General features: G+C 46.0%; 1 protein-coding gene, 4 long non-coding RNA genes, 1 other non-coding gene and 1 pseudogene across 6 annotated transcripts; 3 read left to right on the plus strand and 4 right to left on the minus strand.

Annotated features, from left to right (window-relative positions):
* Positions 1 to 2,918: 2,918 nt before the first annotated feature.
* LOC123606066 lies at positions 2,919 to 13,822 on the plus strand. The gene is made up of 2 exons (XR_006716073.1): positions 2,919 to 3,074; positions 13,765 to 13,822. It is a non-coding gene; the product is annotated as an uncharacterized LOC123606066 (long non-coding RNA).
* Positions 12,580 to 84,042, minus strand: RAB7A (RAB7A, member RAS oncogene family). The gene is made up of 6 exons (XM_045494002.1): positions 83,794 to 84,042; positions 32,689 to 32,749; positions 31,036 to 31,162; positions 20,700 to 20,918; positions 19,027 to 19,155; positions 12,580 to 14,062 (listed from the first exon to the last, which is right to left on the minus strand). The coding sequence occupies exons 2-6, from the start codon at positions 32,739 to 32,741 to the stop codon at positions 13,967 to 13,969; spliced, it is 624 nt and encodes a 207-aa protein (XP_045349958.1). The 5' UTR covers positions 32,742 to 32,749; positions 83,794 to 84,042; the 3' UTR covers positions 12,580 to 13,966.
* On the minus strand, positions 25,673 to 31,029 carry LOC123606065 (annotated as a pseudogene).
* LOC123607725 lies at positions 26,625 to 26,735 on the minus strand. The gene has a single exon (XR_006716874.1). It is a non-coding gene; the product is annotated as a U6 spliceosomal RNA (small nuclear RNA).
* A 790-nt stretch (positions 84,043 to 84,832) lies between the features above and the next one.
* LOC123606067 lies at positions 84,833 to 101,765 on the minus strand. Its single transcript, XR_006716074.1, has 3 exons — positions 101,657 to 101,765; positions 93,047 to 93,179; positions 84,833 to 85,298 (listed from the first exon to the last, which is right to left on the minus strand). It is a non-coding gene; the product is annotated as an uncharacterized LOC123606067 (long non-coding RNA).
* A 15,199-nt stretch (positions 101,766 to 116,964) lies between these two features.
* On the plus strand, positions 116,965 to 118,058 carry LOC123607606. The gene is made up of 2 exons (XR_006716798.1): positions 116,965 to 117,489; positions 117,786 to 118,058. It is a non-coding gene; the product is annotated as an uncharacterized LOC123607606 (long non-coding RNA).
* A 12,978-nt stretch (positions 118,059 to 131,036) lies between these two features.
* Positions 131,037 to 133,669, plus strand: LOC123606073. The gene is made up of 2 exons (XR_006716081.1): positions 131,037 to 131,870; positions 133,101 to 133,669. It is a non-coding gene; the product is annotated as an uncharacterized LOC123606073 (long non-coding RNA).
* The last annotated feature ends 10,510 nt before the right edge of the window (positions 133,670 to 144,179 follow it).

A 144,179-nucleotide genomic window follows, 5' to 3' on the forward strand; every position in this document is an offset into this window, starting at 1 on the left:
CACTGAGCATCTTTTTCATGTGCTTATTGGCCATCTGTATATCTTCTTGGGAAAAATGTCTTTTCAAGTCCTTTGATTTTTTGTTACTGAGTTGTAGGAGTTCTTTATATACTCTGAAACTAAAACAATTTTTTAATGTTTATTTTTGAGAGAGAGAGAGAGACAGTGAGAGCAGGGAAGGGCAGAAAGGAAGACACAGAATCAAGTGCAGACTCCAGGCTCTGAGCTGACAACACAGAGCCCATGAGGGGTTCGAACTGTGAGATCATGATCTTAGCTGAAGTCGGATGCTTAACCAACCGAGCCACCCAGGCGCCCCTGCCAACAGTAGTTTTGTATTCAGGTTTGAATCAGGAAGTTAAGCGTGAGAATTTCAACACTGTTCTTTTTCAAGATTGTTTTAATTTTCAAGGTCCCATGATTTTTCACATGAATTTTTTTTTTTTAATGTTCATTTTTGAAAGACAGAGCAGAGACAGAGCATGAGCGGGGGAGGGGCAGAGAGAGAGGGAGACACAGACTCCGAAGCAGGCTCCAGGCTCTGAGCTGTCAGCACAGAGCCCGATGTGGGGCTCGAACTCACTGACCGCGAGATCGTGACCTGAGCCGAAGTCGGACGCTTAACCGACTGAGCCACCCAGGCGCCCCTTCCATATGAATTTAAGGACAGGTTTTTCTATTGCTGCAAAAACATCATGAGACTTTGATAAAGACTGCATTAAATTTGTATAATCTTGGGTAGTACCGTTGCCTTAATATCCAGGGGCGCCTGGATCTCGTGGTTAGTGGGTTCAAGCCCCGTATCGGGCTCTGTGCTGACAGCTCAGATCCTGGAGCCTGCTTCGGATTCTGCGTCTCCCCTCTCTCTCTGTCCCTTCCCCACTCACACTCTCTCTCTCTCAAAAATAAAATAAAAAGAAAAGAAAAATAAAGCTTATGAAAGAAATTGAGGACGACACCAAGAAATGGAAAAATATTCCATGCTCATGGATTAGAAGAACAAATATTGTTAAATGTAGATACTACCCAAAGCAATCTACGTATTCAGTGCAAATTCCTATCAAAATAATACCAGCATTCTTCACAGAGCTAAAACAAACAATCCTAAAATTTGTATGGAACCAGGCAAGACCCCAAATAGCCAAAGCAACCCTGAAAAAGAAAACCAAAGCTGGAGGCATCACAATCCCGGAATTCAGGCTGTATTACAAAGCTGTAATCATCAAGACAGTATGGTACTGGCATAAGAACAGACACTCAGATCAATGGAACAGAACAGAGAACCCAGAAATGGACCCACAAGCGTATGGCCAACTAATCTTTGACAAAGCAGGAAAGACTATCCAATGGAATCAAGACAGTCTCCTCAGCAAGTAGTGCTGGGAAAACTGGACAGTGACATGCAGAAAAATGAACCTGAACCACTTTCTTACACCACACACGAAAATAAACTCAAAATGGATGAAAGACCTCAATGTAAGACAGGAAGCCATCAAAATCCTCGAGAAGAAAGCAGGCAAAAATCTCTTTGACCTCAGCCGCAGCAACTTCTTACTCAACACATCTCTGGAGGAAAGGGAAACAAAAGCGAAAGTGAAGTATTGGGACCTCATCAAGATAAAAAGCTTCTGCACAGCGAAGGAAACAATCAGCAAAACTAAAAGGCAACCAACGGAATGCAAGAAGATATTTTCAAACAACATATCAGATAAAGGGTTAGTATCCAAAATCTGAAAGCACTTATCAAACTCAACACCCAAAAAACAATCCAGTGAAGAAATAGGCAAAAGACAGGAATAGACACGTCTCCAAAGAAGACATCCAGATGGCCAACCGGCACATGAAAAAATGCTCAACATCTCTCATCATCAGGGAAATACAAATCAAAACCACAATGAGAGACCACCTCACACCTGTCAGAATGGCTAACATGAACAACTCAGGCAACAACAGATGTTGGCAAGGATGTGGAGAGAGAGGATCCCTTTTGCACTGCTGGTGGGAATGCAAACCGGTGCAGCCACTCTGGAAAACAGTATGGAGGTTTCTGAAAAAACTAAAAATAGAACTACTCTACGACCCAGCAATTACACTAGTAGGTATTTATCCAAGGGATAGAGGTGTGCTGTTTCAAAGGGGCACGTGCACCCCAATGTTTATAGCAGCTCTATCAACAATAGCCAAAGTATGGAAAGAGCCCAAATGTCCATTGATGGATGAATGGATAAAGAAGATGTGGTATATAGATACAATGGAGTACTACTCGACAATCAAAAGAATGAAATCTTGCCATTTGCAACTATGTGGATGGAACTGGAGGATATTATGCTAAATGAAATTAGTCAGAGAAAGACAAATATCCCAGGATTTCACTCATATGTGGAATATAAGATACAAAACATTTGAACATAAGGGAAAGGAAGCAAAAGTAATATAAAAACAAGGAGGGGGACAAAACATGACTCTTAAATACAGAGAACAAACTGAGGGTTACTGGAGGGGTTATGGGTGGGGGGATGGGCTTAAATGGGTAAGAGGCATTAAGGAGGACACTTGTTGGGATGAGCACTAGGTGTTATACATAGGGGATGAATCACTGGAATCTACTCCCCAAACCATTATTGCTCTATATGCTAACTTGGATGTAAATTAAAAAATAAAAAAATAAAAATTTTAAAAAGTGGTATTTTATAACTTAAAAATATTCTTTCTGGTACTGTTGTAAATGAAATTATTTTATTTTTCTTAATGTTTATTTTTGACAGAGAGCGAGACAGAGCATGAGTGGGGGAGGGGCAGAGAGAGGAGACACAGAATCCAAGGCAGGCTCCAGGCTCTGAGCTGTCAGCACAGAGCCTGAAGCGGGGCTTGAACTCGTGGACAGAGAGATCATGACCTGAGCCGAAGTCAGATGCTCAACTGATAGAGCCACCCAGGGGCCCCATGAAATTATTTTCTTAATTTACTTTGAATTGTTTTCAGTGTATAGAAATGCAACTGATTTTTGTGTATTGATTTTGCATTTTGCAATGTTACTTAGTTTATTACCTCTAATGTTGTGTATGTGTGTGTGTGTATCCTTTAGGGTTTTCTATGTACATGACTGTGTCACCTGTGAACAGGGATATTTTATTTCTTCCTTTCCAATTAGGAAGTCTTTTCTTTTTCTTGCCTAATTGTTCTGCATAGAATTTCCAGCACTATGTTGAATAGAAAGTGGGCATCTTTGTCTTGTTCCTGATTTTAGGTAAATGGCTTTTGCCATAGTATGGCCTTTGTTATGTCAAAAAACTTCCTTCTATTGTTTTCAGTGTTTTAATAATGAAAAGATGTTGAATTTTTTCGAGATACAACATGGTATCAATTTTAGGTGTACAACATAATGGTTTGGTTATTTGTGTATATGGTAAAATGATCACAGCAAATGTAGTTAACATCCATCAACACAATTTTTTTTTCTTCTGATGAAAACTTTTAAGAGTTACTCTCTTAGCAACTTTCAAACATGTAACACAGTATTAATTCTAGTCACCATACTGTACATTAACTACATGATGGGCTTTGTACTCCGTACAAAGTACTCCGTACTTCGTAACGGAGGTATGTACTTCTGACCATTTTCACTGATTTCACCCACCTCCAACTCCCTGTCTCTGGCAACCACCAATCTTTCTGTATGAGTTTGGTTTTTTGCTTTTTTAGATTCCACATGTGAGATCATAGGGTATTCCATCTTTCTCAGACTTACTTCACTCAGCATACCTTCAAGGTCTATCCATGTTGTTACAAATGGCAAAATTTCCCTTTTTGTGGCTCTGAATACACACATACACACACACACACACACACACATCCTTATCCATTCACTGATTGATGGATGCTTCTGTGGCTTCCATGTCTTGGCTACTATAAATAATGCTGCAGTGAGCATTGGGTGCAGGTATCTTTTGAGCTAGTATTTTCATTTCCTTTGGATTTAGTTTTTTGAGGAACCCCCATACTGTTTTCCAGAGCGGCTGTACCAGTTTGCATTCCCACCAGCAGCTCACGAGGGTTCCTTTTCCTCCACATCCTCGCCACACTTCTTTTTCATTTTAGCTATTGTCACAGGTGGGATCTCATTGTGGTTTTGACTTACATTTCCCTGATGATAGCAATGTCAAGCACCCTTTCATACACCTGTTAGCTATCTATCTTTGGGAAAATGTCTATTCAGCTCCTCTGCCCATTTTTTAATTGGATTGTTTTTTTTGTTTTGTTTTGTTTTGTTTTTTTGCTATTGAGTTATAACCCTTTCTGTATCTTGGATATATATCCAAGGGGGTTAATACCCCTTATCAGAATATGATGTGTAACTATTTTCCCCATATTCAATTCTTGTTGAATACTTTCCAGTGTTTCTTCTGCATCAATTGAGGATCATGTTGGATTTTTTCCTTCCTTCTATAAATGTGGATTATATTGATAGATCTTCATGCCGAATCACCCTTGCATTCTAAGAATAAATATCACTTGGCCCTGGTGCATAATCCTTTTAATTTGGTGCTCTTCAGGATAACCTGAAGTGATGTCAGAGTTGGAGGATCCGATCCCATGGCAAGGAATGAAAAGACAGCAAGACGTTTCCCTGTCCTTCCACAACTCCTAAACAACCCCAAACAGTGCTTGCTAGGGGTGGAAAAATGACTAGAGCCAGAGCCAGAGTATTTTTCTGAACTGACAGCCATGCAAGTTTCTCAAAGCAGAAGCAACATACACAGATGCAAACCGAACTACTGAATCCACCACTTTAGTTCAGTAGGCCCTCCAAGGTGGCTTTTTCCTCCCCTCAGGCTAGAAATTTATCACGGCCTTTACCCTTTCTCCTCCCTGGTCTAGACTAGGCAGTAATAATCCACCCATGAACCAGACTAAGGCCTAAGTGGCTGACAAAGTTCCAGCACTGGCTCCCTTCGTGTAATTCCAGGAAAATTACATGCGCCCCAGAAGGGGGCATCTTCAGCCTTGCAGTGCGGAGGTGGGATTTCTGCCAGAGGAAAGGGGGCCAGGAAAGGTACTGTGAAGGCACAGTGCTCCTCTCTTGGAAGGAGAGAGGAACAGGGTGCACCATGCTGGTGCTCAGGTTATCTTCCAGACGGCCAGGATTTTCTGGCTGCTTCAGGAAATGAAGGCCATGGAAAGCCGGTAGAGCGGGACGGGCTAAGCCCACTTGGGAAAGAAGTCCCGCCAGCGCCTCACACCCATAACCAGGTCTCCTGAAGCACGTGTATTCCACTCAGATTTCTCAGCCAGCACTTGCAAAAGGCATTTTTTTACAACATATGAGCAGTGCATGCAAGTTTTAACTGAGGTGGGTCTTCAATTAATGATCATCCTGAGGTATTCAGGAATGAGATCACAGTATTGCATTTTCTGCCCATTAAAAAAAATGTTTATACATTTTGAGAGAGAATGCAAGCAGGGGAAGGAGGGAGGGTGAGAAAGAGACAGAATGAATCTCAAGCAGGCCTCGCACGGTCAGTGCAGAGCCCAACTCAATGCCTGATCTCAAGAATTGAGGCTTGATCTCATGAATCAAGACCTGAGCCGAAATCAGGAGTCAGGCGCTTAACCAACTGCACCAGCCAGGTGCCCCTCTTCCAATTAAATATATATATATATGTATATATACACACATATATATATATATTTAATTGTTGAATATAAATTAAAAATTGGAGAGAGAGTGTAATCGGGTGAGGAGCAGAGACGGGGACAGGAGGATCCGAAGTGGGCTCTGTGTTGATAGCAGAGAGCCCGATGCAGGGCTTGAACTCGAGAATTGTGAGATCATGACCTGAGCCGAAGTTGGATGCTTAACTGACTGAGCCACCCAGGTGCCCCAAATTCTTCTTTTTAAAATATAATTTATTGTCAAATTGGCTTACATACAACACCCAGTGCTCATCCCAAGTGCCCTCCTTAATGCCCATCACCCACTTTCCCTGCCCCAAATTCTTTTAAAGTAATTTCTACAACTCAACATGGGGCTTTTACTCACACCCCCAAAGTCAAGGTTGGATGCTCTATCAACTGAGAGCCAGGCAGGCACCCCTTTCCTCTACTTCAAGAGCAGCTAGAAAACTGGATATTGTGCGCTATCTTCCAGTTTAAAAATATTGGTTGGATGGGGAATCTGGGTGGCTCAGTCAGTTTAGCGTCCAACTTCAGCTCATGATCTCACAGTTCGTGGGTTCAAGCCCCGTGTCAGGCTTTGTGCTGACAGCTCAGAGCCTGGAGCCTGCCTTGGATTCTGTGTCTCCTTCTCTGCCCCTCCCCTGCTCATGCTCAGTCTCTCTCTGTCAAAAATAAATAAACATTAAAAAAATATATATATTGGTTGGATGCACGTAGGGAAAGTGGAATCAAAAGTTAACAGGCAGGGGGCGCCTGAGGGGCTCACTTGGTTAAAGCGTCCAACTTTTAATCTTGGCTCAGGTTGTGATCTCATGGCTTGTGAGACTGACCTTCCTGTGGGAGGCAATCAATGGGCAGGACTGCAAGCTTAGTGGTGGGGAGAGGGGCTGGCTAGAGCACGCATTTGATATCTTTAAATTTTTTTTTTAAGGCTAAATCCTCTTCTCTCTGTGGACCTTACACATTAGTTGTAGCTCAAAATACTTTAGGGTATTATTTTTATACCACTTCAACTCTGGCTGCACGTTAGAATCACCTGAGGAGGTATTTTGTTTTCCATTGTCTTTTTTTTTTTTTTTTAATTTACTGGATAGAGAGTAATCGAGCAAGTGAGCGAGCAGGCACAAGTGGGGGAGAGGAGCAGAGGGGCATACACACACACACACACACACACACACACACACACACACAGAGGGGGAGGGGGAGGGGGAGGGGGAAGGAGAGGGAGAGGGAGAGGGAGAGGGAGAGGGAGAGGGAGAGGGAGAGGGAATCTTATGCAGGCTCCATGTTCATCGAGGAGCCCAACAAATGGCTTGATCCCACAACCCTGGGATCATGACCTGAGCCATGAGTCAGAAGTTCAACTAATGGAACCAGACTGGTTTCCCCTCCTGGAAAAGTTTTAAAAGGGACGCCTGGCTGGCTCAGTTAGTAGAGCACACAACTCTTGATACTGGGGTTTTGGTTCAGGCCCCATGATGGGTGTAGAGCTTAAAAATAAAATCTTAAAAAAGCTACTTGGGATACCCCAGCACTGTCAAGTTCAGTGAGTCGGATGGGGCCCAGGCCTCCAGCTGATTCTAATACACAGCTAAGCTTGAGAGAAAGGAACCTTCTGCCAGCCAACTTTACGCAAGCTGTTTTCTCTTCAACTTGTTTTTTTTCCTCTTTACATAGGCTAGTTTGTACCTTACAAGGTTTCTTTTCTTTTTTTTTTTTTTTTTTTTAACATTTGTTTATTTTTGAGAGGGAGAGCACAAACAAAGGAGGGGCAGACAGAGAGGAGACCAAGGATATGAAGTGGGCTCTGTGGTGACAGCCCAACGCGGGGCTTGAACTCACAAACAGCAAGCTCATGCCCTGAACCAAAGTTGGACATTCAACCGAATGAGCCACCCAGGAGCCCCTCACTTTTCAAGGTTTTAAAGAAAGGGAAAAATGTTAAGTCAGGAAAGAGGAAACCTGGCATGAAGCCAGTTTTAAGCAATGAAAGGTGACTTCAGCTCAGGTCATGATCTCATGGTTTGAGCTTGAGCCCCGAATTGGGCTTTCTGCTGTCAGTACAGAGCCCTCTTTGGATCCTCTGTCCTCCCCACCACCTCCCCGTCTCTCTCCAGCTCCTGCACTCTCGTTCTTGCCCTCAAAAATAAACATAAAAAAAAAAAATAAATAAAAGTTGGGGCACCTGGGTGACTCAATCAGTTAAGCATCTGTCTCTTAATTTCAGCTCAGGTCATGATCTAATTGTTTGTGGGATTGAGACCCACGTCAGGCGCGTGCTGACAGCACAGAGCCTGCTTGGGATTCTCTCTCTCTCTCTCTCTCTCTCTCTCTCTCTCTCAAAATAAGCTTAAAAAAATGAAAGTTAAATGTTAAAAGGTAACGAGAGACGAGGGAGCTAACACATGTAGATAGCATATGTTAAGGGCTGAATTGTGTCCCCTCCCAAATTCACATGTTGCAATCCTAACCCCCAGTACCTCAGAATGTGAGGACACATTCTTTCAAGAGGTAATTAAGTTGAAATGAGGTCGTATGCATGGGCCCTAACCCAGTATCAGTATGACTGGTGTCCTCGTAAAGAGACATTAGGACACAGACACACACAGAGGGAAGACGATGTGAAGAAACAGGGAGAAGACACCCACCTTACAGGCCAGGCCAAGGAGAGGGCCCCCAGAAAGAACCAATTCTGCTGACACTTCAATCTCAAACTTCTATCCTCCAAACTTGCAAGAAAATAAAATTCTTTTGTTTAAGTCACCCAGACTCGCATATTTGTAACAGTAGTCCTAGCAAACTAATACAGGACATACCCAAGAGAAGAGCCAAAGAACACAATGGGACCTAGGAGGTGAAAATAGTTTGGGAAATGGGAAAAGGACTCTAGGAGGGCACATCATAGTCAGGTTCAGAGTTGGCTTCAGGATAAAGTTCACGGTGTGGTAGGTCAGATCATGATTTGTCATGATGAAGGTAAGAGGACAAAGATCAGGGTCAGTGTTAAGAAGAATCATCAATTATTTCAAGACAGGGTATGGATCATGGCCTGTGTCCAAAGGATGGTTATGATGTAAGGTTCAAGGTTACATGGGTCAGTTAATACAGTGGCAGGATCAGTATGAAGATAATGTTATTTCAAGGTCAAGTTGAGAAAGGTTAGAATGACTGTCAATATCAAAGTGAGAATCTAGAGCAGGGTCAAGGTCAGGTTCAAAATGAAAGCAAGATATAGTCATGATGATCAGGGTCAGAACCAGAGTCAGATTCAACGAAAAATTCAAACTCACATTCACCTCAAGGCCAGGGTGTCTCACAATACAGAAAGTTTTGGTGTCAGGACAAGAGTCTCAAATGGGCACCTGACTTGCTCAGTCAGAAAAGTGTCCAGACTCTTGATCTTGGACTAATGAGCTTGAACCCCATGATGGGTGTAGAGATTACCAAAAACAAACAAACAAACAAACAAACAAACTTAAAAAAAAATACTAAGAATTAGGGTCATTTCAAGATCAAGTACAAATTTGGGGTAAGACATGGTCAGGGTGGTGGTTTGCATCAGAGTTAAGAGTCTGCTGAAAGGTCTGAATAAAGTGAAGGATAAGGGCCAGGGTCAAAGACATTTTAAGTTCATGGCAGCTCAAAATCAGGGATATCATCAGTGACAGAATCAAGGTCAAATATAAACTTAGGACATGAGATGGCCAGGAGAATAATCAGGATGTTTCAGATTTAGGTTGAAGGCATCAGTGTCAGCATTTGGTTCTGTGTCCTAAGTTAGGTCAGTTTCAAGGACAAGTTAAAACTGAGAGCAAAATATGGTAAGGATGATGGTTAGGATGAAAACAAGGGTTAGAATTAGGGCCTGGTTCAGGACCACTTTCAAATTCAAGGTCAAATTCGTAGTAATTCCAATTTCAGGGAGAGTTAAAGTCAGGATGATTATCAGTGTACAGGTTGAAGATCAAGGTCAAGTTCAAAGGGTGAGCTATAGTCAGAACATTAGTGGATCAGGGTGAGAATCCAGGTTAATTTTAAAGTTAACCCAAGGTCATGTCAAGGGGATCATAGTCAGGATCATTAGTGTAAGAAGGACAAGGTCCGGATCAAGTGGTTCTTGGTTAAAACCAGGGACTCTGTGAGATGGAGGATGATCAGGGCTGGGACAAAGGGTTAACCTCATGGTCATTTCATGATTAAATTCAAGGGTAAGTTCAGCATTGATCTTGGTTAATTAGCATGCTAGCATCAGGCTGAAGGTCAATTTTGAAGTTCAAGTTCATTCCAAAGTTGTAATGAATATTAAATGTGATGTTTAGGGTCAAGCTCAAAATGAAGGTAATTCAAGAGAAACATGATATCCAAAGGGTGAGAGACTGGATCAGGGTTAGGATCGAGGGAAGGTTCTAGCATAAATCCAAGTCCAAGATCACTTTATAGCCAGGGCGGGTCAAGGTTGGGTTCACAGAAAAGGTCCAGTTTGAGGTAAAGAACGGAGTCAACTTATAATCAGGATGAGACATGGTCAGAATCAGGGCAGTATCAGGTCAGGTTCAAAGGGTGAAACATGGTCAGAATGAGTTTCAAGGTCATTTCAAAGCCAGGAAGATCATCAAGGTCATAGTGAAGGTTAAGAGGTTCAGCATCAAGTTCATGTTCAAGATCAGACTGGGGGCAAAATCACGGGTCTTTATTTTTTATTTTTTTACATTTTATTTTTGATAGAGACTGAACACAGTGCCCGACATGAAGCTCGAACTCATAAACCACGAGATCATGACCTGAGCCAAAGTTGGATGCTAAACTGACTGAGCCACCCAGGCACCCCTGTTTATTTATTTTTTTTTGAGTTTATTTTTGAGAGTGCGTGTGTACAAGCAAGGGAGAGGTGGTGGGGGGGAGGGGCAGGGAGAGGAGAGACACAGAATCCGAAGCAGGCTCGAGTCTCTGAGCTGTCAGCACAGAGCCCGACGTGGGGCTCAAACCCATGAACCTTGAGATCATGACCTGAGCTGAAGTCGGACACTTAACCAACTGAGCCACCCAGCGCCCCCAAATCATGGGTCTTGAGAGTATGTCTGGCTGAGCATCAGGGTCTGGGTCAGGATTAGTGAAACAAATGAAGGAAAACTCAGCAATATAAATTCACGTCAAGAGCCAGGTCTGAGAGTCTGAGCCAATTAAGAGGAGTCTAATTAGTGTAAGCACACTCAGTCTGATTCATTTGATTTATGTAACTCCTAACTGCAAGTTAGTCTAAACCAAGATGGACACAAGAAGTGCGCTCCATGCATTCATCTCTTTGGCACATTCTTACTGGGAGGTAGAGTGAATTAGCACGAATCTAATTACTGCTATTGAGAAGCATCATTATTAGTTCAAGTGAGCTCGGTCTCGGGCATTCTTCCTAAAGGCAAAACCTCATTACCTAGTTAGTATCAACTAACACGAACATAAGCAATACAACACACATTCATCTCAAAGGCATATTTTTAATGAGAAGTGGGAGGAATTAGGTTCAACCTGAAGAGGAGTTGGGATAAGAATTCCTGTCAATGCAACAAAATCGGCCTGGGACTCCTTATAGGTTGTTGGAGCAAACCACCAGTAAACCCAGCAATCCACACTCACACTGTGACACACAGTGACTTTGGGTCCAACTAAGGCATACTACTTAAACAAATCTGTGTTAGTGCAACAAACGCATTCCCATTCTTCTCAAAAGTAACATCTCCCTGTCAGAGCAAACGGAGATGAGCGTGAGCACAGCAACAGCATCCGTCTCCATTCACGTTCTTACTGGGAGGCAGAGCACATTCAAATGAACCCGAGGAGTGTTACTGAAGAGAATCCTAAGTATCAATGAAAACAAACTCCATCCCGCACATCCTCCTCAAAAATAAATCCTTACCGCTTGTTGAAGCAAATCGACTTGTTTGGCTCAAAAGCACATGCTTATGGGGAATCTAAGTGGGAATACGAAAAAAGATACTGTACTAGTGCAGAGTTCAGTGTCAGCCATTCCTTCTTTCTGTAAACGGCCAGGATGATTATCCATCTTAGAATAATGGTTGCGATGAGAGGTCAAGGTGAATCTCCACGTCACATTTAAGGTTAGGACCAGAGAACAAGATCGCTGAACAGGAGCCTGGTCTGTAGAGGAGTGCATCACCCAGGGTCCATAACCAGAGAAGATCTAGGCCACGCGGCACCAGCCAAGGTGGAGTTGTAGCCGTGCGCTTCTGAGAATGCTATCTGTAACACACAAATGGAGCCAACAGCAGGCGCGAGGGAAGGAACCAAATGAGGAGCCTGAGACATGGGAATGTAGAAACGTGTAGCAAAGGAGAATCCAAGAGCTTAGTCAACGGGGGCACTTCTAGAAGCAAAACCTATGCCAACCCTCTGACGTGGCATCTATTCGGTTCCAGCTGGTGACCTAGAATGTTGAATACGGGGCCCCTGCTGCCACATCTTCCTCTCCTGCGAAAAATCAGAAATCCAGAACTATGTGGTATCTAAGTATCAGCAACTATGCCAACCACAACACAGAACAAAAAGAACACAAAGGCTAACTTATAGTCATACCCACAGGCTGTGCATGGTCCACAGGCAACCAACACTCGGTAGCTGCTCCTCTAAAGGGACAACGTCTTCTCCATTCAGAGTCCCCAGGCCCCATCACTGTGATTAAAAAAAAAAAAAAAAAAACAAAAAAAACCCAAAACTAGGGATAGGTACTGCACAGCTGGATGTGACAAGGCCTTTCTGTCTCACAGCACCACATGAGCCCAGTTATGGAGGGCTCTTTAGCTTGCTAAAGCACTGGCTATGATTAGCTAACATGGTCTCTACCGAGCCAAGGGTCTAGAAGAAGGAAAAAAGACAGGGCAAAGGCAGATGATCTTTGTTCTTGTTACATTTTATTGGCATCACGTTCATCTCTTTACAGAAGAACTTGGCCCACACCCTAGAATGTAGACCTTTGGAAAAGGGGGAAGTGCTCCGTTAAGCAAGCTACAATGCAGGGGCAGATCCTAGGGAGGGGGCAGAACTGCCAGGGTTCCATACCAAAGAAACAGGTTAATTAATAATGGGCAAGACTGGGAGTTGGTGGGGAAAAGGAGAAAAAGGTTTGCTAACCTAAGGATACCACAACCCTGAAAGGAGCGCCTTCTAGAACAAAGGTAAAATCACTAGGACAGATCTGTTAGGATTTTCCTTTCCCTCTTATCAGGAGGATGCTGATCTATAGGGGATCGAAGTGTGGAAGTGGGGAGGGGAGGAAAAATGAGAATTTTAATTTCTGAAACAACCATTTATCCATTGCACGCACCACTGTATTATGCAAATCAACCTTTTGGAAAATTTAGACACAGAAGGGAACTAGACAGTTTTCCCCCTGGAGAGATGAAAAGCTTTTTGGCTCTTAAGTCTTTGATAAAAGGCGTACATAATTCTTGTGTCTACTGTACAGAATACTGCCTCTAGCTGGATTTCTGAATTCTGAGTTGCTAACACTCTGCAATCCAGACAGGGTTCAACCCTCCATCTTACACGCCTGCATTACAGGACTTAAACACATAATCCAAGAATTTCTTACACTAATTTATACATTTTTAATTGGTTGCATATATTAACATGTACTATAAGATTCTTTTCTAAGAAGCATTACATAATAAATGGATACTGTAAAAAGATCTGATTAGTTAAAAGTAACAAGCATTAACAGATACATACAAAACTCAGCCTTATCAGACTGGGTGTGAGCCTGTAATGAAGCATGGGGCACCAGCCTTCCCAAGTGGTAGCCTTCACAGGAGGGAGGGGTGGGGGTGGGGGTAAAAAGACCACAAGACCGTTAAAAAAATCAGATAACTAATTAGACACAGATTAACTGTAAACAGTTCTCTCTCCCCAGTGGACAAAAAGAATAAGCTTCCGATGCCGACTCCACACCAGAACGATTTCTACAGCTTGCCTGTCCTGGCTGCCATACGAGGGCTGATGTGGTGGGTGGGCAGACCCCGATGGAGTCATCACAGGCCTGGGCTGGAGTCTGTCTGCTTGTGTCAGGTGTAGGTATAGGGGTGTGTGTGTGAGTGTGTGTGTGTGTGTGTATGTGTGTGTGTGTGTGTAAGGGTGAGTATGTTTGTTGGGGTTTCTTTTGGCAGCTGGATTTGAGAGATGACTTTATGTTTTGTTTGGAAGAGGAGAGGGGGCTTGTGTTGGAAGGCCTAAGTGTGTTCTTTGTTTGTGAAGGACTCTGTGCTCTGCTCTCACTGCCCCTTCAGCAACTGCAGCTTTCCGCCGAGGCCTTGGCCCGGTCGTTCTTGTCCAGTTTGATGGGTTCGGGGAATTCGTTGTACAGCTCCACCTCTGTTTCCTGGGCAGGGAGAGAGAGAAAGGCCTGTTACTCAGGGTATGGGGAGTTTCTGAGCTCAGCTCTGGCCCTCTTCCACTGGGCACAGTGGGCAGGGCCCAGGGGACAGACCTGGCAGTGAACGGAGGGCTCTGGTGGAAGGCATTCAACCTTCTAGGCCCAAACGGGGGGAAGACAGGTTTTGCAATAACTCTGGGACAAGGTGAAGAGAGAAATTCAGCAGGAAGGGCAGCAATTGACACTGAGCACTCAGGACAGAGCTGACTCATGCTCTCCATCATAATCGAAATCTGGTGGCTTGGGGACCACAGCCAGCTCACAGATGCTTTGAGTGGTCCGTATCGTATCATTGCCAACACTTCAGAAGTCAGACTTCAGCATGGGCTGGATCCTGGCAGCTCTTAGCCCTTCCACAAGGCAGGAAGGGGCTGGGGCTGGAGTGCTGGCTGCCCTCTCAGTCCCAAAACATTCCCCTAGGCCCCTATCTGACATTCATTTTTCTGGACTTACGGTCTATTTTCTTTTTCTTCCAAAGTTAAGAGGGTTTTTGTCTCTAAGTGCTGCGTGCTCAGAAACCAGCTATGGATGAATTTTATCACCAACTGTGGTTGCGAGGTCACAGCAGATGGACTGTGGTCAGTTTAGTGTGACTTTCTGCTGAATTAACAAGTATCCAGTGAGGAGTTTTCTACTTCCTGGTGTAGGAAAACAATCTGTCACTTAAACACTGAGCACCTATGTGCCAGCAACTGTTCTAGGATATGGAGATGAAGCAAGCAATGTTTCTAGTCGCTAAAAGTTGTCTAGGGAATGAGGGCCTGGGTGGCTCAGTCAGTCGAGCGTCTGACTTCTGCTCAGGTCATGATCTCACAGTTTGTGGTTTTGAGCCCCCCGTCGGGCTCTGAGCTGATAGGGTGGTGCTGGCTTTGGATTCTGTCTTCCTCTCTCTCTGTCCCTCCCCCACTCACACTCTCTCTGAAAAATCAACACGGAAAAAAATTAAAAACAAAGTTTTCTAGGGAAAATTACACTACTCACAATAGCTATAAAAGTAAAAACCCTCGAGAATTCACATTAAAAAAAGTAAAAGGTCTACCAAGGTATACAGAGTGTACAATTCAGTGGTTTCTTAGTGTATTCACAAAGTTGGGCAACCATCACCACTAATTCCAGAACATTTTCTTCACCCCATAAGGAAACCCTGCACTCATTAGCAGTCATTCCCCATCCCCATCAGACACCCCTAAGCCTTGGCAACCACTCATCTACATTTTTTTAGTTTTTTTTTTAATGTTTTTTTTTATTTTTGAGAGAGAGAGAGAGACAGACAGACAGATTATAAGCTGGGCAGGGGCAGAGAGAGAGGGAGACAGAATCCACAAAGCAGACTCTAGGCTCTGAGCTGTCAGCACAGAATCCGACGCGAGGCTCGAACCCGTGAACCACGAGATCATGACCTGAGCCGAAGTCGGATGTGCAACCGACTGAGCCACCAAGGTGCCCCTACGTTTTTTTTTTTTTTAATATATTTATTTTTGAGAGAAAGCATGAGCGGGAGAGGGGCAGAGATGCGGGGATAGAGGATCTGAAGCAGGCTCTGCGCTGACAGCAGTGACCCCGATGTGGGGCTCAAACCCATAAACCGTGAGATCATGACCTGAGCTGAAGTCGGATGCTAAACTGACTAAGCCACCCATGTGCCCCCATCTACTTTGTCTTAATAGATCCGCCTATTTTGGACACTTCACTTGATGGACATTTGTTTGTTTCTGCTTTTTGGCTACTATGGCTATTCTGGATGTACATGTTTTCACTCTTCCTGAGTACATACGTAGGAGTGGAGTCAAATGGTAACTCTTGGGGTGCCTGGGTGGCTCAGTCGGTTAAGTGTCTGACTCTTGATTTCGGCTCAGGTCATGATCTCATGGTTCGTTGAGTTTGAGCCCCGTACTGGGCTCCATGCTGACAGTGCAGAGCCTACCTGGGATTCTTTCTTTGCCCCTCCCCTGCTTGCCCACGCTCTCTCTTAAAAATAAATAGACTTAAAAAAAAAAAAAAAAAGATAACTCTTTATGTGTAACTTTTTTGAAGAACTGCCAGACTGTTTTCCATACTGGCTGCACTATTTTACATTCCCACCAGGAGTGTATTTAATATGAAAGGCAAAGGATCTGAAAAATGATACGGTTTTATTGAAGGATATCACACAAGAGCTAAAATAATAGCTGTTATGGACTACATCTTTGTGTCTCCCCCAAATTCCTACATTGAAATCCTAATCCCCAGTGTGCTAGTATTAGGAATAAGAAATGAAGGTTAAATGAGGCCATAAGGCTGGGGCCCTGATCGGACAGGATTAGTATGTCCTTGAAGGAAGGGACACCAGAGAGAGGGGTCTCTTGCTTGCTCTAGGTCTTGCTGTCTGTGATCACGTAGGAAAAGCCATGCACCCGAGAACACAGCAGTCAGCAAGTGGGGGAGAGAGTCCTTAGCAGAAAGTGAATTTGCTGGCACTGTGATTACAAACCTCTGCCTTCCAGAACCAAGAGAAGATAAAAGCCTGCTGTTTTGCCACCTAGTCTATAGTATTTTGTTACGGCATCCAGAGCATACTAATAAGATAGCTGTAATGCGCAATCCCAGTCAGAATCTCAATAAAGTTTTCTACTTGGGTGCGGTGGGGAGGGGGGAGATAAAAGGTGGAACTATAATAAAATTCTCAGCCTAAATGGAAAATGCACCAACATGGCCAAGGAAAAAATACAAACAAGACTGGAGGGGTGGGGGAGTGGGGGGAGACTTGCCTTATCAGAGGTCAGATACACTATAAAGGCAGTCAAATCAAGACGGTCCAATGCACAATTGCCAAATGGACTGGAGAGACCCGAAATAGATCCCAGTATACATGAACATTCACCTACATAAAGGTAATGCTTCAATCCACTGGGGAAAGTGGTTTTTTAACAATTTGCAACTAATGTTGGAAATAATTTGCTATCCCTCTTAAAGAGAAAGGTGAGACTCTATTTCCGCCTATAAGCCTAGATGAATTCCAGTTGAATCAGACAACACATAAGCTAGATACAGAAAACCTAGAAATTTAAAATGACATACCTGTCTTAAAAAATTACTCTTTTCCTATGGCCCAGGGATAAAGCATAAGTGGAAAAGTCACATGCGATGCAGGTGAAGTTAATTCCTGTTCACAGAGTGCTCATGATCAGCGACAGGTGCCCAGGCCCCAGTGCCGCACAGCGGTGGCCTACAGGACAGGGAATCCCCAGACCAGCGGCACAGCAGCAGACCTACAGATGGTGCCGACTGCTCACTGGTCAGCAGGTAAGAGAAAGGGCTGAAGCATTGCTGCCTTCGAGGAAAACGTTCTGGCAGCATCTTTTACTATTAATTATTTTTTAGAGTTTATTTTGAGAGAGAGAGTGAGCACACACGTGCAAGCAGGGAAGGGGCAGATAGAATCCCAAGCAGGCCTCTTGCTATCAGCTTAGAGCCCGATGCAGGGCTCGAACTCACAAACCGTGAGATCATGACCTGACCCGAAACCAGGAATCAGACGCTTAACTGACTGAGCCACCCAGGTGTCCCTGGCACCATCTTTTAAAAGCACACATACCTTTCAATCTAACAATCTTACTCCTGAGAGGCTAGCATGTAGGAACAAAAAAGCATTATAATAAGGCTACAGAGACAGCAATATTCAGAGAGAAAAACTGACAGTGATGCCAGTCAACAGGGAACTGGTTGAAGGCAACTCCCCATACCTGTTTAGATTTGCATGCAAGTATCAGGAACATTAGGGAAAACATAGCAGGCTATTATTGACCTAGGTGCGAAGGTGGGTTAGAGGAAGCGGAAGAGAGGGAGGCCTAGGCCTCAGGCCTGCACCCTGTTATCCACGTTTCTCAACAGGGGCTATCCTGGCATTCTGGGTCGATCAATTCTTCGTCAGGCAAGACTGTCCCCTTTCATCACGGAACCCTCAGTGCAGCCTCCGGTTGTTCCAGAATGGGAACAACCCATTCCAGTTACCTCCCTGCCCACAGGTCCAGATGCCCCATCCTGCTGAGAACTGCTGCATTCTAGAAACCTGGTTTCCTGGAGCTGGCAGAACCTGCCTTGCCCCTCACGGCCACCACGTGCTTCCTCAAATGTTCTCTGCACCCTCTGGCAGGCGCCTCACCTCTGACACTCACTCCCCCCCTAAATCTGACTATCACAGATGACGGACGATGCCTCATGATGTCCCTTAACTCACTGGCCCTAACGGAGCCACTCAATCAAAAGAGCCTTCAACTCCCACATGCCAACAACAAGAAGTAACTGTTTGTTTTCTGGAAACAGCTGAGTAAACAACATTAAGAAAGAAATTCTCATTCAAGGAATACATTTCCTCGAGTTTCTGGGTAAGCTTTCCTTCTGGTGATCAAATATAACCATTTATGAAGATGACAGGAGTGACCCCATCTCATTCAATCTTAACCATCCTGCAAAGCAAGTATTCTCTTTTTATGAGGGGATGGAAGTTCAGAGATGAAACACAAACACACACACACCACCACCACCACCACCACCACCACCACCACCACCACCACTAAATTTAATGATGCGTAGCAAACCTGGGATTTGAATTCCAATTGATGCTCTCCTCCAATGGAAGGAGCAATGTGGCCAGGGGCCTCCTAGCGGTCTGATCTCCTAACAGCACGCGGGAGAATAAGCACATACCCGTAACGGTGGCCCTCAGCCTGTCTTCACTGCCCCTGTCCTATAGAGGTGGAATTTCTGGGAGCTTTAGCAAAATGCCTCATTACCTTCCCAGATAAACACATGGGGTTTTCTGGCTACACGGACAAAAGAGCTAGGAAAGAAGATTACGGACAAGGAAGCCAGGCAGGGGCTGGGTTGATGGTCAGTCAGCAGAGGGAGCCAGATAGCTGCTGGAGACCCACCTGTTTAAGTGCATTCCGTGCAATCGTCTGGAACGCCTGCTCCACGTTGATGGCCTCCTTGGCACTGGTCTCGAAGTAGGGAATGTTGTTTTTGCTGTAGCACCAGGCCTGTGCCCGCTTTGTGGCCACCTGGAAGAGGAAGCAGGGTGTATGTGTGCTCCTAATCTAGCACGGCCTCAACCTTCTCTAGAAGGATCATGGTCCCTAGTCTATAGGTAGCACAGGTGAGGGAGCAGACCTGGGAGGTGAGGGTGTGCAGGGACACAGCTGCAGACCTGTCCAAGGTCATCCTGCTGGCTCTGCATAACACAGCTAGACCTCAAACCCAAAGCCCATTCTATAATCCATAGTTTCTGACCCTTAGCTACACTTAAAAGGAGTAAGCAGCCAGCCCAAGAAGTATTGAATCATTTCTCCTAGGACCTCAGAGGTCCCAGCCCAGGAAATGCCTGGCAGCTTGGTCTCTAAGGTTCACTGTCCCTTACCCATTACTGCTCATATTAAACCACCTGTGTCACAATCTTGTGTCACAGAATCCTGCTGCTCTCACCAGCACCCCTACCCTCTCCTACCCCAATTCCTTCCCCGAGCCTTAGCCTATTTTCAGGCATGAGGGGACTGTCACTTAGAAAAGGGAGAAAATGAGATCAACGGCCAGAAATAAACCTAGTTATAATTAAGAGTCTATGTTCCCAAGAGAAATGCTATTTGAAAGTGAACCAGAGCAATTTTACTCAAAGCCCAAAGCGCAATCTTTTGCACACATGGAGATCCAGGCAGGCCCCCGAGGTGCAGGAGAGCAGAATTACAAAATCTAATCCCTTCCTTTCAAGTGCAGAAGAAGAACTGAGGCTCGGAAGGCAAAGGCAATGGTTTAAAGTCACAGCCGGTCAGGGGCAGCATGGGGATTTAATCCAGGTCTCCTGAGCCCTGGTCCTCAAAGGCAGCTGGCCAAAAGGTAGTTCACATTCCCACATATACCTTTCTAGAGCCATTCTGAGCGTAGCAAAGAACCCTCCAAACCACAAGGCACCGTGGAAGCCAGTGCCTCTCACAGGAGGGGAAAATAACAACGGGCCCATAGAAAGCCACCATTTTCCAAGCTCTTCCTGGGTGCCAGAGAAATACCTGGTCCCAGAGTATTCTTGTTACAGGAGTCAACGTTCAGACTCCAAGAAGTATTCCCAAATTAAAAGTGCATGAGCCAGGCTTTAAATGCAAGTCTGCTTTTAAATCCAAAAGACCAAAATGCAGACTGCAACCCAGCCTCAAGTCCAATTATTTCATGGGGACCAAAAGTGATGGACTTGCTACTTTGCTGGCATAATCTCAAAGGGAAAACCACTGCAGACTTTCACTGTCCCTGTGTTGCCACAGAGAAAGCAAAACTGGTATGCCATTACTCGGTTAGGAAGCAAGGCTTTATTCCAAGGGCTGGATGGGTAACTAGTTATCTCTCCCCTCTCCCCCAGTATGGGGCACGCACACACACACACACAGATATACTGGGTATTGGTCCTTAAGGCACGTGGCTTTTTACTAATCAAAACTAAAAACAGTAGCCATCTGAAACTTAGCTGCTACTTTTAAAAGAAGGCCCAGCAGCCACGACCTAAATGAGGGTAGATTCGTAAGCCTCCACATTTTCGACTGTCACTACCTTTGGCACTTACTTGTCTGTTTTCGAGGTCAATCTTGTTTCCCAACACCACGAAGGGGAAGTTTTCAGGATCCCGGGGACTGGCCTGGATGAGAAACTCATCTCTCCAGCTATCAAGGGTTTTGAATGTGTTGGGGGCAGTGACGTCAAATACCAGAACGCAGCAGTCTGCGCCTCTGTAGAAGGCCACACCAAGGGACTGGAACCGTTCCTGTCCTGCTGTGTCCCAGATCTGCGAGAGACAAAACATTATTCCTTGGGGAACACGGCTGTAGGGGTGGGGGACACCAGAGGAAATGAGCTGGATCACGGAGACACTCAGAGACAAGTGACTTCAGAACCAGAGTATCCAGAAGAGCCCTGACAGCACGTGTGAGTGCATGTGTCTGTGAGGGGTGACACTGGGTCCAAACTCTGTTAGAAAATGTCTTTACCTTGATCCAGGTGGTAGTCACACGAACAGATATTTATGTGAAATTCATGATGTAAACTTAAGGTTTATGTACTCTGGGGACTTTTTGGGGGTGACAGAATTACAGGGAGGTGATTACTCACTGAATTGTATATTTAAATTTACACATTTTACTGTCTATCAAGCTTACCTTAAAAAAATGAGCATGTTTTATTTATACTATAACTCACTTAAAAACAAAAAAAGCAAACAAAAACCCCTGACAGAGAGAGATGAAGGGAAAGACAGACAACAAGAACATACTCTAGAATATAGGTGAAAGCCAGCTTTCAATCTGAACACCATGTACTACTGACCAGCTCAAAGAACTTCACGCCGTTCATTGCCTTGCTAGGTTTGAGAGCGAAGATGGATTCCCTCGCTGCCCTAGATTCCTAACAAGGCCACCCTGATCAGCCTGGAGAGATGACAGGTGTTATGAGAAATGGTCCCACACCCCCCAGCCGGTTACCAGGTTTAAGAAAGTGGCTGGGTCAGAAGCAGCATACTATTACTTCCAGCTGACACGGGTCTCCCCCCCACTACTGGATTCACTGTCGGCAGGGAACCCGCTCAGCTTCAGAACATAAGAACTTGGACCATCCTTACAACCCAGATACATACCAGCTTTACGTCCACATCACTGGCCAACCACCCCAAAGGCCCAGGGTTTGAACCCAAATGGGGTGTGGATTGGACCACTATGGTTTTATCTCCAGAACCAGATTCTGCAAAAAGATGGTTGAGCTCCTCTGTGAAGCCCTTCTCAGGCAGCCAGTCCTGTCTCATTCCGGGTGATCTGGAACACCTGGGCAACACCCAAGTGTCCCTAGGCCATACAAAGATTGAGCTCCCAGTTCAGGGAAGAAGAGCACCATACAAGACGAGGGTAGGATGCCTGGTTAGGATGACTTAGGTGCAAGGCTGAAGGGCAGTAGAAACAAACCCAAAGCCTATTAATCTAACTGCCTCTCATCAGAGTTGGAGGACTAAATGCTGCCCCACCCCCAAGACAACAAGCTAAGTACACACATGTAGACACGACGTGATCTCTAGTGTCACTGGATCCCCAGCAGAGGGGCTGTTGGTGAGGTCTGATTTTGTGCTTTTCAGGTTTCCCAACATCCTACACTGAATGTGCGTCTCTGAGTGAAAAAATGAACCCTTTCTCGTAAAAGAGAGACTGGGACGAAGGGGGACTCAAGAGCTTGGTCACACAATAAGGAAAGTAGAAACAGACAACTATTCCTATAAAGAGAAAATAAGAAAACAAGATTTAAAACCAGAATTTAAATCTAGGCTTGTACCAAAAAAAAAAAAAAAAAAAAAAAAATTCTGTAAAAGAAGTAACAAACATTGTTCTTATGTAAACATCTGGGTAAGTAAAGCCAAAAGAGCCCTCCAAACACTTGGCACACACCGCCCCACGAGACCATTACTCTAGGTGTCCGTGCTGTGGGGTTTTATGTAGCTGAAATCCTCCCCCACACGTCACTCCTCTTGCCCTGTGAAACACTGCAGCACTTTGTCTGACAGCGACTCACACCTTTATGGATGCCCAACAAACTCAGCGAACAACTTCATTCTTGTTAAAAAAAGCAAAACAAAAAAAAAAACACCCCGGCTGCCAATTTTCTGTACTTGTAACTCAGTAATGAATGCTAACATACAGAGCCTCTTCTGTATTTCAGGTGCTTGTTTAGGACAGAATCCCAACAGGAGAATTACATAAGAACTCTACCACTTTTGGGTGGAACCAAATGGGTATTTGGAACTCAAATACACAGAGAAGGCAAAGTAAGGGGTTGTTAAAAAGAAAAGCTGAAAAGCTGGGCAGTTATTCTTAGCAACTTTCAAAAATTAATTTATCTTCAAACCCAGAAAAGTATAGTCCTATAACTGTGGTCTTTAAAACTTTTTAGTATTTTAACTGAAATATTTTGTTTTCTACATTCAAAACACACCCATATAACTACCTGCTACTCGAATGTGACAAATATTAACACTGACACCTTCGTGTCAGTTTTTTTACTATTTTTTATTGTCTAGTTTTATTTAAATTTTAGTCATTTAAAAAATTATTTATTTTTTCAAAGTTTATTTATTGATTTTGAGAGAGAGAGAGAGAGCGAGCAGGGGAGGGGCAGAGAGATGGAGAGAGAGAGAGAGAGAGAGAGAGAGAAAGAGAGAATCCAAAGCAGGCTTTGCACCACCATCAGTGCAGAGCCCAACATGGGGCTCAAACTCATGAACCTCGAAATCATGACCTGAGCTGAAATCAAGAGTCAGATGTTTAAACTGAGCCACCCAGCCCCCTACCCCATCCCCTTTTTTAAAAGGAAACAGAGTTAACCCTTCCTCACAGCATTCCCTTTCCTCCCTCCCCAGAAGTAAATGGTTCCTGAAGAACTTTTTAGACAAATGGTATTATCCTATACATCTTTTTTTGCAATTCGCTTTTTTTTTCCCTTTTCCAAAAGTTAATGGTTATATAGCATTCCACTTTCTTAATATACATCCTTTATTCCCTGGTCATCTGAACTGTTTGCAGTTTTTCAAAAAAGCTGCAATGAGCATTTTTCCTAGGCGTCTCTTCTTGTGCCCAGAGGTAAATTTCTCTAGGCTACCTGCCTAGACAGAGAATTGCGCATGTTCAACAATGGAAAGCAAAATGGTAGTCTCTATTAAGAAGAGCTAATATCCCACAACAGCTTGAGAATATTCTGCTTCCCTATATTTCTGCCCAAACTTGATTCTGTCAGCCTTTTTTTCCATGTCTGCACATTCAAAAAAAAAATTTATTTGGAGAGAAAGCCACATGTACATGCATGCAAGCAGGGAAGAACAGAGAGGGAGAGTGACAGAATCTCAAGCAGGCTCTGCAAACCCACAAACCGCGAGATCATGACCTGAGCTGAAACCAAGGGTCGAACGCTTAACTGAACGAGCCACCCAGGTGCCCCTTCATGTGTACATATTTATAGTAACACACTTTATTAACTTAAAATTTTAAAAAATGTTTATTTTTGAGAGACAGACACACAATGTGGGCAAGGGACAGAGGAAAACAGAGGATCTGAAGTAGGCTCTATACTGACACCAGCGAGCCTGATGCAGGGCTCAAACTCACCAACTTTGAGATCATGACCTGAGCTGAAGTCAGACACTCAACTGACTCCAGTCTGGGTCGCCCCATGCTTTAACTTTAAATTACAATGTAACAAATTACTGTTAAAATACAATAAAGAATATCTGGGTAGTACATCTGAATCACTTTAAAGAACTCTATCTACATCAAGAGAGATCTATATAAAATGAGGAATATATTAGAATTAAAAGGCTATCTAGTTTGCATTTTTCTTAAAATGTATATAAACTCTCACTTGCAACTCAGTGACTTTAATAATATGTCTGAATATTTATTTTCTACATGATGGACTCCTTGTTTAAAATGTTATGGTAAAGGGGCTCCTGGGTGGCTCTGTCGGTTAAGCATCCAACTCTTGGTTTCAGCCCAGGTCATGATCTCACAGTTTGCGAGCAAGTCCCAAAGCTCTGTGTAGGACTCTGAGCTGACAGCATGAAGCCTGCTGAGGATTCTCTCTCCCGGTCCCCCTCTCGTGTTCTCATTCAAAAATGAGTAAGTTAAAAAAAAAAAGTTACAGTATGACATTCTTTTAGTCCTATGGACAGTAAATAGAATATCTGTTACTGTTTACCATTAACAATTTCAATTATTATTATTTTTTTAATGTTTTTATTTATTTTTGAGACAAAGAGAGACCAAGCATGAACAGGGGAGGGGAAGAGAGAGAGGGAGACACAGAATTCAAAGCAGGCTCCAGGCCCTGAGCTGTCAGCACAGAGCCCAACGTGGGGCTTGAACCCATAGACTGTGAGATCATGACCTGAGCTGAAGTCGGACGCTTAACCGACTGAGCCACCCAGGCGCCCCATTTTTTTTAATTATTATTTTTTTTTTCAACGTTTATTTATTTTTGGGACAGAGAGAGACAGAGCATGAATGGGGGAGGGGCAGAGAGAGAGGGGGACACAGAATCGGAAACAGGCTCCAGGCTCTGAGCCATCAGCCCAGAGCCCGACGCGGGGCTCGAACTCACGGACCGCGAGATCGTGACCTGGCTGAAGTCGGACGCTTAACCGACTGCGCCACCCAGGCGCCCCTTAAATTATTTTTTTAATGTTTTAATTTATACCATTAACAATTTCAGATAATACTTTATATTGAAATAAGACACTTTTCTTCCCATCTCCATGATTTACTTATTTTATAACCAGAAGTTTGTTCCTTCACCTTGACCTGTTTCTCCCACTTCCCACCCTCCCTCCCCTCTGGTGGCCACCGGTTTGTTCTGTGTATTTATGAGTCTGTTTTTGTTTATTCATTTGTTTTTTTCAGATTCCACAGACAAGTGAAATATGGTATTTGTCTTAATTTATTTCACTTAGCATAGGCCCATCCATGGTGTTGCAAATGGCAAGATCTCATTCCTTTTTTATTGCAACATTCCATTGTATGTATACGCGTCTTGTCTATTCATTCATCTGTGGATGGACACTTGGGCTGCTTCCATATGAAATAAAACACTCACTGAATATTATAATTTTACTTCAAATCTAATTTTAGTTCCAGAGAAGGCAGTACTATCTTAAAGGCTTGGACAAGGTTTTCTTTTTCTCTTATTCCAGGAAGATCACTTAACAGCAAACACTTGAGGGTTTTACTTAAGTGATGCAGAGAAATGATGCCTTTGTCTGTGATAGCCCCACACAGAATTGTTTCCATTTCCAACACACTTTGTTGTAAATTTTTAAGTTTACAAAGTCTCAACAGTGATCCTCAACATAATGACATGTGCATGACCTTATGTTTCTAGCATGCTGTTAGTGCTCCATGGGACCAAACCTGATGCTCAGGATTTAAGAGCCGGTGCATCAATTGCCTGAATCCTGTCTGTCTAGGGAGCCTGCTGAGAGGTCGTTATAGTCCTTCTGCCAACTCTCCTGGCCACGGCAGCGCACCACGGCTCCACCCAGTAGCCACATGGATGCTGTCCCTTCAGGGTTGACATCCACTTTATTCAACCAGGCCCAGAAGTATCTGGAGTCACAGGACCACGGGAGTTTCTTTAAGCCACACAACTGCTGGAAACTTTTTCCCGAAGGCATCATTTGATAGCATCGGAGAAACGGAGGGTGTAAGAGGAGGTGTTCCCTGCACCTACAGTGGTCCAGCCTGCCCTGTCGCCTTTTTAAATTTGCAATTCCCTGCAGTTAAGCCATTGGAATTAAAGGTTTCTTCTCATAACTGCCTGCTGATGTCTTTTGTCCAGTTATCCAGTGGGTTGTCTGTTGACTGGATACTATGATGCATTATTAACATTTTCTTCTGGTCTGTGGTTTGTTTTTGTCATTAGGGAGTCTTATTATTCAAATGTTTACTTTTTTTTTCCTTTCTTTCTTTTTAAAAATATGGAACGCTTCACGAATTTGCGTGTCATCCTTGCGCAGGGGCTAATCTTGCTAATCTTCTCTGTATCGTTCCAATTTTAGTATATGTGCTGCCGAAGCGAGCACTGAAATGTTTACTTTAATGTAGTTTTACTGTCAATCCTTTAGGATTTTCGCTTTCTCTATTTTAAACACCAAAGGTTAAAAATTTTTTTTTGTTACTTTTAAAGTTTTCATTTTGTATTTTTTTCATTCAGGTCTTGAACCCTCCCTCTTGGTTACTCCTCCTCATTTAAAGGGAAAACCACTGGCCCGTCCCATTTACTGTGTAACTCCACTTTGCTAGTCTTCTGGAAGCCACCTCTCTACTCAGTGTCCAGCTGGGGGTGGCTTGTTTGTGTGCTCTCTGTTCCCTTGATCTGTCTCTGACAATATCACAGTTTAAATTGCTATGGATTCAGAGTAAGTTACCTTTAAATTTTTCATGCATACTTGATTCCATCTAATGTTTACTACTGACTGATTTCTAGCTTCTTCCTGAACCATATAAGGAATTTAAAAAACCCACAGCAGTCACTAATCTTCCTCCACACATTAAATTACAGAGGTCCAATCCTGGTTTTCTATGATAGTTTAGAAGTTACATACTCTTACTATTATGGTCATAATTCTAACAATAAATACATGTATACAATTTATCTTCCTAACCTTTCCAAATGAAATCACTTTCCTTCTGTCTGAAGTACATCTTTTAGAATTTTCACCGTGGAACTTAAGGATATATGCTTTTATTCTTAGTATTTTTAGTAGAGACAGAATACTGTGGTCAAGGTTTCTTTCAGAATATATTCCACTGCCTGGTGATCTCCACGGTTACTGTTTGGAGTCAACAGCCTCATTTCCGCTCCTTTTCAAGATCATTTTTCTCTGGATGCTTTCAAGTTTGTCTTTTTTTTTTTTTTTTTTTTTTTTTTTTTTTGAGAGAGAGAACGACCAAGTGCACGCAGGGGAGGGGGGCAGGAGAGGGAGGGAGAGAATCCTAACAGGCTCCATGCTCAGCATGAAGCCCAACGTGGGGCTCGATCTCACAACGGTGAGATCATGACCTGAGCCAAAATCTAGAGCCACCCAGGCGCCCCTGTCTTTTTTTTTTTTTGTAATTTCATTATGATTCATCGAGATTTCTTTTTTATTTATCTATCTTAGAGTTTGGGCTTCCTCAATCTGTGGATTGGTGCCACATCAGTTCTAGCAAATTCTCAGCAAATATTATCTTTGATCTTTGTTTTGAGATTGATTACAAGGAAGTCTGACCTATCTATTGAATCCTGTTTGTACCTCTCTTTCCTACCATTCTTCATTTCAGCTCTCTTCTAGCATACTGATCTGTTGCTAAAAACATTCTCGGATTTCCACCTTTTGGTTATTGTATTTTCTTTTTATAAATTCTATTAACTTACACACTTGTTTAGTTTCTTCTCTCCAGATATCTAAGATTGTCTTATTTCTCTGAAATATAAAAACCACTCTGAAAGATTAGGGAACTTTCCATTGGTTCTTGTCTTGTTTTCTTACTCGGATCATCTTATTGCATGTTGCTAAAAGCCCGTGAAAAATATGTGAGGATTCTTCAAGATCTACCTTGATGATGCCTTTGTCCAGAGATGATGACTCTCATTTACTTCTAGTCTTTCAAGCTGCCTGCAACAGCATGAGGGCCAGCTTTTCCTTTCAACCTTTCAGGAACACATTCTCTGCGGCACCTCGGTGGCTCAGTCGATTCAGTGTCTGACTTCAGCTGAAGTCATGATCTCATCGTTCATGAGTTTGAGCCCCACACTGGGCTCTGTGCTGACAGCTCAGAGCCTGGAACCTGCTTCGGATTCTGTGTCTCCCTCTCTCTGCCCACCCCCACCCCCCACCCCTGCTCGCACTCTCTCAAAAATAAATATTAAAAAAAAAAAGGAACACGTTCTCTTTCCCACTGTTTCCAGACTCCAGTGACCAGTGGTTCTTCAGATGGTGTTCACTCCAGTAGTGCAGCAGTATAGGGTGCAAGCTTAGTAGGGTATGTGGGCTCTATTATAATGGCCCCAAACCCAGGAGGACCTGGGGTCTGACTTCTGAATCAGTCCACACTGCCGTCAAAACCACAGCTTGGTCCTATAGCTCTGTTTCTCCTAGGTACAGGATGCAGCTTTTAGTCTGGCTGGTACACATGTGGAATCCTCAGGTGCTACTTTACTCTAGTACCCTGAAGCTATTCTGTTCCCTTCTGCCTTCTATGGTCTCTGAGAACTCCTCTAACTGTTGTTAAGTAATCAGTCTCTTCTCTTCAGAGACAGATTTTGCTTGTTGGTGTTCTGCAGTTTTGAGTTTCCCAGGTAATTTGCTCAGTTCTTACAGCTTACTGTTTTCTTCAGGTGTCTTTAACCTGCAGTTTAACTGTTCGTTTGGCTTATTTCAATGACCATCTTTTCACTTCTTGAAGTTCTACGTTTTCCATATCCTCATTTTTTATAGTGTCCTTTTTCCCTATGGTTTCTATTCCCTTTCTAAAAATCTCTAGTCATTGTGAACATCTTTTGTGGTACATTATTTCCTCATGTGGCTATGAGCTCACCTTCTGTTCTGAGGGTGCAAGTCTTCCTGTTAAATGGTCTCGACTCTGCTTGTGTCAGGAGTGGCAGGGGTTTATAGGTTTATGTCAAATTCTTTAACATTTCTGTACCATGTAGAGTATAAGCTCAGAACCCACACATGAGCATAGTGGGACTGAGCGTCTCCAACAAGAAGGCAAAGAGGCAAAAGCCCCAAGCTTTTACTTCATGCATGAGCTCTGCCACTTCACTGGATTAAGGCATTTGTTCCTGTTTTCACATCTTTCCAAGGTCCTATGTGAGTGGGAGTCTCTCTCCCTCCCTTTCTCTCTCCAAGGGGATTCCTAGTTCCAGCTCTCCCACCTTTTGTAGTCACTTCTCTTGCCCATGGTGAGTGATAAAACTCTAGTCCTGGTTATAAAGTTGCTTTTAAAGCATCATGACAGAAGCCCCTGGGCTTATCACTAGTTTCAGTTCCATCTTCTTTCCTGTAATCTGGAAATTTCCTTTTCTCTCAAGCTTGGCCTTTAAAACTTTAGTCTGAGCCTGAGTGGCTCAGTTGGTTAAATATCCGACTTTTGATTTTAGCTCAGACCATGATCTCATGGTTCTTGAGTTTGAGCCCCACACTAGGCTTCGGGCTGTCAGCTTGGCAATCTGCTTGGGATTCTCTCCCTCACCCTCTCTGCCCCTCCCCTGCTCACATGCACATGTGAGCACATGCGCTCTGTCAAATAAAACTTAGAACTTAAAAAAAACTTTAGTTGTATTTTAAACATCTCTATGTGTATGTGTGAGGGAGGTGGGGAGGGGAAATCCATATTAACTGCATCCTGGAGGTGTGAGTCAAGGAAGTGTCAAGAGTCTTTATCCTCTGGGAGCACGTCACAGCTTGAGGTCAATGTGCATAAAAACTATCTGTAACGCCTGGATCATTCAAACATTTCAGCAAACTTGGCGTCTGCTAGGACTACAGTGGAATAAGAACTATATTTGTCTCAAGAGGCCTGAGTCTGCCAAGGGCATCATTTAATATAGGAAGAAATAACTGCTGTGGAGGTAGGAATTTGAAAAGACAACACCTGGGCTAAAGGTTGGAGACCTGGGGATGGGCAGAGATGGGACAAAGGGGCTGGGCTGGAAGCAGACATGTGCAAAGACAGGGTTGTAAGAGCAGCACATGGTTTGGAAGAGCTGGCAAAAGACAAAAAAGCGAAGAACAGTTTGTAGCCAGAATGCAAAGGCTTTCCAAAGGCCATATGAAAGAACCCGTATTTTATCCTAACTGTTGCAAGAGAAGCCCTTGAAAGATTAAGGTGATACATGCAAAAGCCAGACTGGCTTAAAAGAAACTCAACTTTGGTGGCTACAGGCAGGACAGATGAAAAGAAGCCAGAAAAACAGGGAACTACATTAATAGCTACTGTAAGAACCTAGGAGAGACCCAAAGATGTTCTGGCCTAAAAAACTATGCAAGGATATTAAAAAAGGCATGAGTTAGACATTTTGGAGACACAATAAGACAGAGGACTGTGTGTTTTCAAATTGAGCAAAAACAAAAACAAAAACAAAACCCCAAAACAGGTAGTCCAATGAAATTTGAACTTTTTTGGAACGACAATGAAAAATTTCTAGTATGTCTCATGCAATATACGGTCATACTTGATGTCCTGTATTTTCTCGGCAATACCACCTGTGGAAAATTATCCATGAATATAGTAGTGGGAACTGAAGAACAGGGAGGGGAAATGCCTAGGCATGAAAAAAAGGGTTCAGAATGAATGAACTAACAAGATTTGATTGGCAAAGTTGTGACATGTGCTTACCTGCATTGTAACTAGTCTGTCATCCACCATCACCTCCTTTGTCAGAAAGTCTGCTCCTATTGTAGCTTTGTACTGATTACTGAATTTCTTGTTCACATACTGGTTCATGAGTGATGTCTTACCAACTCTGAAATTGGAGAAAAATCACAAGTATAGGTCAACTAGGAAGGGACTGAAAACTGATTCCGGTATTTGCAGCTCTGAAGAGACTTGCCTATCTTGAAAGAAAATAAAGAACTGTAATCACAACAGAGGGCAGTGCCAGCAAACTGCCCAGCATTATTCATTTGAGGTTGTATTTTCTCCTGGGATAAAAATAGAGGGTACAAATGTAGTCCAGATGTTGAAAAGCTGCTTGTAAGTTTTGGTACAAGCACCTCAGATGGTAGAGCCTAATATTATTTTTTCCTTCCAGAACGATGTCAGCAAATACTCTCCTTCTAAAAGAAGCTACAGTAATAAGATCGTTCCAATATTCCAAAAATATCCCTATGTCTTCGGTGTCTCTCCATTTAGAGGCTGCTATTCAGTCCAAGAAAGTAATGGCAGAAGGAAGTCAATGGCTGAGAGCAGACATATACACCAGTCAGCCACCTGCTGCTTCAAAGTCTAAAATCTGAAGGAGAAAGCACCAATATTCCACCAAATCAGAATCTACCTCAAAGTAAGCTCTTCCAGAGATGTTCCCCCTGCACCAGTATGAGAACTCAGCAAAGAGACAATGGATTTCTTGGTGATGAGATTAGTTAGGGCAGGCTGAATATGATGCAAAAGCCTTCTTCAAAGCCAACTAGATCACCTTCCTTTCTCACTAAGGAACATTCTTATCTGTATATGCAGAGCACCTGGAAGTACAGTTACGGCTTAAGGAAGTGAGTGTTCTCCAATCCAGGCCACCTGCATCTGAATTTTCAGGGGAGAGGCCAGGAGATCTGGAATCTAGTAAAGGCCTGGTGATTCTTTCTGGGCAAGTTTGGGCCTAAAACCGTATCTCTCAATCCTGACAGCACACTAGAGTCACTAAGAGTATGGGAGGGAGGGAGACAGACAGACAAACAGACAGATGTGTGTATTTAAGGTACTGCCAACTCCGCCCTACCCACTGGTCTGGAAAAACACCAACTTTTAAAAGGCTCCTCAGGCAATTGAAAAAGCCAGCCAGAGTAGAAAAATCACTGCCTTTTAAAAGGGCAGGAGACTTTGGGATACGGAGGCACACCCGTATTTATTATTATTATTTTTAAAAAGACCCAGCTTTCAGTTGGTCTAAGGTTTCACAGGTCACCTCAGAAAAGTCTCCTTTTCTGAGCTACTGCTAGGCCCCACAGCTGCTAGGCATGGCGTCAGTGGCAACAAATCTACTTAAACAGCACTCCTTAGTCTAACCAGCTTGGAAAAAAGGGACTCCATGAAACTGCTCTTGAGTTTAAATAGCCCCCCCTCCCCCCAAATCATGCCTCAGATCATGGAACGAAGGGTTATATAACAAGAGATCGTTCACATTTCTGCTGTGCCCAAAACAGCTGGAGACCTAGGGCCCTCATGCCACCACTACTAGAGAAGGAAGTGGCAGGTGTCAGCGTGGAGGGCACGGGCTTCAAAGGAGGCTTCATCCAAACCAATGTGTCAGTTCAAATGGTGAGAGCCACTTACCCAGAATCTCCCAGGATGATAACCTTCAGCAACACTTTCTTCCTAGAGGTCATCCTTCAAACTAAAAGGAGAAAGGAAAACACACTGTGAGTGTGACAGAATTACCAAGGCAAACCACCTCCCCTGGCACAAACCTCTCAAAAGCCGCAGGAGAACTGTGTCCTGAGCCTTCCTGTTGGCCATCCTGCCCCTCGAAATGGCCTAAAAGAATGGATTCTCCCTCCTGGATCAGTCTGGATCAATGCTCCCAACTTACTCAACAGCTCGGTCCTGTTTCATTCAAGTCTCTGTTCAAACAGCACCTCATCAGAGAGGTGATCACTTTATCTAAAGTAGCACCCCCTCTCCCTATCTGCTCTCTATCCCTTTACGTGGCCTTAGTTTTCTTCAGAGAACCTACCATTACTTCACATTTGCATCTATTATATCTGTCTGTCTTCTCCCTTTTCCAATAATCTCTGCCAAGACAGATGTATTCCCTGCTGCATCTCCAGTGCCAAGTAGAGAATTATTATCAAATATTGGGTTAGCGTGAGAATAATACCTGACCTTGTAGCTCCTGGGATCACTGTTTTCTAGAACATCTTTTAGGCAGCCTTCCCTACCACTGACCATATAATATGTCAGATGCCTAATCTGTGTTCATCTCTATTCCAGAACTTGCCCCTGTTTACTTATCAAGACAGGGTTCCTGTCTTAATTATCCCTCGGTGTCCCAAACCTGACTCAGTGACTTCCAGGAGAGTAGGAGTCCTAAATTCTGGACCCCAATGGCAGCGACTTATCTAAGACTGCTGGAGGAACACTCCTCAGGCGCGACTGGAATCCCCAGCAGGAGGCCTGTATTCTCCTCCAGAATCAGGAATTCAAGACTGAATGTGAGTGCCTCAAGACTGACATCTACATCTTCTGAGAACCACTACCAAGCTCTGGCCCATTATCCTCACCAGACAGTGAAACAGCTAGGGCAGCAGACTACAAGTAACAAGGCCAGGGTCAACTCTACCTCCTGCCTCCAGTGGAACTGGGGGAAATAAGTGTTTACATATAAAAAAGTAAATAAGTGTGTTCAATAAAGCCTGTTATTCTTCTACAGTTTGGGAGAACAGGCAGTCAGGACTGGGTCCTAGAAAAGCTACTTTTTAGTTTCATTTTTAACCACCGAGCTTCTAGAAGGCTGAAGCCGATAGTACTGGCTACAGTGTGACTTAAGCATGCAAAAACTGTTCCCAGACTACTTAGATTTTTACTCTGGCTTTGCTACTTATTAGCTGTGACCTCAGGCAAATTATCGAACCATTCTGTTGGAATGGCGATACAGGGATCATAGCCATCATGTCCTAAGGATACTATGAGGCCTGAGTGACTAAAATGCTCAGGACGGTCACTAGAATATAGTAAGTAGTTGGGGCGCCTGGATGGCGCAGTCGGTTAAGCGTCCGACTTCAGCCAGGTCACGATCTCGCGGTCCGTGAGTTCGAGCCCCGCGTCAGGCTCTAGGCTGATGGCTCAGAGCCTGGAGCCTGTTTCTGATTCTGTGTCTCCCTCTCTCTCTGCCCCTCCCCCGTTCATGCTCTGTCTCTCTCTGTCCCAAAAATAAATAAACGTTGAAAAAAAAAAATTTAAAGAATATAGTAAGTAGTTAACAAATGTTGGCTGCTACCGTTTTAATGACTGTCAAATACAGAGATGTGTAACAGAACAGACTCCAGAAGGCACTGAGAGAACCAGGAAATCACAGAGCCTAGACAAGGTAATGAAGCCACGCTCCCCCATTTCCAGGTGCTTGGCTGTCAACTGCTCTTTCAACAGGTGGCCCTGCAACAAAGACCACAAACTAAAAGGAAATTTTACAACTGACTACTGCCCCATAGGGCAGGGTTAGATAATGAATCCTATGCCCCTGAGGGTGGCGTTTTCCATGGCTTCTCAAAGAGTGCAGCAGTGGGAGCGAGACCAGAAGACAGTTTTACCAGGTATGTAAACCAGGCCCCATGACACACCCAAGGGTCATGCTGTCTCTCACTGCCCAAAGCCTCACTCTCCTGGCAGGTCTACTGAAGACACCATCTCTGCCCACCAATATCTGTCTATAAAACTCCCATTAGTGCCAATTAGGGGGCAGTACAAGACGAGCTGAGTTTGTGCAAAACCTGTTTCCTTTAAGTCTTCCATCATACCTAATTTCCCGTGCCCCCCCCCCAGTGAGAGGTATACCCCCAAATCACCTGTTACCTGTGGAGCCCCATCACCCCCTCCTTCCTCCCCAGAGACTGCCTTGACCAAGGTTTAAGAATATCAACCCGGGGGACAAAGCAGAAGAGACTCATAAATATGGAGAACAAACTGAGGGCTATGGGAGGGGTTATGGGGGGGCGGGGGAAGATGGGCTAAATGGGTAAGGGGCACTAAGGAATCTACTCCTGAAATCATTGTTGCACTATATGCTAATTTGGATGTAAATTTAAAACCATAAAAAATAAAACAAGTTAAAAAAAAAATCAACCCAGGTCTGGTCTACATTTTGGGGTAGAGATCAGATTATGACAGTTGGACAAGTTTCAAATTTGAAGGGCAAATTAAGGAAAGGGATGAAAAAAGAGCAGAAACTTTACAAAGAAAGCCTTGAAGAATATTTAGGAAGGATTATGAGAATGTGAAAAGGGATTTCCATAACTTGGTTTAGTGAATTTCACTGATGTACCAAGAATTACTTAATGGCTTTTAAATATTATAAACAGAGGGCAACTGGGTGGCTTAGTTGTTAAATGTCCAACTTTAGGCTTGGGTCATGGTCTCACGGTTCGTGAGTTCGAGCCCTGCATCGGATCTTCAGTACCCTTCCCTATCTGCCTACCTCCCCACCCTGGCTCAAGCTCTCTGGCACTCTTGCACTCTCTCCAAAATGAATAAACATTAAAAAAATAATAAAGAGGGCTTAAAAGTAAATATTATAAATACTAATTTAACAAATGATGATTTTAAATTTATTTAAAAAAACACCAAGAAATGCACTTCACCTTGCTGTTCCCACATGACAGATTTCATATTTGTTTCCTTTGTGTTTCTGCTCACACAGGCTGCAGGCAAACCGACCTGTGTAGCTACCTTGTTAGGCTGACTCTCTTGAGCAGCAGAGCCCTGAGGGTTTTCTTCAGTCACGGTGATCCCAGAAAACACCTGAACACACAGTACTAAAGTCTCCTAAGTGCCCACTAGAGCAGGTGCACATCCCCAGCACACAATCTGTATTTTGTTCCTCCTATATTATTCTTTAACCTTGTTGCTAGTACTTGCTTCTGTTATAGTCTTCACATCTAATATTCCTTTGAGTGAATTAAGTGTTTAAACAGCCATTCCTGCCTTTTACATATTATACCAAAAATCTGGGGAAAGTAATGCTATAAAGAACATCTTTGAACTTCAGTTTGTGGGATCATTTCTTTGGGACACAATCTTCTTAGACTCACAAGACTATCACAGGCCATACTCGGCACTTATCTACTGAGGACTGGGACAGGAACACAGCTTGCTAGCTGTTCGTGCAACAATCCACATAGCAGCTCTCAGGTACAGGGAGACAGTGTGGGTTCAACCCGACTTAAAACCTTCACTGCTGAGGGGAGCCAATCATCTCTTTGAATAGCTTCTTTGGCTCCATGTGAGGGACACATCCAGCACAAGAGCCACTGTGCTCTGTGAAGCCCAAGCATGGGGGCCCATCAGTATGACGCATAGCCTCTCTCTGTCGGGATGCAATTACCAACCAGGAGACATTTAACCATAAGCCACAGTGCCCAGCAACAGAAGCAACAATCTGCCTTTATCAGGTTCCCAGGAAACAAAATTAACTAAAGGTCAAATTCTCACACAGGAAAAAAGGTTTTCTTAAATTTAATTTATAGGTAATGTTTAGGAATGGGGTTACTGAGTCAAAAGTATAAACATCTTCATGACTTTCACAAACTCACTTTCCTGAAGGATTTTCCACATTTATACACTGCAACTGTTGCAATGGTTAACAGCAGTAGGACTTAATTTTATTATTTTTTAATTAAATTTTTAAAGTTTACTTACTTTGAGAGAGAAAGCAAACGGGGTAGGGTCAGAGAGAGAGGGAGGAGAGAGAGAATCCCAAGCAGGCTCTGCACTGTCAGCACAGAGCCCGATGCAGGGCTCAAACTCGTGAACTGTGAGATCATGACCTGAACTGAAATAAAAAGCTGGACACTTAACTGACTGAGCCACCGAGGTGCCCCAACAGCAGCACAGGACTTAAATGAGAAAATGACAATCACGGGGCAGCTGGGTGGCTCAGTCAGTTAAGTGTCTGACTCTCAGTTTTGGCTCAGGTCAGGATGTCAGGGTTTGAGGGTTCAAGCCCTGCATCCAGCTCTGCACTGACAGTACAGAGCTTGCTTGGGATTCTCTCTCTCTTGCTCTCTCAAAATTAAAAAAAAAAAACACTTAAAATGACAATCTTATTGAAACAAAGGGAATCTGAATAAATGAAGAGATATTCCCAACAGAAATCCTTAATACAGAGACAAAAATTCTCCCCTGCTGAAACAATACTAAGAGTTGTTTTGGAACTTGATAACCTAACTTTATTCATAAAAATAAGTGCACAGGAGTCCCTCCCATTCCTCTCCCCAAAAGAATATTGATAGAGGACTTGCCTTAACAGTCTTGGAAAGTATGTTATACAGTATTAAAAATATGGGTCTGGAATAGGACTAAACAGAAAAAGAGCCCAGAAATGAACAACTCAGACAAATATAGCATTATAAAATTCAGTAGCAAAAGGATGAAAAAAATTCACTAAGTGAAGGCAGCCAGAAAAATTCTGATGAGAATTAAGATCCCTATACTTCATGTTCCAAAACAGATTCCCAAAGGAGTAAAAATTTAAATGTAAAAATGAAGTTGAAGGGAATACACACAATATTAGCAGGTTTTTCCTGGGTGACAGAATTACAAATAGCTTTGTTTTCTTTATGCTATATTATTGTGACCTGTGGAGGGGGGAAAAATTTAAAAAAAGATTTTAAATTTATTTTAATGTTTATTATTTTTGAGAGGGAAAGAGACAGAGTGCAAGTGGGGGAGGTTCAGAGAAAGAGAGGGAGACATAGAAACTGAAGCAGGCTCAGGCTCTGAGCTGTCAGCACAGAGCCCCATGCAGGGCTTGAACCCATGAGCTGTGAGATCATGATGTGAGCCAAAGTCGGACTCTTAACTGGCTGAGCCACCCAGGCACCCCTAAACATACATTTATTTATTTATTTATTTATTTATTTATTTATTTATTTATCTATCTATCTATCTATCTATCTATTTAGAGAATGCACACATGCAAGTGGAGGAGGGGGCAGAGAGAGAGGGAGAGAGGGAGAGAGGGAGGAAGAGGGAGAGAGGGAGGAAGAGGGACAGAGGGAAGAAGAGGGAGAGAAGGAGAGGGGGAGAGGGAGAGAGAGAGAGAGAGAGAGAGAGAGAGACAGAGACAGAATTCCAAGCAGCTCTGTGCTGATGTGGGGCTCAAACTCACAGACTGTGAGATCATGACCTGAGCCAGGATCAAGAATCCATGCTCAACTGACTGAGCCACCCAGGCACCCCAATAGGCACTTTTTTCCTGAGCAAACACTAACAGTATTCCATATGCTGAATCAATTCTTTCCCTCAAGGATAATTTTTCTTGTATAATAAATCAATAGCTAGAATTTTCCTCTATTAGCCTGAAGTTATCACTTTCTTCATCTCTGAAGCAGAGAAGCCAACTGCCCAACAACAAAGAAAGCCCAAGTAAGTAGAAAAGGTCAGGAAAATACTGTTCAAGGGGCTGGGCTGGGTGCCTGGGTGGCTCTGGCATTAAGCATCTGACTTTGGCTCAGGCTACGATCTCACAGTTCGTGGGTTCAAGTCCCATACAGAGTGACCTTGTGCCCTTTGGGTGAGCTCAAGCCCCACTTCAGGTGGGCCCCACTTCTCTCTCTGCGCCCCTCCTGGGATTCTCTCTCTCTCTGCCCCTTGCTCACTTGCTCCCTTTCGCTCTCTTTCTCAAAAAAAAAAAAGCCGGTGGGGGGGTGGGGGTGTCTGGGCTGGGCAGGGTCAGCGAGGGCCTGTCAGGGTCAGTCAGAAAAGGCCTGACCGAGAATGGTCAGGTGGAGGGCAGTGAAAACAAAGAACTGATATGAAAAAAACTGGACCAAAAGGAAAGGGGCAGAAGTTGGGGGTCAGCAGGCCACTGCAAAGTCTGGCCAGTGCAATTTTGCATGGTGATCACAAACTCACGATGACTGCAGCCAAGTGGAGGTGAGGCTCTAAGAAAGTACAGTATTAAGAAGTTGAAAGCAGGGCACTTGGGTGGCTCAGTCGATTAAGCCTCCAACTTCGGGTCAGGTCATGATCTCACTGTCCTGTCCATGAGTTCGAGCCCCATGTCGGGTTCTGTGCTGTCAGCTCAGAGCCTGGAGCCTGCTTCGGATTCTCTTCTCCCTCTCTCTCTGCCCCTCCCCTCCTCATGCTCTCTCTCTCCCTCTCTCTCTCTCTCTCAAAAATATCGAAAGATTAAAAAAAAAAAGTTGAAAGCAAAGCATCTGCAAAGCCATTAAGACAACAGTGTAAAATGCAGGGAATGAAGTGGATGAGGTGTTGTATCATGTCCAAGGACACACAGCAATTGAGTGACAGAGCTAGAATTATCAGGCATGTCAGTGCAGGCCCCAACAATCAACCATCATGGCACTCTGTGATACCAGCTCTCACGGCAAAGAGGATTTGTTTCACCAGGGTGGGGAATCAGTCCTCAGTTAGGCATTGTGAAAAGTTCCCTCTGGCAACTGAGGCACACACACAGGGTTTGGAAACCACTGACTTGAGGTCATAACTGCCGTTGTGATTTGCATGTGTGTCTGATGCAATGACAGCACTAAATATGTGAACAAATGCTAAAGGTGCAACAAGGATGGGACAGAGAAATCAGCTGATAGTTTTATTTGCTTGGTGCTGCCAAGTTGCCTACCTGTAACATGTAGGTCCTAATCATACAGTTGACTTTTCTGCTACCCTGTCTCTCCTGTCCCCCAAATAAAGTACTGAATTGCAGAAAATTCAGAAAGGTACACAAAAGAATGAAGCAAAGACAAAAAGGCACCCACGATTTCATCTAGAAACAATCACTATTAGCATCAGAGTATAGGTCTTTCTGGTGTTCCTTCAGATGGTTGAGGTTATGCTGTATGTAACTTTGCATCCTGGTTTTTTTGTATATTAAATATCCTCCCATGTTATTAACATTAAGATTGCATGATTTATTTCAGCATACGGATAATCCCGCTCATTCCCTTGTTATTAAGCATGCAGTTATTTTTAATTATGAGATGAACCTATGTGTATGATCTGTCAGCATAACCTGAGCAGACACACAAATGTGTTATCACTAAGCAAAATAGTATGAAAAATTTAAAGGCCCTTGAAACATACTGACGAATTATTTTCCAGAACAGCTTTATTAACACCCACACCAACAGTGAACTAGTATTTCCATTTCACCATACCCCAGCTATCATTAGCACAAATCATTGTTAATCACATAGCTAGAAAAGAGGGTCAACTGGTTCCACCTGCATTTCTTTAGATTAGCAGAGGTCAAACATTTCAACCAGGTATCTCTCAGCTGTCTTTGACAGTCTCTGCCTGTTTTACCTACCATAATGTGATTTATTGCATACATGGTTTAAATATAGTACTGGAAGGGAAGCATCATGGGGACGCAGATTCCAGAAGTTGTAGGCTTCTGAGTGGATTCAAAAGTACCATTCTAAACTTTAACCAGCATGGAACAGCTCCATCCCATTTTCTTCCAAGACTCTGTGCTCTGTACCTGACCATTAAAGACCCAGCAGCATACCCTGTCCTGAAAACCAACAAATAGAAGGGTCAGAATGAAATAAGCAAGCAACATGTGCTGGTAAAATTTTGGAGAAGGTCACAGGGGAGACACCAGGAAGGCATTTGCAGTCATATACTATTATTGTGCTGGTTATCAACCTGAACAGTAATGTCTACTGTAGGTAGGCTCTTTTTAACTTTCCAAAGTCAAGAATCAGATTAGGGCCTAAACAGTTGAAGAGCACAGAATAAAAGACCCCTTCCTGAATGCATTCTGTAACCAGGCACTACATTATAGACTTCACTAAGGTCATGCAGTTAATACAGCAAGCCTATAAGGTCTTATTCTCATTTAACACATGAGGAAACAGAAGCTCGTAGGTGGTCACTGGATTTGTAAAAATATTCAGATGTGAGACTGGAGCCCACGACCAATTACAAAGACCTTGTTCATCTCAGCCACTACACTAGGTTGCCCACCAAGATCAAAAAGGCATTTCATGCTTCCAAATAACCCAGAGGGTGAGATGGAGTGTATAGCCAAAACAAGACCAGCACGAGCTAGTAACATGTTGAGAAATTGGGCGCATAGTACTGCTCATGCTATTTTTGTACATATTTGAGATTTTCCATAAAAAATTGTAAATACAATTCACACTTTTAACAAATTAGGAATATCTGGAGGAAAAAATCAAGAATGTGTAAATTTATTTTCATTAATAAAAATACTGTGGCAAGTTTTTATGGCAAATGTGTCCCAGATTCAGGCTTGATAAATCATCATCTGTGATGATCAGCTTTTGGTCTGAGGGCAAGCCGACTGTTAGTTTTGTCACCATAGAAATCTTAGGTTGGAAACACGGCACATACCTTCTAAAAAGGAAGCCTATATTGTTCAGAGCCTGGAGCCTGCTTGGGATTCGCTGTCTCCCTCTCTCTCTGCCCCTCCCCCACTCACACACTGTCTCTCTCTCTCTCTCTCTCTCTCTCTCTCTCTCAAAAAAAGGAAGACTATATAAAAAAAATTATGTTATGACTTGGATAAGAAGTAACTTAAAAAAAATGTTTTAATGTTTATTTTTGAGAGACAGACCACAAGTGGGGGAGGGGCAGAGAGAGGAAGACACAGAATCCAAAGCAGGCTCTGGGCTCTGAGCTGTCAGCACAGAGCCAGATGTGGGGCCGGAACCCACCAAGCACGAGATCATGACCTGAGCTGAAGTCAGAAGCTCAACTGACTGAGCCACCCAGGCGCCCAGTAACTTTTTTTTTTGAGTAGGCTCCACACCCAACGTGACCCTGAGATCAAGAGTCACATGTTCCACCAACCAAGCCAGCCAGGTGCCCCCAAAGTAACTTGTTTTAAGATCAGTTTGAGAAAGAAAGGGAGAGGGATAATAGGAGTTTGGATTCCTACAACAGAGCAGCTTAAGAGCGAAAGTGAACGGGTGCCTGGGTGGCTCAGTCAGTTAAGAGTTTGACTCCAGTGCAGGTCATAATCTCACAGTTTGTGGGTTTGAGCTCCGCATTGGGCTCTGCCCTAACTGTGCAGAGCCTGTCTGGGATTCTTTCTTTCTGCCCCTACCCCTCTTGTGTGCTCTCAAAAATACAAAATAAGCTTAAAAAAAAAAAAGTGAAAAGTTAGAAAAAGAGCAGATTTTTAAAAAATAATCTCTATCCCCAACATGGGGCTCAAACTATGATCCCGAGATCAAGAGTTGCAAGCTCTACCGACTGAGGCAGCCAGGACCCCAAATAGAATTTTCAACAGATAATATCACCTAGCCAATTCCAATTGCTGAAAGACACTGCATAAGGGTTCTACAGTAGCAAGACAGCCATGCAATGTCATAAAGGTAAATAAAAACAATTCTCACCAGCACTCCAAGCCAGAAGGTGGAAGAAAGGAAGTTATGCTGGTTTGCAGAAGGTAGGTTTGTTAGATGGGCATAGGAAATACAGTGAAGGAAGTGAAGGAAGACTAGTTACACAGAGGCCTAAGATCAAACATTACCAAGTGCTTCTCCTGAAAACTCACTGTGTGCTTGTCTCTAGACTAAGCATCTTATCTGGGTAAACATGAAGAGTAAGATAACTGAGTGTTCCTTACAGGACAGTTTAAGGGTGTTCAGTGTCCTTTGGGGAGGAGAGTTGAAGTGTGGCTACTGTAACAATCCAAGGGTTAGCAAATCAGAGAAATCCTCTACTAAAAGAAAGAGGAAAAAGGAGAGGGACATAACAGATTGCCTGAGTTAAACATAAAAATGGCTTCAAAATTCTAGGCCCAGAGGAAAGGCAAGAGAAATAACATCACCAAATGAGGTTGTGAGAGCTACTGAATTAAAATTGAAGCCACAATTTCAAACAGTAGCAAAAATGTCCCTCCAAGAAGCAAACAAGAAAGATGGAAACTGTAGTTCTTTGGAAACCCCACGATCAGATGGTACAAGAACCGGGTGCAGGTACAGGAAAGCGAAGGAGAGAAAAAAGTAGGTCACAGTCATACACTTCCAGGAGGGGATGTAAGGCATGAGAGAGGAAAAGGCCCATTTTGGGCAAGGGGCAGGACTGGCAGGGTGCCAGTCTGGCAAGGAGGAGGGAAGGGGATGAGTGGAGGGCTTTGACAAAAGCCCTTTCTGTGGAATCATGAAGTCACTTTGGGGGAGCTCAGGATAGTGCTGGTGTTCCAGAAACTGAGACAACAGGATTAGGCTGGAAAGCAGAATTTAGCAACCAGGTCAGAAGAATCACTATCTCTGGATGCACAACAGGCATTTAGGCAAGCAAGCCACTCTTAGGTTTAACTAACCTTTGTCTTGTTTTTATTGAATAAAGTCACTTGCCTGGCCTAGAGCACCTTCCCTGCCATTCAACTGGCCAATCTCTTAATGCCCTTCTTTCAACACAATTGAATTTCACAATAACTGTAAAACCTTAAATCTAGGTTCTCTGTGCCCAGGGCACCAGAGTTTGTAGGTAGTTTTTCCCTTTTGGGTCAAATGCTGCCTTCAGCAAGAAGCCTCCTTTAGCCTTCCCAAGGCCCAAGACAGACTCAAGTCTTCCTTCTGCCAGTTTCCATTATATCCACCCAATAAACGAAGAGATATTATGGGTAGGACTAAGCTATGACCAACCTAGAGTGGAATCTGCCCCGAGGGAGCCTACGCCTGGGACATAAATGTCTGGGAAGTGGGCAGAGGCTGTGGAATTTCTTGCCCTGCTGAAGTAGTTTGTACCCTGGAAAGTTCAAGAGCCACTGCTTTAACAGAGTCAAGGATCTGATGAGGAACGTGTATTTTGAAATTCATATTTCAACTACTTTCATGTTACAGCTTACAGGGATTTCCAAGTCTAGGAAAAATATGAGCTCAGTTGAGTTTTATCATATTCCCCTTTCCTCCTATGAGAGGGCCTGGAGTAACCCTGCAGTCAAATCTTTTTTTTTTTTTTTTTAAGTAAACTCTACCCCCAACGTGGGGCTCGCGTTCACCACCCCAAGATCAAGAGTCATGTGCTGCTCTCCCAACTGAGCCAGACAGGTACCCTTATGTGTGTGTGTGTGTGTGTGTGTGTGTGTGTGTATTTTTTTAAGATACACTGTATTCAGTTGTATCTCAAATTTCACTGTTGAGGGAATACTTGTTTGTGTTAGGATTTTAGGACTTCAATCTAGATGCCTGTGCTAAAATGGGAATGTCAGCATTCACCGGGCACACAAGGGCAGTACAAAGAATAATAGATGGCTGGCCTTGCCTTCTAGAGGTTTGCTGTCTGGTAGGCAAGAAGACATCATCATTACACAGGGCATATACACACAGTACTTTAAGAGTGCTGTATGGCAAGGGAGAGAACTGTATCAGCAGGAATACTGGAACATTTCAAAAGCAAGACTGAACAGCTGTACCCACAATGCCTAAGGAGTCTTCAACGTGTCAAAACTAATTGGTCAGGATGTTTTACTTGTTTTCCATTCCTTACTAGCCTCAGAGAAGTTCCCAGGAAGCTCAGTGGGAGATGTTAAAAGGCTGAAATGAGAAGATCAAGACTGTGAGGGGTCAGGTCCGAGGAGCAGCTAGACATCAGAGGGATCAAAAAGAACTGTCTGGGGCCAAGACAGCTGGGATGCGCACAGGGCCCAAGGGGACGAATCCACCATGGCTGGAGCTGGCACACAAAAGCTAAAGCCTCTCTCGCCATGGGCACTCTAGACGACCAAACCTTACACTATTTCTCTAGAACAGGCATCATTTCCACCCCAACAGGCCTCGTGTCTCAAGTGCACTTGGCGCTCCTTCCCCAGGGTCCCACCCCCATCATGTACCCAGGAGCCTGCTCATCTGAGAAGGGGCAATGTCGAGGCGGTCTTGATGGCCTGTCTTCCTGGACACCACTCCGCAAGCCCCAGGGCATCTGGGTCCCATGTCCCTTTTTATCATACGGAATCGTGACTTACCTGAGTGTCTGTCTGTCACCTAACTGGGGGCGGAGGAAGAGGAAAGCTCTCCTTGAAGGCAGTGTCTCCTCCATCCCTGGATCCCCAACTCCAACAGTGTGCATGGCCCACGAGGGCTTGGCAAACAATGACTGCTTGGACAGTGCACATGTCCTATGCAATAGTTACTACATGCCCCACACAGTAGTTACTAACCACAGGTGGCTACTTAAATGAAATTAAGTGAAGTCAAATAAGTTCCTCAGCCACACTAGCCACACTCTAAGTGCTTAATAGCCAGCTGTGGCTAGCACCTACCATACTGGACAGTGCGGATATAGAGCATTTGCATTATCACAGGAAGTTTTATAGTACAGTGCTGGTCTAAACAATTCTGGAGCATTTCACCAGGATTAATACGAGTCCTCAAACATCTCAAATCTCAATTTATGGCCATTCCTTGTTTCATTATCGATAACCTTCCACCTTTCATTCTTGACAACACAATAAAAATACTGGTTCTTCAATAGCAAACTTTCTGTCTGAATTTTTCATAAGATTACTACAGCAGGATAATGCCGCATCATATCTGATACATGCAACATGGATTCATGAATCTCAGAATAATGACGTTGAGTGAAAAGGCAGACACCTCTCCCCCAAAAGTACCTCCACAGAATGCACATCTACGTAAAGCACACACACAATTCCATTGAAATGAAATACCAGAAAATGCAAACTAGAAAGCAAGCCAGTGGTTGTCTGGGGATGGGTAAAGGAAGGGGAAGTAGGCAGGAGGGAGGATTTACAAAGGAGCCTTAGGAGACTTTTCGGGGTAATACATTCATTCATTGTCTTGATTGTGGCGATAGTTTCACAGATGTCAAACTGTGTTGTGTCAAACTCAACGTGTATAGCATAAACAGGCATGGCATTTTCTGTACGGCAATTATACCTCAATTAAGGTGTTCTAAAAGAAGAGACGGTAATAGGGGCATCTGGGTGGCTCAGTTGGTTAAGCATCCAACTCTTGACTTTGGTTCTGGTCATGATCTCAAGGTTCATAAGTCTGTGCACTGACAGGGTGGAGCCTGCTTGGGATTCTCTCTCTCCCTCTCCCTTGTTCATAAACTTAAGAAAAGAGAGAGAAAGTAATCAGAGGCTATCTGCAGATATTTGAGGGGATGACATGGAAGAAATGGTGACCTTGCGATGCTTCAGTTCCCACCTCATCGAGGACATCAAATCCAGATTCCAGTTTAGGTTATCTGCTGCACACACACTTGTCATGTGTTCTGTCAGCATCTAAAGTCACATTACATACAGAAATCCACCCACCCAAATCTGTCCTTCTCAAGAGGAACATTCTCTCCTGTGCTCAGACTCAACACTATTTCCTATGTTCCTTTACTCTAAGCATTACATCTGATCTAGTCCCACCCATAACTAATCCTCCCCAAACTTCTCCTTTCCATTGGAACAACCTCACTTCGAATCCTTGCTACTTCCTGCACTTTATTTCCTTAGCCCCAGAGTCCCCCTGCTCTATTTAGTCTGCTTTGCTACATAATGTTATACATAATGTACATACACAATGTTAGCTACCAAAGGCAGAGCTCCTTGGGCTAACTCTTACAGCCTTCCCAGGATAGGCCCCTGCTCCCTTTTGGTCTATTTGCTTACCACATCCAAATTCCCCTTCCACTGTAACCTGCCTCTCCACACTCTCCCAGCCCCGGATCCTACAAGGAGTATCCCTCTTGTACTATGAGCCAAACCCAGCAACTCCTGATTAGCCTAGAGGTAAACATCTGACGGAAGCTGTCGATCCACACGGTAGGTGCTGAACCACTCACATTCTCAATGGAATCTCAAGGCCAGCATGCAGCTTGGTAAAGCAGTGCCACATACTAGGCACAAAGGATGCAGAACATGCAAGTCAGAAGACCCAGGTGTCAGTAGAGAGAACAGAAGAACACACTTCATATCCACTAGGATGACTATAATCAAAAGGACAGACAGTAACAAGTGCTGATGAGCATGTGGAGAAACCGGAAGTCCCACACAGTCCAGGCTGGTGGGAAGGTAAAACTGCGCAGCTGCTCTGCAAAAGGCTGGCAGTCCCCCAGAAAGTTAAACATAGGGGCGCCGGCGGGGGGGCCTCAGTCGGTTAAGCATCTGACTTTGGCTCAGGTCACGATCTCATGGTGTGAGGGTTCGAGCCCCTCATCGGGCTCTCTGTTGGCACAGAGCCCACTTCAGATCCTCTGTATCCCTCTCTCACTGCCCCTCTGCGCATGCTCTCAAAAATAAAAAAAGAAACTTAAAAAAAAAAAAAAAGAAAGTTAAACAGAGTCACCTTATGACCCAGCAATTCCAGTCCTAGATATGAACCTAAGAGAAATGAAATGAAACATGTCCACACAAAAACTTGCACACAAATATTCATAGCATCGTTATTCACGATAGCCAAAAAAGAGGAAACCACCCAAATGGTACCAACTGATGTAAAGAGCACAAACTCCCAGTAAGAAAAATAATTTGGGCCCTTAGACAAACTAAAAAAGTCAACAAGGGAGGAGAGATGAGCAACCACAAGATGTTCCACAGAGATGACAACCTTCCCACTCGTGCTAAGCTGGGCTGAAAAAGACTTCCCTGAGATTCTCCCCAGTATCCTTGTGGTAATTCCTCCCAGCCAGTCCACGTGAGTGATGAGCAGGACAGAGACAGCCTTGACTGCATACGCTATTCCCATGCCTTGAAAGAAACAGCTCTTAGCCACAACTTTCTCATTTTGCCAAATTCAATCCCTTTCCAGTGCCCGAGATGTTTCTACTTCTGACTCTGCCAGTTGACACTGCTCTTAACTGGAAAGGCCTTCTTGCTCCTTCTCACCATCCTTGGGTAACACAAATAACGCCTCCAAAACTGAACAAATTTCTGTCTTCTATTGGCCTCTCTACTCACACATGCAGAAAATTACCACTAACATTGATGTGCTCTACTGATAGACATGCTTGGAGCCTGGATCCTGCTTCAGATTCTGTGTCTCTGGCTCTCTCTGCCCCTCCCCTGCTCATGCTCCGTGTGTCTGTCTGTCTGTCTGTCTGTCTCTCTCTCTCAAAAATAAACATTAAAAAAATCCTTCTTTTTAAATTTTTTTTAATCTTTATTTAGTTTTTTGAGAGACAGAGCACAAGTGGGGGAGGGGCAGAGGGGGAGAAGGAGACAGAATCTGAAGCAGGCTCTAGGCTCTGAGCTGTCAGCACAGAGCCCCATGCGGGGCTCGAACCCACAAACCGTGAGATCATGACCTGAGCTGAAGTTGGACGCTTAATCAACTGAGCCACCCAGGCGTCCCCAAAAAATCTTAAGAAAACAATTAAGTTTCGAAATGACGAACAGTAACTACCAGTTGCTCAATAAAAAGCAGGCTACACCAAAAAACACTGGTAACCACTGTTAAACACTGGTAAACACTGTCACGGGCAACAGGAGGTAGGTCATTCATCACGGCAGCAAGACTGGACTAAATGTACCATGTGATTCCTTTCTGGCTTCATGATTTTATAATCAGCTACCAAGAGCATCATAAAGTGTAAATTCTGATGAACAAAATTATTTCAAGAAATGATTATTTCATATAATTCCTCATTCTGAAGATATGTATTTAGAGGAAAGCAATGTACCCTGCCTTTTTAATAGGAATTGTACCAGCCGACAAGTGGGAAAAAATTTCGAACAGATGAATGCCAGAAGGAATGATTGAAATAGAAAAAAAAAAATTATTCTGCAACCCTGAATGAAAAGGAAAGATTCAGGTCAAGATCATCGATGATGCTAATACCATAGATGAAAGGTGGGTGGGGAATTAAAGATCCACAAGGCACTGAAATAGCATTTCACAGATCACTTCCTAATCACAGAGGCTGGGAAGGAAGAGCAGTACAGAACTGCGACTACCCTAATACAGCGATTAAACTTATTCCCACCAACAGTGGGATAATCAGACATTATGAAATGTTCTTGTCAAAAACACATAACCTAAATTTACCCAAGCTTTTAGTTGTAATTTCCAGGACACAAGAAATACCACAGCTAGAGGAACACATTGACTATCAAAGGATGCAACCTGCCAAACCCAGAATGTGGAACATTCTGTTAAGACAACTGGCTTGATCTTTTCAAAGTTAATGACATAAAAGCAGGGAGGGGAAGGGATCACAGTCTAGATGAAAAGACTTGAGCATTTAGGGGTGAAATGTCATGATAATATCTACTTTATTTTGTATTAGGTCAACCAAAAGAACAGATAGAGCAAACAGACTTGACCCTGCAATAACACAGGTCTCAACTGTGTGGGTCCACTTATATGTGTACTTTTCACAGGACAGTACTGTAACTATATTTTCTCTTACTATTTTCTTAACATTTTTTCTCTAGCTTACTTTATTGTAAGAATACTGTATATAATACATGTAACATACAAGTGTTTATGGGTGTGGCTCCTGGTCAACAGTAGTCTATTAATAGTTAGGTTTCTGGGCAGTCAGAAGTTATACTTGAATTTGACTACATGGGGACTTGGTACCCTTAACCCCTGCACTGCTCAAGGATCAACTGCTGAAATTAGGTAGGAGTGTGTGTGTTCGTATATTTTATGATTCTATTTACTTGAATTTTTTCATAACAGAACACTTATTAGATGTTTATTTATTTATTTAGAGAGCATGTGAGCGAGCAGGAGAGGGGCAGAGAGAGAGGGAGAGAGAGAATCCCAAGCAGGCTTCTCGCTGTCAGAGCAGAGGCCAACGCAGGGCTCGAACCCACAAACCGTGAGATCACAACCTGAGCTGAAACCAAGAGTCCGACGCTTAAGCGACTGAGCCACCCAGGTGCCCCCAGAATAGAACATGTGAAAAAGAGATGGCTACTCCACATTAGAGGAAGAGTGGCTTCCTGAAGCCGTACTGTTAGAGCATGACCTCTGACCAGATCACATTCTGATACTTAACCCCCAGGATTCCCCAACTTCATCGTGGGCTGTTAGACCTGCCAAGGAATTTCAACATGCAGAAGTGCCTCAAATAAAACCTTCCAAAGTACTGCAGGTGTGCTTAGACAGTTGAGCACTTAGACAGTTCAGATTTAAGTAATCCTTTGCATCTAGTCATACAATTCCCTCCCATTTTTTTTGTTTGTTTTAGAGGGTTGTGTCTGTGATAAGACTTCAGAAAGTTAAGAAGTGTGGGAGGGGTTTGTAATAAAGAATAATAAATAACATGGTCTGTTTAGTTTACTGTGTTGAGACAGAAGAGCTTGAAAGGGCACAAATTCTAGTAAACATTTCCCCCCCCCCCCCATAGGGAATGAGAGTACAAGCAAAAGCAGACGAGGGGCAGAGAGAGAGGGAGAAAGAAGCTCAAGCAGGCTCCATGCCCAGGACAGAGCCCGACCAAGTGGTGAGATGCTCGATCTCACATCATGACCTGGGCCAAAATCAAGAGTGAGGTGCTTAACCAACTGAGCTACCTAGGTACCCCAGTAAACATTCCTTCTGATTCCTGAGGGACGGTGGGCAGAAATCCTTAAAGTTTCCATTGTTTTCCCTTCCCTTATTCCCTTAGCCTTTTACATCTTTAACCTCCACACAACAAAAGCTACCTGCAGCCTAGAACAAACTGACCCATCATTTTTAGTTCAATATTGCCAAGACTATCCTCACCCCAACAGGTCTTCAAATTTACTAGCATAAAGTTATAGACAGCATTCTTACTTTATTTTATTATGATTTACTGTGGCAAAATATGCAGAACATAAAATTTGCCATTTTAACCTTACTAGCTTTATAAACAAATTTTCACATCTACAATTCAATTTCCTTCCTCACATATAAGAGAGAGACTTCCTGCCCACCTCTAACTGGTTGTAGGGTTGCAGGGAGGATTCCACCTGTGAATAGGTAAAGCAGCCTTATAAACAATAAAACACTTTACATGCATACAACTTCTCTGAAGTCAATATGGGACTGACAGTAGAGAATATGATTTTTGCCTTGTCTCTCCTACAAACAGGATGAGATTTTAAAAGATTTCAGTTAACACTATTCCCATATGTTTTTGAATCCATTAACCTGGAGACTGAGTGTTTTCCTATAGCTCTCACTCACCCCAAAGCTACCCATCTTTTCATTTCTACATCTCACTTCTGTTATGGTTGCTGGATGAACTTCTTCACTTTTACCCAAAGGCTTAACTATCAAAAAAGCCTGTTGGTTAAGTGACTAAACTTTCTTCCAGAATATAGCTGGCTGTTCAAAAACCAGACACTAGTTCCCTGAATTCTAAGAACTATCTGAGAAACAGAACCATGTAAAGGATCATATAAGGATACTCTGGGACCTATCTCTAGGAAAGAGTGACTCTATTAATGCCAAGTTCATTAGTCAGGGTTCTCCAGAAACACAGAACCACCAGAACAACCAGAACCACCAGATGGAGAAAAAGAACTTACTGGCTCTGCTGGCACCATAAAAAGTCCAAATTTTGCCAATTACCTTCAAGTGAGATTTTAAATATAATGTTAAGGGGCACCTGGGTAGCTCAGTCAGTTAAGCGTCTGACTCTTGATTTGGGCTCAGGTCATGGTGTCACAGTTCGTGAGTTCAAGCCCTGCATCAGGTTCTGCACTGATGGCGTTTGGGATTCTGTCTCCCTCTCTCTCTCTTCCTCTCCCCTGCTTGCTCTCTCTCAAAATAAACTTAAAAAATATATATATGTTGTTAAAAATAAACTTCAAAAATAATACACTTCATATACATATGAGATTTATATATACAACAATGTATACGATCATATAAATATATACATGAGTATATACACACATACATAAAATTTCTACATATGCCATTTATTACAAGGAAGTAGCTCACATGATTAAGGAGGCCAAGGAGTCCCAAGATCTGCAGTGTGAGGGTCTGACAACCAGGAGAGCCAACAGTGTAAGATCCAGGCAGGGTCTGAAGGCAGGAGAAAACCTTCAGAGAGTGAATTCTCTCTTGCTCAGCCTTTTGTTCTAGGCAAGACTCTACCGATTGGATGAGGGCAAGGTGCTTTGCTCAGTCTACAGATTCAAATGTTCATCTCATCCAGAAAGATCCTCACAGATAGAGCCAGAGTAACGCTTTACCCAAATAAGCGGGCATCCGGGCCCCAGTCAGGCTGACACAAAATAAGCCACCAGGCCAAGGGGTAGGCACAGAAAGCTAACAGAGTCAGGTGAAATGAGGAACTGTGATGCTCAAGCACAGGCCCAGCTCTTTGGGCTGAGAAGGAAATGCTAACGAACAGCAATGTCACAAGTTTCACAACACTGCTTCTATTTCAAGGGTTACATTTACCGAAGAGGAGGTTTAACAGGACTAACACCAGGCTCACACAATTTCGGCAAAACGAAGATCCACCCGCCAAACAGGATCGCCAGCAGACAGCTTGCTTTGGACAACATTTAGAGAGATCACTGCTGAATACTAACTCAAGGTGAAGGACACAGCTACCCTGATAAAAAAGGAAAAGGGACGAACATTTCACATTCCGTAATTATGTGCTTTTCTACCACACCACACTGCATGGCTGAGCACACCACGAGGTGGTAAATCAGTTTATGTAACTTTATTCTTCCTTGGTTGGGATAGTTGCTTTAGAACAGAGCTTCTCCGTTTCCCCATTGCTGCTTACTAGCCTCAATGTAACTATGAAATCATATTTCAAGGGCAGAGATCTGTCCGTTAAGATGCAGTTTGGCTTTATTGGAGAGGAAGACTGTGTATGAAGAGAAGCTACTGATCTTAATTTCCTCATTTGTAAGAACATCACACTGTGGTGCAACATCACCACCGTCTATTTCCAGAACTTTTCATCACAGCAAACAGAAACTCCATACAGATTAAGCAAGAACTCCCCAGGTGCCGCTCCTCTAGCCCTTAGCAATGTCCACTTTCTGTCCATGAATCTTCCTTTTCTAAAGAGCTCACGTGAGTGGGATCATACGATATTCATCCTTTTGTGTTTGGTTGACCTCACTTGGCACGTTTTCAAGGTTCATCCATGTTGCAGCATGCACACTTCATTCCTTCAGGCGGTGAATAACACACCACTGCATGTAAATACTAAATTTGGTTTATATCCTTTTATCTGCTGATGATGTGGGTTATTCCTACCTTTGGACTGTTGTGAGCAATTCTCCAGCGAACGACTGTGTGAATATCTGTCTGAGATCCTGTTTTCACATCCACCTGAGAGTGGCTTTGCCAGGACATACAGTGAGTCTGGGTTCTGACTCTATTTCCACAGGGCCAGCACTATTTCACCTTCTCAGCAGCAACAGCAAGATGTCCAATTTCTCCACATCCTCACCTCATGTATTCTTCATGTTGCTGTTGTGTTTTAAATAATAGCCATCACTGAGGTGCCTGGGTGGCTCGGCTGGTTTTGGCTCAGATCATGATCTCACAGTGTGTGGGATTGAGCCCCGCATCAGGCTCTGTGCCGACAGCACAGAGCCAGCCTTGGATTCTCTCTCTCCCCATCTCTCTCTGCCCCTCCCCAACTCACACTCTCTCTCAAAATAAATAAATTAACGTAAAAAAAATAATGAATAGGGGCGCCTGGGTGGCTCAGTTGGTTGGGCGTCCGACTTCGGCTCAGGTCATGATCTCACGGTTCGTGGGTTCGAGCCCCGCATCGGGCTCTGTGCTGACCGCTCAGAGTCTGGAGCCTGCTTCAGATTCTGTGTCTCCCTCTCTCTCTGACCCTCCCCCGTTCACGCTCTGTCTCTCTCTGTCTCAAAAATAAATAAACATTAAAAAAAAATTAAAAAAAAAAAAATGAATAGCCATCACAGTCACTGTGAAGTGGTATCTCATTGTTGGCTTAATTTATATTTCCCTAATGACTGGTGATGTGCATTTTGCGTATCTTTGAAGAAATGTTTATGCAGGTCCTGTGCCCCTTTTGAATTGTGTTGTTTGTTGCTGAGTTGTAGGGAGTTGTGTGTGTGTGTGTGTTTAAGTAAGCTCCATGCCCAACATGGGGCTTGAATTCATGACTGTGAGATCAAGAGTCGCAGCTCTTACAGACTGAGCCAGCAAGATGTAGGAGTTCTTCAAATATTCTGAATATTAATGTCTCATCAGATGTATGATTTGCAGGTATTTTCTCTCATTCTGAGGGTTGTCTTTTTACTCTCTTGATAGTGTCCTTTGAAGCACAGAAGATTTTTTGATCAAATCCAATTTACTTGTTTTTCCTGTTGTTGCCTGTGCTTTTGGTGTCACATTTATAAAATCACTATCAAATCCATGCACAAAACTTTCCCTTATGTTTTCTTCTAAGAATTTTATAGTTTTAATCTTTAGATTTAAGTCTTTGATTAGCTTAGAACATTTTTTAATGTTTATTCATTTTTTGAGAGAGCACAGCGCACGTGCATGAGTAGGAGAGGGGCAGAGAGAGGGGGAGACACAGAATCCGAAGCAGGCTCCAGGCTCTGAGCTGTCAGCACAGAACCCAACACGGGGCTTGAACTCACGAACCACGAGATTATGCCCTGAGCTGAAGTCGGACACCTAACTGACTGAACCACCCAGGCACCCCAGTCTTTGATTAGTTTTAATTTTTGTTCATAGTCATAGCTAAGGGTCACTTTGGCAGGTATGTGTTTTCCAGTACCGTTACCGTTTGGTGAAGACACTGTCCTTTTACCACTAGGCGGATTTAGCACCCTTGTGGAAGTTCAACTGACCATGTATGTGAAGGTCAGTTTCTGGGCTCTATATTCTACACATGTATCCAGATGCCAATATCACAATGTTTTGATTACTGTGACTTTGTAGTAAGTTTTGAAATCACAAAGTGGGACACCTCCTACTTCGTTTTGAGCTTTCAAGATTGTTTTGACTATTCAGGGTCCCATGATTCTCTACATAAATTTTAGAATGCGTTTTTCTATTTCTGCAAAAAGTCACTGAGATTTTAATAAAGACTGCACTGAATCTGTAGATGGTTTTGAGTAATACTGTCATCCTAATAAACTGACTTTTCTAATCCAAAAACATGAGCTATCTTTCTATTTATATCTTGTTTCAATTTTTTCAGCAGTTTTATAGTTTTCAGGCCTTTCACGTACCAAGTTAATTTTTTAAAATTTTTTATTTTAAATTCCAGTAAACATACAGTTTTATACTAGTTTCAGGTGTACAATATAGTGATTCAACACTTCCACACATCACCCAATGTTCATCACTACAAGTGCATTCCTTAATCCCCATCACCCATTTCACCCATCCCCCCGCTCTCCTCCCCTCTGGTAGCCATCAGTTTCTTCTCTATAGTTAAGAGTTCGCTTCTTAGTTTGTCTCTCCTTTGCTCAATTATTTCTTAGATGCCACATGTGAGTGAAATCATATGGTACTTGTCTTTCCTAACAAGCTGATTTTATTCTTTTTGATGCTATTTTACGTGGAACTATTTTCTTGGTTTCCTTTTTGGACAGTTTGTTGTTAGTATATAGAAATGCAGCTGTTTTTTTTTTGTGTGTGCATTTGCTATCCTGTAACTTTGCTAGATTAGTTTATTAGCTCTAACGGGTTTTTATTTATTTTTAGTGTGAAATCTTCAGATATTCTACATGTATAAGAGCCTATCATCTACAACAGAGATAATTTTACTCTTTCCTTTCCCATTCCTATGCCTATTTCTCCTTCTTCTTGCCAGTTTGGTCAGGCTAGAACTTCCAGGACTATTATGAATAGAAGTGGCAGCAGTGGGCATCCTTGCCTTGCTCCTGATCTAAGAGGAAATGCTATCAGCCTTTCACCATTATCATGGTCACTGAGTGCTTTTCATATATGGCTTTTATTATGTTGGAAGTAATTGCCTTTTATTCCTAGTGTTCTGAGTCATGAAAAGCTGAATTTTGTCAAAGCTTTTTTTTTTTTTTTTACATCAAATGAGATGATGTTTTGTTTTTGTTGCTGCCGTTCCTTTTACTCCGTTAATGTGGTGTAGAAGTACCGTATATGGTATACACTGATCACTTTTTCAATGTGAAATCATCCTAGCATCCCAGGAACAAATCCCACTTGTTCATGACAAATAATCCTTTTAATCTGCTGGGAAATTTTATTTGCTGGTATCCGTTCAGGAGTTTTTCAATCACTGTAGTTTTCCTTTTTCTGTAGTGTTTGCCTGGCTTCGGTATCAGAGCAATGCTGCCCTCATTGAAGGAGTTAGTAAGTGTTCCCCCTCTGATTTCTGGGAAGAATCTGAGGATCAGTATTAGTTCTTTAAATGCATTCACTAGAGAAGACATCAGGTCCAGGGCTTCTCTTTGTTGGGAAGTTCTGGACAACTGATTTCATTTCCTTACTTGACAACAAGTATAATTTTTTATGGAGTCAGTTTTGGTAGTTTACATTCCTAGAAATTATTAATTTCATCCAGATATTGAATCTGTTGGTGTATAGGTGTTCATACAACTCTCTTATAATCCATTTTTTTCTGTAGAATTGGTAGTAACATCTCCACAAAGTTCATTTCTGACTTTAAGTAACATGAACTTTTTTCCCCCTTAGTCAATCTAGCTAAAAGTTTGTCTGCTCTAATCTTTACAATTTCCTTTCCTTCTACTGGCTTTGGCTTTGGTTGGTTCTTTTTTTTCCAGTTCCTTAGGAAATAAAGTTAGGTTGTTGATTGGAGAGATTTCTTCTTTTTCACAGCCACAAATTTCCCCCTTAGCTCTGCTTTGCTGTGTCCCAAAGTTCTGGTGTACTGACTTTTCATTTAATTAACCTGAGTATTTAAAAATTTCCCTTGTGATTTCATCTTTGGCCCATTAGTTAAGAGCGTGTTGTTTAATATCCATAAATCTGTGAATTTTCCAGTTTTCCTCCTGTGACTGATTTCCTTTTTTTTTTTTTTTTTAAAGTAGGCTTTGCACCCAGCATGGAACCCAATGTGGGGCATGAACTCACAACTCTCAGATCAAGACCCGAATTGAGATCAAAAGTCAGATGCTTAACTGACTGAACTACCCAGGTGCCATATCCCGTGACTGATTTCTAACTTTATCTCAATATTGTGGTCAGAAAAGACATTTTATATGATATCTACCTTGCAAAATCTACTGAGACTTAAACTGTGGTCTAACAGCAGGTGTGTCTTGGAGAAGGTCCCATAGGCACTTGAGAAGAACTTGTGCTGTTGTTGGGTGGGGTCCCGTCTCTTAGATCTGGTTGGGTTATTGTTATTCAAGTTCTCTATTTCCTCACTTACTTTCTCTCCGGTTCTACCCACTCTTCAATATTATTGTAAAATTGTCTATTGCTCCCTTCAGTCCTGTCAGTTTTGGATTCATATAATTTGATGGCCTGTCATCAGGCATGTAAATGTTTATCATTACTTTATCTTCTTCCTGTACTGAACATTTTATTAACATATGTCCTTCTTTGTCTCTTATAACTTTTTTCATTTAAAATCTATCTTGGGGTGCCTGGGTGGCTCAGTCCGTTAAGCGGCCGACTTCGGCTCAGGTCATGATCTCGCGGTGAGTTTGAGCCCTGCTTTGGACTCTGTGCTGACAGCTCAGAGCCTGGAACCTGCTTCAGATTCTGTGTCTCCCTCTCTCTGTGCCCCTGCCCTGCTCACACTCTGTGTCTCTCTCTCTCAAAAATAAATATTTTAAAAAATATTTAAAAAAATAAATTACTGACAGGGAAGGATTTATTTCTGTGACTTTGGTGTTTGTGTTCTATGCATCTTAGAGCTTTTTTGTCATTCTGCATGACTGTCTTCTATGTTTAGTTGATTTTTCATAGTGAAATATTTAATTACCTTTTCATTTCCTTTTGTGTGTATTCTATAGCTATTTTCTTTGTCATTACCCCTAGATTACATTTAACATCCTAAAGTTATAACACTTTTATGTGCACTTATACCAGCTTTAGTAACACAAAACCTCAGCTCCTTTACAGCTCTGACCCAACCCCTTTTCAGTTACAGATGTCACATCTTTATGTACTATGCATCCAAAAACATATTAATTTTAAAAACTATATTAGTCTCTTGGAGTGCCTGTGCAGTTTAGTTGGTTAAGCGTCCAATTCTTGATTTCAGATCAGGTCATAATCTCATGGTTCATGAGATCAAGTTCCACATTGGGCTCTACGGTGACAGTGCAGAGCCTGCTTGGTCTTCTCTCCCCACCCCCACCCCCGCATCTCTCTGCCCCTCCCCCTGCCTGCACACTCACTCTCTCTCAAAATAAATAAATATTAAAATATATATACATACACACACACACACACAGGGGCACCTGGGTGACTCGGTCAGTTGAGCATCAAACTTTGGCTCGGAGCATGATCTCACGGCTCTTGAGTTCAAGCCCCATGTCAGCTCTGTGTGGACAGCCCAGACACAGCCTGTCAGATTCTGTGTCTCCCTCTCTCTCTGCCCCTCTCAAAAATAAACACTAAATTTTTTTTTAAATATATACATATATAGTCTCTTAAATTACAAAGAAAACAAAAGGCGGAGCTATAAACCCAAGCTACAATAGTGCTAGCTTTTATAATTTTCCAGGTATTTACTTTTACCAGAAATCCTTATTCATTTATAAGGTTTTGAGTTACTGTCTAGTGTCCTTTCTTTTCAAAGGTGAAGGACTCCCTTCATGTAGGCCAGGTATAGGGGTAATGGTCTGTCTACTTTTGCTTTATCTGGGAATCTCTTAATCTCTTCCTCATTTTTGAAGGACAGTTTTACCAGATACAGGATGCTTGGTTGACAGCTTCTCTTCAACACTTTGAACACATCAACACATGCCTTCTGGCCTCCAAGGTTTCTCATTTGAAATCTACTCATAATCACATTGGTGAAAATAAGATGAAAGAAAGCTATCTTCCTCTCAACGCTACAGATGTTAATAACGTACCTTATTGCATCTTATGCCACAAAACTCTTTCCTATAGTATTGTGATGCAAACATAGTTGTAGCCTCATTTTAACGCCAATCAGAGCTTAAGCAAAAGGAAACAAAGATTTTAGGTATAAACACTGAGGTCTTCAAAGCCAAAAATTATTACAGATTTCCAAACTAGAAAGGAAAAGCCCACTGAAGCACCCCAGATTTTAATTTTCAATAAAATAAATATTAGTCTCTAATAACCCACGTAAAACAAAAAGTTCTTTCGAATCCCTTTAAAAAAAAAAGAACGAAAAGTCTTGAGACAAAAAAGTGAGAAAACCACTGTAGATTATCTCTAGCCACTATCTGTCCATGTCTCGCTCTGCACCATTGGTGATGGAATCACAAACACCCCAATCAGCCCCTGGCTGCACCTAGGTTTTTGGTCCTTATAGCCCAGAAAGCTGATTTCTGGTGACCTGACAGCTTGTCTTCTCCTTTTTAAAAATTTTCCATCTTATTTATTTATTGTCTCCAATTAATTTTTTTCATTCTTAAATTTTTTTCATTCTTTTTGTCTTTTCTCATTTTTCTTTTTTCTTTTATTAGCATAGTCAGTAAGCATAACTACTGTTTTGTATCATTAGTGTTGTTAGTACAACTGGGTTAGGAGATCATCATGCAGCAGGGCCTCACGGCCATCTCTGCGAACATACTACCCATATCAACAATTATGAGCTCCTCAAGACCATTGGCCAGGGTAACTTTGCCAAAGTGAGGTTGGCCCAGCACATCTTGACCAGGACAGACGCGGTGAAGGTCATTAAGAAGAGTGAGCAGAGCTCCTCCAGCCTGCAGGGACTTTGCTGTGAAGCACGCAGCATGGAGGCCTTGAATCATACCAATACTGTAAAGTTATTTGAGGTGAGTGACACTGAGGAAGCACTATTCCTTGTTTTAGAGTACATTAGTGGAGGAGACATGTTCGGTTATTTATTGGACCATGGCCACATGACAGAAAGAGGCCAGAGGCAAATTCCAGCAGCTACTATCCACTGTGCAGAACCGCCATCAGAATGGTACAATCCATAGGGACCTGAAGCCAGAGAACCTGCTTTGTGGCATGCAGCTAAATATAAAAATTTCAGACTTTGGCTTTAGCAATCAGTTCACCATTGGCCATAAGTGGAATACCTACTCTAACAGCCCCCCTTATGCTACCCCAGAACTCTTCCTGTGCCAAAAAGTACAACGATCCACCATGGTGGATGTGTGGAGAAGAGGAGTCATTCTGGCACCATGGTCACCAGCGTCCCAGCCTTTTGTGGGAGAGGACTTCTGGCAGCTATGGAAGTAGATCCTAAGGGGGCAATACCACATTCCAATATTCTTATCTGTTTAATGTGAAAACCTCTTGAGAAAACTGATGGCCCTCAACCCCAGTGACAGTAGAACATTAGAAGATATTATGAGAGGGGGCGCCTAGGTGGCGTCTGACTCTTGATTTTAACTCAGGTCATGATCTCATGGTTCATGGGATTGAGCAAGACTCCTCGCTGACAGCATGGGGCCTGCTTAGGACTTTCTCTCTAGCTCTCTCTGTCCCTCCTCTCCCCTGCCCCTGACCACCCTCTCTCTTTCTCTCTCTCTCTACCTCTCCCTCTCAAAAATAAATAAACTTAAAAAGAAAAAAAAAAGATATTATGAGGGACCCATGGATAAATATGGGCCAGGAGGAGAAACTCAGATCTTACACAGAGCTGCCTCATGACAACAAGAACCGCCGGTGTGACCAAGGTGATGATGAACATGAGCTATGGGTGGGACCAGATCCAGGACCCATCAACAGGCTGGATGTATGACAGTGTGATGGCCACCAAAGTGATCCCAAGCTCAAGAAATCCAAGGTGGAGGGCCACCCCATCACAGTAAGGCCCTCCCCTTCTGACTCCAACAGCTGCATTCTTTCCCCAACCCAGAAGGTTCAGCAGGTGTCTAACGATGAAGTGAAGAATACCTACAGCAAGCCTGCTATCCCCATCTGGTTCTCCAAGGCAGAGAATCAGTGGCCCGAGGAGGACCAGGAGTCAGGATAAAAGGCCACAGGGCCTTCTCATCCCCTACCCAGGCTGGAGTTGAGGACCACCATCCCCAGCTCAGCCCCCTAGCATTGGTGGGCCTCCTCCTCCACCACCAGTAGCAGGGCGCCAGAGGGAACCAACTGTCCTCAAGGTGTGTCATTGAAAGAAAATCTGCTCCAAACCAGACAGCCTGATAGTATGACCCAAGCCTCTGCCTCTGGGGAAGGGGGGCGGGGGGGGGGGCAGGTCCTTCAAGTTTATTCTAAGACACTTCTGTTTAGGCTGCCCAGCAAGAATCAGAACAGCAAACAAAACAGAATGAAGCCAATTGAATTTCTCATGGTGGATGGCCAAGGCAGAAATCAAATCAAAGACCGTGGGGAGGTTGAGCTGTGCTCCCTGCATTTTAAATGTAGAGAAAGAAGATGCTGAGCTCCAGGGAGCCTGGCAACACAGTACAGATCAACCAGAGACTGGACACAAAGAGCTGTGGGCAGGAGCAACGTAAGAAGTACATGCTGTGCGTGCAAGACGCTTGGGCAAGAGGAGTTGGTAAGTATTGATAAGGAAGTCTTTACCTCTGTCATATACCATTTGTTTTCTAAATGTCTATTTCTGGTTGTTGTTCATTTCTTCCTTTACTGATATTTTTGTATTTAGTTGAATTTTTAATGTAATTTTTACATACCATTTCAATTCCCTCTTCTTTCCTCTTGTGTATATTTATTATTTTCTTAGTAGTTACATCGGGGATTACAATTAACATCTTAAACTTACAATAACCTAGTTTAAACAATATCGATTCGTTTCAATAGTATACACTCTGTTCTAACCTCTGTCCTTTCTCTATATTATCAAAGATTACATCTATATACACTGTGTGGCTGTTATGACAAATTTATAACTTTCATGTTATAAATGTAAGAAAAAAAGAGAACAAAAAGAGCAAGAATAGTGGCTTTTAAATTTGCCTGCATAGTTATCCTTACCAGTGTTATTTCTCCTTATGGCTTTGAGTTAGCATCCAGTGTCTTTTCACTTCATCCTGAAGAACTCCCTCTAGCATCTCCTGTGGGGCAGGCGTACCACTAAGGAATACCCTCAACTTTTGTTCATCATTTGGAAATATCTTAATTTCTCCTTCATTCTTAAAGGATAGCTCTGCCAGACACAGAATTCTTAGTTGATAAGATTATTTTTTTTCCTCTTTCAGGACTTCAAAATATGCCATTTTTACTGTCTTCTGGCATCCATGATTTTTCATAAAAAATCAGCTGTTGGGAGCTCCTGGGTGGCTCAGTGGCTTAGACATCCAACTCTTGATCTCAGCTCCAGTCACGATCTCACACTTCATGAGATGCAACCCTTTGTTGGGCTCAACATTGATAGCTCAGAGCCTGCTTGGGATTCTTTCCCTCCCTCTCTCTCTGCTCCTCCCCTGCCTCTCTCAAAATAAATAGGGAACATTAAAAAAAAATCTTGAAATAAAAAAAAATCAGCTGCTAAAATCTTATTTATAATCTCTTATATATGACAGTTGATTCTCTTGCTTTCAAGTCCTTGTTGCTTTGAAAGTTCAAGTTACTACTCTACTATAAATGTGCCTTGGTGTAAATCTCCTTTGAATTTACCCTACTTGGAGTTCATTAAGCTTCTTAGATGCGTAGATTCATTAGATTTTGGAAGGTTTGGACCATTATATTTTCAAAAATGTTTTACCCCTCGTATATATTCCCCCTCTGGGGCTCCTAGGAAGTATATTTGGCATGCTTGATGGTGTCCCACAGGTCACTCAGGCTGTGTTACTTTTTGTAATTCTTTTTCCTGTTCCTCAGACTGAATAATTTTCATGGTTTTATCTTCGGCTTGCTGATCTTTTCTTCTGTCTGCTCAAATCTGCTCCTAAACCCTTCTAATAAATTTCATTTCAGTTACTGTACCTTTCTGCTCCAGATTTTTTTTCTTTTTATATATTTTTTCTTGATGTTCTCATTTTGTTCAGACATTGTATTCTCCATTTCCTTTAGTTCTTTGTCCATGGTTTCCGTTACCTCTTTGAGTATATTTAACACAGTTAATTTAACGTCTTTGACTTACAATTCCAATGTCTGAGCTTCCGCCAAGATAGTTTCTGTCCAATTCCTTTGTTTCCTGTGAATGGGACGCACTTTTCTGTTTCTTTATGTTTCAGATTTCTGTTGTTGTTGAGAAATGAACATTCTGAGTACTATAATGTGGTATCCTGGAAATCTCACTCTCTTGTTCATCAGGGATTGCTCATTGTTGCTTGCTGAAAGCTGGAACCGTCCATTTGTAAGCACACCACTCACTTACGAAAGATCAGTAGCCTATCCCTGCGTGAAGCACATCTCCATCCAATCAGGTTCCAGAGTTTCAAAACAGTTGATTCTAACCACTCTCTCTAGGTCAATGGCTTTGACTGGTAGAGGGACTGACCTCCAAAGCTTCCCACTCTGTCATTTTGTGTGATATCACTGTGGTCTATAGCCTTACTTTTTTTTTAAGTTTATTTTGAGAGAGAGTGAGCAAGCAGGGGAGGGGCAGGGCAGGGGGGAGAGAGAGGATCTCAAGCAGGCTCTGTCTGCACTGTCAGCACAGAGCCCAATGCGGGGCTGAAACTCACGACCTGTGAGATCATGACCTGAGCCAAAACCAAGAGCCAGATGCTTAACTGACTGAGCCACCCAGGTGTTCCTATGGTCTTAATTTAAATATCAGTGAACGAGTCCAATTTTTAGTCCTTGACCAAACTCAATCAAGTCCTTGAATCACTGCTAATTCTCTCAGCAGAAAATGCCAGGTACATGCCTATTTTTTGAACAGAAGTATGATTTGTTTTCTAGTTTTGGTAAGGGATCAGAATGAGTCATTCCTTCCCTAAATGTAAGTTCTTCCTTAAATCTTTTGTGACCACAGAAGACCATCACAGGAACAGATTTGACATGCGGCAGAAGACGAACATAATCTAATAGCACAGACTCAAAATATCAAACTAGTGGCTCCTGGGTTTAAGTACTGTTCAAAATATTAGAAGTGAAATGTCGTATTAAGAGGTAGTTGACTGGGAACATGGCACAGAACTCACTTCAGGAGTCATTATTTGGGAATGCAAGCTGGTGCAGCCACTCTGGAAAACAGTATGGAGGTTCCTCAAAAAACTAAAAATAGAACTACCCTACGACCCAGCAATTGCACGACTAGGCATTTATCCACGGGATACAGGTGTGCTGTTTCGAAGGAACACACACACCCCCATGTTTATAGCAGCACTATCAGCAATAGCCAAAGTATGGAAGGAGCCCAAATGTCCATCAACAGATGAATGGATAAAGAAGATGTGGTGTATATACATACAATGGAGTATCACTCGGCAATCAAAAAGAATGAAATCTTGCCATTTGCAACTACGTGGATGGAACTGAAGGGGATTATGCTAAGTGAAATTAGTCAGAGAAAGACAAAAAACATATGACTTCACTCATATGAGGACTTTAACATGTAAAACAGATGAACATAAGGGAAGGGAAACAAAAATAATATAAAAACAGGGAGGGGAAAAAAACAGAAGAGACTCTTAAATATGGAGAACAAACAGAGGGTTACGGGGGGGGGGGGTGGTTATGGGAGGGTAGAGGGGCTAAATGGGTAAGGGGCACTGAGGAATCTACTCCTGAAATCATTGTTGCACTATATGCTAACTAATTTGGATGTAAATTTAAAAAAATAAAAAACCAACTGTTGAGTGTGGGGGCACCTGGCTGCCACAGTTGGTAGAGCATCCAGCTCTTGATTTCAGAGTTGTGAGTGCAAGCCCCACACTGGGTGTAGAGATACTTAAAAATAAAATCATAAAAAAATTAGCAACGACAACAACAAAAAAAGAGTCATTATTCAACCGTCCAGTGCTCTGAAGAAGAGTTAACACTTCTCTGTGCTCAGCACACATTAGGAACTTGAATATTCCTTTGCCTTAATAGAAGCATCTTTCTGGATGCATACATAAGAAAGGATACAAAGAATGCTCCATACAGGTAAAGTACTTAGCTCTCACTCCAAAAACCTTCTCTCTTTAAAACATGCCTTTTTTGAAGTAAGAAATTTCTATCAGTAGGAGAAGCTGAGAGTTACAATGGTTGGAAAATTAATGTCCTAACAGTCAGCGATTCCCATCAAACAAATTCTTCCTCCAAAAACAGCCAAACTACATCAACAGTTAACCAGTTAGAGGCTGTAACTATAAATGAGTTCACCATGAATAGGACATAATCACTGGTTAGGAGCAACAGGGGAAGTTGAGAACTTCCTTTCAGTATCACCAGAAATGGATACAAGTCAGGGCACCACACCATGCCAGCACTGCCTAGGCATCTTTGGTTAATCCTGTCTTTTCAGGAGCAGTTAGCTCTGCTTCCTCTTTCACCAACTCGGCTATGCTTGCCCAAACCGACCCCTATCTGCGTAAAGCCTGTCAAATAGGCATTCTTGCTTTTAGAGCCACAGTCACCATCTTAGACCAGGCTTATACACATCATACCCATTCTATACAACTTGTAAATCCGTTCAACCAGAGTAATGTCCCTCATATTTTCTTGTCTTTTCCTTTCAAATACGTAAATATGGATAGATTATCATGACGAACCGTGGTTAATGTGAAAAAGAGAGGTACCAAAAATCTGTTGCCTTTACAGATCATAGTGCTTCCTGCCTAGGCTCTTGAACGGTAACACACCTGAAAAACACAAAGCCTGCCGCACCTGGAACTACCTGAGCAGCGGTGCATACCACCTGGATTTCTTACTGTATTGCCCCAGTCTTTCCTCATTTTTAAGGCCTACCGTCCTCTCAAATCTAACACCTCAAATCAATCACTGCCAAAAATCTAGACACCTACTTCCAGGTTTGGCCACATTAACATATTTGGAAGGTCATAAGTCCACTTCTCCCCTTTCCTTGATGCATCTCTCTCAGCCAAGAAAATACAAGTGGGGAAAAGAAATCTGCCCCTGCTTCAAAATGCATATTCAAAACACATAAATACACAGGGACAGACTTACATGCATTATGAGTGAACATTCTAAAATGTAGTTAGATTTTTTCTGTGAGAGAGAACACAAGCAAGCACATGTGCCCAAGCAGGGGAGCAGCAGAGGGAGAGAATCTTAAGCAGGCTCCATGCTGAGCGTGGAGCCTGACGTGGGGCTCAATCCCACAACCATGAGATCATGGCCCCGGCCTAAATCAAGAGTTGGACACTTAACCAACTGAGCCACCCAGGTGCCCCAGGTTTTCTTTAAGTATGGTACAGAACAAGATAATGTTTCCATTTGTGTTTATTAGGCTGAATCCTATGAAAGTGTCATGTTTGGTCAAAACAAATCAACTTTATTTATTTATTTATTTATTTATTTATTTATAATATATGAAATTTATTGTCAAATTGGTTTCCATACAACACCCAGTGCTCATCCCAAAAGGTGCCCTCCTCAATACCCATCACCCACCCTCCCCTCCCTCCCACCCCCCATCAACCCTCACTTTGTTCTCAGTTTGTTTGTTTTTTTTTTTAATTTTTTTTTTTCAACGTTTATTTATTTTTGGGACAGAGAGAGACAGAGCATGAACGGGGGAGGGGCAGAGAGAGAGGGAGACACAGAATCGGAAACAGGCTCCAGGCTCTGAGCCATCCGCCCAGAGCCCGACGCGGGGCTCGAACTCACGGACCGTGAGATCGTGACCTGGCTGAAGTCGGACGCTTAACCGACTGCGCCACCCAGGCGCCCCTGTTCTCAGTTTTTAACAGTCTCTTATGCTTTGGCTCTCTCCCACTCTAACCTCTTTTTTTTTTTTCCTTCCCCTCCCCCATGGGTTTCTGTTAAGTTTCTCAGGATCCACATAAGAGTGAAACCATATGGTATCTGTCTTTCTCTGTATGGCTTATTTCACTTAGCATCACACTCTGCAGTTCCATCCACGTTGCTACAAAGGGCCATATTTCATTCTTTCTCATTGCCACGTAGTATTCCATTGTGTATATAAACCACAATTTCTTTATCCATTCATCAGTTGATGGACATTTAGGCTCTTTCCATAATTTGGCTATTGTTGAGAGTGCTGCTATAAACATTGGGGTACAAGTGCCCCTATGCATCAGTACTCCTGTATCCCTTGGATAAATTCCTAGCAGTGCTATTGCTAGGTCATAGGGTAGGTCTATTTTTAATTTTCTGAGGAACCTCCACACTGCTTTCCAGAGCGGCTGCACCAATTTGCATTCCCACCAACAGTGCAAGAGGGTTCCCGTTTCTCCACATCCTCTCCAGCATCTATAGTCTCCTGATTTGTTCATTTTGGCCACTCTGACTGGCGTGAGGTGATATCTGAGTGTGGTTTTGGTTTGTATTTCCCTGATAAGGAGCGACGTTGAACATCTTTTCATGTGCCTGTTGGCCATCCGGATGTCTTCTTTAGAGAAGTGTCTATTCATGTTTTCTGCCCATTTCTTCACTGGGTTATTTGTTTTTCGGGTGTGGAGTTTGGTGAGCTCTTTATAGATTTTGGATACTAGCCCTTTGTCCGATATGTCATTTGCAAATATCTTTTCCCATTCCGTTGGTTGCCTTTTAGTTTTGTTGGTTGTTTCCTTTGCTGTGCAGAAGCTTTTTATCTTCATAAGGTCCCAGTAATTCACTTTTGCTTTTAATTCCCTTGCCTTTGGGGATGTGTCGAGTAAGAGATTGCTACGGCTGAGGTCAGAGAGGTCTTTTCCTGCCTTCTCCTCTAAGGTTTTGATGGTTTCCTGTCTCACATTCAGGTCCTTTATCCATTTTGAGTTTATTTTTGTGAATGGTGTGAGAAAGTGGTCTAGTTTCAACCTTCTGCATGTTGCTGTCCAGTTCTCCCAGCACCATTTGTTAAAGAGACTGTCTTTTTTCCATTGGATGTTCTTTCCTGCTTTGTCAAAGATGAGTTGGCCATACGTTTGTGGGTCTAGTTCTGGGGTTTCTATTCTATTCCATTGGTCTATGTGTCTGTTTTTGTGCCAAAAACCAATCAACTTTATAGGGTTCACTATTGTCTCTAAGGTAGGAGGGACTGAGGTATGAAAATATTTGTTTTCAAGGTTTCCTTCTGTACAATTAGATTTATGAAGTGTATCATTACCTCCTCCTCACATCCAAAAACTCAACACCTGTCCAAAAGCCTCCTATCAAATCTTTTTCATACTACATCACCCCCTTTTGTGGGTGGCTCCTCATGTGTCATGCAGTCAAAAAGAAAAATTCCTCCAGGACAGGAACTATCTTACTCCTTTGGCATTTCCCTAGCGTAGCCCTCGGCACGAAGCACCATTTGGATACTTGCATGCCTGAATAACTACACGTCCACTTCCCCTGTATCACCAGGGGTAGAACTTGTTCCCTATCAGAGCAGTAAGAAGGAGAAAAACCAACTCCCTTCTCAGATTCTGACATGCACTGTTTGATTTTGGCCTGTGAACAACCACAGGTGAAGTTATTCGTTAAATGTATGTACACCATGTGTCTAGGGAGGGGGTACATTCCAAGGCTGGCCAACATGAGCTCCTTCCTCCTCACTCCCCTCTAACCTCCCACCCCCTTCCCAAACTCACAAGTGGAATCTTGCTACTGCCTCATGGCTCCAGTGGGCTAACAGAAATCTGGCCACAAGGTTCCAACCTTCACAGAGACAGCACTCCTTTCTCTCCCCCAAGTAGATCGTGGGTGCTCTATAACTCCAAATGACTTTATGGGCTCAGAGAACCGCAAGTCATAGAAGGCTGCCATTTGCCAGAGTGGTGGCCAGTCATATGTACACAGAATTTCATGTTGACGTCATGCAAAATGATTAGCTATAACTTTAGAAGATAATAAGCAAAGGGAAAAAAGGAAGAACTGGCAGACCCAGTGTACTTTTTTCCTGTAGAAAGGCAATCATTTTTTACCAATTCAGACTAACATTCCTTTAACAACCCTGAAAATAAAGACTGGCCCAATGGTGTGATCTTCATCTGTGAAAATTAATTAACTCCCTCCTTACATATTAGAATTAATTAATAAAAGGAAAAAAACATTTTTAATTCTTGCCAAGTTTGGGACATTCCTATGGAATCTGCTATTGCAACCCTCTACCAGGAGTGACAAATCTATTTTGTCCAAGTTAGACAAGAAAAGTTAGTAAAAAATCCATCTAGAATACAGATTATAAGTAACTGTGTATGTTTGAATACTGCAAGAAATGACCACAGAAGACAAAACATGAGGGGGCTAGGTCAGTTAAGCTTCTGACTTGGGCTCAGGTCGTGATCTCAGTTTTTGAGTTCGAGCCCAGCCCTGTGCTGACGGCTCAAGAGCCTGGTGTCTGCTTTGAATTCTGTCTCCCTCTCTCTCCCCCACCTCCCCCTACTAGCACTCTGTCTCAGTCTCTCAAAAATAAATAAACCTTAAAAAAAAAAAAAATGAAATACATAAAAGCTTCATGAACATAACTTAAAACCTAATACTTGCTTTCCAGTGTCCTTTTTCAATCCAGCATCTGGATACTAAGCATCCATACAGCATCTGGATACTAAGCATCCATACAGCATCTGGATACTAAGATTAAAAGATGTGGGGCACCTGGGTGGCTCAGTTGGTTGAGCGACCGACTTTGGCTCAGGTCATGATCTCACAGTCCGTGAGTTCGAGCCCCGCGTCGGGCTCTGTGCTGACAGCTCAGAGCCTGGAGCCTGCTTCAGATTCTGTGTCTCCCTCTCTCTCTGACCCTCCCCCGTTCATGCTCTGTCTCTGTCTCTGTCTCTCTCTCTCTGTCAAAAATAAACACGCTAAAAAAAATTAAAAAAAAAAAAAAAAAAAGACTAAAAGATGTGTACCACTGCCCCACCAAATCCAAGGCTCACTGGGGGTCAGAAACCAGCAGGTTTTCTACTATTCGTACAGCTATTGCCTTGCACAAGGGTTCGGACGTGGTGGCTGTTCAATGAAACCTACTGGCTACATGAGCCATTATACAGTATTTGTCCCAGATACATAGGGGAGAGAATTTCACTGCTTCCCTCTGTCAGGGCACCTTAGTAAAAGCTTCCTCTAAACTTGATGGATGAAACTGTCCTACAAATTGATTAAGGGACCAAGGGTAGAAAGAGTACTAATTTAATCAGAAGCAAACGTGTTTTGAGCCTAACTTCAACAGAGTTCTATGCAAGATGGAAAACTGCAAACTTATCAAAATGTATTATGAAGCAGAAGCAAATAAGACAGCAGTACTGTCCCAGAGACAAAGAATGGAAAAGTTAAAAAAAGACACGTGTAGGTGGGTAATTAGTATGTGATAAAAAGATTTCTAGTCAGTGAAAAAAGGATGACAATATAATGAAATACTGAGACAACGATACATTTGGAAAGATTCTGACATCATATTGCATCATATATAAGAATTCTGGGGGCGCCTGGGTGGCTCAGTCGGTTAAGCGTCCGACTTTGGCTCAGGTCATGATCTCGCGGTTTGTGAGTTCGAGCCCGCCTTCGGGCTCTGTGCTGACAGCTCAGAGCCTGAAGCCTGCTTGGGTTCTGTGTCTCCCTCTCTCTCTCTCTGCCCCTCCCCTGCTCATGCTGTCTCTCTGTCTCAGAAATAAATAAAACCTTAAAAAAAAAAAAGGATTCCAATGAGCTAAATACTAGGGGAAAACATTGTTTTACTGCCCTCAGGATAGGTTGGGCCAACATATAATAATGTAAACTCCCCCAGCCCCCACACACAAATCAACAGTTGACTACAGGAAAGTTTCTTTACTACAAAAACACACCATCAACCAAACCAAGCCATGAGAAACAAGGCTGGAATGTTTGCAACATGAAAAAGTGTCAATATTCTTGCTATAGATAAAAAGTTTAGGTTAAAACAAAAACCTGTCTCACTTGGGCTTTATACAAAACAGTCAAATCACAGAAGAAAAATAAATGGCTACTATTTTTTAAAAGTTTAATCTATCATCAATGAAATGGAAATGAGGTATCATTTAAATTTTTCCCACTGAACTGGCAACCATTAAGAAAACTGATGACTGACATAGGCAACTATATAAATAGAATTCTCAAGCTACAAATGTTAAGTACACAAACTTCTTGGAGGCTGTATGGTAATATATACCAAATTTTAAGTATGAATAACAATTATAAGGAAATGATCAAATAAGTGGACAAAGATAAATATAGTCACCAAATTATCCAGGAGGGTGACAGAAACGTATTCACTTGCTTCTGTAATTTAGAAACAAGTTCACTTCAGGAAAAATCTAACCACCTCTATACAGTGAGGTTATTCTCGCTCCTCATAAAGAAGTGAATGAGCAGGGCTCCATGTAGGTGACAGCTTTGAAATTGCTGAAAGGGTACTCAAAGTCATCTTGCCAGTTGGGATATTGCAAAAGCCACTGCAGTATGACCAAGAGCCAAAGAAAGCCAAAATATGAAAGGATCTTGAGGACAGCCAATCCGCTACTCTCATTTTTCAAAAATGGAAACAGAAGCTTAGGAACTCACTTGAGAGTCATCCTGTGGCCCTGCTTAAGGAAGTCTGCACCCTACAGCCTCTGGCCTACTGATTTCAAACATGAATTTTTTTTTTTTTTTTTCAGCCAGAGAACACAATAGAGAGAGAGAGAGAGAGAGAGAGAGAGAGAGAGAGAGAGAGTGTGTGTGTGTGTGTGTGTGTGTGTATAAAAAGCCACTTGGAGAATATATTTTTAGTTCTTTCTTTCAAATGATTAGCTTTGGGGGGGGGGGGGACATAAATTAGTCTAGGATCTACCCCGAAGCCCCCCTCCTAGAGTAGGTAAGATGCATATATGTGTGTGTCAGACACACACATGAAATACAAGTCACAGGGATTCAAGGAAAGCTAAGAATAGTACAGGCTAAAAATGAAGCTGGTGGTACCTGAGCCAGGCAGGATCCCAACAGATGTAACAGAAATGAAGGGACCTGGCAGGAACCAAGCTGAAAGCAGCAGGGAACAAAGTGTCCTAAGGAAAAGGTAAGTAAAACAACTCTCAATAAAGGGTCTGTATCAGAGAAAGCACAAAACCAGGAAGACCAGCTGCAGGCAGTTTGTGGAGGGAAATAACCAAGGGCACTGAAAAAACAAAGGGTTCTGTGGGCAGGGAAAGAATAGGACTTAGGAGTACTTTTAAGACTATGACTATCTGGTAGCACTTTAGGAGAAGGACTGGGGGAGAAGGGGAGTGAGAAATCAGTAAAAAGACATTTAGGGTATCTATCGGATTCCAACACTGAAAATATGGCAGGCAAGGGAATGCTCACACTTGACTGTTTCTTTCACACCTACTTCATGCAAAGGGCATTTCAAGACACTTGAGTTGAGATGATCACATTGTTTATTTTTTTAATAAATTTTTTAAAAAATCAGTTTTTTAGAGAGAAAGAAAGAGAGAACACGTGCGCAGGGGAGGGGCAGAGAGAATCCCAAGCAGGCTCCCCACTGTGACCTGAGCAGAAGTCAGATGCTTAACTGACTGAGCCACCCAGGCGCCCCTATTATACACCATTTAAAAGAAGTAGATTTCTTAGGATACAAAGGTGATTTGTGAGTGAGGCAATTTGTTATCCTTTCGGCAGTTAAATTACCAGTTGTCTGGGGCAAGAATCTATGAGGCAGTCTTTCCCCCAACACCTATTACCTATTACAGCAAGCCACGATACAACTAGTACTATTTCCTAAATATTTCCAACTCTGTGCTTTCCAAGCCCACGGCAGAATCCCACTTCTTGATCTCTGGTGTAGTGTGACTCATTCTGGCCAGTGAGTTGTAAGCAGAAGTGACGTGTCCCTCTGGGCTGGAACATTTAACTTCAGGAGCAAGACCTTCCAATAGTCCTTTTTAACTTTGCCAAGATGCCCAGCAATATTCCATATTGTCGCTGCTCCTTCAGGTGGAGTAGGAATGAGGCAGAGCCCCTGGAAAACTCATGATGCACATGCTGCACAAGCAGAAAATAAACCTGTGTTGCTTTCAACCATTTTGAGGTTATTTATTGCTGCAGAATAACCTAGCCTATTCAGTCTCATTCTGCTGGAAAATTCACTACCTGGAAATTTACATATCAAAAGAGAACAAAGCATCCTTCTTTTTACAAACCCTTAAACAAAACTAAATAAAATTTACATAAGCTCTTCTTCTATATGTTATTTTTCTCACAACTATTAGGGTTAAAGAAACATTTGGCTACTTGGAACATGAAGTGCCAGTTCTAATCCCACTACCTGGGGACTCCATGGTACTGAGCGCATCCTTTCAGGCCATTTCCGTGTCTGTGAAGAGATGGTAATAACTCACATGCTGCTTAGATTGAACTTTGAAGTGAAGCTTAAACAAGGTAACAGTTGAGTTCTGTAAAAGAATAATTATATATACACACTTTGTTCCACGTATCACTTATGAAGAGGGGGAAAAACTAAGGCAAGTTTCTTGAACAGTATGGTACTGGCACAAGAACAGACACTCAGATCAATGGAACAGAACAGGGAACCCAGAAATGGACCCACAAATGTATGGCCAACTAATCTTTGACAAAGCAGGAAAGACTATCCACTGGAAGCAAGACAGTCTTTTCAGCAAGTGGTGCTGGGAAAACTGGACAGCAACATGCAGAAAAATGAATTTGGACCACTTTCTTACACAATACACAAAAATAAACTCAAAATGGATGAAAGACTTCAATATAAGACAGGAAGCCATCAAAATCCTCACGGAGAAAGCAGGCAAAAACCTCTTTGATCTTGGCCTCAGCAACTTCTTACTCAACTGGTCCTCAGAGGCAAGGGAAACAAAAGCAAACATGAACTACTGGGACCTCATCAAAATAAAAAGCTTCTGCACAGCGAAGGAAACAATCAGCAAAACTAAAAGGCAACCTACAGAATGGGGGAAGATATTTGCAAACGACATATCAGATAAAGGGTCAGTATCCAAAATCTAAAAGAACTTATCCAACTCAACACTCCAAAAACAACTAATCCAGTGAAGAAATGGGTAAAAGACAGGAATAGACACTTCTCCAAAGAAGACATCCAGATGGCCAACCAACACATGAAAAAATGCTCAACATCACTCATCATCAGGGAAGTACAAATCAAAACCACAATGAGAGACCACCTCACCCCTGTCAGAATGGCTAATAACTCAGGCAACAACAATGTTGGCAAGGATGCGGAGAAAGAGGATCCCTTTTGCACTGCTGGTGGGAATGCAAACTGGTGCAGTCATTCCAGAAAACAGTATGGAGGTTCCTCAAAAAATTAAAAACAGAACTACCCTACAACCCGGCAATTGCACTATTAGGTATTTATCTAAGGGATACAGGTGTGCTCTTCCAAAGGGGCACATGCACCCCAATGTTTATAGCAGCACTATCAACAATAGCCAAAGTATGGAAAGAGCCCAAATGTCCATCCACGGATGAATGGATAAAGAAAATGAGTATTACTTGGCAATCAAAAAGAATGAAATCTTACCATTTGCAACTACATGGATGGAACTAGAGAATATTATGCTAAGCAAAATTAGAGAAAGACAAATATATGACTTCACTCATATGAAGACTTTAAGAGACAAAACAGATGAACATAAGGGAAAGGAAGAAAAAATAATACAAAAAAAGGAGGGGGACAAAACATCAGAGACTCTTAAATATGGAGAACGAACAGAGGGTTACTGGAGGGGTTGTGGGAAGGGGGATGGGCTAAACGGGTAAGGGCCATTAAGGAATCTACTCCCGAAATCATTGTGGCACTATATGCTAACTAACTTGGATGTAAATTAAAAAAATAAATCAGGGCGCCTGGGTGGCTCAGTAGGTTGAGCGTCTGACTTCAGCTCAGGTCATGATCTCATGGCTCACATCAGGCTCTGTGCTGACAGCTCAGAGTCTGGAGCCTGCTTCAGATTCTGTGTCTCCCTTTCTCTCAAAAATGAATAAACATTATAAAAAATTTTTTAATAAATAAAATTAAAATTAAAATTAAAAAAGCAAGCTTCTTGAAAAGCAATTCTTGTTAAGAGAACTTGGCAACCCAGCCCAATAGATTCTCCACTATGTTGTGCTCACTGCTCTCGAGCTTTCTAAAGGCAGGTACCAAACCAAGAGCAGAGGCTTTAGTCAGAGACCCGAATGGTAGTGCCTTTTTTTTTTTTTTTCTTTTTTGGTAAAACAGACTGGAAAGCAGCTAGCTAGTAAAATAGACAGTTACACAGAACCATTTCAATAACTCAAAGCTTTTATAGCAACCCTTGCTTATCTCAGGCATTTACCAGTAAAATAGATTGCTCATAAATTGCTAAAAGGAGCCCATAGTGGGCTGGCTGGCTAAAGAGGAAAACCAAACTAACTGCTCCTTCTCCATTCCATCCCTCCAAACCAACTCCTTTTAATCTGTGTTAAATGCACTTCTAAGGAAGCACCTCTTTGAAGGTTTAAACACATTTGTATTTGACTCCTAGCCCCACTAATCTCTCAATGTGTGTTTCTTTAGGTAAATTATAACATCAAAGTCATTCCTTACCCATACCTGGAAAACCACCTGCCTTACTCAATAGGGTTGTGATGTTCAAGTGAGAGGATTATGCCCTATCCTAGCATTATCTATTGAAGTATCACTTTGTTAAACATAAACCCTTTAAGAAGGCACTAGAGTGCCTCCCCTCCCCCACTCCATCTGGCCCCCGTACATATACTCATTCCCAAATTGGAGATAATGCAGTCATTCCATCTGCCTTAGCATTTCCTTACCTCCATTCATTTGCTTATGCCAGTCTCTCCAATTACAATGGGTTTCCCAAGTCTCCCTTCCATACCACAACTCTACCCAGCACCCACCTAACCCAGCCATTTGAACACCTCTAGCATTTTCTTTAAGCTATTTTTATGACTCTCATTTGCCTTGTTTTACAATTATTCCTAAACCTCCAGTGATCTTCATTTTATACTCCCCACAGCTGTCAGCAGTGTTTTCTTACAGCAGACAATAAAAATCTGTCAAATGAACACAAAACACAGTTCAGCATTCAGGAAAGCTCTACATATTAATCACTGGCCCAGAAGCATAACTTACATGCTACAAATAGTAATTTACTGTGCAAAGTTAGAACTGGAAAAATTTTTTTAAGTTTACTGAATATTTCAAGATCCATCCTAGAATAATTTATCTCTGCCCTCAAGGAGTTTAGAGTGGGGGTGGGGGGAAGCAAAGTCATGTAATATCATTCCAACCAAACTAAGGTCTACAGTGGATGTACAAAGCTCAAGATCACCTAGCCAGAAAGCTGTTGGTCAAACATGGAATCCAGTATTTTAAGGACTCAAGTGTCAAAGCAAAGAAGAATTTGAATGAAAGCACAGATGATCCTTTGGGGCCCATTCCACCAGCAGGAATGGATCCAGATCATAAATGCAAAACACTGCTGGTGGGAGTGTAAGCTGGTACAACAATTGGATAATTGACAGTATCTATACCAAAGTGTAACAGATACTGTTATGGGCTGAACTGCATCCGCCCCAAATTCATATGTGGAAGTCCTAACCCCCAGTACCTCAAAATATGACTATCTTCAGAGACAGGAACTTTAAAGATATGATTAAGATTAAATGAGGTCATGAGAGTGACTCAATATGACTGATGTCCTTATGAGAAGAGACTAGGACACAGGCACGTGAGGACACAGGACAGCCATCTACAAGCTAAGAGAAGTCTCCAAACAAACAAATCAACCCCACCAACACAACACAGCATCTTGAGCTTCTAGCTTCGAGAATTATGGCGAAACTTTTTTCTTTTTGTTAAGCCACTCAGTCTGTGGTATTTATTACAGCAGCCTTAGCAAAAGAATACATATACATTTTAAGCCTAAAATTAAGCCTTTCCACTCCTCGGTATTAACCTAATAGAAATACGAACACATATTAGTCAGAAAAACATTCTGACCACACAAGAACATTCATACAACATTATTTGTAACAGCCAAAAGTTATAAGCTACCCAAATGCACGTCAATAAATTAATAAATACATCTGGTATACCACACAATGGAACACTTCTGAGCAATAAAAATGGAGTTGAGAACTGCACTCAATACAAAATCTCACAAACAATAATGGATCAAAGAAACCAGACACAGAAGAGTACATAGCGTATAACTCCATTTATATAAAGTCCAATTCGGGCAAAATCACACTACAGTGCTAAAAATCAGCAGACTCATTACCCAGGGACAAGGGGATGATAATGACTTGAAGGAGGCACAAGGGGGCTTCTAAATTTACAAAAATCCTCCAAGTTGGGGCACCTGAGTCTCTCAGTCGGTTAAGCATCCAACTTCAGCTAAAGTCATGATTTTATGGTTCGTGAGTTTGATCCCCGCGTCGGGCTCTTTGCTAAGCACTCAGAGCCTGGAGCCTGCTTCAGATTCTGTGTCTCCCTCTCTCTCTCTCTCTCTCTCTCTCTCTCTTTCTGTCCCTCCCCCGCTTGTGTTCTCTCTCAAAAATAAACATTAAAAAAAAAAAACCCAAAAAGTATTTATATAAATGTCTCCAAGTTCACTTGTGTACTTTTCTATAAGTATGTTCTGCTTCAACTTCAAAGTTTAACAGCATATAAAAATGACAAATTACTTAAAAATCAGGGCAACATTTTACTTATCCAGCGTCACCATGCCAAATAACTTTATTCTGGAACTGAATCCATCAGGTTCTTCACCTGTTGCCATTAAACATCTGAAAACCACAGCTAGCCTCATGGTCCCCAGCTTCCCATCACAGTGTTTATTAGGAGAAGTCCCATAGGTCAAAGGATTCAAGTGTCCAGTCCCAGTCATAGTTAAATTCTCACACCATATTTTAGTCTATTTCATAAAAGAAAGGTATTAAAGGATGCATTCATAGGAAGAAAACAACCAGTTAACTCTGCGGTCTTCCTCTGGATAGTGAATGGTTTTTTCCTTTTTACTTCTGTATTTCCCTAGTGTGTGTGTGTGTGTTTCCTTTAAAAGAACGGATTCATTTAATAACCAGCAAAAGAGAAACATCATTTTATTAAGTTTTTTAATTTATTTATTTATTTTTTTCCCAACGTTTATTTATTTTTGGGACAGAGAGAGACAGAGCATGAACGGGGGAGGGGCAGAGAGAGAGGGAAACACAGAATCGGAAGCAGGCTCCAGGCTCTGAGCCATCAGCCCAGACCTGACGCGGGGCTCGAACTCACGGACCGCGAGATCGTGACCTGGCTGAAGTCGGATGCTTAACCGACTGCGCCACCCAGGTGCCCCTTATTAAGTTTTTTAAATGCTTTATTTATTTGTTTGTTCTTGAGAGAGAGCGCGTGCACAAATGAGGGAGAGAGGCAGAAGGACACAGAGAGGCAGAGAATCCAAAGCAGGCTCCAGGCTCCAAGCTATCAATACAGAGCTTGATGCAAGGCTCGAACTCAGGAACTGTGAGATCATGTCACAAGTGACTGAGCCGAAGTCACTTAACTGACTGAGCCACCCAGGTGTCCCGAGTAACGTCATTTTAAACAAAAGGTTGGGGGCGCCTGGGTGGCGCAGTCGGTTAAGCGTCCGACTTCAGCCAGGTCACGATCTCGCGGTCCGTGAGTTCGAGCCCCGCGTCAGGCTCTGGGCTGATGGCTCAGAGCCTGGAGCCTGCTTCCGATTCTGTGTCTCCCTCTCTCTCTGCCCCTCCCCCGTTCATGCTCTGTCTCTCTCTGTCCCAAAAATAAACGCTGAAAAAAAAAAAAAAAAAAAAAAAGGTTGTTGGGGGGGGTGTCTGGCTGGCTCAGTTGGAAGATCATACAACTCTTGAGATTGGAGTTGTGAGTTTGAGCCCCATGTTGGGTGTAAAGATTACTTAAAAAAATAAATGTTAAAATAAACAGTAGTGGAAGAAAAACCTTTTTTTAATGTTTATTATTATTTATTTATTTTGAGACAGAGCACATGCAGGAGCAGGCAAGGGAGGGGCAGAGAGAGAGAGAGAGAGAAACAAAGAGAATCACAAGCAGGCTCTGCGCTATCAGCACAAAACCTGATGCAGGGCTTGATCTTGACCTGAGAGGAAGTCCAGAGTTGGACTGCCCCACACAAGAGCTCCAGACAAATACATTTTAAAAAGGAGTCAAATGCCGAGGGCTTTAAGGCAATCATGTATAATCAGAAAGGGAGGGTGGTGTATCAGAAAGAGCACTGAGCTATGTGTTTCAGCAGACCTAGATTAGCATTGTCTAGGAGCTGGGCCACCTGAGCACCAGCAGTAGCTCTCTCAGACACAAAAACAGAAAAGGCTATCCTCTCAGCGTACAGAGATGTTCTAAGCACCAAATGAAACCTTATGTAAAAAGTAGGCAATACACAAACACTAAGAAGCATCTATTTAAAGACATGTATCACGTAGTAACGTTTCTACAAAACGTTAGTACTCTCTAACAACCATCAGCTGGCACAGGTCACAGGATTTCAGAGGGGCTCTTACCCTGTGGGCTGCCCAGATGACCCAGAGTTATCTCTGGGGTCCCCAGATCTCTAAGTGCACAGTGCACAGAGCACTGTTGGTAGACTGACTACCATATGTAAGAGGCACTACTTTTCATAAAGTCTGTGCTGTTACGACTGGGTTTTTTCGGCTCTGTCATGTATTCTCAAATTAACTCGAACTAAGAGTTTATCCATCTGAAATAGACTTTTAATTAAAATTGCATACAAACATTGGAAACCAACGATGTTAACTATTTACCTCCCAACGCAATTTTTAAAGGATTCCGGAACTGGGCTGGGTGACTCCAGGAAAGCCAGTAGCAAGCATAAGCTGTCGTTACTTGAAGAGTCAGGGAGAACAGAGACGCTCCTTCACTGGGTCTGGCAGCAGTCACACAAGCAAGCTCATTTGAGAGCCAAGTGAGGTTACAGGATTCCTAAACTGCCCAGGTCCCCAGACCTCCCTAAATATGCTTCAGATTTACTCTGCCCCTAAAGCAAACAGTCGGAGGCAACCAGGAAATGGACAACAAAATCAGTCAGACTGATCTCCACGGCAGCGATGACATCACCAGACAGCCCAGGAGAGGCTAGAGGTCCCCCGCATTAAGTACTGCATCTTCAGGCAAATGAACGAGGCCAACACTGTATGTCACCACTGGAACCAACTCCCAAGCTTTCTTCCTCCCCCACAGAGATATTCTGCAAGTAGCTATTCTTAAATTTGTTTTTGAAATCACAGCCTGAGTACTAAAATTGAAACTAGTCAGAGGCACTGCTACAAGGCCTGTTCTGATTTCACCCACGACACATCACTTTTACCTTTGATTCACAAATCACACTGACCACAATTACCATGAAAAAGTTTTAAAACATAAATACAAACTATTTTTCTGTGTTTATGAAAAGTCAGAAAATAGAGGGAAGATGTGAGAGCAAATACTGAAGAGATCAACACATTGAAAATGTTTCTGCAGCAAACTGCAGAGGTACAACCCTACGGAGCTATTAGATAGCATTAACAGATAAATGTTTGATAACACATAGGAATGGATGACTGAGAATACAATGGCAACCTTACATGGGAGATAAGAGTCAGCAGAAAGCCAGTAGCCGCAGGGGGGGGGGGGGAGTGCTAATTTCTAGAGCTTCAGTCTCCTTCAGAGGATGACATCAGTGCCAAGGGAACCACTGTTTAGCCTTACTCAAGAGGATTCCACCTCCTTACTTCCCTGGAAAACCTTGCTTATAACTCCTAGTCCAATATCTTGTCAAATCCTCAGCCATATTTGTTGAATTATATAGATACAGAATTAGGACATTTTATCACAGGCATAATGAGAACTATTTATGTCAAATCTCAGAAAGGAACAGTGTATAAGACTATCACGTGTGTGGTCTGAATTTGCTACACCTTTGCACAGAAAGGCTAATACCAAATATAAGGGTAGAGATGTTATTTATGTAATTCTCTTTGGAGATTTATTAAAAGCTAATCAAATAACCAAAACCATTTTGCTTCACTCTGTGGTGGGGTCAGGAATCGGATGCAAAGCCATACTGTACTATAAAGCAGTGCTTTTTGATGACGGGATTGGGGGCTTAGGCCTGGTTGGCCCCCCAAAACATAACAAAACAAGCAAATGCCCCAAGTGATTGCTAAGAATCACCTGGAGAGATATACTAACAAAACTATTTTTAGAATGCCTTCTACATTCCACCCTTCTGTTTGTTTACTCATGCAGTTCTACCACAAAGGCAAAACTCACATCTCCTTTGAAAGGGAAGACAGAACAGTTGCAAAATAAGGGACGGCGCAGGGTTTTGTTTAGTATAATACGGACACCGTAACTGGTAAGCACTATATCAAACTTTCTTCATCAGCTAAAGAAAAAAAATCCAGCATGCCAAATGTGCCTTTGCTCAAAGAGCACTGCAACAGCTAACGTTTGCAGTGTCAAATGGCAGTGACATGAACTCCCTCCAGTGAACAACAACAACAAAATGCCACTAGAGCAAAAGGAGAAACAAGCTTAGTGTTGAAGGTTACTCTTCAAAAAGCATGATCAATTTGAAACTGTAATATTATCTTCTGTACTTTAAGAGCAAACCATACAAATGCCACTGCAATTAACAAAGCCTTCGAGTTGGCCGGAACACCAGACTGCCTACTATGAACTCACTTGGGAAAAGGTGAGAAACCACTCTTTCCAAAAGCCTCAGGTTCTACCACCAAGCCATTCCACAACAGAACACCTGGCCACAATCACACACCATTTTTAAACTCCTTTAGGACAGGAACCACACCTACCTCTCTGAGTCAATAACCAGTAATGCCTAATACATGCTAGATACTCAAAACATCCGAATGAATGAAAAAGTGCTCATCACTACTCCCTTCTAAACACAGACATTATTTAAGATTTACCACTTAAGTACTACGCACTTACCACCTGCTTAAATATATCAGTTCAGGTATAAAAGTTAAAAAAAAAAAAAAAAAGAAATTAGAATACAACAGGGTCATGAGGACTAAGCTTCAGCTTGGACAGTATCTTCAGAAGCACTCACAACTCACCTTCCAGTTCTTAGACTCAAATCTGAGCAAACTCTCCCAAGTCTGAAGACAAACACACTAATAGGAGACTCTATTAATCCGTGGATGAGAAGTCATGCGGCTAATCAGCTGCTTAAGTCACAAGGAAGAGACAAGAGCCTGTTCTTTTGGAATCCAAAGAGAAGATACAGTATTTTCAACAGGAAAGAACCAACTGGCTAGATACCCACACACTAAGGTTTGAAGAAAGGCTGTCCACACGGCAGGACTGCCAGACTTAACTTGTTTGACCAAAGATTTAAGTAACAAAATTCTTCAGACCTCAATCGAGCACTCTGCTGGAACCGTAGAGCTTCTACTTTACGAGCACTACGCTACGAACAAGCTGTGTTAAAAGTCACAACCGCATAGAGAACAGCTTATGGTTTATGAGGTAGCACTAAGGCAGCTACCAGAACAGGCTTTCAAACGCATCACTAAAAACAAAGGAGGCAGAGAGAGGCAGATACACCAGACAGCGAAAGATGGATCACAAACTTCAGCAGCATGGGAAAGCAGTACAACCCAGGGACTGATCAGAGTACTCCGGAGTCTGACCGCCCGGGGTCGAATCTCCCTCCAGAAGTTATTTACGGTGACCTTGGACAAACAAGTTAACCTCTCCGTTCTTTGACAATAATGGTTACTTCAGAGGGCCGTTCCGAGAATTAAACATAATGATCTGTGCAAAGTTCTTGCCCATCTGCCCAAAATACAACACACGCTCAAATGCTTGCTATTATTCTTCTCGATTTTCCACTTTTAAGAACCATTAGGCACCAAGGTTCAATTTAATGCGGTAGAAGATCCCCCGACGCGGTGGAATCCCAACACAGCCCGACAGCCAAACAGCATCTTTCCCCCCCAGTAAGTTTGAAAACTTCTCTCAGGATTTACAACATACTTAGGACAAAAAGCTCCCTGTCTCCCAGAGCCAGAGGCGTCTCACATGTATACAAGTGCTTGGGGAGAGCCCAGTGCACGTGATCTGACTCACTGCCTTGACTCAGTTGCCGTCAGGGAACCTCTCTCATTAGCAGGGTCGGGCTGTTCAACTGAACAGACAGATAGGAACATGGCTCAGCCTTGGGCGCCTGTTAACAAGGCCCGCGCGGTCGGCGGGTCCCGGGCCAGCGTCCCCCGGACAAGTCAGCGGGCGGGGTCAGCTCCGACACACTCCGGCTAGCTACTCCCAGAGCCCCAGCCCAACAGCGCGTCCCGCCGCGGCGCAGGGCCCCCAGTGTCCAGAGGCCACCCGAATCAGGAGACCCTCCCGAGTCTCGGGTCTTGACGCCACCAATAAACAAGGCGTCCGGGACAGCCGGCCCGGGGTCCGCAACCCGGCCAGAGGTCACACCCGGCGACCTCTGACCTCCCCCCCGGCCGGGCGCGGTCCGGGCCTGCGCTTGGGCCCTGGGCGACGCGGAGTTTCCCCGCGAGGCCTGCGCTGGGTCCAGAGCCTGCCCAAGACACGGACGACGCGAGGCCCAGGCGACCGAGGAGCTGAGGAGGGGGATGGGACCAGGCCACCGGCCGGGCTGGGCCCAATGCTTACCGCGGCCGCTCCGCTGGGGGCTCCGGGCCGGGCGCGTAGCTAGGGCTCCCACCGAGGAGGAGATGCAAGGGAGGACAGAAGCAGAGAAGTCCAAGTTCCGGTTCCAGAGGACTCCTCGGCACTCCCCAAGCTTTCAACGCCGCCGCTGCCGCCGCCTCAGGCTTTATGGCCAAGACTCCGGCTCCGCTCCCACTTCCGCCACCGCCGCCGCCCCGAGCGGAAGTACCTGTCACGAGACGCTCGACGCCAAGAGTGCGGGGGAGGAGCCCCGCCTCAATCTTCCGTCACGTTCCGGCCGCCTCTGGGCTGAACCTTGATCATGTGGCACAAACATGTCTGCCCCTTAGTGGTTGTCGCCATCTTTGAGGCTCGTACAATGAGCAGGACGGCGCCATGTTGAACCCGCAAACGGATGTCTCAGCCATTCCGTTACCCTGGAATAATGAATGCCAGGGAAGAGAGGACGTGAATAAACTGGCTCTTCCATTAGTGTCCTTCTGCAGAAGGCCCTGATCACAACTAAAGAGTCCTACTGTGTGCCCTGAGTTCTTCAGGATTCACAAAGCATGCTGTAGGAACAGGCTTTCTTAGGGAGAAATCTGAGTGTTAAGACACAAGAGAGTGGTTATTTGACAAACTTACAATGGGTTGAGGAAGGGCACCCGTATATATCGAGTATCTCCCGTGACCCTGTACTATATACCTTTGGATCATCTCCATTTTAACCACTTTAGGGAAAGATTATGTTCACCATTTTGCAAATAGGCAACAGAGACCCACTACAGGTCACTCGGCATCGCTCCACGCAGTAATTGATAGAGTGGGATGTGAATCAAGGGATGTCTGATGTCAATGTGCATAATCGAGTAGACGGCAAATGACTGCACCAATTGTGTTACAGAGTGATAAAGACATGGAGGTAAATTAGACACTACCAGAACATTTTTTTTCTGGCAGAAGAAAGGGTCCAAGAAAACGGAAAAACAGTGTAATCCAACTAACATGAGGTCACTTCTTAGTGAGTCACAGACATGCCAGGTGGAGCTGTCACACAAAGTAAACTTTATTTGCAGCAAACAAGGAGATTGCTGAGGAATAACTTCTGAAGCCATGACTTCCTGAGCGAGGGTGAATAGGTTCCTTTTACTTAGGGTTAGGATGAATATTTAGATAGGGAAGCCTTGTCATCCTATGTAGAGGGGGGCAAAAGGAGGCGCAGGCACCTTAAGGAAACATGCCTATACATACATTGTATGTTATGTATATGAGGCGTATGCTCCTCCTTGGGCAGAGATTTTACTATTATAATGAGGTAATTGTAACTGTCAGTCACTCCACGGGTCTCTCCATGGTCCATCTGCACAGGCATGAGTGGGGGGTTAAGTTCAAACTGGTCTGGGTGATCTAGGCAGTTGCTATTGCTTGAGAGGTATTTCTGTTTCCATCTGGGATGTTATGTCCCTCAGGTCTTTTGCCTGAGTTAAGAGATAAGCTGGAAAGAAGAGCTTAAGGAAAAAGGTGAGAGAAAGGTCAGTGAGTACAATAAACAGGTAGGCAGTAAAGGTCAGGCTTTGGGGCCCAGCTGGTGACAACAGCTCAAGACTCTCTGAGCTTAGGAGGGTGGGACACCCTACCAAGCAGCTGCCCCATCTGAGCACATTAAGATCAACTCAGAACTCAGATCAACATCTTCGACAACATGCTTTTCTCATAGTCCTTTCCTGTCTTGGTTCATGAAAGCTTCATTCTTTCAGTTGCTCGGTCCAAAAAATGTTGGAATCATTCTTGTCTGCTTTAGTGGACTGAATAGTCACCGGCCAAAAGGTAAGCCTATACCGTGGAACCTGTGGATGTGACCTGATTTGGAAAAAGGGTATTTGCAGATGTAATTAAAGATCTTGAGATGAAAGCATCCTGGATTATCCAGGTGGGTCCTACATCCAATGACAAGTGTCCTTAGAAGATACACACGGGGTACAAACACACAGAGAAAAGAAGTCCATATGAAGATGGGGTCAGAGATTGGAGTGAGTAGCCACAAGCCAATGAATGCTGACAGCCACCAGAAGCTGAAAGAGACAAAAAAGGTAGAGGGTAGGGTGGGGGGTGGAGGCTTTGATTTTGAATTTTCTATTTGAGATGTATTTGAGAGAATATATTTCTGTTGTTTTAAGCCACCAAGCTGGTGGTGATTTGTTTACAGCAGTCCTGGAAAATGAATTAAACTCCCCTCTCTCTTGTACCCCTCGTTCACAGCCTTCAAAAGATATTCAGAGCATGACCACTTACTATCTCTGCCATTACCACCTGTTCTGAACCTCCATCACTTCTCCCCTGGATTGCAGTAAAAAATCGTGGTTTCCTGCTCCCACCTCACTCCTTGTCAATTCTTAATACAGTAGCCAGAGTAATTCTATAAAAATGTCAAACCATGTCATTCTCCTGGTCAAACTCTTCCCATAAACCAGACTAAAACTAAAAGCTTTACAAGCAAAAGGTCCTACCCCATCTGATCCCCAAATACCTCTCTGACCTCTGATAGGTCTGCTCAAACTATATTAGTTTAAGAAAAGAGAAGGCACACATCTAACTCAGGTCTTTGCCGTTGTATTTCGTTCTGTCTGAAAGACTCTTCCCTCCGATACCTGTACGGCCACTCTCACTTTTCTCAGGTCTTGACTTCAATGTCATCTCCTCAGTGAGAATGGCCTTTCCTATTTAAAATGGAAGTTCTCCTTCCTACCAACACAAAATACCACTTGCTATTTCCCTGCTCGCTTTGTTTGTTGGTTTATATTGCTTACTTGCTTATTGCCCATCTCTCCACTAGAATTGGCATCTCCATAAGAGCAGGCATTTTTGTCTGTTTCATTCATAGCTATGTCCCTGATCCCTAGAATAGTGCTAGGGCACAGTCGGTGCTCAAGGAGTACCTTTCGCAGAGTATTCACGGGAATAGAAGTTGGAAATAGTCTCAAAGGCCAAGAATTATGGAAACTGCGCCCCATCCTGCAGCCTTACAAAATGCTAGGATTGAAGATAAGCAATTACAGAACACAGGGAAAGGCAGAGCACAAAAGGAGAAACCTGTGAGCCCCTGCCTTCTAAGAAGCTGACTGAGGAGGCTATTCAGATGTAAACATGAGCTATTTTTTATGGAATAGAAGGGATGACTCAGAAGAAACTCACCAGAGGGTAGAGTCAAGAGCTGCAGAGAATCGGTCCCAGGAAGCAGTATTGGACCAGAATCTAAGAGCTGGCAGCGCATACCTAACTGGATTTCAGAATTGCTATGACCCAGGGTAGCCACGTCACTCCCGTTTTCCCCCTTTGTTGGAACAGAAGTGTCTGCTTGAGATCTGGTGAGCTCAAGCCTGGTCAACTCTACTTGCTGGGTATCTGGAAAGCAGAAAACCCGTCTGTAGCTTGCACGTCTTCAGATCAAGAGGAATAGTACTCAAGAAGCTGTTCTTGAGGAATCATCTGTACCTGATCTGTACCTGGACCTGATTTATATGATAAGATGCATTATGAGCCAATGATATTTTGGGATGAGACTTCAAGTGTCCTTGGGAGGAAGTAAATATCTTTTGCACATGGAAGTAATAGAAATAATTTGTGTCTAGAAGGTGGTCTGTTGTAGATTAAAGGCAGTAGTAAATTCTTTGCTCCTACTTCGAGATGTGGAGTCTACTTCCCTTCCTTTTGAATTTGGGTGGGGACGGGGGCACCTGGGTGTCTCAGTCAGTTAAGGATCCAACTCCTTTTTTTTTTTTTTTTTTTTTTTTTTTTACATTTATTTATTTTGAGACAGAGAGAGACAGAGCATGAGCAGGGGAGGGGCAAAGAGAGAGGGAGACACAGAATCAGAAGCAGGCTCCAGGCTCCCAGCTGTCAGCACAGAGCCCGATGCGGAGCTCGAACTCACAGATTGCAAGATCATGACCTGAGCCGAAGTCGGATGCTCAACCGACTGACCCACCCAGGCACCCCATGGAGTTTGCTATTTAAACATGGCAAGTTTCAGGGGCGCTTGGGTGGCTCAGTCGGTTGAGCATCTGACTCTCAATTTCAGCTCAGGTCATGATCCCAGGGTTGTGGGATTGAGCCCCATGACGGGCTCTGCTCTGAGCCTGCTTGAGATTCCCTCTCTCTCTCTCTCTCTCTCTCTCGCTCTCGCTCTGTCTCTCTCCCTCTGCCCCTTTCCCCAGTTTGCATGCTCTCTCTATATATATAAAATAAATAGAAATGAAACAAATTAAAAAAAAAGAAACATAGCCAAGTTTTGCTCAAGTTTTGCTTCCTTGGCAGTTCCTACTAACCCAGGAGTCACTTGCTGGCTGTCCCTCCATGCCTGCTCTAATCTTCCCTTTTTTGGTACTTCCCCAGTCTAAGCCCCTGTGCCTTTGAGAAACTCACTTGAGCAATGTGGGCCTCAATTTCCTCATTCAAAAATGGTAGTGGGGCGCCTGAGTGGGTCAGTTGGCTAAGTGCTAACTTCGGCTCAGGTCATGATCTCACGGTCCATGAGTTTGAGCTCCGCGTTGGGCTCTGTGCTGACAGCTCAGAGCCTGGAGCCTGCTTCGGATTCTGTGTCTCCCTCTCTCTCTGCCCCTCCTCCACTCAATCTCTCTCTCTCTCTCTCTCTCTCAAAAATAAAATAAACATTAAAAAAAACAAATACATGGAATTGATAACACCAACTCTGAGTTATTGTGGGAATCAGATGTGAAAGTGATTTATCAAGTACTCTATCACATGTAGGAGAATGAATGAAGTTATATATCAGTTGCTGGGTAAGATAAATCTGGGGTGGTGGCTTCAGGCATCTTCCTGCTAAATGTAGTGAAGGAAATAAAGATCCATTCATTTGTTCATCCAAAACAAATCAGTCCTCAGCTTGCAGGACAACCCTAGGAACAGAGAGATGTACCAGCCACGGTCCCTGTGCTCCAAGAGGTCCCAGTGTTGTGTGTGTGTATGTGGTCAGGGGTGTACCTACAAAAAGACAACCTCACATTACACAAGGTCTTCTTCCTTTTCCCATAACACTAGCCACAGACTGATTTCCAGAGCTTTCCTGCTCACAAGGCTGCACTGTAGCCCTCTGCCCACAGTAACCCTGTTAGGAATGGGCACTCGACCAGCTCCAGGGAAATCAAGGCTAATAACTCTCAAGTCCAGGGGTTCCTGGGTGTTGCAGTTGGTTAAGTGGCTGACTTCAGCTCAGGTCATGATCTCACAGTTTGTGAGTTCAAGCCCCACGTAGGGCTCTGTGTTGAGAGCCTGGAACCTGCTTCAGGTTCTGTGTCTCCCTGTCTCTCTGCTCCTCTCCGGCTTTCTCTCTGTCTCTCTCTGTCTCTCAAAACGGAAGGAACGTTAAAAAATTTTTTTGAAAACCGCTCAAGTCCAGTTCTGTTTTGGGGTGGAGGAAGGCAGATTTTTGGAAGAGAGAAGACATTTTCCCTGTGGATAAAGAGTAAGACATGTCTAGAATTGCTGGGGGATTTCTTGTCACCTTGAGGGCAGACCACCTGGGAGTCTTTACTTACTAAATAACAGAAGAAAACAGGGGTGCCTGACAGGCTCAGGTGGTAGAGCATGCAACTCTCAATCTCAGGGTCATGTGTTCAAGCCCCACGCTGGGTTTTACGTAAAAAATAAAAACAGAGGAAAACAAAGAGATGGTGAGGGACGTGTCTTAGGGTTAAAATCTGGGCACTTGTATCCAGTGATGCCTGAATCCACCTGCCTCCTCCCTCCCCCATTTCCCCAACCCCATCTCCACTCCACCCTCCAGACTTCACCACTTGTTTAAGGGAAAGTCACAGCCATTCCCAGGGGCCAGCCTCAAGCAGGAGCTACAGCGGCTTCAGGTCCCTAGTCCTGCCCAAGTGGACTTACACAGGCTTTGGTGACTCTTCTATGGACTGCTCAGAAGAGGCAGGAAATACAGCCCAGAAATGAAGGGGGGTGAACATCCCCCTGGATAAACTCTGATCAACGGGACTCAGGATTTGGGGACTGAGAGGTAAAGTCTTGCTTTTATCTTTCCCCAGTGGATGGTTCCAAATGCCTGTCTGGAGATATCTCATGGGACTAAAGTTGTCAGAATTAGCAAATAAAAAGACTTGGCTTAGGGCCGCCTGGGTGGCTCAGTCGGTTAAGCGTCCAAGTTCAGCTCAGGTCAGGATCTCATGGTTCATGGGTTCAAGCCCCATGTCGGGCTCTGTGCTGACAGCTCCGAGTCTGGAGCCTGCTTCGGATTCTGGGTCTCCCTCTTCCTCTCTGCCCCTCCCCAGCTCGTGCTCTGTCTCTCTCTCTCTCTGTCTCTCAAAAATAAATAAATGTTAAAAAAAAATTTTTTTTAATTGGGCCTAAAACATTATTCGTATTCATCTGGAATTCAAATTTACCTGGGCGTCCTATATTGATCTGGCAGCCTGTATGAGACCCAGCAACCAGCTGTGCCTGCTGAGGCTGTGACCAGTATGATAACACATTACCTTCTGTTTGTTTTCCCTTCTCCCCTGTCCTTTCCTCACTTTGCTTTTTCTTTTACTCTTGCTGCCCAGGTATTGAACTCAACAATAAAGCAGCAGCATGTCAGGCTTGCTCTCAGGTGCTATGTGCTAGGAGCCAAGACTTGCACATAAGGCAGTTCAAGTTAGATTTCTGTCACTTACATCCGAGAGTCCTGATGAAAACTCGGCCTGTTTCCTCTTCTGTGGAATGAGGATAGGAGTTTCCACCCCATTGATAGCCTAGGATGGATGAGAAGGTCCAAAGACCTTATGAAGGGCAAAGTGGCAACCCCACAGACAGTAGTAGGTCACTGCAGTCACCCCAGAAGACAGGAGGTTGAGTCCCAGAGCTGGCCCCTGCCACACTGAGTTAATGAGGCTAGGAGAAAGGGCTGCTAACCATTCAGTGGCCGTGGGATCCTTCTGTGTTCTCTCATATGGGTGATGTCTGCCCTGGGGACCACTGCCAAGGTGGACCACTGTATTTGTTTCAGACTTTGCACTTCAGATTAATAAGGACCACGCGGACCAGGGAGTCCTGCTGCTACCCAGGCATTCTTTCTAGAGTGTGGATCGAAGCCCCCCTCTAGCCTCTGAAGCCATCATCCCGACAATGCTACGGGTGCTTTGTCCTGCCTTTAGCAACACATGCCCATCCCTGTGTGTGCCTCTGGTCCCCTTTGCCCGGGATGCCCCTATACCAATGGTCTTCAAGGCCCTACATCATTTGGCCTTTGTCTATCTTTCATGCGTTTATTCATGCAACAAACCTAGTTTGAGCATTTACTGTGTGGCAGGCGTTATTCTAAGCCCCGGAGAGAGAGCAGTGAACAAATCAGACAAAACCCTTGCCCTCGTGGAACTTACACGAGGCAGACACAGAAAATAAACCATATAAATAAGTGAAATACGTAGCATACTAGATGGCGATGTGTGATGGAGAAAAATACAGTGGGGAAGTGGGGTTGGCGAAGGACCCTGCCCTCAGCTAGTCTCCCTTTCTCCCTTGATTGGTCCACTCCTGCCACACTGGTCTTCTTCCTGTTCTCAAATACATCAGAGTTGTTACCACCATGCTTCTTAGGTCCTCTGTCTCAACTATTTCCCCTCTCCTCCATTCTGAAGATCTTTACACAGCTGGATCCTTCCTACCATTTGAGTCTTAACTCAAATGACACTATAGGTGACCCCCCTGGATCATCCTGTCTAATGCACTTCTCAGTAATTCTTTATCCTATGGCCTTGTTGCATGGTATCATTTTCTCCATATCATCTCTAGTTGCAAGAGGAGGTGGGAAATGAAGGACAGGGTTAGGCAGCTGCCTTCTGGCAACAGCTGTTTGCCATGGAAGTGGGAGAAGAAACTTTGGTGGACAGCTTTCTGCCTCTAACACAAATACAACATGACACATGCTACATATAGGAAACAAAGGGGTGAGGGTGGCCCAGGAGAGGCACCTGATGTAGCCTGAGAGACAGAGGAGTCATGGGCGGGCTTCCCAGAGAAGGTAGTGATGAGGTGACTCATGAAGGGTAAGAAAGAATCTGCTGGGCAAAGGAAGAAGGAGGTTACTGCCAACAGAGGAATGACTATGTGCAAAGGTTTGGAGAAAAGAGAGAGCATGTCATAACTTATTTTGTTTAACTTTTTAAATGTTTGTTTATTTTTGAGAGAGAGACAGAGTTGAGCAGGGGAGGGGCAGAGAGAGAGGGAGACACAGAATCCAAAGCAAGTTCCGGGCTCCGAGCTGTCAGCACAAAGCCCAACGCAGGGCTCAAACTTATGAGCCGTGAGATCATGACCTGAGCCGAACTCAGACGTTTAACTGACTGAGCCACCCAGGCGCCCCCTGTCATAACTTATTCCAGAAATTGATGATGGTTCAGTGTTCCTAGGAAACAGCGTTAGAGGAAAGAAAGCAAGAGCTGCAAGGAAACCTAAGAAGAAAGAGTAGGTCATAATAGGATGTGAACACCTTTGACCTAGATGTTGCCAGGGGCCTTTTCCTGTTTTCCTGGTATTGACAATTGAAGTAGATGCAAGGTGGAGGATAGTGTTGAGGACCTCGCATTTAAGGATGATTAAGGATGTCTACTAAGACCGGGGCAAGAACAGGCACTGCCCTGGGAGTATACAGAGAAGTGGCAGGACTGGCCCTACCACAGTCACCCTCCTCCCCCGCCCCTCCATGAGCAAAAGTATGGGAAGAGGTGAGACAGGGAATCCATGTAGGCTCAGGGTCCACTGGGGACTCCTGGGTTTTTTTTCCCTTCCCCACCATTGCCAAGGTGAGGGGATTCTATGAGACTTACTCTTAAAGCTGGGGTGGGGGGCTACGAGCAAGATTGAGGTGCATCTGGTTTCCCAGTGGAACCTCCACTTAGGCAGCAGGTGTGTTGATCCTGCCCTCTGCCTCCCTGGACAGAGAAAGGACAGGGACATGAGGACAAGAGGAGGCTGCAGGGGAGCTGCCAACAAACCCTCTGGGGTGAGGCTAATGGGCAGGAGTTTCCCAACATCAAGGGTTTGGGCCAGAAGGGCATCGGGCTTGAGCCACTGTATCAGCTACCTATTGCTGCAAAACAAAATACCCTAAAACTTAGAGCCATTTATCATGTCATGATTTCCGTGGACCAGGAGTTCAGATGGAGCACAGTACACATGACCTATCTCTAGTCCATGATGTCTGGGACCTCAGCTAGAAGCTACCATCATCTGAAAGACTTACCTGGGGCTGGAGAATCCACTTCCAAGGTGGCTCACGCACATGGCCGGCAAACTGGTGCTGAAAAATTGGTTTCTTTCCATATGGGCCACTCCAAGGGACTGTTTGTCCTTATGACACGGAAGCTGACTCCCCCCTGAGAAAACAACCCAAAGGACCAAGATAGAAGCTGTAATGTCTGATACTACCAAGCCTCAGAAGTCATACACTGTCACCTGTACAGAATTCGACTCACCATACAGTTCAGCTCTGATTCTGTGTAAGAGGAAACTACAGCAGGAAATGAACACCAGGAGGTAAAGATCATTGGGCCCAAAGTGGAGGCTGGAGACCACATCCCTGTTTTGCCTTCTCACCCAGAAGGGCTGGTGAGGGAAGGGGGGATCCTTAAGCGGATTGGGGGTTTATCCTCAGCAGAGCTGAGTCAGATCTCCCTCATTATGATTTTGATCTATGGGAAGACCCCACAGGGTTCTGTGCATAACTCACACATGCCCTGTTAGAAATGCAGGCCCCACGGAAGAGGTCAAGGATCAGTGAGCATAGCCAGAGAAGCAGCCACAGCCCTGTATCATCTCCTAAAAAGACCATCTTCTCCCCACTGCTCTGGAGTATCACCTTTCTCATAAATCAGATGACTGCATATTTATGGGTCTATTTCTAGACTCTGTCCCGTTCCACTGAGCTGTTTGCCTATCTTCATGCCAATACTACATTGTATTAATTATTATACTTATGTGAGTAAGTATCTGGTATCTGGTAGCGTAAGTCCACCACCCTTGTTCTTCCTCTTCTGAATTGTCTTGGCTCTTGCTGGCCCCTTGGATCTCCATATACATTTTAGAATCAACTTGTCAATTTCCACACAAAAAATTCTGCCATAAATGTTGACTGGAATTGCATGGCATTCGTAGATCCATTTGAGGAGAATTTTGCCAAGTTACAAAGTTAGGACTCAAATACTTGCTTCTGTACATGTTACACTTCAAAAAATATTTCATGTCAGGGGCACCTGGGTGGCTTAGTCGGTTAAGCGTCCGACTCTTGGTCTCGGCTCAGCTCATGATCTTGCGGTTCATGAGCTGGAGCCCCAACCGGGGCTCTGTGCTGATGGCACGGAGCCTGCTTGGGATTCTCTCCCTCCCTCTCTCTCTCTCTCTCTCTCTCTCTGCCCCTCCCCTCTCCGTCTCTGTCAAAATAAATAAACTTAAAAAAAAAAAAGAGTCGGATGCTTAACTGACTTAGCCACGCAGGCACCCCAATACTGCTTTTTACAGAAAGGGAGTTGATTTAAATTGTCTTTTAATTTATTTTTTTAAAGGAAAACTTTGTATCACCATTATAAGGGGATAATGAGTCTCTCTTAACATATAAAGATAACTGCCAAAATAAGCATACTTAAGAATTATTGGATTATAGATAGATATTGTCTGGTGAAGATTTTAAGAATGAATCTTGCTCTTTCTTTGTTCAAAAGGGGTATTTGCAAGTGTCAGAGAAGTGTACAAGGTACATTGCTGTCATATTTATAATTTCTACTTTGGGTAATCAGAAAGATCAGAAAATACTGAAAAAGGAATAACTTTATCATCTGTTGCCAACTGTAGATTCACACGCAGTTGTGAGAAATACTACGGGGATGGTTCGTATACTTTTCTGTTTCCCCCAGTGGTGACATTTTGCAGAGTTATATAGTGCCTCACGGTGAGGATACTGACATCAATCTTTCTTTTTTTTTTTTTTTTTTAACACTTATTATGAGAGACAGAGAGACACAGAGCATGAACAGGGGACGGGCAGAGAGAGAGGGAGACACAGAATCCGAAGCAGGCTCCAGGCTCTGATCTGTCAGCACAGAGCCCGACGCGGGGCTCAAACTCACAAACCACGAGATGATGACCTGAGCTGAGGTCGGATGCTTAACCGACTGAGCCACCCAGGCGCCCCTACTGACATCAATCTTACTCAACGTTCCTCACTTTTACTTGTACTCATTTTTGTGTATGTGTGTGTGTGTGTACTAAATTCTATGTAATTTGATCTCCTGTCTGGATTTGTGTATCCACCACCGTAGATTCTGTGTGTTTTTTAATGGTATGTCTTGCCCCAACTTGTCCTCATTTAGGAACCTGGGCTGATGGAGCAGGCCTCCCCTTACTGGCATAGCACGTGCTGTGTAAGGGGGTGTGGCTATGGAAATTATGCCCTGGCCCCCACTCACATGTGAAACCTGTTGCCTCCATTTCTGTTTTCTGAGACAAAGCCTGTCATGCCCTAACTAGCTTCAACTAGGCAGGGAAGCAAGATCTTACTAAGTTCCTGAAAGGAGGAGAATTTGAATACTAACGACCACTATCACACTGTTTACCCATTGTGTGCATTGGTGAACACCCTGAAAGGGCCAGGTCTCTAATCCATTCTTGGGGGAAAGCAAGGCAAATAGAACACAAACAATTATGTACAGCTTTCAAATAACCTCTTAGTAACATTGACACTGTGAGAGAGTAGATCAATTCCCTTCTCGGGGGTCTTTAGAGACTATGTCAAATGTGGGATAGTTATTCTGGTCATCTCTCTCTGCCTCCTTATTAACCAGGCACCAGGGTCTACCCATATGGCCTCCTAATCCTCTCTTGGGTTCATCCTTCTTTCTACTCCAACCTCTGAGCTCTACACCCCATACAGACCTACCATTCCACTCTCCTCCCAGGGCCTAGCCCACTCTGCCTTTCTCCAAGGTCCGTCAAGGTGATCTTTCTTCATTCTCAACGTTCTAGCCAAGTGGAACTCAATAATTAAACACCATGATAACAATGAATTTGAAATTCAAAGGGAGATTCTGAAGAATTAACTGTTGTTGGTGGTGGTTTTTTGTTTGTTTGTTTGTTTGTTTGTTTGTTTTAGTAAGCTCCACCCCCAGCATGGGGCTGGAACTCACAACTCCTGAGATCAAGAGTTGCATGATCTCCTGACTGAGCCAGCAGAATGAACTGTTTTGAGCTTTCCTTTCCAGACCTTATCCAAATACAGAAGGAATTTTTATGTAATAATAATGATATATTACACATACGATTTTTATATTGCTTATTTTACCTAATATTGTATCAAATCCATTTTATATGTTACCAAATAGTCCCTAAGCATACTAAAAGTAGCTGTCACTGGGGCTCCTGGGTGGCTCAGTCGGTTAAGTGTCTGACTTTGGCTCAGGTCATGATCTCACGGTTCATGAGTTTGAGCCCCGCATCGGGCTTTGGACTGACAGTGTGGAGTCTGCTTCGGATTCTGTCTCCCTCTTTCTGCCTTTCCCCCTATTCTCTCAAAAATAAATAAATGATAAAAAAAATAAATAAAAAGGGGCGCCTGGGTGGCGCAGTCGGTTAAGCGTCCGACTTCAGCCAGGTCACGATCTCGCGGTCCGTGAGTTCAAGCCCCGCGTCGGGCTCTGGGCTGATGGCTCAGAGCCTGGAGCCTGTTTCCGATTCTGTGTCTCCCTCTCTCTGACCCTCCCCTGTTCATGCTCTGTCTCTCTCTGTCCCAAAAATAAATAAACGTTGAAAAAATAAATAAATAAATAAATAAATAAAAGTAGCTATCACTTTCCTATTCTCCCTCATTATGTAAACAATATATTCATTATTGAACAGTTTAGAAAGATCAGGAATCCGTGAATAGGAAAGTAGGGCATCAACAATCACACTACCTAGAGATAACCAGCAAAATAATGTGTGGTATACATCATTACTGGCTTTTTGTGCATGTTTGACGTAACAACATAACATACCGTATTCGTTAACTTTAGAAAATATCAAAACTACCCCAAAACTCAGCAGCTAAAAATCAACACTTTATTATCTCACAGTCTCTGTGGGTCAAGAATTCAGGAGCAACTTAGTTGAGTGCATCTGGCTCAGATTCTCTCAAAAGGCTGCAGTCAAGGGGGTGGTTGAAACTATCCTCATCTCAAGGCTCGACTGGGGCTGGGAGGATCCACTTTGTTAATTTTTTTTTAATGTTCATTTTTACTTTTGACAGAGAGAGAGAGAGACAGAGCACGAGCAGGGGAGGGGCAGAGAGAGAGGGAGACACAGAATCAGAAGCAGGCTCCAGGCTCTGAGCTGTCAGCACAGAGCCCGACGCAGGGCTCGAACTCATGGACTGAGAGATCAGGACCTGAGCTGAAGTCAGATGCTCAACCGACTGAGCCACCCAGGCGCCCCTTGGAAGGATCCACTTTGAAGCTGACTTGCTGGCTGTTGGCAGGCCTTCGGTCTGCCCTGTTGTCTGCGGACATTAGTTCCTCACCACATGGGATCTCCATAGAGCTGCTTGTGATATGGCAGCTGGCTTCTCCGGAACGAGGAGAGAAGGGAGAAGCAGAGAGATGGAGAGTCTCCAGTATGGAAGGCACAATCTTTTTACAAAGTAGTATCAAAAGCAACGTTCCACCACTTCAGCTGTGTCGTTACGAGCCAGTCACTAAATCTGGCCTATACCAAAAGGCCAGATGAGAATCCCTGGGGGCCATGTAAGGGGCTGCCTACTTACTGCTTATACAAAAGCTTATACAAAACATTATTCTGTAACCTACTGGTGTTTTGTTTACTTGAGATATAATTCATATACCACAAAATTGACCTTTCACCAATTTTAGAGAGTACAATTCAGTGACTTCTGACATAGTCACAAGGTTGTGGAAACACTATCACTTATTCCAGAACATTTTCTTTTAAACAATTAAAAAATGTTTTTAAATGTTTATTGATGAGGGAAAGAGAAAGAGAGAGAGAGAGAGAGCATGAATGGGAGAAGGGCAGAGAAAAAGGGAGACACAGAATCCAAAATAGGCTCCAGGCTCTGAGCTGTCAGCACAGAGCCCAAAGTGGGGCTTGAACTCAACAAGCCGCGAGATCATGACCTGAGCCAAAGTTGGACGCTGAACCGACTGAGCACCCAGGCGCCCCTCAGGAATGCATCTTTAAAGAGTTCTAGCTCCATTCTTCTTCCTCTGGTAGCTGCCACACCAGACCAGGCCTGCAGGTTGTTATTTTTGAAGGTTACTGTGGACCTGGACAACAAGGGATGGGTCTAGGGCAAGTGAAAATGTCATAAAACACTGTTTGTATTGACACTCATATTTACTCTTGATTAAGTGTTCTTCAGGTTGTTTCAAGCCTTTGGCTAATTTCCACAGGCCTCAAAAAGTTGATTTTGATCATTTTTTCAGTTTTCTGGTTGATTTTAGGGAGGAAACAATTTTTTGAGTCCTTAGATTGCCATTTTCACTGATCTCACTCACACCTCCTTTTTTTTTTTAACTTGAAAATGAACTCTGAACTTTTTCAAATGACTAATTATTCTGAAGTATGATGTTCTCATGACTGAATTGCATTCCACTCTATGAATAAATTATTGTTGCTTGAAGAACCGCCTCCCAACTGTTAGACATTAGATGGTGGAAATCTCCAGGGATATGCTGGAGCCAGGGGGCACTGACTCGCAAGACCCACTTGTATACCTCTCTTCCCAAATCTCTGGTCAATGAAAGTCCATTGGTAGCTTGAAATGGGCCATGGCAGAAATGCTTACATCACAGAAACTGGCAAAAGTACAAAATGTTTCTCTCTACCCCCAACTGGTAGCTGGCTGCTAAATATTTAACTGCACATCAGTGGGTGCAGGTACATAGCAGAAAGCCGTATTAGGACCACATTTCATTCGTTTGTGTATCCTCAAGACTCAGCAGAAGGCCTATCACACTGTAAGTGTTCATGGCTTTTTGTTCTTTTTGTGTACATGCTTTTTCAACATAGATTCCCAATTTGAGGACTATTTTATCATCTTTCTTGATTCAGCGTAACTTCAAAGCTCATTATCTGTTGACACATAATTGTCACTATTTTAATGGCTGCAATTTTCCTTTGAATGAATGAATCATTGTTTCTTTAATCCCTTCCATGTCGATTTATTATTAGGTTATTTCCAATGTTTTGCGGTGATGGACATCCCTATGTAATGACCATTTTGTATCCTGTTAGAACTCCTTTAAATCTGGAACATGTTATCTTGCTAAAAAAAACCACCCGAGATAGAGTAAAAATCACACAGGACCTCCTAGATCATGAATTCTTCTATACAGCGAGTGTCTCTTCTAGTCTAAACTTAAAACCTTTATGCTGTACAGAAATTTTGCTACCCTGCTTCAGTCTTTTTCTTTTTTATATGGCAGGAGCTAAAAGGAATTGGCCCTGACCTTGCTTAGCTGTGTAAACAAAGGCAGGTGAGACCTGGCCGTGACTCAGGCCACTTGAGTCTCTGCAAGGACATACTGAATGTGTTAAAATACCTACCATTACAGAAATTTGGAGCCTCTTTCATTTCCGTACAAAGCCATGGATGTTAAATCAGAGCCTGCGGAGGCAGGGGTGGGGAGAGGTGGTGGTGCATAAGCAAAGAGGAAGGAGTGATCTCTCTGCATCCGTCACCCCACCATTCATGTGGTACACACATGAACATTTTGTTTTTTATTATTGTTTGTTTCAAGTTTTTATTTAAATTCTCACATGAACACTTTACTTTTTTAAAGTTTATTTATTTATTTTGAGAGAGAGAGAGAGAGAGAGAGAGAGAGAGGGAACATGAGTGGAGTAAGGGCAGAGAGAGAGGGAGAGATAGGATCCCAAGCAGCTTGGAGTCCGACACGGGGCTCGAACCCACGAACCATGAGATCATGACCTGAGCCAAAATTAAAAGTCGGATGCTTAACTGACTAAGCCACCCAGGCGCCCCTCTTCAGAATATGTTTAAATGGCAAACCAAGTAGGGGGAATTATTAGGTAAGTAATAATAGAGCATGGCAAACCACGCAGGTGGCATAGCAATTCCTAGGATTTGGAAAACCCACTGCAGGATCGTAGTTAGTCCTCCTGACAACTGTAACAGTTGCTTATTTTTTTCCCCCACTTGAGAATGGACACTGAGGGTCAGAAAATAGAAATGACCTGTCAGGGTGACGTGGTGGCAGTGGTCAGTGACAAAGTTGAGATTCGCTCCTGGCCACTCCACTCCCACCCCCACTTCGTCACATACAGACTGTGAGAGCCACCAGCAGGGATAACTTTGGAGAAGTGAAAACTCTTCCAGGCCACTTCCTCCTGGTGGCTGTGGTCATCCATCAGCTCCCAGTTCCCCTCTGATGGGGCTGATCTGTTGCAGAGAATGCACTGTGTTGGTGGTGCAGAGCCTGCTTGGAATTCTCTCTCTCTCCACCCCTTCCCCACTTGCGTGCTCTCTCTCTCTCTCTCTCTCTCTCTCTCCCTCCCTCCAGGAGATCTGCTGCACCCTCCAGTGTGCAAACTGGAAGGCTCAAGACCAGAGAGGAGGGAGGGGCCTGTCTGTGTCTCTGTTCCTTCTCCTTGCCCTCGTCTGTGGGCTACGGTCTATATTCCAGGAAAATAAAAGAGAAAGTGCAGTGGAGATGGCATAAGGGGTTGGGATGCTGCTTGAGCACAGGCTGAGAGCTCCTTGTCCAAAGCCAATGACTCATGTGGCCCCAGGACTCACTCAGGGCAGCATATGGATGAGGGAGTGAGACCCAAGCCAGCCTTTCCAAGGATCCGTTGGCCATCGGAGTGCTTCTTGGGCTAGAGGTTTCAACGCTGTCGTATGCTACAGACCAGGGCCAACCAGTAGGGAAGGAGAAGTTCTTTTTGGGCATCCCTGCAGCCCACTGCTCTTGCTACAATACAAACAACTTCTGTTTTATGTCCTAGATTGAGAACCATTGCCCTAACATCTAGGCCTCAGGTCTGGGCGTGTATGTACGTATGTACGTATTTGTTTAGAGGGAGAAAGAGAGAGACAGAGAGAGAGAGAGAGAGAGAGAGAGCACGCAAGTGGGTAAGGGGTGGGGGAGAGAGAGAATTCCAAGCAGGTTCTGCACTACCAGTGCAGAGCCTGATGAGGAGCTCGAACCCACAAACCGTGAGATCGTTTAGTTCTATGAACTGTAGACTTGGAATCTAAGTTCCAAGTCTGTCAGATATGGCTATTCTGCCATCTACCCTTCCCTGGGCCTCTTTCTCCCACCTGCCTACTCCTGTGATCTCTGATTTTAATTTTACACTATCAAACCAGAGAGTGCTTATGTTTCGGTCTGTAACCAAAATTCTCTTCCTTGCTGCGTCTATAGGTTGACTCTTAAAGTTGAAAAGTCAATATTGCTCACAGGGTTAGAACTGTATAAACATCATCACCAAGCAGTACACTATGGTTATATTTCCTTTCTTGAACAGCCTTTGATTTTTCTTGTACTGAACTTATTGAACTACTTTTAAGGGCGCCTGGCTGGCTCAGTCAGTTAAGCGTCTGACTTTGGCTCCAGCCATGATCTCACAGCTTTGGAGTTCAAGCCCCACATCAGGCTCTCTGCTGTCAACACACAGAGCTCGCTTCGGATCCTCTGTCCCTTTCTCTCTCTGCCCACCCCCCCCACCCCCCCCGTGCTCTCTTTCTCTCTGAAAAATAAATGAGACATTAAATAAAAATTAAAAACTAAAGTTGAAAAGTCAATATTGCTCATAGGATTAGAACTATATAAATAAGTACTATTACCTCCACAACCAAGCAGCATACTGTGGTTACATTTCCTTTCTTGGGCAACCTTTGATTTTTCTTGTCTTCAATTATTTTTAGGGGTGCCTGGCTGGCGGAGTCCAGGGAGCAGGCCACTCTTGATCTCGGGGTCATGAGTTCAAGCCCCAGTTTGGGCATAGAGTGTACTTAAAAAATAAAGTAAAATAAAATAAAATCTTTAAAAAAAGGAAACAAAAGTCAACTACTTCTACTTAACGGCCTCTTAAAGGTCTTCCGTTTTTTTCCAATGACCATATAGTAATTCAAGTCTGTAGATTTAAATTTTTTAATTAAAACTTTTATCGTAGTGGGGTACATGCAACATGAAGTTGGCCATCTTGACCTTTTCTGAGTGTTTAATTCAGTGGCATTAAGTACATTCACACTGTTTGGCAACTATCACCATCCACGGAGCTTTTTCACCATTCCATATTAAAACTCCGTAGCCATTAAAAAATAACTCCCCATTCTCCCCTCCCCAGCCCTTGGTAACTACCATTCTACTCTGACTCTATGAATTTGACTATTCCAGGAACCTCATACGAATGGAATCGTATGAGAGGGAGCAAAATACATGACCCCAAAATATGTCAGTCACTTTGGCACAAGGATTATTTTGAGCTGAAGGCAATCAAGACCAGCAGATTCAAGAAAAACTTTTTTTTTTTTTTTTTTACTTCTTCCTTAACTACCTAAAGGAATTTAGAATTGGGTCCTGGCCCAGAAAGAGAGCTGTTACTAAAAGTGGCTGTTTATCTGAAAGATCTATCTGTACAGCAGGGCAAACACCTAATTACCAAACATCCACTCTTCCTGTTGTCCTGTGAACAACCCTTTGTCTCTTTGAAGCACCAGGCCCCCATCCCATTCTCTAGTTTCGGAGGGCATATAAGCCTCAACTGACTGACTCATCTTTGGAATCTCATTGTCTTTGTGGGGTCCCCACATGTATGCAATTAAATTTGTCTTTTTTTTTTTTTAATATTTATTTTATTTTTGAGAGAGAGTGCGCACACACAAGTGGGGCAGGGGCAGAGAGAGACACACACACACAGAATCGGAAGCAGGCTCCAGGCTCTGAGCTGTCAGCACAGAGCCTGACGCAGGGCTTGAACTCATGGACTGGAAGATCATGACCTGAGCCGAAGTCTGACACTTAAGTGACTGAGCCACTCAGGCGCTCTTAAATTTGTTTTTCTCCTGTTAATCTGTCTTATATCAATTCACCAAGAAAGATTTTTCCTCCCCAGCAGTCAGCACCTCCCCAGCAGGATGAACCACTGGCTGGAAACTGCTTGCTTTGAGGCTGCTGCAACATAGAGGGCCTGGGACCTCTGACAAGCACTAGCAGGCAGTAAGAATTCTTACCACTTCAGTCTCCCAGATCTCTGCCTACAGAGACTCGTGGAAGAGACAGTAGTGACTCTTTTCTTTCCCCCTTTTCTCCTTTTCTAAATTTAGATAAGCAGGAGAAAATCTGTGTGCAGCTAGGTCCTTGGATTTAGGGACTCCGGTGAAGATTTGATAGGCATACTCTTGATTTTTTTGTTGATCCTTTTCTTCCCAGAGATGGTCACTGTTTTCCTTTGTCTCTGTTGTGTCATTTGTCAGGAGGAAGAAAGCCACAGGGAAGAATGCAGGCGTGGGCCTGTAAGCCTGCTGTCTGACCTGGCCTCCCAGAATGGTGAGCCCATGGCTCTCAACAGACCCGTGTTCGCTTAGACAAACATTGCTGTGGGTAATTGTTCACATGAGATAAAGACTGTTGCTAAGGGACATCTTGGAAGCCAAAGCCACAAAACTGGTGGGCATGGGTCTAGCACTTAAATGCTGTTAAAATGATCATCACGTAACTCAAAGACTCATGTGTTACGATACACTGGTTACAGAACAGGTTTGGCTGACCGTAGGTCACCTGCCAGCCTTAAGAAAATTTCTGTGTAATGAGGCACACTGTAAACCACCACACAATCCCCAACCCTGAGGCACATCCGTCTTACATATTAATGTGGCTCTGAGAGACCCAAGGCTTAGCTAAAGCTGTTAACATGCATATAAGAAAAACTGGATGAGGTTTCCCTTTTCTCCTGTTCTATGTCTTGAGAACTTGGCTTTATCAACAGCGAGAATACTCTGGAGGATGCATGTACTGGTTTGCATCTGGTGGATAGCCATAGCCTGTGGATCTCGTAAGCAGATTTCTCTTTGTCCAACTGTGCCAGTTTTCAGGAGAATTTGACATAAGGGGTCCTGGTCCATAAGGAGCCTTTGTTTTCTCAATCTCTGTTGTCACTAGTTTTGCCAGATAGAATTGTGAGCGTACCCCCATCTGCAGCTGGATCATTTTCAGGCTAACTTTGGGAGTGAATATTTTTGGACCTTGTTAGGGCTGCAGTTTTTATACTCTCCTTTGGAAATACCTCTTGAGTTCATGGTTAAGTCATAAAAAGATTTATTGGGGGGCACTTGGGTGGCTCAGTCGGTTAAGCGTCTGCTCAGGTCATGATCTCATGGCTTGTGAGTTTGAGCCCCGCGTCAGCTGTCAGAGTGCTGTCAGCACAGAGCCTGGAGAGTGCTTCAGATCCTGTTTCTCTCTCTCTCTCTCTCTGCCCCTCCCCCGCTCACTCTCTGTCTCTCAAAAATAAATAAACATTAAAAAAATTAAAAAGAAAAAGACTTATTGGTTGGAGCTATTTGTCGATGGAGCCTTTGAACTGGCTATATTTAAAAGAAAAAAAAAGTATTTTAGAGAGCTGTTATTCTAAACAAGTATCTTATTGGTACCCATACGAAGACCAAATTAAAAAGAGGACACAACAAGTTATAATGGCTAGCCTCAGGGACTCCCTTAACAAGATGAAGGAACACAAATTAGACTTAAAACAAAATTAAATCCAATGTGAATTCCTCTCATTTTTTAAAATGTTTATTTATTTTTGAGAGAGACAGCATGAACACAGAGAGGTGGAAACACAGAATCCAAAAGCAGGTTCCAGTCTCTGAGCTGTCAGCACAGAGCCTTGTGTGGGTCTTGAACCCCCAAACTGTAAGATCATGACCTGAGCCAAAGTCAGATACTTAACTGACTGAGCCACCCAGGTGCCCCGAATTCTCCTTCTTAAAATCTAGCCCTGTCTGTGTATTTTGACTTCCTTTTCGCTACAAGATTTACAGAGAGCTCTCCGGCCTGATCTTCAGGCCCGTGGTATATAGGTTACTCATTTAAGTGCTAAAAGTCAGGAAATGAAGTTAGTAGAAGCACCTTGGACAGGGAATAGGGCTTGGTTTGCTGAGCTCTACAATCAGGCTCTGCCAGCATCAGGCTTTCCTATCAATGTCCTTTGCAGATAAATTCTAGATCCCCATCCAAAGAAATCACGTCTACTACATGGCGGGAAATAAAATTTCGCCTTGTCCCTTCCTTTGCAAACCCAGACCTGTTGGTTTTCAATCCTTTCACTCCCAGAAATAGCTATTGCCTTCTTTCTTGCCTAGTTTTGTGTCCTAAGAACTTGACTTGGCTTTCTGCCTGCCTGGAGCATACAGGTTGTCAGTCCTTTCTTTTGGCTACCTTTGGAAGTGACTCCGGATCTTGGGAAGGTAATATCCTTTGCACCCTCTTGGGGACCCCTCTCACATCCAAGGAAGGAATTTGTTTAATACTGCCAGAAATATTACTGTTTGTCCTGGCTGAAAACTGACAAGACACAGGCGTTCCTTGGAGCTATTGCAGGGTTGGTTCCAGACCACCACAATAAAGCAAATAGCATAATCCAGTCAGTCAAATGAATTTTTTGTTTCCCAACGAATGTAAAAGTTATGTTTACACTACACTTCAGTCTATTAAATGTGCATTATGTCTAAAAAAACCAATGTATGGGGGGTGCCTGGCTCAGCTGGTAGAGCATGTAACTCTTGATCTCAGGGTCGTGAGCTCAAAACCCTGTGTTGGGCATGAAGCCTACTTAAAATAAATAAAAATTAAGAAAAAAAAAACAATGTACATACCTAATATAAAAAATACTTTATTGCTAAAAGTGTTAACCATCACCTAAGCTTTCAGGGAGTCATCACCTTATTGTTGGTGTAGAATCTTGACTCAATGTGGATGGCTGCTGTCTGACCAGGGTAGCCAGGTTGCCCAGGGCTCGGTGGCTGTGGCAAATTCTTAAAATAAGACAACAATGGAGTCTGCTGTGTTGATTGACTCTCCTTTCATGAACCATTTCTCTCTAGCATGTGATGCTGTTTGATAGCGTTTTACCCACAGCAGAACTTCTTTCAAAATTGGAGTCCAAACTCTCAAACCCTGCTGCTGCTTTATCAATTAAGTCGTTGTCATATTCTGAATCCTTTGTTGTCATTTCAACAGTCGTCACAGCATCTCCACTAGGAATAGATTCATTTCAAGTAACCACTTTCTTTGTCATCTATAAGAAGCAACTCCTCATCTGTTAAAGTTTGATCATGAGATTGCAGTCACTCAGTCATATCTTCAGGCTCCACTTCTAATTCTGGTTCTCTTACTGTTTGTACCACATCTGTGGTGACTTCCTCCACTGAAGTCTTGAACCCCCTCAAAGTCCTCCATGAGGGTTGGACTCAACTTCTTCCAAATTTCTGTTCATATTGATATTTTGACCGCTTCCCATGAATCACGAATACTCTTAATGGCATCTAGAATGGTGAATCCTTTCCAGAAAGTTTTCAATGGAATTTGCCCAGATCCATCAGAGGAATCAGTATCTATGGCAACTATAGCTCTACACAATGTATTTCTTAAATAATAAGACTTAAAAGTTGAAATCACTCCTTGATCCCCATGCTGCAGAATGGATGTTGTGTTAGCAGACATGAAAACATGAATCTTGAACATCTCCTTCATAGCTCTGGGGTGACCAGATACATCATTAGTGAACAGTAATATTTAGAAAGTAATCTTTTTGTCTGAGCAGCAGGTCTCAACAGTGGGCTTAAAATATTCAGCAATCCATGTTGTACACGGATGTGCTGTCATTCAGGCCTTGTTGTTGCACGTAGATAGCGCTGGCAGGGCAGATAAAGCGTAATTGTCAAGGGCCCCGGGATTTTCTGCATGGTAAGTGAGCACTGGCTTCGACTTAAAGTCACCAGCTGCATTAGCCCCTAACAAGAGAGGCAGCCTGTCCTTTGAAGCTTTGAAGCCAGGCATTGACTTTTCTTCTCTCGTTATGGAAATCCTAGACGGCATCTTCTCCCAACAGAAGGCTGTTTCATCTACACTGGAAATCTGGTTAGTGAATCCACCTTCATTCGTATCTCAGCCTGACCTTCTGGATAACTTGCTGCGGCTTCTACATCAGCACTTGCTGCTTCACCTTGTGCTCGTATGTTGGGGAGACAGCTTCTCTCCTTAAACCTCATGAACCAATCTCCGCTAGCTTCAGACGTTTCTTCTGTGGCTTCCTCACCTCTCTCAGCCTTCACAGAATTGAAGAGAGTCAGGGCCTTGCTCTGGATTAGGCTTTGGCTTAAGAGAATGTTGCGGCTGGTTTGATCTCTTGTCCAGACCACTAAAACCTTCTCCATATCTACGTTCAGGCTGCGCGACTTTCTTACTGTTTTTGTGTTCACTGGCGGAGCACTTTGAATTCCCTTCCAGAACTTTTCCTTCGCATTCGCATCACAGCCACGTTCCTTGGCTATTTGTTGCACAAGGCCTGGCTTGGGGCCTTTCTCGGTTTTTGACACGCTTGCCTCACTAAGCGGAATCACTTCTACCTTTTCACGTAAAGTGAGAGACGTGGGAGTCCTCATTTCACTCGAACGCGTAGAGGCCACTGTAGGCCTCTTCACTGGCCTGATTTCAATGTTATTGTGTCTCGGGGAACAGGGAGGCCCGAGGAGAGGAAGGGGGGAAGGGGAGGGGCTAGTCGCTGGAGCCGTCAGAACAGGCACATCTTTCAATGAAATTCCCCATCTTTTATGGACGCGGTTCACGGCACCTCAAATCAGTTACAGCAACAACATTCAACAATCTCTGATCACGGATCGCCGGAACAAATAGATTAACAACGAAAAAATTTGAAATACTGCAAGAATTACCAAGATGTGACAGGGACACGAAGCGAGCAAATGCTGCAGAAGAAAGGGCGCCGACCGACTTGCTTAAAGCAGGGTCACCACGAACCTTCGATTGGTAAAAAAAAAAAAAAAAAAAAAAAAATGCAGTATCTGCAAAGCACAATAAAGTAAGGTGTGCTTTACTCAAAAAATATTTGAGGAATGAGCAAATGAACGAGTCTGCTTACATGATGACGGATAAAGTCGCTGGGCTTTTTACTCAAGTGATCGGTCCTCTTCCTTCACCACCAAGCCTGCCAACTTCCCCCCTCCCCTCTCCTTTCTCCTTGGCCTCCCTGCGAATACCCTCCTTTGTGGCTCCTGCAGGAGCAGGAACTTGGGCGTGGAAGGTCCTGAGAGCCCCCTGTGGGACCTGCCCATGATGCTCCAGAGAAGTCCCAGCTCCCGGCTGTGCTGCGGCCTCACCCTGGCTGGCCTCTCTGAGCCGGCCACTCACCCCTTTGTCCATATCCAGCCATTCCTCAACTCCTGGCCCATTGTCAGCCTCCCTTTGGATCCAGGGACACTGAGCGTCTCTGGCATAGAAACAAAGACACGGGCACGTCTGAGAGATCTGCAGGGATTTTCCTGAGAAAGCCTTACCCTCCAGGGGAGGGGGGGGATGCTCAGCTGTTCGGAGCTCCTGCCAGGTCTCTTTGGCCTGGAGTTCCCCCATGGAAGATGAACAGGCATAAGGCAGCTTGTGTAGGGCTAGGGTGGGCAGGGCCTGGAGGAACCGGACAGCCCGGTCTGGAGCAGGGCAGCCTGGTGGAGGGCAGCTCAGCACCCCCAGGCTCTACAGGCAGTCCTGAAACCCAGAGAGCAGAGATGACACCAGGGGGGAGCCAACTGCAACGCCTTCTGGGGCCAAGCCGATCCGCGCTGTGCAGGGTTGAAGCTGACTGCAAAAAGGAGTGAGCTCCCCGTCTCCATGACTAAGAAAGCAAGGGTCTGTCAGGGGCAGAAGAAGGCCTTGGGAGCCTCTGCCAGCCCTGAGGACTCTGGATCCCAGGGATGTCCCCATGAAGTTCTCAGGGAAGCCCTGGTGTTGCCCCAAGCCCAATGACATGGGGTGTAATACTACGATGTCCCAGCAGAGGGCAGCATGTGGCTGCCACACAGTCCTGGAAAGAGTTGCTGGCAAAACCCCAAACCTCTGGGACTCAAGGAGGTCCAGAGAGGCCCAACAGACCTGGCTCCCTCCCAGGCCTGCCCATGAGACCACTCGCCACCCCCACACCCACGCCAGTCCCTAGCATCTTGTTTCTAGATTGGATCCTTTTGGCAACATCTCCGTGCGTGGGATTGTTTTAGCCCCACCCAGGTCCAAAGTCACCCCTCAGTGGCCTCACCCACGCACTAAGTCAGACTTGAAGGTCCCACTCAGATACTGTCACTTCTCAGTGACCCACCCAGGTCCTAAGTCACAAGGTGTCCCTCGGCAGTCTGCTCTGAGAGCCCGGGGAGGTGGGCCGGGCTGTGCCTGGTCAGCTGCCATATCCTACCTTGAGGACACTAATTTGGCATTTATCAATTTCCACTGTCCGTTTTTCTTATGTATTTTAATCCAAGGCATTTTGAGTCCTGCCTCCCACAGCCCTGTGAGGAGCTTATAGGCCTGACCCTGCCCTGCCTGTGCTCAGGAAGATCCTCACCCCGGCTCTGACACCAGGTTCAGGGTGAGCACAGCCCGCACACGGTCTCTCAGGAGGCCACGAGCCTCTAAAAGCAGCTTCCAGAGGAGGAGCGATGTCTCAGGGAGGGGACTGCACTGTGTGACCCTGGGGACTGCCTCACCCTGACCCTCAGGCTCCTCGTCTCTCAGGTTTGCCATAAGGAGGTGGTGGCAGAGAAGCAGCCACGTCCACTGATGGGGGGTTGAGCGTGAGTGGTCACAGCAGCCTCTTTCTTCTCCTCAGGCCCATAGTACAGAAGTAGAAACTGAGGACAGTGAAGCTCAGGGTCTGTCTCTGGCCACACGGCTGAGCAGAGGGGCCCAGGAGCCAAACCCAGGCCAACTGATTCCAGCAACCACATGTTCGCGAGGGCCTTCTCTCAGTGAGTCCTACACCTGCTAAGCTGTGTGACCTGGGGTAGAGTGCCTGCCCTCTCTGGGCTTCTACTGGGAGACCCTCAGGGAGGGTGGGAGTTCAGTTCAATCCTTACCTCCCCGGAAAGCAGAGGGGCACATTCAGATTATTCACGAACAAAGACTTCACTGATGTCAAGTCAGACCCTAAGCGAGGTAGGTGTTCTGTACTTGGCGCATGGTAGGGGTTCAGAGGGGCCACTGCTGCTGTTTCACCATGGTAGTGACCATGGTCATCAGTGAGCTGGCACCAGTCAGATCTTGCTCTCTGAGCACCCTCCCTCTTCCTCACCTTGCTCTAGGCTTACTGCACAGGCGAATGAGCCAGAGACTGCCACCATCCCTGTCCCTGGGGTCCCCTGGGCTGCGTGTGACCCGGTCCAGATGGTCACTGCCTTCCCCAGAGGCGAGCCCAGCTGGGCAGGGTCTCGCCCTTCCTGAAGCCTCCTCATGGTTCCCCTAACCAAAGCATCAAATGTCCACCCCAGGCTTCTTGAACCAGAACCCCGGGGCAGGTTCAGCCCTCGGGGTGTTAACAGCCTTCCCGCAGACATCCTTGCAGCCCCATTAGGGAGACACTACTTCTCGAGAGGCAGGAACACAGGCTTTGGCGCCGATGGAGCAAAGGATATTGTAATGCATGCCCTGCACTTCCCAGAGGCCAAGCTCCCTTCCTGCTCCGTCACCCCTCCCTCCCCAGCCATCTGGGGCTTTTTCTGCCACTCCAAGGCTCCAGGTAGGCCCCAATGGGGATGCTGAGGACACAATCACCAGACTTTTAGGAACACGTGTTTGTGAATGAAGCCTGGACGTCTTCTTGCAGAGAATGCTGAGTGAGCCTTTCGGGGCTGGCAATTTGCAGAGCAGTCCAGATGTGGCAGGACAATGGGGGTCTGATTGGCAGGGGAGCAGGAAGGGCCAGCAGCTGCAGAGCAAGGAAAGGTAGGGTGTAGGAGGGGGGTGGCGCGCAGGAAAATCTGCAGGGAGGTAGGAGTCCTGCAAAGGCATGGGGCGGGCCAGGTCTCATTCTACAGCCCCAAATAAAAGCGCTGACCCAGCTGTACCGGAGAAAGGCCTGGGCAGGAGGCAGAGGGACTGGCGTGAGAGAGGAAGGAGGCAGCAGGCTTCTCCTGAGAACTCTGTAATTCATTCATTTATCTGTGTACTCATTAAGTCACTCATGCATGCATGAACACCTTTGGAAGGCATCATCATGAAATGGCAACAGCTCTCAAGGGCCATTCAGACTCTGTGGTTTAAATTCTGGCTCCTGCACATATCTGGGTCCTTCTGCCCCAGTACCCACATCTGCGCCATGAGCTTGGTATGACGCTAAAAAAAGGATCATACAGGTAAAAATGCTCAGCACCACCCTTGACTCTTAGTAGGTGCTTACTAAGCATGGGCTCAGCTTTCCCGTCTCCTCTTTTCCCTCTCGGTCATTCTGACATCTTTTGAGTAGCTAGTATGTATCAAGAACAGACCTGGCCAGTGGGAGACAGACAAAGGCAAGACCCCTAGACCAGGCTCTGGCTCTTGAGAAGTTCACAGTCATGGAGGCAAAGGATGGCGAGGGACAGGCCTCTAAGTGACATCAGGGAAGGGGTAAATGGCCATTCATTTATTTGCTCATCCCTTTAGTTATTCATCCAATTAAAGGTATTATGTCACCGCCTATGAGGCGGCACAAAGCAAGGCCCTTCCCACAAGGGATTCACAATCTAGCAAGAATCCAGTATGCTTGGAACACAGAAGTCAAGCAACTGACAGTACTGGGAAGGCAGCACAGAGGAGGTGCCGTATGAGCTAGGTTTTGAAGGATGCGTAAGAGTTCCCTAGGGGAAGGAGACAAGAAAGCACACTCCCAGAAAAGAAACAGGACAAGCAAAAGCATAGCAGGCTTCTGGTACCTGGAAAGACTGTCCTAGCAGAGGGCAAACCTGCTTGGCTCTAGACTCAAAATACATCCTCATGCCCTCCGGAGACACGGAAGAAACACCAGCTGTGGTCTGTGACCAGTTCTGGGCCTTCAGAGATAGTTCTCATTTACTGAGCATCTATTCTCTGCCTAAAGTCTCCCAGGCCTTCGTAAACGTGGCCTCCTTCCATGCTTGCAAACCTTTGAGAGTGGTCTGGTTTTCTCCTGGCTCAGGAGGAAGTTGAGGCTCCAAGACAGAAAGCGACTTACCCGCTAATACCACTGGTCGGGAGAAGAGCTGGGGTTTGAATCCAGATCTGCCTAACTCCAAAGCAATGGGCTTCCCCTGCCCTGCATTTGGACCTAGATCCGCTGTCCTCGGTCACTAAGTCCTCCACATGGGATCTTCGTTCTGTCTGCTGGCATGTTATGCAAGCTCCGCCCCCCCTCCCCCCCTCCCCCCCCCCCCCCCCCCCCCCTGGGCTGGGGGCTCGAGCCTCTGGCCATGCTCCTGGGCTGGCATGAACCCTTCTGGATTTCACACCATCGCCCTTCATCTTTGAGGATCTGGCCTCAGCCCCTCCCTCTGTGAAATGGGGCCTGGCCCCTCAACTCTGCCATTCCTGACACCCCTCTCCCCACCCTTTGCCTCCGCATCTGCAAAACCCTGATAAACCATCTCTGGGCCTTTAAGGGCTTTTTATTTCTCCAGCCACGCTTTTCTCTACATTTTAATAAGCTGCCTGCAAAATTGGTGATTGATGAGTAAGAATGAGGAGGATGTGGGGCTGAACATTTTTTTCCTCGGAATCGCTTCTGGCTGCGCACTCGACTTTAAATTGATTAATAACGTGCGGGTCCAACATTAATTATCAGCCATTTGTCACCGGGGAAGGCTGAGGCCTGAGCCCTGCTTGCAGACCTTGTCCTCATGGCCAGCTCCATGGCACTGTGGGAGATGCCCAGCTGCCCTTCGTGGGCACCGAAGGCCCCGGACACTTAAGGCCCTTGCTGAGCTCGGCCCCTGGAACCCTGAGCACTGTGGCGGCATCTAGAGGCCGAAACTGAGCATCCCAGGGTGATAGCGCTCCTGATGCGTGCCTGCCCCCAGGTGGCTCATGGCCTCACCAGACCCTAGGCTGGCTCTGAATAAGGTTAAAAGGATCCCAGGAGACCCTGGAATTTCTTCATTCAACCAACACAGAGCAGCTATTACATGCAGCCATTTTCGGGGGCACTGAGCAGTGAGCGAGACAAGGTCCCTGACTTTCGGGGAGGCTGATAACAGAATCATAGGGAAGTGCAGCAATGTCGGGGAGGGGGGGAAGCTAAGATCTCTGAAGAAAAGCAAAGCTGGTAAGGTTGGAAGGGCCAGGAAGAGGGCGAGAATTACCCATTTAAATAGGGGTTGGGGAAGCCCTTGCTGAGGAGGGGAGTGAAGGAAGGAGCCGCAGAGGTATCTGAGGAAGAACATTCACGGCAAAGGGAGCAGCAGTGCAAAGGCCCTGAGGTAGGGGGAAATGGATGATTAGAAATAACACTTTGCTCCATGAACGAAGTCGGTCACAAAAGACCACAGAGCGCATGGTCCCGTTTATAGGAATATTCAGGACAGGCGAGTCCACAGAGACAGGAAATGGGTAAGTGGTTGCCAGGGGCTTGGAAGATGGGGGTAATAACGGGGAATGACTATTAATGGGTATAGGTTTATGGGTGATGCAAACATCACAAAAGTAGACAGTGGTGATGGTTGCACAACTCTGAATATACTAAAACCGTTGCCTTGCATGCTTTAAGCGGGTGAGCTTTCTATATGTAAATTACCTACCGACGAAGCTGTTGCACAATGACTATGTCACATGTCAGGTAGCCAACAGTGCCCTGAAGGAGAAGGAACTGGGATAAGATGGGGAGGGGGGTTAGGAGGGGACACTTGAGCAGAGACCTGAGTGGAGTTTCAGGTCCGGGAATGGGTGCAGCTGGACTAGGCTGCCTGTGTCTGCCACCTGGGGAAGTTGATGCCAGAGTTGGGCACGTGGGCGTGTCAGACTCCGGCCTGGGGGTGCTGACAAGTACTCGGTGGGGTGGGAGGGGATGCCGCTTCAGGTGTGCTGGATGGCATTTCACGAGAATCTGACGTTTTAAAACCACTAAGACTTGCATCCTCTCAGAGCTAGTGGGACAAATGCTTTTCAGGCTCAGGTCCCTCGGGTGGTCACGGAGGTCACTACCGTCCTCCGTTCAGAAAGAGCGGAGGCGGCACCAGGTAGGGCTTACGGGTAGTGGCCATTCTGTGCCTGAGTGCTGGCCCAGGCATCCGTAGCCCTTAGAGGCCCCGCTTAAGTCACATCACTGGCAGAGTTCGATCTTTTGGGAAGCCAAAGTCAGTCTTTACAGGAATGAAGCAGGCCAAGGTAAATGGGACTTCTCCCAGATCACCCTGGGGCTCCAGCTCTGGGAGGGCTTCTTGGCCCTAAGTTTTAGGAAAATAGCCATCAGTGTTCCCCAAAAGGTCTCCCTTGGGGCAGCTTTAGATACCAGGAAAGTCCCCTCAACCTCAAAGTGCTCCCTGTTCGTGTCCAATTCACCTTGTCTTCCCATAAAAGCAGAACCAGCAATGAAGGAGGTGGTTCTGGGCAGAGGGCTCAGCACGTGCAAAGGCCCTGAGTGAGGTAGGAGTGGGCCTGGTGTGTTCCAGGATCAGCGAGGAGGCCGCTGTGCTGGTGCAGAGGGAGTGATGGGGACAGTTGGGGAGGGGTGGTCAGAGGACTGGCTGGTGCAGGCTTTGGATGGCCTTGGCCTTTACTCTAAGGTGGGAGCTTTGGGAGGGCTCCTCTGGCTTTGTGCTGAGAACAGATAGCAGGGTGGCAAGGGCAGGAACAGGGAGGGCAGGGAGGAGGCTGGTATAAGGGGCCATGGGAGAAGACTTCCCCATGACCTTGAGTGAAGCTCCACCGACTCCTCCTTAGCATAGAGTGGTGGGGGAGATCAAAGGAGACAGATGAAGACCATAGTCCTCCTTCCAAAATGAGGTTTGGCTGGCTCTTTCCTCTTCTGTCTTTATACCAGGCTCTTCCTACATCTAGGCCTTTGCACACACTGTTCCCTCTGCCCAGGACACTCTTCCCTCTCTCCTCATCAGCCTGGTGAAACTTCATCCTCAAGTCCTAACCCCTTGGGTGTTGGGGTGGTTTCCTCTGCTGGGGTTGGCAGCCCAGGGTGAGCCATTTCCCCTCAACACACACAGAGGGCTTGGACTTTCAGTGCAGACCGGCCTCCAGGACATCCCCTTGAGGCCTGCCCTCCGAGCTGGGACAGACCCAGGGGCTGAGGACACCACAGGGTCACCTATCCTCAGGTCAGTGGTTTGGGACTGGTGGAGGGGGTGGCGGGCAGACCCAGCACAATGCCACCAAGTGCGGGGAAATCCAGCAAAGCCCAGAATTCCGGGCCAAGTCAGGTTGTGTCTCTGGCTGAATTTTTGCAAAGCCTCACACTCTGTTCATTGATTAATTGTACAAATGTTTACCGAACCCCGGCCTAGGCCCTGGGGATTGGGCGGTAAGTAGGAAAGATATTTCCTGCTACCATGGGGGTAGGGATAGACAGGAAGCTTGTGCACAGGTGCACACTCAATACTTGGAGAGGGCACTACGCGCCGTGAAGGTGTCTGGGGATGGTCCGGGAGTGTTTCCCAAGGAGGTGACCTGTGAGCTGAGACCTGGATAGTGACAAGGCACCAGTCATGCAAAGACCTGGGATACTAGTGGTTCAGACAGGGAGTGGCCAGTGCAAAGTCCCTGAGGCCAGAGAACACCCTGTGTACTTGAAGAGCTGCAAGGGGAACGGAGTGTCTGAAGGGGAGTGCCCCTTCAGGGCAGGTAGAAGGGGAGGCGGGGCAGGTGTGATGGGGAATCTAGATTTTGGGCAAAGTGCAAAGCATCGTGTGTTCCAAACCAGCAACATGATGTGGTTTGTGCTTATAAAAGCTCCCCCTGCTGAGATAGTAGAAAGGAAACGGAGACCCAGGAGGCCCTTGGGTGGATGGGCAGTGTGATGCCTGAAGGGCCACTGGTGCTAAAAAGCCTGGAATTGGGGGGGAGGCGGTGGAGATATAGGCTGGAGATATAAACTTAGAGGCCACCTTTCAGTTTTATTGTTTCAGAGATAAACCCTTATAAAGCCCAGCGATCAATAAGCAGACTAACACTAGCCATCTTCCCCACCCAAATCCTGAGAGAGCATTTCAGGAGTAAGTGCTTTCAAAATGACTCTGGTCTAGGGAGGGAAGGAGGGGGTGCGGTGAGACAGGAGCCCAGGCACCAGCCGGAGCTTGATAAAGTCTGCCCTCGCCTCAATGGCATCCACTCACCAGGGGCAGTGTGAACAGTCACCTGCCTACATTCTAGAGCAGCGCAGCCCAAGATGGGCCGGGGCTGGTGAGCCAGGCCCTGGGCCCAGCTCTGCTGTGATAGTGCGGGGACACCAAAGGAATACAGCCACGCCCGCTCCATGAGCTGTGGCAAAGCCCTGCACTGGGGGCTCGGTTTCCTAGCTGTGTGGCCTTCAGCCCTGGCCAAGCGTCTCTGAGCTTTACTTTGTTTATCTGTGTAACGGGCATAAAATTACGTGTATGCCGCAGGGACTCCGTGAAAAGGAAACGAGCAGATCCACATCACTGGTTCTCCGCAATGGTGCCGCAGTCCCCTGGGGGTGTGGGGATCTGAAATTTGGCGGGTATTTGTGGATTGCCACGGTGATGTCTGTTCACATCACAGGCTACTGTTGCCAACGGCAGGCCACCGGGTCCTCCCCCCTCAAGGCTTCTGCACAGGCAGTTCTCCCTGAAACTGTATCTGCTCATTGTGTGTCGCACCCACTAGAGTGTGAGCTCCGGGAGGGCTGAGACGTGGGCCAGGGTATTTACTACCATGTACCCAGCACTGAGGACGGTATTTGTCACAACCCACTTAACCTGACAAAAATACCAGGGGTCAGGAGTTTCCAGATGAGGAAACTGAGGCAGGATAGGAGCTCCTCTGATGAGGACCCCAAGCAGAAACGCAGCGGGCTCCCCAGCTCTGAGCCAGAATCAGTACCCCAGGGCCCCACTGGGAGGCTGTGGGCACCTCCTCGGCCCCTCCCCGACCCATGTTCCCAGTTCACCTGGGGCCGATCAGCTCGGGGAAGGGGCCACATCGATTCCTGCCACCCGCCTGAGCCAGAGCTGTCTGCACGCTCAGAAACCATCGGCTTCCCATTAGGCAGATCAGTAGCTTCCACTGGTGTCCAATTTGTGTTTCCAGAAATTCATCTCCCAGCCACCTTTTTAATTAACCCCCCTCCACCACACCTGGGGCACAGATAGATCACCCGCCCTGGGCCGCCTCTGCAGACCACAGACCACGAGGCTCCGCGAGCCACAGGGGAGCTGCAGGTGTGTTTAAAGCTGACCAGCTGCTTCCCGGTCACCGCAGGAGCTGACCCTGCTGGCTGGATGCCACCCACTCTGTCCCCTGCTCCTCGCTGAACCCCCGTGGAAGGGGCTGGGTCCTCCCTCACAGAAAGAAAGCAGGTGATGAGAGGCCAAGGCAGTGTCCTGAGGTCCCCCAGCTGGCAAGAGCTAGGACAAGTGCACCTTTGAGGCAGGCAATTGGCAAAGCGCTCCCCAGATGCCGCAGCACAATGGGGTCTGGCTGGCAGGTGAGCAGGAGGGGCCAGCAGCTGTAGGTTCAGGGCAGGAAAGGCGGAGGGAGTGTGATCCCCAGGAGCCTCTGCTTTCCCACACCTGGGGTCTCCTGGGTATTCCGCACTGCTCACCTGTCTACCCCTCCGGGGCCTAGCACCCCATCAGTGTCTCCATCACTGCTGCATCCCTGGTGCCTGGCACATAGTAGGTGCTCAGTAATGGCCGCTAAATGAGCAGGAAATACTTGCCGCACTTTGCCCTGGGCAGCGTTCCCAGAGCTTCTCTAAATGACCTTATTTCAATTTCACAGCTGTCCTCGAGGCAGGCATCACTAGTGTATGCATTTTATAGGTGGGAAGACTGAGGCCCCGAGAGGTTAAGTGACTTCCCCAAGGTCACACGGCGACTCAGCGGTAGAGCTGCGATCCGAACCTGACTCTGGAACTGCACTCCACGCTCCCTTACCTATTCGCGGTGGCCTCAGCTCTGAAGGGCAGGACCTGGGTCCTGTGCCCCATGGAACCTCCACCATATATACCATCATGTAAACGTGTTTGTTGAGTGAAGAAATGAGTGAATTATGCACTCCTTGTCCTTTAAAACACAGTACAGTCAACCAGTCTGCTGGCACAAATCTGGAGTGTTTCTGGTCGGGGATGAAGGGGAGAGAGGAGTGAATCTCCTGGGGGACCCAGAGGTGACAAGCCTCTCAGTAGTTACAACTCGGGGGCCATTACTAGGGACCCTCTGATCTCACGCCACCTCCTTCCTCACCAGTCTGTTATATTGGGGTTCTCTGTCATGTATACAGAGGGCACAGAGCCATGATTTGGTTTTATGTGGTGTCTTAAGACTTTCCAGTGAGACAAGTGGATTACTGTTGAGCCAACATCTGGGCAAAAAGAGCCTGCTATGCGTGGTCACCCAAGTCAGCTTCTGGAGGTGGCCAAAGTGAGACATGAAGGGAAGGGGGCCATGATGGACCCTGCACCTGTGGCCAGTGAGAGCAGGTGAGTCCGGAGCCAGGGCAGAAGGGAGGAGGGGGACAGGAGGGGGGAGGGTGGGGTAGGGAGAGCTGGGACATCCACCGGCTGAGGTCTGGTCCCCAGTGGGTGCACAGGAAAGAGAGGGTGATATCCAGAGTGTTTCCACCCAGCTCATTCCTTCCCCACCAGGTGGGCAGTCCCTGGAAGGGGACCCGGGGCTCCCACTGCCCACACGCCATTGTGACCCACCCCCCGGGCTCCCGCTGCTGCCCATACCCCATTGTGACCCACCCCGGGGCTCCCGCTGCCCACACCCCATTGTGACCCACCCCCCAGGCTCCCGTTGCCCGTACGCCATTGTGACCCACCCCCCGGACTCCCGCTGCCCATACCCCATTGTGACCAATGGGGTCTCCAAGGAATTCTGGCTCTCTCCCTAACCCCCTCCCAACCCGAGGGTATATAACGAGCTACCCGTCATGACGCCAGTGCAGCTCTCCCTGCCCATGGGACCTGTCCCCGTGCTTTAATAAAATCACCTTTTTGCACCAAAGACTTCTTCACGAATTCTTCCTTGGCCATCGGCTCCAGACCCACGAACCCCCCATCACTCCAAAACCTCACCACCTCCACCTTGTGCTTCCTACAACTCCAAATCCAGCAGGTCACCATCCCACCGACACTCCTCCAGCCTGTGAAGCTGTTCTGGATCTGGTCCCACCCGTCGCCCTGGCCAATCTCCTGTGCCATGTCCCCGGGCCTCCTGGAGCTCAGCATCGTTCCCTGCACTTAAAACGAGGGACGGGGCTCCTGGGTGGGCCTCAGTGGCTCAAGCGTCCCACTCTTGGTCTTGCTCAGGTCACCATCTGTTTTGTGAGCCGAGCTGATAGCACAGAGTAGACTTGGGATTCTCTCTCTGTCCCTCCCCCACTCGCACTGTCCCTTCTGTTTCAAAACAAACATTTAAGTCCCTTTAAAGTTAAAAAACAAAATAAAATAAAGGCACGGACATGTGGCTCTCTTATGGCTCTCATTTATTTGCATTTTCTTTGGGTTCTACTTTGTTGTTCTTTTTGAACAAAGTTTTGAATTTATCCAGAGGTTTGAGAACCTGATTTTTTGGCTCTAGGGACATCCTCCCTGGCTGCCTGTATTCACTGCTGGTGTCGGAGTTTGTGGCTGGTGAGTTGCATCTGGGCCCGCTAATCGTGGTCCCTATGCTGGTCCCTTCGGAGGTCAGACTACTCCGCTCTGAGGACAGGCCTGTGCTGGAACAGGTCGCGATGGAGCTCCAGCAGCGGACCGCGGTTGGTGTGCAGATCGTGGGCTGGATAGTGGTCAACGTGTACCACATGTTTTCACTCTCCAGGGACATGAAAATCAAAGCATTGTGCTCCCTGTTGTCGAGATTTCGTTCCGCTTCCCAGAAGACTTCCCCCTCAAACGGCTCAAACCCGGTGGCCAAGCAGTACCAAACCACCCCCAGGCTCCAAGCGTTTGCGGAAGGGGTGTCCTCCCTTTGCTGCAGGAAGAGTCGCGGGGCAGAATAAGGGGGGCTGTCCCAGAAAGTGTGGAGTTTGTAGCCAGCAAACTGGATGCTCAGTCCAACCCCCGTGTGTTTTACCTTCAGCTTCTTCCCAAAAAGCAGTGTCTCCAGCTTCTGATACCCGCCGATCATACCTTGTTGGTGGCAGTACTCCACAACCGATAACAGCTGGCAGAATTTGTCTGGAACCTCCTCCGTCACTTGGCCACAGTGCGGAAAATCCTCACACAGGTTGTCTCTGCGTACATATTTTGAAAGGAGGACTAACGTTTCCTTGGTGTTGATCACCTCGAGTGACTTGACAATACTTGGGTGACTTGAGGTCTTCATATTCTGGGCTTCACGACAAAGTCCCTGGAGGCCAGCGGGGTCCTTCTGGGTTTTCCTGATGAACTTCACATCAGACTGCTTCCCGGTTAGGATGTGCGGGGCCAGCTTCATCGTGGGGACGCTGCCGTCACTGGTGGTCTCGGGGAGCTCGTAAATACAGATGTCCTCCTCACCAGCGGTAATGGCCTTACGCCCCTGAAGCATGGTGACCTACTAACTATACTAACGCTAAATAATGCTAACTACCCGGACTATGCTAACCAACAATACCAACCTACAAAATTTGCCAATACTAACAATACTATGCTTATGAACTAAACTAACAATATGAACTATACTAACAATATGAACTATACTAACAATATGAACTATACTAACTGTACTAAAACGCTAACACAAAAAAAACAAATGAAAAACACACACGTGCACACACTCACACACACACACACACACACACAAAGAAAATGAAGGGAGGAAACGAAGAAAAATTGAGAATAAGAAAAACTAAAAAAGGAGAAAAAAAGAAAAAAGTAAAAACAGAAAAAGGCAAAAAAAAAAAAATCGGGAGAGAAAAGGAGTAGAGAAAAAAGAAAAGTGAAAATAAAAAAATAAATAAACAAAATGAAAAAAAGAGAAGTCGAAATCAAACTAGCTAGGGTCAAAGGCCGACAGGTCACCAAAGCTTCCTGGGCTGTAAAGACCAAACAGCGAGCCGAGCCAGGGTCTTATATAGACAGGTCTTGCCATGACTTCACAATGGGGCTTTGTGAGGGCAGAGCAAGAAGTGGGCCAATTATGCAATCATGGCTGGGGATGTCTGAGACCACAGTGGTTTCCTCACTTTTTATTCCCAAAACCCCTTTACTCAATAAAAAAAAAGACCCCCCAATGGGCTTTTTGTTTGTTTGTGTGGGCTTTTCAAGATTGATATTTACTTTGTTAGAAATCAAAATCTATAAGATGGTTCAGTGGCCTTTTCACTTCAAGTTTAGAAAACTGTAATTTTGGCTTGTATAGTCTACACTTGGCTCGTAATGTCTACACTTAAAATACCCAGTTCCTGGTCTCAAAATGGTGCTACAACATATAAGGAAATGTTGTGTTGTGTAAAACACGATAAGGCTCATTATTAACATCTCTAAAGCTCAGAGGAAGATTGCTTTTCATCATATTTTCACTGATAAGGTTGGGAGGAGATTTCTCATCAGAAACCTTGGAGGCTAGAAGGCATGGGTTGATGTGTTTAAAGCATTGAAGGAAAAAAGCTGTCAACCAAGAATCCTACATTTGGGAAAACTGTCCTTCAAAAATGAGGAAGAAATGAAGACATTCCCAGATCAACCAGAGCTGAAAGCCTTGCCCCGATGACTAGACCGGCCCTGCAGTGAAGGGGGTCCTTCAGGTTGAAATGAAAGGGCACTGAACAAGTAACTCGAAGCCTTCTGAAGAAATAATCTCCGGTAAAAGTAAACAGACAGACAATTATGAACGCTAGTACTGTTATGACTTTGGTCTGTAGCTCTACTTTTTGTTCTCTATGTTAAGAGACTGATATATTTAAAAACCTAATTATTCATCTATGCTTTTGGACACAAGATGCATAAAGATGTAATTTTGTGACATTAACAACTGACAGAAGGCGGGGTCAGGGCTGTAAAGTAGCTGAGTTTTCATGTGTTATTGAGGCTAAGCTGGTATAAATTGACACTACAATGTTGTAACTTTAGGATGTTAAAAGCAATCCCATGGTAACCACACACAACCACACACACACACACACACACACACACACACGCCACAGAACATACACAAAAGGAAATGAGAAGGGAATTAAAATGTTTCACTACAAAAAAAAATCAACTAAATGCAAAAGAAGATAGTCATGCAGAAAATTTGAGAAAATGTTACAAGAGACAAAGAAGGACATTTTATATGAATTAAGAGGTTCAGTACAGCAAGAAGAAAAAATGATAAACATTTACACACATAATGAGAGGCCATTATCGACAGAACTGAGGGGAAAAATAGTTCTATAATAATCGCTGGAGCCTTCAATATCCCACTGTCAATAATGGACAGAACAACCAGACAGAAGGTAAGTAAGGACACAGAAGATTTGAAGAACACGGTAGCCCAGCCAGATCTAACAGACGGGCACGGGACCCCACCCAACAATAACGGCACGCGGGACCTTCTCTGAGACAGTCTTTGCGTTAGGTCACGAGTTAAGTCTCAGTAGATTTTACAAGATAGATATCATACAAAGTATCTTTTCAGCTTTTCATACTTGATCTTTTCAGTATCAAGTCCGCTTCTGGAGGTGGCCAAAGTGAGACATGAAGGGAAGGGGGCCATGATGGAGCCTGCACCTGTGGCCAGTGAGAGCAGGTGAGTCCGGAGCCAGGGCAGAAGGGAGGAGGGGGACAGGAGGGGGGAGGGTGGGGTAGGGAGAGCTGGGACATCCACCGGCTGAGGTCTGGTCCCCAGTGGGTGCACAGGAAAGAGAGGGTGATATCCAGAGTGTTTCCACCCAGCTCATTCCTTCCCCACCAGGTGGGCAGTCCCTGGAAGGGGACCCGGGACTCCCATTGCCCACATGCCATTGTGACCCACCCCCGGCGCCCCCGCTGCCCACACCCCGTTGTGACCCACCCTGTCACCTCCCCCCACTACCCTACCTCCACTGTGACTCTGCATCGTGTGTCTGCCTCCCCACCCCCATGCCACCTCCTGGGGCACAGGACCCTTCTTATTTTGGAACCCAGCATCTGGCCTGGGGTAATCAGTCTCCATTTTTTTTTTTTTAGCATTTGCTATATGCAAGTATGGTTCTGAGCTCTTTACGCATTTAATCCTGAGCACAGCTCCACGAAATTGTGCCGGGGAATGAGGCCAAGTAATGTGCCCAAAGTCACACAGCAGCAGGAGTTGGGCAGGGGATTCAGCCTTCACCACGCCATGCCCTTAACCCTGGGGCAACGCTGCTTCCCTGTGGCACAGCGGGCTAACCCGCTGTGAGCACATGAGTGGGTGTGGGGGGAGAATCCACGGATCTGCACTGCCTGGTGCCTCCTACAGGGGGCTGCGGCCCATGGGCCCCCGATTCATCCGCATCAGATGAAGTCCCCTTCCCACTCCCGTGGAGCGTGGCTGGGCCCCGAGTACACACTCCAAACACATTCATAAAACCAGTGGCCGAACAGACGTCTGGGGGTGGGGGGAACAGCCATTATGGAAGTTCGAGGCCTTGGAGTTCACACCCTCACAATCCTACGGGTGCATCCACCTCTCCCAAATACATCATCTCAGATCTGCTTGAGAAGAGATGTCCAATGCCAGCTCCGTGGCCCATTAAAGCTAACCAGCCGTGCGGAGTTAGCGGAAATGATGAAAATAGTTGAAGAGTCGGGTGGTTTTATGGGAAGGCTTACATCTTAATGAAATGCCAGCCCAAAGCAACGGTGAACATGTGAGATGCCACAAAGCTGGCAGATGCCTGGTCACTCCTCGCTGCTTTTGCCATTTTTGATGTGAAGAAGGTGTGGCCACCAGGGAACAGAGGCCTCGGGGCCTCCGTGTGACCCCAGAGGGCATCCAGGAGCCAGAAGAAAGATGAGCCAGGGCTGATCAGGGCAGTGGCTAGAGAAAAGCAACACCATTTCCCACTCTAATGGCAAAGTCCAGGCCCTCTAGGAATCACTCAGAGAAGTAAAGGCAGCGGGCAGTTAGATGCTTCCTACTTGTTTAATCTTCCCAGGAATCAGTTCACGTGAGACTTACTGTCTCCGTTTTATGCACGAAGGAACTAAACAGGCTCCGAGAGGTCAAGTGCCTCACCAAAGGCCACACAGCGGGTAGGTGACAGATATCACAGGATTAGGACCAAAGCGGGTTCCATTACTCACGTTCCAAGAGGAAGCATTGCCCAACATCAAGAGGGAACCCCAAATATGGCCTCAGGGTGGTCAGTGCTTTCTTAACAGTATGGTTTTGCCAGGACCTCCACTCAAGGTCTAGGACTCTGCCTCTGACTGCCTGATCTCCCAGAACTTTGAGCCGCTGGGTCTGTCACTCCAGGTAAGCCCCCGTGGCCACGGACGAGATGATGGAGCCCTTGGCTCGCTGCCAGCTGGCCTCAGAATGTGGCTCAGCAAGACACGCGAGGGACCCGTCCCTCCCCACGCCGTGTGCCAGCCTGGCCTGTCACAGCCTGCAGCCAAGCTCCCGGGTCCTTCACCCAGTGAGCCCAGGGGACCAGCCCCTCATGCTGCCACTGATACCTTACAGCCTTTAAATTCTAAAAACCTAGAAAGTCACAGCACAGTACAAACGAAACGAAAGTCACCCATAATCTCACCACCTGGAATGAACCACTCTGTCTTTTTGTGAATTTTCTACTGGTCGTTTTTTCAAGGCATTTTGTGTTAGCTTTTTCGTGACCACTGTTTCATGAGCATCCTTCTGCCTCATGTTTTAAAAACTCTACTTTTGTTTTTTGAGAGAGAGACAGAGAGAGAGAGAAAGAGAGAGAGAGAGACAGAGACAGCAGGAGCCAGGGAGGGGCACAGGAAGAGACGGAGAGACTCTTAAGCAGGCTCCACATTTAGCGTGGAGCCCCAGTGTGGGGCTTCGATCTTGCGATGCTGGGATCACGACCTGACATAGAACCAAGAGTCAATGCTCAACCGACTGAGCCACCCAGGCGTTCTCCTTTTTAACCACTCCCTTCCACACCAGTATGTGGCTGGGATGTAAATCATGAACGGAAACCTCTATTTTCAGAGAGCAGTGTTCTTGCTGACACTTGGGGGTGCGAGAGCTATGTTGTCAGCCGTTTCCTCGTTTCCGTCTACGAGGAGATCCTTCAGGAGCATTGCAAGAGGCAGAATTATGGGTCAGAATTGTGGACACTTCGGGGGCCCCTTCGTTACAAATGCCCACACCGCCCTCCGGTCTGCAGTCCCCAGGCTGCGGTGAGCGTGTTCCCTGTGTTACCAGGCAGCCACGCACAGCCATCTCCCCTCCTGCAAACACTCCCCTTCTGAGGGAATGTCCTCACTCCTCTGCTGACTCAGCCTTCGGTGGGAGCTTCCCTTACCAGCTCAGGGTGGACACATAGCCCTCTTGAGTTTAGAATCCTGAGCCGAATGGCTGCAAGGTCGAGAAGCCATGGGACACACCTTTGCATGTGCGTGTAGGCTCTCCAGGCGTTCTTAGCGCGGCCAAAGATTGAAAACACCACAGGGATCCAAACAGGGCACGGTGCTAAATAGGTAAGTGCCGTCTGATAGAATTTGTGCAAAGCCCACAAATGAAACGGTAACTTCTGGACCACACAGCCCCTCTGCTGGGGTTGAGGCAGAGGAGCCGGCAGGTGATAGCCCCCGAGTTGGGAAACATCTTGAAGGTCAATGTGAGTGACAATGGACAGGATGCAGGTCGGGAGGGAGTGGCCTCCTCCAAGTTCAGGGGTCACAGGGCTAACATGTCCCTCTGGGGCTCTCTGATCATGGATATAGACCTCTCGACAGCAACTGTGGAAGGGCATGTCCAGAGCGTGGGTTGCAGGGGCGTAGGGTACTGACACAGTCTGCCACGGTCCTCCAATGCATGGGGACTCTATGGCCAATGCACATACATGTGTGAGGGACCGTCCACCCTGGCAGGGGCGGGGGCAGCCCCAGAGTACTAGCTTCCTCTCCCTGCCCCCCTTTTATGGCACAATATAAATGCCAGCTATTCTGGGGCGCCTGGGTGGCTCAGTTGGTTGAGTGTGAGACTTCAGCTCAGGTCATGATTTTGTGGTTCGTGGGTTCAAGCCCCGCATCACGCTCTGCGCTGACAGCTCAGAGCCTGGAGCCTGTTTCAGATTCCGTGTCTCCCTCTCTCTCTTCCCCTCTCCCACTCATGCTCTGTCTCTGTCTCTGTCTCTGTCTCTCTCTCTCAAAAATAAACATTAAAAAAATTTTTTTAAATAAAATAAAATAAATGCCAGCTAATCTGGATGGTGGGTGGGTTCATTCAGTGTCTTAGAATGATTCTGGGCACACGGGCAGTGCCATGTAAGTATAAGCTCTTGTCTTTTAGTTTTTTTTTAATGGTTATTTATTTTTGAGAGAGAGAGAAAAAGAGAGAGAGAGAGAGAGTGTGTGTGTGTGTGTGTGTGTGTGTGAGCTGGGGAGGGGTAGGGAGAGAGGGAGAGAGGGAATCCCAAGCAGGCTCCGTGCTGGCAGCACAGAGCCCGATGTGGGGCTCAATCTCACCAACCACGAAATCATGACCTGAGCCGAAATCAAGAGTCGGACACTTAACTGACTGAGCCACAGAGGTGCCCCTAGGCTCTTTTTATTTTCCCGAGGTTTGAAATATTTTGTCACCTGGAAAACGCCTACACCTGTGGCTGAGTTATTCCAACAGAGGCAACATGCCTGTTTGCATTTCCTCTCCTGAGCCCCCGTCGTGCTGGCCTGGCTCCCGCTTGCACTAGGCCGCCCTGACCCTCACCCCACATCTAATCCTCTTGGGATGATTTTGGCCAAAGTTCTTCCTGTCTCTTGAACCCGAAAAGCTGCCTGACAGCCCAGCCATAGGCACTTCCTGGACTGCCGAGCGTCTGGGACACGCAGAGCCACGGTCACCGCCGCAGCTGCAGAGGCCTGACAGATTTATGCTCTGCTTCTACAGCAGTGGGTTTGGAGATTTACACTGGGTGGGGCAGGGCACCGGATAAAGGGAGATGCAAATGAATCGTCTTAAAGAGCTTCCTCAGGGAACAGCCAGCAGGCCCTGCAGTGAACAATGAGGATGGCTGGGGGGAATTACCCGCTCAGCTGTCATCCCTGAGCAGAGAAGTGTCAGAGGGGACTGGAGAGCCCAGGAAGCACGGAAGGAAAAAGCAATCTGGGGCCCCCACCACCCAGGGAGGTGTGCTGGAGAGGGAGAGCATCCACACCAACTTCCTGCCTGCCTTGCAGAGGCTAGAGAGCTCATTCCCTGCAGCGAGGGCTTGGGATGTCCTTCCCTGGGCTTTTCAGGGACCTCGCATAGTCATGGGTCAATATGCCCCGCTGCTCGCCCCGCTTCCCCAGCCCAGGCCCTTCCCTGCTCTTATGCCTCATCTCCTGTGTCTGGGAGGAGGGTCTGGCTTTTCCTCCAGCAGCATCTGGGGGCCCAGCGCCAGCCTCTTGACCCCCCACCTTCGTGACTGTGGCAGAGGCTGATCCGGGCCAGTTCTGCAGTGCTGCTCTGGGCTGGTTCCTGAGGGACTGTACCTCCAGACTTTCTGGTGATGTCGGCAGGCTCCTGACCCCCTGTATTACAACTTTTTCTGCTTAATACAGCCGCGTGTTATGGACTGGAGGTTTGTGTCCCCCACAATTCATATGTTGAAACCCTAACCCCAATATGATGGTATTTGGAGGTAAACAGGCTTAGATGAAGCCATGTGGGTGGAGCCCCCATGGGATTAGAGTCTTTACAAGAAGAGAAAGAGAGACCGACGACCCCACTCCTCTCTCAGGCACGTGAGGGCACAGCAAGAAGCGGCTACGTGCAAGCCAGAAAGAGAACTCACCGGAAACTGACCTCACTGACCCCCCTCACCTTGGACTCCCAAGCCTCCAGAACTGTGAGAAATAAATGTGTGTTGCTTACGCCCCCAGCTTGTGGTGGTTTGTCATATCAGCCTGAGCTGTCTAGTACACTGAGTGATTTTGTTTTTGCCATGTTCCCCAACCTTTGTGCTTTACACATGGGTGGCCCTCCACTCTCATCGCGGCTTCCTGCACTTGCCATGCTTTGCAAATGTTGTTCCCCCTGCCTGGGCTGCCCTTCCTTCTGCCCATCTGCCAGATGGACTTTTACTCAGCCTCTGTGGCAAAGCTGACATGCCATCCCTCTTCTGCTGTCCCCCCGCCCCCGTCTCTTTCTTGTGTCCATGATGCACAGAGTTAACAGCTTCCTCCCAGGCCCCCAGCACGTGGACCAGCATTTGCCAGGGAAACAGTTCACAAATGCCGATGGAGTGCCCACCAGGGTCCTCGCCCCCTGAGGAGTGTGGCACAGACCAGGAATGCCCACACGTTACCAGCTGGTCTGGCTCTTTCTGAGCTGTGTAGCCTGGGGCAACTCCTGAATTTCTCTGTGTCCCGTCCGAAGAGTGAGGCTGTTGGGACTGTTTACACTCGTAAATGTCCTATCAGGGTCCCCAGCATGGGTCAAGTGCCATGCAGGTGATGGTGACCACTGTCAGTGGTCAGACAGACAACCGACAGACAGAGTGGGGAAAACTCTGCCCCAGCCCTGAGAGCCATGAAGGCAACAGTCTGTCTACGGTGGTCAGGGAGGACTTTCCTGAGGAGGCGACGCTTGAGTGGAGGAGATCTGGACACCTCTGAGCATCTGCCGTTGCAGATACAGAGCCTCTTAGGCGGTGACACCCCTGGGGGGTGGGCCAGACAGTCAACCCAGCAGAAGGTGGGCTGTGCCAGGCATGCAGTGACGCTCAGACGGAGGGAGCCTCCTGGCAGGGGCTTCCGAGATCCCTTCCAGGCCAGTCCCTGCGTCCCTCTCCCTCAAGGCTGGGGCTGGTGCTCAGTAGGCATGGGCAGATGGAAGAGGCCTGAGGGACTTCGGGGGGGGGGTGCTCCCCAGAGTGGAAGCCCCCCCCCCCGGCATCACCACTGAAGCCAGAGAAAGACAAATGAGACACCAGACAATGTTTGTCGCACGAATCGGTGTCTGAATCTGCCAAATTCTCATCTTGCTGTGATTAAAAACCAGCTAGAGCATCATAAACTTGCTCTGGCTTCGGGCTGCAGCAGCTGAACATCAGTCACTGGGTGGCAGGCAGCTGGGCCCCACAGGGCTCTCTGGGGGAGGGAACGCCCTCTTATCAGGCTCCTGACTGTTCACCTGGAGCGGTGGGGTGCTGCCCAAGGTCAGCCTCCACAACAGGGTCTCCCACTGCCAGCCCCACTCACGGTGAGAAAACCGAGGCTCAGAGACGGCGGGTAGCCAGCTTTGGTCACACAGCTTGGAGGAGGCGATGGAGGCAGACACGTATCCCGGTGGGCTGCCCCTTTGCCTGGGTCTGGGGGTGAGGCAAGAAGGCAGGGGCTAGTAGCGACAGGACAAACACTGAAGCTGGTTGCTGGGGTGGGTGGGTTCAATTCAGTTGAGCTGGTTTCACATCGAAGGGGCAGTAGTTAAATGCACAGACCCTAGAGCCAACCTCACTTACTGCCTTGTGACACTGACCACCTCGGTGACCTCTTTGGGCTTTGGCGTGTGCATCTGTAAAGTGAATGTAATGCTTGCCCACCTCGGAGGGTGTGGGAGGATTACAGAAATACCAGCAGGCGCAGCACCCAGAGGAGAGCACGGTGCAGAACGAGGATCCTTCAAACGTTGCCTTTTGGTGTTGTTTACGGAGCTGGACGCTGTCCTCGGCCTGGGGGCTGTGGCGGCGAGGGCACGAGACCTCAACACTCTGGGAGTTTTAGGGTCTCCTGCAGGATGGGGGGGGGTGGCTGCTGGCAGCAAGGGGGCTCCCTGGGGAGCCGGCCACGCTGCCGATGTGGCGAGGGCTGGTCAAATAAAAGGAAAGCAAGCTGGACGTGAGCTTCCGTGGGGGACTGGCAAAGATATGCTGAGGGACACAGGATGACATGTGGAAAAGTTCCGGGAGTACAAAGGCAGTTGCAAAACATTACGCACGCAGTGTAATTCTATTTATGAGAGAGGAAGATGTATGCAGAGCGCCACCAGCTGCATGCTCGTGTGTACCTGACGATGCACAAAACAGTTCTGCCAGGATACACCTCAAACAGAGTCAGCAGGCGCCCGTTGGGCTGGGAACACTGGCCAAAAGGCACGTCAGCCCCGTTACAGCCTTAATTGGTCATCTAGAGGATGACTTCCTGTGTTGTTTTTTGAACCTGAATGCTGCGGATGAAGTTACTGAGTTAGTGTCGTTTTTCCTAGGTGAGGTTCCCCAGGACGGCAGCCCTGTGCTCGGGTGTTGGGGGGGGGTGGGCTGTCACAGCATCTACAGCCTGCCGGTTGGCAAAAGGTATAGACTGGTGTGTATTCCCAGGGAGGGATGCAGTGGCCACTCACAGGAGATGCTGACAGTTGGGGAACCCAGGCAAAGTTCTATAGGAGGACTTATCATGTTGTTGTTCCAGTTTTTCCATGGGTTTGACATTTTGAAAATAAAAAATTTCAGAACGTGTGACCCGGAAGAGATGGTGGAGTGCCAAAGAGGAGGGCCAAGCACCGGGGAGATTTGGAGAGAAGGTGGTATTTCAGCTAGTGGGGTAGGGGGGCAGGGTGGGGGCGGGGGCGAGCCCTGAGGGTGCTGGGCAGGTGGGCTGAAGGCGCTGGACAGCTCGGTGAGGCCTTTGAAGGCCAGGAGGTTTGGATTTCTTTCTATTGTTTAAAGGGAGCCAGAAGAGATGATCTCTGAGCTGGGGTGTGCCATGGTTGAGTGGGCAATGAAATCCTCCGACCGTCCGGTTGCTGCCTATGTGGGCCTGGCCTGGCTTAGCTTGTTCCCCTCCCCCATCCCCGCTGCACTCCCTCTCCTGTTCCTGTGGCCAAGTCCTCTCCCTTCTTGCTCCAGGACATTCTACCTGTCCGGGTGCTCGGCGGGGCCCTATTTCAGGATGGGAGTCTTGCAAGAAATGGGGTTGAGTCACAGTGTCCCTCAGGGGTCTGGACCCCCAAGATGTCCCCGGGGGGGTGTCCCCATTCCCTCTGTGACCGCAGATAAATCTCTGAACATATTTCCTCATCTGTAAAGCAGGGGCGGTAATGCATTGTCTCGCCAGCAGAGGCGCTGGGGAGTGGAACACTCCAGCACCTGGACTGGAGGCTGTCAGAACACATTGGCCCCTGTGACTGCATCTGTGGCCCCAACAAGTGGCCGGGGCCAGGCGCCTGGCGTGGGCACTGCCCATGGACCATGGCCTGCTCTAGGCCTTTGCCTCAGTGCTATTCACGGTACTGTTAACCAGTAAAACACCCTTGTCTGGTTGGTAAGTTGCCTTGAGCCCCTCCCACTGCCTGGCTGCCCGCCTGGAACTGCTCCCCACTTTCCCCAAATTCAGCAACTAAAAGGCTAACATCTGGTGCAGCAGGGAGCCTCCAGGATGCTGTGAAATAGTTCAACTATGCATCTCAGTTTCTCCTCTAGCCAAATCAATAGGGAAGGAGAAGTCCTGAGGCGTGAAGGAGGGGCCACCAGGGAAAAAACGAAGGGCCCCTAGGGAATGAATGAGAGGTCCTGTAGTACTTTAACGTCTTTGCCACTATGTGTCTGGAAGTGTACCAAGGCAGAGGCCATTGAAAATCCTCCCGGTCAACAGAAGGCAACAAACCCACACCACTGGCAGAGCACCTACTAGGTGGTGGAGCACCTACTAGGTGGTGAACCTTGCACTGCCTGCCAGGGGAACATGGAAGAAGCCATCCAGGGAGCTCACGTCCCAGAGCCATGCAGGCAGAGGAGACTGGACCATATTGTCAGATGGTAATATTGCCTTTGGCAGTCTAATGTTCTTTCTTTCCTTTCTTTTTCTTTCTTTCTTTCTTTCTTTCTTTCTTTCTTTCTTTCTTTCTTTCTTTTTAAAGTCTATTTATTTATTTTGAGAGAAAGAGAGAGAGAGAGAGAGAGAGAGAGACAGCATGAGTAGGGGAGGGGCAGAGAAAATCCCAAGCTGGTTCTGCACAGAGCCAATGCTGGGTCTGAACCCACGAAACTAAGAGATCACGACCCGAGCCAAAATCAAGAGTCATATGCTTAACCGACTGAGCCACCCAGCTGCCCCCAGAGCCTGACTTTCTCTGTCACAGCTACTCTGACTCTGTTTTCTCTCCAAAGCAGCTGTAGACAATACATAAGTGAATGGTGTGGCCATGTTCCAATAAAACTTTACAAAAGCAGCATAGAACAGAGATCCCAGAAATAAACCCTCACATACACGGTCAAATGGTCTGAGACAAGGGAGCCAAGACCACTCCAGGGTGAAAGGTCAGTGTTCAACGAATGGTGTCATGGAAACTGGATTCCACATGCAGAAGAATAAAGTCAGATCCAAACTTCACACCATAAAAAAAATTAATTCAAACAGATCAAAGACCTAAACATTAGAACTGAAACTATAAAAATCTTAGAAAGAAACATACAGAAAGCTTTATGACACTTTATGACACCAGGGTGTGGCAATTATTATTTTTTTGGATATAATACTAAAGCAGTCAGAGACAAAACATACACAGGACCCAAGGGAAAAAAAACAGCTACACCGGAAATCATCAAAAGTACAAACTTCTGTATATAAGGGGACATGTCGACAGAGTGAGAAGAAAATCCACGGAATGAGAGGTAATATTGGTAAATCATGAATTTGGTAAGGGATTGAGATCCAGAATAAAGAGCTGTTAAAACTCAACAAGAAAAAAACCCAACCCAATGAAAAAAACGTATGAAGGGCTTGAACGGATACACACGACCGGAATGCACATGAAAAGATGCTCAACTTGGGCAAATGCAAACCAAAACCACAATGAGATACCACTTCGCACCCAATCGATGGCGGTTACCAAAACCCAGAACAGCACTGGGCAAGATGCGGGGGAAATGCGTGCACTGCTGGTGGAACGTAACCTGGTGCAGCAGCTGTGGGAAACGGCAGGGCGGTTCCTCGAAAAACTTACTATAGAATTATCATTACAATCCAGCCACTCCTCTTGCGGGCAGGTACCCGGAAGAATGGAAAGCAGCGTCTCAAAGAGACATCTCTACACCACGCTCAGAGCACCGTGATTCACAGTGGCTGAAAGGCAGAAACGAGTCAAGTGTCCAACGATGGATGCACGGGGAGAACAAAACGTGACCGAGCCATACGATAGAGTATCACGCAGCCCTAAAAAAGAAGGAAGTTCCAACACACGCTGCGACGTGGATGAACGTTGAGGACATTATGCGAAGTGAAATGAACCCGTCACAAAAGGACACACACTGCATGACTTCACTCGCATGAGGTCCCTAGAGTCATCAAACTCAGAGACGGAAAGCAGAATGGTGGCTGCAGGCGCCGCGGTGGCGGGGGGCGGCGGGGGAGAAGCCTGGGGAGATCGTGTTTAATGTGGACAGGGTTTCAGTTTGGGGAGATGGAAAAGTTCCGGAGGTGGATGGTGGGGACGGTTACTTATGCCTCTCCACCTCACACCAATGGTTAAAATGGCAAATATTATGTTATGTAGATTTTAAAAAGGAAATGGAAAATAAAAAGCACCTCCTCACGTGAGCACATTGTTTGGTCCCTCCAACCCCATCCTTCGAAAGGGACCCAGAGAACTGGACCCTCACACAGTGCACGTGGGGCAGTCTGGCTTCCGACGGGCACAGGACGAGGGCGGTGGTAGGGATACTGATCACGCTGGACGACGATGAGGCTGATTATGGGGTGCCAGGATTAAGGGTGGGTTGGGGGGCGCCCGGGTGGCTCAGTCTGTTTGCGTCCGACTTCGGCTCAGGTCACGATCTTGCGGTCTGTGGGTTCGAGCCCCGTGTCGGGCTCTGTGCTGACGGCTGGGAGCCTGGAGCCTGCTTTGGATTCCGTGTCTCCCCCTCTCTCTCTGTCCCTCCCCACTCACTGTCTGTCTCTCAAAAACTGAGTAAACATTAAAAAAAAAAAAAAAAAAGAGTGGGTTGGAACCCTGATTTTCCAACGTGGCGTGGGCTTTGCTTTTCCCAGCACAGCACAGCACAGCACAGCACAGCATTTCTGTTGGCCTCTCTGTCAGCACAAAAGGCCATCACACCCCACCTTGTAGCTAAGTACCATTTCCTGGGTTCTCTGTGGGCCCACCTGGGAACCGGTCAATGACTCGGGTAGGGGCAAAGAGCAGACCCCTTCCTGCTCCCCACTTTCCTAGGAAGGCTTTCAGAACTCTTTTTGGCCACGGGGGCATGCTCTTTGGAAGGCACTCCTTTGGCACAGGGACAGTGTGAGGACATAACGCACAAGGGCCTGCCGCTAACACTCCAGCTCAGGGAGAAGGGTGTGCATGGGGCTGACTGGGCAGTCTCCAGCGGTAGTGACCTTCGGGCCCCAAGAGACAGGGTGAGGACTCTCTGTCCCTCTTCCTCCCTCCCTCCAGACCTCACTGGATCCTTAGGATCACTCTGAGAGGTGGTGACCGTCGCTGTGTCCCATTTACAGATGAGCAACCTGACGCTTGGTGGGAGCAGGCATTCTCAGCCCCAGCCTCTCTGACTTCAACTTGTGTTCCTCATGCCTGGCCTCTCCTGTCAGGATGAGACAGAGCGCATGCAGGGCGACGGAGCGAGGGAGGGTCCCAACTCCAGATCCCAGCTCCGTGGCTCTTAATCTGTGTGCCCTTGGGCAGGCATGTGACCTCTCTGGTCTCCTTGAACTCCTCGTCCCCAAGGCCTCCACGTGGCACACATTCAATTAATGTTAATTCTTCCTCTTCCCTTCCCGAAGGAGGAGCTGCTCATAGTCTAGAGGGAGGAGGCAAACATTTAATTAAGAAGAATTTAGAACACAATCTGAGACAGGGTTGCATAGAGCAATGAGCAGAGGGATCTCGGAGCACCAGGGAAAAAGACAGTGCCAGCGGAGGAGTCTCTCGGGCAATAAAGCAGGACGCATGAGAACTGCCGGGCCCCTGCCTGCACTCAGCTGCCCCCGAGGGCACAGCCCAGGCTTGCTTCAAAGTGGTGGCACCAGGCAGGGTGAGATCAGCCGCCTCTGTGGGGCCTCCTGGCCGACCTCGGCCGTGAGTTAAGTGCTAGCTCTCCCTTCTCCCAGAACTTACCCTGCCCTGTTAGGGATTAAACGCGGCTCCAGGGAAACCCAGACAGACTAAATGAGGCTTAAACAGATGGAAGCAGAACGCGGTGCTGTTGAAATCTCGCTCACCTCGTGCCTGCTTTGCCCCCAGCACTCTGCAACCCCAGACCGCAACTTTCCTGTAGTCCTGGGTCCCAGAGGAGGACAGCATCACCACCATCATCATCGGCCATGATTAGAGCAGCAGCTGTCCCTTCTGCGCCCATCCCAGACACTCTGCACCAGAGGCCAGCAGGCCACGGCCCCCAGGCCACATCTGGCCCACCGGCTGTTTTCCTAAGGTCTCACTGGAATGCAGCCATACACCCACCGTTGACATGTCGTCAATGGCTGGGGCATCTGCAGAATTGAGTGGTGATGACAGACTGTATGGCCCACAGAGCCTAAAGTATTTCCTGTCTGGCCCTTGACAGAAAACATTTGTTGATTCTGTTCTATATCTGTCTCATGTACTCCTCACAGCCTCCTGGGAAGCCAATGTTATTATTCTCATTTGACACAGGAGGGCCCTAAGGCTTGGAGAGGGGAGGCTGGCCCCATCGGGACAGGGCTTCATCCTGTTCCCAGCATACACAGCAGGGCCAGGCAGAGAACAGCTGCTTGGTGACTATTTACTGAAAGGATAGACAGACATATGGACGCATGACACGACTTGAATGAACCACCCTACTCTGCACGGACCCTCCTGGCACCTGTAGGGATAAGGTGCTTGCTGCCCCAGGGACCAAGGCCCTACGCAGAGCTGTGCACCCATAAGCTGACGTGCTCTGAGATGCCACCTGTCAAGGTCCTGGGCAGCCAGGGCACAACAGGGCCAAGGCCAGTCCTGAGTGGACAAGCAGGGGTGGCCAGGGAGGCACAAACCGGCTGTTTTTGTCTCTGGAGGATGATAGGCTTGGGGCCTGCTTTGGGGCTGTGCGATCTACAAAGAGCAAAAGGGAAAGAACGGGGCTAAGAGTCCCTGGCCCACAGGAAGTAGGTGCTCCCCTCCGCTGAATCAGCGGAGCATCGCGGGGGCTGGGCACTGGGCCAGGCTGCGGAATTCCTGGCTCTGACAATGGAGGGAAGAGACCAGGGGCTGCCGGGTGAGCTGGGCGTTGTGCAGCCCTCCAGAACTTACCCCGGGCTCAGGGCACTGCTAAGGCAGCTGGAGACTGAAATGGGCCCTCCATCCAAACTAAAGACCACATCCCTCAAGGCTGGGTGGAAATAATCCAGGTCTGCCAGAGGCAGGCAAGAGCTCCTAGCACCTGCCCTGGGTCAGGCCTGCCTGCAGGATGTCCACTTTCCAGTGAGGGGGATGACAGTAAACCAAATCTGGCACAAGGTGACAGGCACTGTGGATAGAAATACCCTCTCAGGGGAAGGGGTTAATGTTGCAAGTACAAACAGGCTGGTCAGGGAAGGCCCCCAGGAGATGAAACTATGTAAAGACTTGATGGTGAGGGAGCCACGCAGGTGTCCGGGGGGAAGAGTGAGCCAGGCAGAAGGCATTGCCAGTGCAAAGGCCCTGGGGCAGGAGTGTGCCTGGAACCCAGCCAGTGACCGCAGGAAGAGATGAGGGCAGAAGGATGATGGGGCAGATGATCAGGACCATGAGGGTTATGGGGAGGACGCTGTTTCTCACTGTGCGTGAGGTGGGAGCCCATGGTAGGGGGCTGAGGGGCTGGCACTGACCTAGCTTTTATCGGGATCCCTCTGGCTGTCCAGTGGAGAATGGACTGAGTGTGAGAAGGAAGGAAGGAAAGAGACAATGAATGAATGCATAGAGGGGCTGGGGAGGGGAACCAGGAGCTGAACAGAGCTGCACACTCAGGAGACACACAGGGGTAAGGCAGCATGTGGGTCGCAGACCGCTAACTGTGCCCTGCAGGATAACCAGTGCTCTCAAAGCTGGAGCTCAGCACAGACTCCCAGGAAGAGTATTTCCACTAGGTCCCCACCAGCGGCTTCACTTTGCTGCCCAGGACCCTGGAGCTCAGAGAGTGCTGGACCTTGCCGAGGTCACATGGCCTCGTTACTGGATAGGTTAGGACGCGAATCCACATCCTCCTCACCACGACACCAGGCTCTGGGCCCTCCAGGGGGCAGCAGCATCCCAACTCCTCGGATCCACCACGAGCTCCTTCACTCCTTCAGCGTCAGTCTAATGAAGGAGGAGGGCTTGGAGAACGTGCAGGCTGGTGACCCTTTCCCACCGAGAGGAACGTCTTCATGCGCGCGCCCAGTATGAGGTGTGCTGGGTCTCCTGCATGCCCCATGGGACAGGGCTGGAATTTACCGCTCTCTTTATTTTAATAAAGACCATTCAGGGCCCTGAAAGTTAATCTCCCAGGAAGACAATTACATGTCAAATAATACACCCACTGAGCAAATGATTAAGAAAAACCCAGCCAAGAAGGTTTTGCACAGGCGAAGTCTGAGATATGTGAGCTCAACATGGAAGGCCTTGGAAGGTTATTACCAGGTGGAAATGAACACAGGCGCACGGGTGAGGCAAGGGAGTCTATTTGTAATGTTTGCGCCCCCCCCCCACCCCCGCAACTCGTTTCAAACCTGAAGACAGCGTCTGTTGGGAAAGCCAGTCTTCTCTGTCCCCTAGTAAAAGCAGACAAGCCCTGAGCTGAGGGGTAGCAAAGGGACACGGCTTGTGGGTGTGGTCGGCCCCACGCAAGTCAGGCTGGCCTGCGTCAGTGGCCAGCATACAACCACGAGGGTTCACATCTAAATGTGGCCTGTGACTTCTGAAATGTTGGGGGCCAGTGTCCCTATCAGCGATGATTGACGGCAATGGAGAAGCCAGCTGAGTCCTTAGATGGGCCCAAGTCTCCGCACCAGCCAGCCTTTCTCTGTTATGTGGTAATGTGACCCCAGCAGCTCTGAGTTTGCACCCCGGATCCAGCCTCCAGGTGTGGACAGTGAGACCCGGAGACGTCAAGCAAGTTGCTAGGATTATAGTGTGTGACGGAACATGGAACCCAGGCCCAGTTCTGCGCCCCCCAGTACCCTACTCTGCCCTGGGCCCGTAGCAGGTCTGCCGCTTGGCCTGGAGTCAGGCTGATCAATCTGGATTATCATGGGACTTGCTATATGTAGAACAAAGGCTGACCAACTATGGGTCTTGAGCCAAATGTGGCTTGCTGCCTGCTTTTGTAAGTCAAGTTTTGCTGGAACACAGGCATGCTCACTTCTGTCTGTATCGGGGTATGGCAGCTTTTGGACAAGAGCAGCCCAAGAGATGCTGCCCACTCAGGCCAATCCAGCTGTTTAGTGTGGGTTCCCTCCAATCCTCAGTCTGGCAACCCTTTTGTGCCCTGAGGAGGCTCACATTAGGGTGCATGGCCCCTTTGCAAGGCTGTGAGGGTGAGCAGCTTGTGGGGGTAGGGGGAGGGTGGTGATAGCGGATCGTCAGGACCCCATTTATAGATCAGGTCATCCTGGTTGCTTTAGTAAGCTGTGACTGCTGGGGGAGGGCAGCTTCTAGGGGTCTTGATGAGCTCACCAAACTGCGCCCCTAAAGCGGGGAAGTCTAGGACTCCAGAATGTTAACCATTGGAAGTTGTGCTCAACTCCTGAACCTCAGTTTGTCTGCCTATAAGGGGGGCTCATATTCAATGATTTCTGAGGCCCTGCTCTGCCAGAATAGTCTATGGATCTCAATAAAGACCCACAGGACTCTGACAGGTGGTGAGCAGTGGCTCCTCTGGAAAGTGGGGCTATTAGTGGCACCTCCCATCCTCCCTCCCCTCACAGCCACAGTGGATTGCAATTGTGCAAACCGGAGATGCCCAGACTGTGAAGAGGTAGACAGGGCTCACACACAGAACTCAAGAAAGGGCACCGGTAGGACTGCCATTGGTGGCATAACTGGCAAATGTCATGGGCAGTGACCCCACCCCTGACTCATGAGCAGAGGATCTCTCAGGTGCACCTCCCATGGGAGCTCCTGGCTCCCCTAGGCTTCTCTGGCTCAGTCATGAGCCCTGCTTCCTTCTGGTGGCCCCTGGTTTATTACATCTGTTTTCCATCCTTTTACTTTTAACATATTTTCATCTTTATATTTAAGGTATTTCTTGTAGGTAGTACATAGTTCTTGCTTTCTAAAAACATCTAATCTGGGGTGCCTGGGTGGCTTGGTCAATTAAGCGCCGGACTTCAGCTCAAGTCATGATCTCACAGTTTGTGGGTTCCAGCCCTGTGTTGGGCTCTGTGCTGACAGCTCAGAGCCTGGAGCCTGCTTTGGATTCTGTGTCTCCCTCTTTCTACCCCTCCCCTGCTTGCTTTCTCTCTCTCTCTCTCAAAAATAAACATTAAAAAAAAAAAACCCACCATATCTGACAATCACTGCCTTTTAATTAGTGTAGTTAGGCCATTTACATTTAATATGAATACTGAAATGATTAGACATATCTGTTTGTTTTCTTTCTATCTCATTGGTTCCTTGTTCTCTTTTTCTTCTTTTCCTAACACTTTTTTTTAATTATTTGAATATTTTTTGTGACTGCATTAGAGTTTAATCTTTACAAGTTAAAAAAAAAATCTTGCATGTTTATACACAACCTGTTGAATATATGGAATGCAGTTATAATAACTATTTTAATGGCCTTTTCTGCTAATTCTAGCATCAGTGTTTATTTTGGGCCAGTCTGATTAATTTTTCTTCTCATATGGGTCATATTTTCTTGCCTGTTTCCATGCCATAAAACTTTTCACTGGATGTCAGACTTTGTGAATTTCGCCCTGCTGGATATTTTTGTATTCCTCTAAACCACCTTGAGCTTTGTTCTGGGACATGGTAAGTTATGTGGAAATAACTTGATCCTTTAGTGTCTTGTTTTTAAGGTTGTCAAATTCAGCAGTGCTTGGCTTAGGGCTAATCCTTTCCTACTACTGGGGCAAGTCTGTTCAGAATACTTTAGCCAATGTCCCAGGCATCATGAGGTTTTCTAGTCTGGCTGGTAAGAGCAGACACTTGCTACCTCCGACTTCTTTTGGATAGTTGATTTCCCAGTTTCTCTCACACATGTTCTAGCCAGCACTCCACTGAATACCCAAGGGAGAAACTCTGCAGATGTCCTGAGTACTCCCTTCATGCCGTGCAGTCCTCTTTGATACTTGTGGTGAGCTCTAGCTGCTTTGGTCTTTCCAGACACTCAGCTCCACCTCTTTAACTCAGGGAGGACTCCAGGCTCTGTCCTCCACTCCCTTACTACACATGCACACGCACACACACACACACACACACACACACACGGACACACACACCACCTGCCAAGTTGGGTCATGACCTCTTCCCCAGGAAGATGCTCAGAGCACCACAGAGATCACTTCCTTCCTCTCAGGGATCAGTGTCCATTCTTGCCTGATGTTCATTTAGTGTCTTCAAAACCTGTTTCATGTGGTTTGTCCATTTTTGGGGTGTTTCAGCTGTCCCATTCTGTTGGAAGCCTGGTTTTGAACATCAAATGGGTTCTGTTTCGCCAGCAAATTTCAAGGAACGCCAGGGGATCCTGGAACTGGATCCCACATTACAAGCAGATGCTCCCTTCACACCTGAATCTCCTCCCCATGACCCCAGAAAGTGTGGGTCACCCCTCTGCTTTCTGAATACAAAAACGGGGAGGGGGTTGGAGCTCTTTTAGAGATAAGGAAATGACACGTGTTTCTCTTGATGTCAACATTGCCGTGGCCAATGAACTTGCAGTGCAGGGGTAACACTCGGAATGTCTAACCAGATGGGCCCTTTAGCACCTGTGGTGACCAGAGGGCTGTGGCAATGGAGGAAAGGCTGGGAGAGCCGTCCTAGCTGGCCAGCAGCCTTGCAACGGCCTCCCACTCTGTCCAGGCTGTTGCAAGCATGGATTCAGAACATGGACCCAGATGATGGAGCTGGAATTTGCGGGAAGCTAACTTCCTGTCAGTGTGAAAAGTCTCAGGCAGTGAGGAGCCCCCATCCCTGGAAAGGTGCAAGCAGGAGCTGATCCTCTAGCAGGGATGTAACAGGAGATGCTGAACTACACGGTGCGCTCTGCCTCTTCCATGTGGTACAGATGTCACGACCACGTGCTGGAGTGAGAATCCCACTTCACGGACTCACAGACCCTTCTCCCTTCTGGAGCGCGTTTCCACAGAAATGCCGTGCACAGGCCTGCGGCACCTCCCTGCATTGTCCCCGTGGTCCTGGGTGGCTACCATCCACGCCAGGCCTGGCACATACTGCCTCACTGCGGGGACCGGGCCATGCCTCACTCAGTCCGTTCCATAACTGGCCGCTTCTGAGAAGGCGCTGTACCGAGTCGCCAGGGTTAGCAAACTAGTTCAAGGTAATTTATGACTCTGGGATGCTCGGGTTTTTAAATACAACAGACCACTACAAACTGCAAAAGCTTCAAGCTCTCTCCCCAAGGGAGACAGCCCGGCGCAGCCCGGGGCAATGGTGCTGACGCCAGGTGGGCAGGACGAGCTGGCACACTCGCAGGTCTGGCTGGCTTAACTCACTATGAGCCCCAGGGAGGCACTCCTGCAGGCCTCGTGAAGACCGCCCCCCCCCCCCCCCCCCCCCCCCCGCCGCCATTCTTCCCTCCCTTGTCTCTGGTATGCATGAGAAGGTGATGAAGATTTTTCTCCTGCGCTGTGATGGCACCGAAACCACAGTGCATTCGGGGGTGCTACATCCTAGTTGGCTTGTTTCTCTTTTTTAATGCTAATAATATTGATTTTGGGTACAGTGGATCTCAGGCAAGGGAAACTCCAGTAAACGAAAGCTGACTATAGCCAAACGTGGCTGATGTTTCTTTTTTCCTCGGGGTTGGCAGGCCCTGCCTGCCTTTCCATCTGTCCAGTGCTGGCCTTGAACACCCAGAGTGGCTTCTCTGCATGCTCTCCTGTGGGCTGCCTTCCTGCCTTGGTGCTGGCGCCCAGAGCTTGAGACCCATTTCTGTCTGCAAGAGGACTGTGGTCTCTGCCCTTGCTCCTCTGAGCTCTGGCTGCCGCCTGCATCCAGCATCCGTTCCCAGCACCCCCCGTCCCGGCTCGAGGCCGAGCTCATCTGGGGCCTGCTACCAGGTGCAGTGACCCTCCCCTTCCCTTGCAGACATCAACTGTGAGTCAGCACTGAATGCAGGTCCCCAGTACACCCATACCTTGCCAGCCTCATCCTCAGTGCACACTCCCAGCTAGGGGTAGGGATTCGGGGTGAGTGAGACACAGCCCCGGCCTCAGGCCTTGGCCTTTCTGACTCAGGAGGCTGACACACACATGCACCAATGAGGGACACAAGTACACTGTCTTCTGTGACGGGGGGAGGGGGGTGAGCCTGGGAGAGCCCAGAAGAAGCCTGGAGGGCTTCCTGGAAGAGGTGGTGCCAAAGGTGTGCGATGTTCCATATGATCTCCGCAGTCCTTGGGTGTAAGCATCCCACAGAAAGACACCTCCATGGGGACTGTTGAGTCTATCGCTACTGGCTAGGTGGCATTTGGTGACAAAGGAACAGATGGTCCCAGCTTCCTCTGCCTAGTCCTGGATTGTTGGGGGTCTGGTTTCTTCAGGGCGACAGAGACACAGCCATGGCTGACTGTTCCGGGGCCCTGGCTCCTGCCTGGCTCCTCTCTCCAGAACACGGGACACTGCGGTTGACCCCTTAACAGCTCTGTTCCTCCACCCCCCTGTCTCCGTACCCTTTGCACTATGATGGGGCAGCTCTTCCCATCAGGGGTGGGGTCTAGATCCCCCCGCTTGGAATCTGCGCTGGCTCCGTGACTTGCTCTGGCCGACAGAATGTGGTGGAAATGATGCCGTGCCAATTTCAGGCATAGGCCTCAAAGAGCCTCGTGGCCTTGCGTGCCCACCCTCTCGGGACCCTGGCACCACCATGTGCAGAAGCCCAGACGGCCTCCTGGAAGAATGGGACACATGTAGCCTACTCACCACGGCCCCTAGTCGCCCCGGCCAACAGCCAGCCAGCAATCGGCCGACCCCTGCCATTGACCACACATGCTTGAGGGAGCCCAGAAAACCTGCCCGACCAGCTAGCTGCTCAGCTAAGTCAACAGTTGGCGCAAGCCGCTACATTTCGGGGTGGTAATTCGGCAGCAGAAACTAACTGATCCCAGCATCCCAGCATTCTGGGCAGGATGCACAGGCGGCAGGATTTATAGGCAGAGGCCTGGCTGCAGACAGATGGACTGGCTGGCCTCGGGACCGTCACCAGGCCCTCATGTTTGCTGTTACCTGGGTTCTGCTCTACAGCTAGGATCTACAGTCAGCACAGTTACGACCAAGGTATAGTTGGCCCGGGAGTGGCTGCGCCTAAGCCATCTGGCCTCCTCTACGGTTTCCTGGACCTACCCAGGGCCTTCCAGCCGCTTTCCATGACACTCCAGGTGAAACCCAAATGCCTCACCATCCCACACGATGCTCCCTACTCCCACCCTGCTCCCAGCTTTGCGCCTCTCACTGCACTCCAGACACACCTGCCTCCAACCCATAAGACCCAACCTGACCTCTGGGCCTTTGCATGTGCAGCTCTCCTGACTAGCGTGCTTTTCCCGGATACCCGCACGGCTCCCCCCCATTTCCTTCAGGCTCTGACCCAGTAGGCTTTGGTAAACAAACCGGAGATCACAGATCATTCTTACAAATGGCCTGCGTCACTCCCTGCACACTCCTCCCGCTTTATTTCTTTTCAGAGCGATTAGTATGACTGGGTGCAAAAGTGTCCACATTGTGAGACATCCAGTGGGAGCCAGCGAAGGTTAGGAAGGGGGGGTGGGATGCTGAGAAAGACGTCGGCGTTGGGACCTTCATAGCACACAGCCACTGACTGGGAGCCGATGTGTCCTGAAGCAGCCTGGCACCCCCCACTGCCAGACAAACCAGCAGAGACACTGTTGGCAGTGCTTCAGCCACATGTAGGAGCCGGTATCGCACTCAGCAGCACAAGCCCAGATTTATGGCCA

Source organism: Leopardus geoffroyi, chromosome A2, assembly GCF_018350155.1.
Source record: "Leopardus geoffroyi isolate Oge1 chromosome A2, O.geoffroyi_Oge1_pat1.0, whole genome shotgun sequence".
Classification (NCBI taxonomy): Eukaryota; Metazoa; Chordata; class Mammalia; order Carnivora; family Felidae; genus Leopardus; species Leopardus geoffroyi.

Bases quoted from the DNA above. Each gene is read 5' to 3' on its own strand.
- RAB7A (XM_045494002.1), bottom strand. From the start codon at position 32,741: ATGACCTCTAGGAAGAAAGTGTTGCTGAAGGTTATCATCCTGGGAGAT. The intron at 31,163-32,688 runs GTAAGTGGCTCT...CTCCAATTTCAG, and splicing joins ATCATCCTGGGAGATTCTGG to AGTTGGTAAGACATCACTCA. The intron at 20,919-31,035 runs GTAAGCACATGT...TGTCTCTCGCAG, and splicing joins ACAGACTAGTTACAATGCAG to ATCTGGGACACAGCAGGACA.